A 144,179-nucleotide genomic window follows, 5' to 3' on the forward strand; every position below is an offset into this window, starting at 1 on the left:
AGTCCCCCCAGACTGCCCGCACCGAAGCCCACTCTGAATTTATGACTCTTGGGCGCCATGGTGACCCCAGCGCCAACGGGCTGTGAAAACACTCAGGACAAGCTTTCCCTGAGTTGACAGGAACCAAAGCCTGCTGCGGCGGCTAATGTCTGCATCTGTGTGGGAGACAGCTGCCCTGGGGCCTTCCTGAGAATGCCTTGCTGGCCTCTTCTGACGGAAGCCAAGAACAACAGATTAGCACAGAGGTACTGCCACCTTCCCCTCTGAGTCAGGATGCATGAGAGCTGTGAGTTCTCACTGGATGTATTCCTGATGCTGTGTTTGCTCAGATTGGTAGCCTGGACGTCCAAGTCAGCACCTGCTGGTCAGCAGGCCAGAGGGCAGCAAGGCAGACAAGGAGGGGCTGGGAGAAGGTTCCAGAGCACAAGGAAGCAAGGCAAACGTCTGCTTCCAGCTAGAAAGGAGTTAGAGTAGACCTCTAACCTTTTGTATTTTTGAGCCACTTTTTCTGTAGCCTGGGGCCTGATTGATTTTAGGTTCAGCCTAACATCTTGGCCTGAGATCCTGTGGAGAGTTGGAGAGACTTAAAGAAACAATTCAGAGGGAGCCAGGAGGTCTGAGTTCGAATCCTCACTCTGCCATCACGGGGCTGTGTGACCTCAGGTAATCCATGGAACCCTTGGGGCCTCACTGTCCTCAGTGGCCAACAGAGGACATTGTTGGCCAAGGTAAGGGTGTTTTTAACTTTGGCTGTCTGAGCAGGAAGAAAGGCGGTGAGGGAAGATGGAGAGCAAAAGGAAATGAGATCTTTAGAGCAATGCCTCCCAACCCTTTTCATGTCTTGATGCACGTGAAAATACTACTACCAACTGCCCCTCTGGGGTAAATGGAGGAGGCTTCTCTGAGTCGGAGGTACCATGCTGGGGGCTCCGGTGTCTTGAAGGCTGAGGACATTGCTATCTCAGGTGCCTCCAAGGGGATACTCTACCACAGAGGACCCGAGCCCTGAAAAAATGGTGCACACCTCAGGACTACGCTTCAAATAAACAGAGACTGTCCTGAACCATGAGATGGGGTGAGATAATCCAACCGTAATTCACTCATGGCGGCTTCTTTGATGACCTCTTGGACAATATCAAATTCCTGCAGAGATTTTGTCATCGAGTCTCTGCCCGCTGTTGCTGCCTGTTGGTGGGGGTGGGGTGGGGTGACCAGGAATGAAGATCCTTTGGGAAAGACTGCTCGGGAGGAGGGAAGCCCAGGGCCCCCACATCTGACCAGTTTGATCAGTGCTTTAATCCCGAAAAGCAACCCTACATCCTCTTCCTGTCTTCAGTCTTTGGGGGACAAGTTCTTGAAGCCAGAGGCTTGATTGAAGGGATCAGGCATTCCATTTGGGGGTCCTGCCTGTCTCTCAGGCTTTTCCTATTTTGTAATAACAGGCTTTTTAGTGTGTCTTATTTATTTTTTCCATCCACCCTAAGAAACGATGAGGTAACCGGGCCCAGATAATTGCCGCACACCTGCAGGACGCAGGCCTGGTGCCATTTACGCAGTGGAGAGAGCGTCACGCCCCTGGCCACACAGATCAGCTGGCCGTCCCGCCCCCTCCTCCTGCACACCTGCAGAGGCCCGTCACTTGGGACAGGAGGGCCTATTAGGGCTCTTGTAATTGAGATGGGGTGAGGGAGTTTACCCCGGCTCCTCTGGAGTGGGAGAGAAGGAGCCGGCTTAGATGACAGGAAACCGTCCCCTCTGCTCCGTGCAGCGGACTGAGAAAGGTGGCCTGGGTAATAATGGGGCTAGCTAATCCTGATAGTCATAAGGGTAGGAGAGTCCATCATCATAATCACGGCTAATGGACTCCAGATGGAGAAATATAATTGTTCTCATTAACATGGTTACACACACACACACACACACACACGCGCGTGCATACCCATGCACGCGCACTCAGAGGCCCATTCGGCCCACATACCTGACTCTGATAAGGACTGTCAGATAAGAACAGCCCACACCACAAAGCTAGATGGAGGGCATTGTCAATTATTCCTTCCCTGTTTCCCCCTTCCACAACATCCATGCATACGTAATGGTTTCATTAACCTCGAGACTCCTGCAGATGAGTTGAAAACCCAGGCTTACACGGCCAATTAATTGGCTGTACATTTTGCACGGCGTATGGAAGTACATTTCTCCTGCACCTTCAATACGGCCTGGCTTTTCGGCTGTATTTCATAAGTGTTAATGTAATGTTGCTGAAAGGAAATATGGCCCAAAGCAGGAAACTTCCCCCCCCCACCTCTCTGGGATGCAGCTGTTCATTTGGTTTGGGCTGTTAATTCAAACCACTCCCAGGTGCCTATTTCATATTATCTCTTGTTTAGGACAAAATAAAATGAAACTGTCAAAACCTCTCTGCCTCGCTCAGCGCTGGGCTCAATAGCCCCATAAAGAGACCCCGGGCGAGGAAGCAAGTTCTCCGAGCAAGTGCTCGAGAGAAGGGCAGGCCTTCCAGGTGAAAGTTTGACCTGCAACGAATCCACCTTCCCCAGAAAGGCATCATACGGGTCCTATAGCGACTTCGTTCCTACCTCTGGGCCCTGGCATTTGACCTTCCTCGCCAGGAATGCCATTCCCGCTCTGTTTCCTGCTCTCTTGCAAAGTCTCCTCCCTGCATCTCTCCCTGAGCACTCTACTTTTCCGGCTGAGACCTATAGTAGGTGCTCAGTAAATGTTACGCGTTATTAACATGTCTACTTCTTGAAGCAAGTCAGTTGTTCAGGGCTCATAAAATATTTAATAGAGTAAGAACTCTCAGGTGGATTCACCCATGATTTGCATGTATCCCAGAATTCTATTTATAGCCATACTCTTGCCTTTTCTACAACGAATGCCTCCCTCAAGTGGACATTTCTCTCTGCCATCTGCTGTTGGCCACTCTGCCATTGTGCCAGACGCAGACGCTGAAGGAGGGGCTGGGAACAGCAGGAGGGGAGGACAGATGTCTTTGCTGGAGTCCCAGCGTCCTCCCAGGGAGAAAGGTGCGTGGCTTTTAGGATGTTCTGTTAGGATGTTCAATGACTGTTTCCTTTTTAGCCAAAGTGATCTCTCACTTCCGGCAGCACAGGAAGAATGGCTCCTTTGGGTGGTTTTTACAGCTGAAGTTTCTGGGTCTAGGTTAGGTAGTACCAGGTACCCCTGTTAGTGAGAAACAGTTCCTCTTGCTGACTGAGTTTCGATTCCAGTCGCTGGTCCACTCAGGGCCTCTGATCAGTGGGGATCTGAACATCTCCCCAGCATGGTCCTGGCAAACCTTGGTCAGCTGTTGTTTGACAGGAAGGAGGTGGGCCCAGTGTCTTTACTTAGTGGCTTTCTAGAAGAGCCACATCAAAAGCAATTCTGCCTCCACGCTTCACACAGGCCACCGGATCTCTCTCTCTCTCTCTCTCTGTCTCTCTCAAGTCTCTGGCTTCTGTGAGAGACTGCTAGCCAGGGAGGGTGAGGCCAACGTGGCCACAAGCACACTTCATAAGTGAGGAAGATTCCTAGGAAACAGGATTTCATAAGTGGCTGCCGGAAAATGCTAAGTGAGATGCCTTTTTGTTGTTGTTGTTGTCATTTTTAAGTATCCTTCAAAGGATCTGGCCACCTCAGACTCATGTCTGTGCTGTTCTCTAAACCGTTCAGAGACTAAGAGCATCCGTGCTCTGGAGAAGAAAGCGTCGCACCATGTGTTAGCGAGCACGTTTTGTATTTTTGAGCCACTTTTTCTGTAGCCTGGGGCCTGATTGATTTTAGGTTCAGCCTAACATCTTGGCCTGAGATCCTGTGGAGAGTTGGAGAGACTTAAAGAAACAATTCAGACCCAAAGCCCTTGTTTTTTTTTTTGAGAACTGACCCTTCCATCTGTTGACAATCAAATATTGAACCTATTAAGAGTGGCAGGTCCCCAAGCTGGGAGGAAGGAAGGAATTTCCCAGAGTCCCCGGAGACAAAGGACCTTTTGACTACACCTGGGGGTGAAGGGTGACCAGCCCAGGTCAGACTCAGCCGGGATCAGATGAGCGGGAGCAGCTGGTGGGACGGGAGCGGGGGTCTGCCTCGCTCAGTCCTGATTTGCCGAGTGGGGGGGCGAGGAGAAGGAGCGTGTAGAGAGCGGATTTGCCAGGAGACATGCCAGAGTGTGGACTTGGGGCCCCTTGCCGGGCCTCCCTGTGTCCCTCAATCGTGCTTTTCCATGGTCTGTGTTTGTGACCTCCTCCCCCACCAGAACTTCAGCTCCTCAACAGCGGGAGCTCTGACTCCCTCCTCTCTGAAGGGCCCGGGATGTAGCAAGTGTTCATGGAATAAATAAATGTGGAGACTCATAAAGGGGGTTTCTCAGAGCAGGGCCACAGCTCGCTCTTGCAACACATCTGCATGAATGAGGGAAGTCACCCCTGGAGGCAGACATAGGCCTATGGGCACATGGGTTGATGGGGGAAGCACCCCCTCTCTTGGCCGAGTGTGTTCATACAAGGCGCATTTTGAATAAGGGCACACAGTGGCCATCCTTATGATTTAGAAATTGGGGCCGATGTCCCAAGCCCCGTCTGTGGGGACATCCCGGATCACGGTGGGCTGATGGATGGTGGTCTCTGAGTGGGGCAGGAGATGGCCAGAAGGCAGCATCTTACCCCTGCGGCAGTGACCCCCCCCCCCAACTTTAAGGTCTGCACGTGGGCTGTCTGGCCGCCTTTTCCAGGGTCTTCTCTCTGCCCCCACCATCCTCTGGCTGTTCTGTTAGCAACGCCGGGCCCCTCTGGTCTCTTTAGCCAGCGAGTTCACCAGTAGCCTTTTGGTTCACACAGACCTAGGCTGGATTCCCGGTTCTTCTCCTTGCCCACCTGCGAGTCCTTTGGAGGACGTTTAATGTCACCCCAGCTGCACAACGGGGACGTGGCGAGGCCATGTGAAGAGGTTGTGTCCGCAGGGCCCAGGACCGTGTTGGACGAAGAAGTCTTTCCCAAAGGTGTGCAGGAAGGCCCTGCCCACCCGAGCTTCACCATCAAGACCACATATCTTCCATTCTTCCTGCCCAAGACCCCCTTCCACACCACTCACGTTTTTGTTTTGAGGTGGCACAGAGCCGGGACCTTGGGAACAAATGGACCCAGTGTTGACTGCAGGCCCACAGTGTTGATGGGCTTCATGCCGGGTCCCTCAAGCTGAGGTCAGCTGAGAACTGTCATGGAGGGCTGCTGAGTTGGCGATCAGATGGATGGGTGGGGACTGTTCATTGTACTTCTCTTACAGTTACTCTTTAGTATCTAGACATGGCCCTGTCTTCACTGCTCTGAAGGATCCTGGTCCTTTTGCAACTTCTTTTCCTGTTTTCTTATCCGCATGGTGCCCCGTCAGAATGAGCTGTAACTGTGAGGATCCACTGAGAGAACCACATCCACTTCCCTGCCGATGTGAAGGAAGTTAAGAATGCAAAGCACAGAGCGCAAAGAGTAGAGTTCTTGAATTTCTCAGCTCAAGCCCAGCATATGAACCATAATCTGTGTATTTATATTCTCAGCTTTCCAGACAGACAGTGGGACAGGTCGAGGGCAATTCTCATTCCTTCTCATGGGAGTTACATTCCTGTCCAGCATGCAAATGGAAAATAACCCTACACTCTAGCTACAAAGAAGAAGAACATGCTGTTTGGGCAAAATTGTTTCTAGTTCCATCTTGGCCAGCTCTTGGCGCGATTTCTACTGGCCGCGGAGCGACCTTTCTTGTTTCAGCTTATTCAGCGGTAAAATGGGGCTATCCTCTCTGCCTCACCGGCTTCGCGGTTAGGAGTTTTAAATAATTTTGCCTTGTTTCAGCGGATTTCGTGTGGCCCACTAGGAATACATGCTCATCAGAGAAAGATGAGCTGGCAAGCCCTCAGTTCTAGTCTTCTCTGATACCAACTTTATACCTCATCTTCCGTTTCTTGACTCTAGGGTTCTCAGAAACTACACTAGGGATTTCATTGCAAAGGCTGTCTGCAGAGGCCTCAAGAAATGAATCTGCTAGTTCTCCACTTGCCAAGTGGAAATGAGAACAATCCCTTTACTACTTCCTTTTTATTTTTCAGATTTTTAGATTTTTATTTATTTTATATATTTTTTATTATGCCTCGTAGCAAGAACTATCAAACTCCACCCATTGGACCAGAGTCCCCTGTGGTGTTACTGAAAGACATGTCCCTCATGTAGCACACGACCTACACTTGTGAGTTCACCGGCCTCAACCTCAGGCTTTAACAACGTGCAGTTACTTCCTTGGCGTATGGTTATGGGAAACGAAATGAGTTGGTAGGAGGGAAAGTGTTTCCAGAACAATAGAGTGTTGCTAATGCCAACCTAGAGTAACAGCAATGCTTCGTCGGCTAACGTTTCTTTCGCTTGTGAGTAACTCATTCGAGATGGAAGGGGTTGTGGCTCTGTTTATGTGGTTTATATTTTGTGACTTATTTCTCAGCTTAACACGGGCAGGTGGTTCAGGAACGTCCACCTATTTGAAACGTATTCTGTTCCTATTTCTCCTATTTCTCTCTGGCAGCCTGAAATACTGGTTCAAGTTCGCATACAGGCAGAGTATTTGGGGACATCAGAGGGAGCAACCTTTTCACCAAGGAAGGGAAGGGGTGACAAAGGAGAGGAGGAGGGAAGTGCTAAGTATTGTACCTTGTCCATAGAGTTAGGCCAGGGATGAATTAATCCCTGATGACACGCTGGAAGAAACCAAACAAACAACCCCCCCCCCCCCCCCCCCACTCCACACACCAGAGGACCCGGCTTTCATTTAACAGTCAAATGGTGAGAAAACATCAGGCCTCCTTAATGATGAAGAAACCAAATATTTCATCCGGTCGGGTCTGCAGTGAGTCAAGGGGAAGAGGCAGTGTAATGACCAGGCTTGTCCGTGACCATTTGGCTTGTAGCCATCATCAGAGCCTAGGACTGCAGCGAGGAAGGACCCAGGGATGAGCTGGGAGCCACACACACGGCCCCGTGCTCCGTGCAGTGTAAACAGCCAGTACATCTGGGTGCCTCATGCTCTCGTACCTTAGAGTGAGGGAAGACACAAGGCTCGCTGAAAGATGACCTAAGCCTGGGGAGTGAGTTGGAAGGAGCAGCGGATGATGAAAATGGTTGGGTAGCGTGGTGTCTCCTCCAGCATGGTGGAAACAGGGCTGGATGGGTTGCATACCTTCATAGGTGTGAGGTTTGCATTCTTTCTGAACCAGAACACTCAGGGTCGACTCTGGCCGTGGCAGTTGGGGGCGGTGTGGTCCGCTGGCAGTGGTGTCAGTAACACAGGAACAGCAGTAGCCACACGTGGAGAGTTTATCGCCGGTCGGAGGAGCCGTTTGGCCACGGCCGACAAAGGGTGATGGTGGTTTTGCTGCTTAGCACACGTGCTTTCTGCTCCCCTCTCTTTGGTACCGCAGACTGCCTCCCATGTCGTGGAGTCGGTATCAGCCCTAATATGGCCTCTTCCTGGCCATGTGATTGGTTATGGAATTAACATACAGCTCAGGCGGGGCCAATTGGAGTCCTTCTCTGAGACGAATATATGGATACCAGGAGAAGGAAGCAGCCCTCCTTCTGGTTGGATAGCTAGGCTTGGAGGCTGTACTTTTGGAGTTTCTGGTGGCTAGGCTTTCTACCTCTTGGAGAAAGTCTGTCCACCACAGGAAAGAGCTGGGTCACTCTCCAGAGAGAAGCAGAACTGGGACACGGAGAAAGAGCCTGATGACTTCACTTGGGCCCCTGGATCCAATCACGATTGAGGCCAGATGCACCCTTGTGTTCCCAGTGAAAGGAGCCAAAGAATTCTTGGTGTTTGTGTGAGCTAATTTGAGCCGGGTTTCTGTCACCTGAACCTGGACAGTCTGGAAGAGGTGGGGGTCAGGGGTGAAGGTGGGACTGAGCAAGTGAGAGGTCAAAGAGGAAAAGGAAAGGAAGCAGAAAAGAGTGTGACCCGATGGCCCTCGTTAGGAAGGGGTGGGGGGGGGATCTACTCTGGTTTTCCGAGACTCCATGAGACCTGACCTTTGAGAAAGGACACTCATTGTTGAAAGGAAGACCTCCTTTCGTCAGGGAGTCGGTCTCCTGGCTCCTGGAATGCAAATGTCCACAGACATTCAAGTCCCCTCCCCTGGTCCCTCCAGGCCACTCCTCGGCTGACCAGTAAGACCCTTCATGAATGACATTTAGTTACGATGCTGAGGGTAAGCTTGGGAATTGGACAGACTTTGATTTCTAACTTCAGCCCTTATCAGCAGAACAGCCTCAGGCAGATTACTGATGCTCTCTACCCTCAGTTTCTTCATCTTGAAGATGGGGATAATAATTATATCCACCCGACTGCAGTGTGGTGAGAATCCCATCACCCAGTGCAGAATTTCTCATGAGGGGGGAATGGTAAAATAGATTAGAAGACACCCATAGTAAGGAGGAAAACTAAGCAATTTAAAGCATGACGATGATTTACCGGGAGGACCACGTTAGTACAGTGAAGATTTTTTTAAGTGACATAATTCGAGGAAGAGTCTAATTTCTAGAAAAGGGAATTAGAGGTCATGTACTCAAAATAATTGAAAGCGGGGACGTGAGGAGACATTTGCACAACCGTCTTCCTAGCAGCACTGTTCCCAATCGCTCAACAGTGGCTGCAGCCCAGGTGTCTACCCACAGATGAATGGGTCATCACAACATGGCGGACGTATGGGTAATTGCTCAGCCTTAAGAAGGAAGGCAATTTGGACACCTGCTACAACATGGATAAATCTCGAAGACGTGATGTTAAGTGATACAAGACGGTCACAAAAAGGCAAATACTGCATGATTCCACTCCCAGGAGGTACAGAGAGCAGTCAAATTCTTAGACGCAGACAGTAGAGTGGTGGTTGCCCAGGGGATGGGGGAGGGGGAATGGGGAGATGTTGTTTAGTGGGTACAGAGTTTGTTTTGCAAGATGTAAAAAGTTCTATGGGGGGACGGTGGTGATGGCTGCACCACTATGGGAAGGTCCTTAATGCCACTGACCTGTGCACTTGAAAATGGTGAAAGCGCACATATATTAGGTTATGTACATTTTAACCATAAAATGGTTAAAAATGGTGACAGTGTGCATATTTTTATGTTATGTGTGTCTTACCACAATTTTTAAAAAGGAAGTTAGAGCCACGTGTATAGTAAGGATGCATTTTCATTTCGACAAAAGGACACAAGTTTTGTGTACGTGTTGAGCAAAAGGCAGAGTGAGTCACAACAAGTGGCTCCGGCGATTCTCTGTGGGGGTGAGTAGGTCGGGGGGGGGGGCAGTGTTGCTTGAGACACTTCAGTGTTGTCTAAATTGTTACCACGACCCAATATTGTTCGTGCCATTTCAACGAATAACATTAAATTATAACTATTTGTGTTCTACTTGGACACTTTCAAAGTGTCTCTTGGACTAAAGAATGCCGGGGCTGTTTTGGGAAACAGTTTGGCAGCTTTGCAAGTGGCTTATGTTACCTTATAATCCAGCAGTTTGCCTCTTAGATACATACTGAAAACATATGCCCCCACAAAAACTTGTAGGCTCGCGTTCATAGCAGCGTTCTTCATAATAGCCCTCAAATGGAAACAACCCAAATGTCCATCAACCGATGAATGTCTCAACTAGCAGCACAAACACACAATGGACTATTATTCGGTAATAAAAAGGAATGAAGTAATGTTACAGGCTACAGCACGGACGAACCTTGCAAACATTATGCTCAGTGAAATAAGCCAGACACAAAAAGACCACATACTGTAGCATTGCGTTTTTATGAAACGTCCCAAGGAGACAAGTCCACAGGGACTGAACGTAGATTGGGGCTAGAGGTGGTGGCTAAAGGATGCGTACTTTTAAGAACTGCAGTAACGAAAGTATTCTCCAGTCGACTCCTGTTGACACAATTCTGTCAATATTCTAAAAGCCATTGAGCTGTTCGCTTTATGTATTTATTTATTTATTTTTAAAGTTTATTTACTCATTTTGAGAGAGCGAGCGAGCAGGGGAGGGGCAGAGACAGGGAGAGAGAGGATCCCAAGCAGGCTCCGCGCTGTCAGCGCAAAGCCCGACACGGGGCTCAAACCCACGAACCGTGAGATCATGCCCTGAGCCGAGACCGCGAGTCGGACGCTTAACCCACTGAGCCACCCAGGTGCCCTGAGTTGTTCGCTTTACATGGGTGAACTAGGGGCACCTGGGTGGCTCAGTGGGTTAAGCATCCGACTCTTGGTTTCGGCTCAGGTCATGATGTCACAGCTCGTGGGTTGGAGCCCCCCGTCGGGCTCTGTGCTGACAGGTCAGAGCCTGGAGCCTGCTTCAGTTTCCATGTCTCCCTCTCTCTCTACCCCTCCCCCTGCTCATGCTCTGTCTCTCTGTCTCAAAACTAACTAACTAACTAACTAAAACATTAACTGGGTGAATTGGGTGGTTTATGAACTACATCTCAGTAAAGCTGCTATAAAACAAAACAAAACCCAAGCCTTTTTGTAAGTTATAAAATCAGTCATTTACATCAAGTTTGGGAGGCAGATATTAAATGAGGAAACCGACCTCAAAAGCTAACTGAGGTCCCTTGAGAAGGAGGAGAATTACTAAAGTCTGGCAGGATTACTGTTTTTTTCCCTCTTTGTACAATTCCCACCAGTAAAATGTCTCACAAAAGATGAGATCAAAAGGACGTGTGAAAAAGGAACCCAAGCATTCCTCATCTAGGGAATACACCCACGAGCCACGATACACGTCAAGTGGACTACGACTCAGCAATCAAAAGAGGCAGGTGACGATTTGCGCAACAGCCTGGATGAATCTCAAGTACATTATGCTGAGCGGAAGAGGCCCAACTCGGAGGCTGGGTACCGTATGATTTCATTTCTACGACACTCCGGAAAAGGCAGAACCGTGGGGACACAAAACAGAACAGGGGTTGGGAGGGAGGGAAGGGTTTGATTTTCAGAGGCAGCCAAGGGAACTTTCTGGAATAGTGGAAATGTTCTGTATCTTGATGATGCTAATGACAACACAACAGTAAGCATTTATCAGAACTTGTGCAACTGCGCTCTAAAAATGGTGATTTTTACCATGTGTAAATTGTAACTTAAAAAATGGGAGAAAGGACACAAAGACCACTTGGATGTTTGGGGGGGTTGGACAGGCACGGAGAAGAGATATCTGGCCAGGGAATGGGGGCTGTCACCGTCCAGTGACCCTCATGTGACTCATAGGTCAGCGGGGTTTCCTAAAAATTTGCAGACGCAGACCTGCAAATCCCTGAAACGTGTAGATGGTGTCAGCTCTCGGGCCCCTTTGCCTCCAGCCTGTGCACACACACGGGCTTTTTGCCCCACATCTGCCTGCAATGGTTTCCCCAGAATCCGTTCACATCAGGCCTCCAGGGTTTGGCTGACTTCACAGAGGGAAGGAGTGGGACCACAGGAAGGCCTGGGCCTGGGTCCCCGCCATCCATCCGGCACACTTGTCTTCCTTCCCTTCCATTTCTGCTCCCTTCCCCTCTTCCCGGTTTGCTCCTGGGAGCTCCAAATTCTTTCCCTTCGTTACACGGAGGAGCTGAGCCCCCACCCCCACCCCCCCTCCACACTCCTTCTCTCCAGAGAATTTCTCCAAATGATCCCAGTACCCAGCAGAACAAGGGAGCTGCTTTGCATTAAGAATGTCTTTGGTGGGGCGCCTGGGTGGCTCAGACGGTTAAGCATCCAACTTCGGCTCAGGTCATGATCTCTGGGTTCACGAGTTCGGGCCCCCGTGTCAGGCTCTGTGCTGACAGCTCAGAGTCTGGAGCCTGCTTCAGATTCTGTCTCTTCTTTCTCTGCCCCTGCCCTGCTCGTGTGTGCGCTCGCGCTCTCTCAAAAATACAAAACGTTAAAAATAAAAAAGAATGTCTTTGGTATTAGAAGTAGAAAACTTCCTCCCCCCTATTAAACTTGATATTTGGGACGTGGACATTAGCCAGGATGAGCACACCCCACGCCTTTGTGAGCATGCAGAGAGGACCCAGCTCTGGCTCAGGCCTCCACCTGCTACGGGGACAGCTTCTATAGATATGGAGCCATCTGCCCACCGACACAGCCACAATGCCGGTCGCTTCCAAGTGCACTGAAGGGCAGGTCCCAACATGGGCTCTGCGACACCCCAGGTTTCTCCCACCTTCAGGAACCTGCCTTGACAATTCATTACAGCAATTTGCACTCGGTATTTCCTCTTGTCCACGTTTTCCTTTATGCTCACAGCCCCCTGCCCCCCTTCACTTCCTCCATTTGTCATCTCTGTCAGAAAACAGGCCCTGATTGTTTCGGGCCCAAAGCCTCAGCCGGAGCAACCCCAGCCAGCCCTCATCACCCTGCTAATTACCAGCCGGGCTGCAGGAACCCCGAGGTCCTCCGGGGGAAGGGCCTGCCGGCTCCCCAAAGAGGCCGCTCAGGGAGTGACACACAACCACCCCCGGCCTGGTCCTTCTTCCCACTCCGAGCCCTTTCCCCTGGTCTCTGGGCGAGCATGAAACAATTTCCTCTTTTCACGGGGGGCTCGATGGCAGGCAGATTAATGATGGCGAGCCCAGCTCAGAGGCCAGCCGGCCAGAACCATGTGCGGGGCGTTCCGCAGTCCCCACGGTGGCCTGCAGGAGGGACCGTCACAGGCAACAAAAGACACAGCTGAGTTCCCAGCAGTGGGAGCAGCTCTAACCTGACCCGGAGTTCCACTGTGGGAATGACCTTCCACCTCCGGCCCCTCCTCCCTGCTCCCCCAAACCTCCCGCCCCTGGGCAGCCAGCCCTGAGGCTCCTTGATGCTTCTAGAAATAAAGCACCGGCAACAGCTAGCGGCCCAAGCCGTAAACACCCAGTGTCTAGCATGGCTCCCATTAAGGCTCTGGCTTGGGGCTAGGATGGGTGGCTGAGAGAACGAGGCTCTCTTGCCAGCAGCTCTCTGCCACCGGGCTCTGTGATAAAACTACAGGCAAGCCCAGGACTAGTCGGGAATTTTCAGGGGGCTGTTTCTTTTCTTCCTTCAGTGACGTTCTTAACAGACTGGTGTGCAGGACTGGCTCCTCAAAATGGGAGACAGTTGGTGCCTGTGTGGGCCCGACGGGTATTTGCTTTGGAAACACCCAGCATGACAGGGTCTGTGAAAAAAGTCTCAGCAGTCAGGGGGACCAGTCAGGTGTCTAGGGAGCCAGCTGTGCTCCGAAGGGCAGCCTGCAGTTCCGGAGTTACCTGGGAGGGCTTTGCAGCAGTGACTGTGGTATTGAGAACAAATATTGGTCCTGGGAGCTATCCCCCTTGATGGAGGGGAAGCACTGCTCCCCATTTATGGGGATCTCCCCATCCAGAAGACTGGTTCAGATGCCAAGTTCTCATGCGCCGGCTTCCTCGCTGGCAGGATCCTTAGTTTGTTGGGTTGGGCGTTCTTCTGTGGCCAAGTTGCCCGCTTAGATGGTCAGCTCCAGGGGGACAGATAGCTAAGGCCCCACGTAGTACTATGGCCAGGTGTGTACAAAAGGAAGTGGGATGGACTTGGAGAGCCCAGAAGCGTTTTGATCACACAGTCATACATGTACATTTACACACACACCCCACCTCCCACATACACACATACCTCACCCACATTTCCACCATATCTTTGCCATATTGGTGTTCCTTAGCTAACCGATGTTTTGGTTTTTTACGACCGTATGACTGTTTTAGGTAGGAAAACAGCCACGCCTCCTCCCAGTCAGATCTCAGATCGTCTTAATGCTTTCAGCTTAGATTTCCTATTTTGTCTCATATCAGTATGACCACACCTACTGTATTTTTATCATTCTTTTAACATTCTGTGTCATTCTGTTATCATTTTGAATTGTGAATAGCATCAAGCTGGATTTCAAAAATCTGACAGTCTTAGACTCCCCCTAAAATAATTTTGTCCGTTCATATTTATTGAGATCAAGAATATTTAGACTTCTTTCTGACACTTAAGTTTATGTTCTCTAGTCTTCATATATTGATATTTATCATGTTCTTTTTTTGTGTATTAGGATAGAACTTTTGAGTTTTGGTCCAACTTATTTTTTTCCCCTAAAGTTTAGAAATGTCTTATCTTCAGGGCACCTGGGTCGCTCAGTCAGTTAAGCATCAGACTTTGGCTCGGGTCGTGATCTCACGGTTCGTGAGTTTGAGCCCCGTGTCGGGCTCTGTGCTGACAGCTCAGAGCCTGGAGCCTGCTTCAGATTCTGTGTCTCCCTCTCTCTCTGCTGAGCCTCCCCTGCTCACTCTCTGTCTCTGTCTTGCTCTCAAAAATAAATAAACATTAAAAAAATTTAAATAAAAAAAGAAACGTCTTGTCTTCTGGGGATAGGAATGACTAGACTAGGAGCCATGAGACAGGGCTTTATTCTGTGCGGTCATGAACTAGTTGTACAACTTTGGGTAAGTTACTTCCCCTGTTTGGGCTTCAGGTGTCTGTGCCACAATGAAATCGTTGGGTGAAATGATTCAGAAGGTCTTATTCACCCAGGTGTTAACATGGTGTGATTTGGGGGTCAGTTGAGGTCCAGCAGAAGCTCTGGTCTCTCCAGGGAATGTGCACCTTCACAACGGAGGGAACGTCTCCACAACCACTCTTCCGTGGGGCATCTGCTGCCCGGAGAACTCAGACTTGAACCTCATTGGGACAGCTCATCTTTCCAGGGGGAAGTCAGGCTCAGTTCCTCCCTCATCCGGGTCGATCACGAGTGGGATGTTTGTAACACAGCAGTGCCTATGTAAAAATCCTCACACGTTAGCATGTTTTATTGCATGATAGAAGCCTTTATTGCTCACCAACTGCAGCGTTCTCCCCTATGTTTCCTTGCAGTTAAGCAGGTCAGGTGACCAAGCCTGGCCAATGGACTGTGGGCCCAAGTGATTTCTCATTATGAAAAGTGTTTCACTTTTGGGTCAAAGCATTTAAGAGCTAATACCTGACCCCCTGCCACTCTCTCTTCCTGCTTCAGTGTCCAAAGACACACACGGATGATGGAGCTCCTCTGCCTGGGCCCCCGAGTGACTGTGTGGACCAGAGTTCTCTGCTGACTTCCTATGGACATGTAGCATTAGCAAGAAATAAACTGATGTTAAGCCACTGAGCTTTTTTTTTGTTCGTATTTTATTTTATTTTATTTTTTTATTTTTGTTTTTTAAGCCACAGGTTCCATAGCCCATTCTAACCATTAGATGTTACAAATGTATTGAGGCCATTATGAAGCATGTGCAGGCTCTGTCTCCTCAACCTGGATATAAAAGGTTCGAGAATAGAGGATGACCAACCTATTTAACTCATTCCTTTTACCCTGGCACTGGTAGCTTAAGTTGCCAGAACCCAATTACAAACTTGTGAGGCTCCCCCACCTCGGAAATGTTCAAAGCGTTAGCTCAAGGCATTTCTCTTTCCATGTCTCCTGCTTGCAAAATCTTCATTCACCTCTCGTTGTGCAAGGGGTCAACCTCACAATCCCCGACACGGTCACCGGGTCCCGCACACCCTGCCCTGCCTCCTGCGCCGTATCATTCCTCACTGCTCTCTCCCTGCTCCCCCACCCTGTCCTCTCTCAGCTCCTCACACGCCAGGCTCGTTCTGCCCTAGGACATTTGCACAAGCTGTTCCCTGTGCGTATCACGCTACATCCACAGCTTTTCTCCTGGGTGACTCCTAACCATCTTTCAGGTTTTAGATTTGGGGGAAATATATGCTTTTATATTCAAGCATAGTTAACACACAGTGCTATATTTTTTCAGGTGTACAATATAATAATCCAACAATTCTATACATTTCTCAGTGCTCATCAAGGTAAATGCACTCTTGGGGCGCTTGGGTGGCTCCGTCGGTTAAGTGTCTGACTTCGGCTCAGGCCATGATCTCGAGGTTTGTGAGTTCGAGCCCAACGTCGGGCTCTGTGCTGACAGCTCAGAGCCTAGAGCCTGCTTCTGATTCTGTGTCTCCCTCTCTCTCTGCCCCTCCCCTGCTCATGCTCTGTCTCTTTCCCTCTCTCTCTCTCAAAAATAAATAAACATTAAAAGAAAGGTAAGTGTACTTTTTTTTTTTTGAGAGAGAGAGAGAGAGAGAGAGAGAGAGGGAGAGAGAGAGGGAGTGCAAGCAGGGGGGGGGGGGGGCAGAAGGAGCAGGAGAACTAGAATCTTAAGCAGGCTCCGTGCCCAGCCCAGAGCCCTATGGGGGGCTTGCTCTCACAACAGCGAGATCATGACCTCAGCTGAAATCAAGAGCTGGATGCATAATTAACTGAGCCACCCAAGCGCCCCAAGGTAAGTGTACTCTTAATCCACTTTATCTATCTCACCCATCCCCCCACTCTCCTTCCCTCTGGCCCTTAGGAAATATTTTTAATGCCCTCCGCCAAGTCAGGTTATGTGGTCTCACGACATTGTCTTCCTCATGCCGTGCTCAAGGTATAATCTCAATTGTGAGTAAATAATGAGTTGTGCAATCATTTGCTTAATGTCTGTCTCCTCACTGAAATCTGAACCCCAAGGGAGCAGGGATGATGTTCCTCTGGTGCCGAGCACAGTTTTAGGCGCACAGAGGTCATGAAGGGTGATGAACGAATGAATGGTCGGCCCTCAGGGTCTGGAGGAATTTTCTCCAAATTTTAGTGTGCAGCAGAAGCACCTAAGGGGCTTTAAACAAATAAATAGATAGATAGATAAATAAGTAAATAAATAAAATACACTTATTATATATAGCTTATAATATGTATATATTTATTCATATGCAAACATACATATTGAAAAAAATTTTTTTAATGTTTTTATTTATTTTTGAGAGAGACAGAGGGAAAGAGAGACAGAGTGTGAGTGGGGGAGGGGCAGAGAGAGAGAGAGAGGGAGACACAGAATCCCAAGCAGGCTCCAGACTCTGAGCCGTTAGCACGGAGCCCGACGCGGGACTCGAACTCGGGAGCCATGAGATCATGACCTGAGCCAAAGTCGGATGCTTAACCGACTGAGCCACCCAGGCGCCCCACAAACATACATATTTTAAACTGGGGCAAAATATACACAACATACTATTTTAAACATATTCAAGTGTGCAGGTCAGTGGCGTTAAGTACATTCACATTGCCGTGCTGTTATTGTCACCGTCGACCCACAGAACATTTTCCATCTTGCAAAGCTGAAACTCAATACCCCTTAAACAATAACTCCCCATTTCTTCCTTCCCTTGCTCCTGGCAACCATCATTCTACATTCTATCTCTATGAATTTTTCTGCTCCTAGAGGAAACACAATTTCCTCTAGGAAATGAAAACCCAAATTCTTGGCCCTGATTCCCCAGATTTCAGATTCCGTCCATCTGGGGTGAAGCCTGAGAATCTGCATTGCTAACAAGCTCCCAGCTGATGGAGATGCCGTAGGTCCAGAGACGGCCCTTTGTGAACATGACTCTGGAGAATCCAGAGCCTCGTAGTAGGTTTTTGTCACATCTCCTGCAGCCCCTGAACACATTAGTTTAGAAAATGCTGGTGACAGATGGGTTGATTACACTCAACTACACATAGAAGGACAAGTGAGTTCTTTTGGCTAAGACAGAGGTCTCAATTCTACTTATTGTATTCTCCTGGGAGATTAAAAAAAATTATTAAGGGATGCATGCACGGGTGGCTCAGTCAGTTAAGCATCCAGCTTCGGCTCAGGTCCTGATCTCACAGTTCATGGGTTCAAGCCCCATGTCAGGCTCTGTGCTGACAGCTTGGAGCCTGGAGCCTGCTTCAGATTCCACATCTCCCTCTCTCTCTGCCCCTCCCCAACTCTGTCTCTGCTCTCTCTCTCTCTCTCTCTCTCTCTCTCAAAAATAAATAAAACATTAAACAAATTTAAAAAATTATGAATATCTGGGTCTCACTGTCGATAAATAAACTAGAATCTCAGGGAGTGGGGTCCAGGCATTAGTGTTTATTGATGCTTTCTAGGTGATTCTGTTGTGAAGCCAGGCTTGAGAATCACGAGGCTAAGAAAGAAGTGGGAGGAGGATGATCAGAGGAGGCAGTTGGAAATTAAAAAGACAAACACCCCCCGAGACCGCACCCTTTGAGTTTTGTAGACCTTTGTGACCTGAGCACGGAAATTATTATTTGCCCAACCACTGGGGAGAGGAGACACATCTTCCCAGTGTAAAAACCCCTTCCCTAGGGACCAGTTATGCTGTTTTCAGAGATCTGGAGTAGCGGGAAGAGATATCAGTACGGGAGCTGACCTCTTTCCAGCCAACTTCCCCCGGAGCTATTATTTCCGGACATCACCTCCTATTTCCATGAGTGTACAAAGTCATCCTCGGGTATACACTTCAGCCTTCTCCTACATTTGCTCACATTCACAGCCATCACCATTTAGTTTTCTCAGCAATACTGGCATAAAGTTCTTCTCTTTATCCATTTAGGGAACGTCTTGGTTAATGTGCAGTCCATCTTGCTAAATTAAACGTGGCTGAGGCTTCATTCTGCAAAGGAGTCTGCTTACCAGCTTTTTCCAGCTCTGGCCAACTGAATCCCGGCAGCATTAGTTATAGGTCCGCACTGCTCAAAGTGTGGTCTGCGGACCACTGTTAACCAAGACCTTGTACTGTTCTGCGATACAGAATTTGAGAGTCAATATTTAGACACATCTATGGCACTCTGACGATGAGGTGGCATTTCATTCTGAGTGTGTGATCAGAAGATTTGTCTCGGTGAACAGGAACTGACCAATTCAGGTATCGTTGACCTGAGTGGAAAGTTGCATGCGGTTATGAACTATGGATATGTGCCATGGGATAGGGTGCCATGTTGGTCTGTGATTAAACTCAATTGCTCTTTGCCATTAGTGTATTCAAACAGGACTGTATATTTTATTGTGATTGTTTTTTGGCATTTCCTTGATGACTACTGAAGTTGAGTTCCTTTGCCTATGTTTATTGGCCTCTTGTTTATCCTGTTTTTTAAAAGTGGCTGTTCAAGTGTTTTGCCCACTTTTCTACTGGGTTCCTATCAGGTTTTCTATCTGTTTCTGTTGGGTTTTCAATCTTTTTCTTATTGAGGACTGGGAGTCATTTCAACATTCTGTATATAATGCCTTTGTTGGACAGATGGAACTAAAAAAATTGATGGACTAGATGGAATTACAAATTACAAAAAGATTCTTCACCCAGATGACTTGAGAAGCAAGACCACAAGGATTAACCCTGTGGTTCTATTCATGACAATACCTTGCAAATTTCTTTTTTTTTTAATGAAAAATTTTTTAATTTAAATTTTAGTTAACATATAGTATACTATTGGTTTCAGGAGTAGAATTTAGTGATTCATCACCTACATACAACACCCAGTGCTCATCACAAGTGCCCTCCTTAGTACCCGTCACCCATCTAGCCCATCTCCCACCCACCTCCCTCCATCAACCTTCAGATTGTTCTCTATCATCAAGAGTCTCTTGTGATTTATTTCCCTCTCTTTCCTTTTTCCACCTCTTCCCATATGTTCATTTGTTTGGTTTCTTAAATTCCATATATAAGTGAAGTCCTATGGTATTTGTCTTTCTCTAATTGACTTATTTTGCCTGGTGTAATATATTCAAGCTCTATCCACGTCTTTGTAAGTGGCAAGATATCATTCCTTTTGATGACTGAGTAACATTCCATTGTATGTATATACCACATCTGTATCCATTCATCAGTTGATGGACCTTTGGGCTCCCTCCATAGTTTGGCTATTGTTGATAATACTGCTATAAACACTGGGCTGGAAGTCTTAGCCTCAGCGATCAGACGACAAGAAGAAATAAAGGGTATACAAATTGACAAGAAAGAAGTCAAACTTTAACTATTTGCAGATGATATGATATTCTATGTAGAAAACCCAAAAGACTCCATCAAAAAATTACTAGAACTAGTACGTGACTTCAGCAAATTGCAGGATATAAAATCAATGTGCAGAAATCTATTGCATTTCTATACACCAATAACAAAGCAGCAGAAAAAAAATCAAGGAATCAACCCCCATTTATAATTGCACCCAAAACATTAAGATAGCTAGGAATAAACCCAATTAAAGAGGTAAAAATCTATACTCTGAAAACTATAAAACCCTTATGAAAGATATTGAAGAGTTCACAAAGAAATGGAAAAGCATTCCATGCTCATGGATTAGAAGAACATTGTTAAAATGTCTATACGAACCAAAGCAATCTGCACACTCAGTACAATCCCTATCCATACCCTGGGTGTCCATAAGAGATTTTATAGATTTATTTTTAAGAGATTTTCAAGAGATTAGAAAGAAGAGTTAGGAATTTATACATAATATCCTCAGGTAGGACTCTTAAAGGTGCAAGAATGAGATGCCCAATCCAAGTAGTTTAAACAAGAACAGGAATAGATCAGCTGACAAAACTGAGACGGAGTCAGGCATAGCTGGGTCCAGCCAGCTGCTCAAGGGCTCTCTCTCTCTCTCTCTCTGGTCTCCATCTCTTGCCCTGCATTCTCTTGTTGGCTTTATTCCCTGGAATATTCTTTCTTTTGGAGAGAATGGCCCTCAGGAACCAGGCTTACCTGGTTCTTACTTGTCCTACCTTGAGGGACACCCTCTGTCTCCCAGTGTCCATATAAATTTTCCCAGAGGACTTTGGTGGGCCATGTTTGGATTATAAGCCCACCAAGGGACCAGTCTGAGTTCTGGACCACCCCATCACAGTGGGGCGGGGGTACGGGGGTGGGGATAGAATTGTCAGCCTGAGCGCCCTGCCAGAAAATGCTTGGTTAAGGGGGATCAGTACCCAAAGGAAAGGGATGCTGAGTGGATCCACAAACAACAGACGCTCACAACTTCAACTACAAAGGCAAAGGGGAACCATGGGAAACTCAGGAGTGTGCACATGTTGGCAAAGGAGGAGGGAGATACAACGCGAGAGGTATATCTGGCATCACTGGGTGGTAGCAGCAGGAGGTGACTGGTGGCAAGGAGACATATCAGGTGCATATACATTTAGACATATGGTTCTCTCATTTACTGATTCATCACTTAGCCTCCCAATAAATACCCGTTGAGCACTGATCTTTCGCCAAATGTTCTCTCGTAATGGTATTACCGTGATACATGAGACAGATATAGTCCTCGACTTTATGGAACTAATAGTTCAGTCATTAAATTTCTCAAAAGTGTTTTGTTTTGTTTTCTAAAAAAAAGGTAATATAGCCTTATCACTATGCAGGGCATAAACAAAACCAGTGGACTGGGCCATGCTAAGAATTTAGAGGCCAGCAGTCTTTATCACGAGGGATATCTTCCACCAGAGACTAAGGATGAGATAATCCCTGCTAATAGGTATGGCATTTATCTCTGAGCTTCCTGGCAGCTAAGGCAATAAGGGAAATCTGTTGAATTGCTTCACTCTCATTATCTGATGCCAATTCATCGTGGAAAGGCAAATCTTTCCTTGGGTTCAGTACTTGGCAGAATTTATTAAAGGGCCTATATAAAAATATTTGGAGTAACATCATAAAATCTTGTCTCCTAACCTGACAAAATGACCAGGGGCCTTACACGAGTATTCCACACAGCAGCATTTTGTGCCTAGTCCCCCTCAATTTCTCCCCAAATCAGCTTCAAACAACATGGAATCAGAATAATGTCGTATCCCTTGACATAAAATTCTCTTAGGGAAGCCTTTTAAAAACTTCTTTCTATGTTTCTATATCCTCTTCTATATACCTGCGGTTCCACTTGATATAAATTCTGATTATTTATTGATATATCTGTTCTCCTCATCTTCTCTCTACTAGATTTCAGTTTCTTAAGGACAGATCTCACGCCTATTAAAATTCTGTGTCCCCAGTATCTTATCACTGTATCCAGCCTAAGAGGGTGAGTGTGGTGGCAATGGACAGAAAGAATGAAAGAAGGAAGGAAAGGAGGAAGGAAGGAAGGAAGGAAGGAAGGAAGGAAGGAAGGAAGAAAGGAAAGGAGGAAGGGAGGAAGGAAGGAAGGAAGGAAGGAAGGAAGGAAGGAAAGGAGGAAGGAAGGAAGAGAGGAAGGAAGGAAAGAAGGAAGGAAGGGAGGAAGGAAGGAAGGAAAGGAGGAAGGAAGGAAGAGAGGAAGGAAGGAAAGAAGGAAGGAAGGAAGGAAGGAAGGAAGGAAAGGAGGAAGGAAGGAAGGAAGGAAGGAAGGAAAGGAGGAAGGGAGGAAGGAAGGAAGGAAGGAAAGGAGGAAGGAAGGAAGGAAAGGAGGAAGGAAGGAAGAGAGGAAGGAAGGAAAGAAGGAAGGAAGGGAGGAAGGAAGGAAGGAAAGGAGGAAGGAAGGAAGAGAGGAAGGAAGGAAAGAAGGAAGGAAGGAAGGAAAGGAGGAAGGAAGGAAGGAAAGGAGGAAGGGAGGAAGGAAGGAAGGAAGGAAAGGAGGAAGGAAGGAAGAGAGGAAGGAAGGAAAGAAGGAAGGAAGGGAGGAAGGAAGGAAGGAAAGGAGGAAGGAAGGAAGAGAGGAAGGAAGGAAAGAAGGAAGGAAGGAAGGAAGGAAAGGAGGAAGGAAGGAAGAGAGGAAGGAAGGAAAGAAGGAAGGAAGGAAGGAAGGAAAGGAGGAAGGAAGGAAGGAAGGAAGGAAGGAAAGGAGGAAGGAAGGAAGAGAGGAAGGAAGGAAAGAAGGAAGGAAGGGAGGAAGGGAGGGAGGAAGGAAGGGAGAGGGGGAAAAAGGAAGAGAAAGAGGGAGAGTATTTATCCAAGGACAGAAAAGGAGAAACTTATCAAAGAGGTCCCCAGGCTATGCTGAAAGAGGCCAGTTTGGTCTAATGGAGCACAGGCAGTGAATAACACAAGGGAATTTGTAGGAAGGCTATTCAGGAAAGCATGAAGAGTCCATGAGAAGACTAAACCTTGTTCTGTTTTAACAAAACTTTAAGAACTTGGCATGTTCAAAAAAAAAAAAATCAGTGCCCAATGGGGATTTCCATTAGTCAGTTATGATAAAGAGATAAAGAAGTCCTATTTTGACTATATCTTCCTATTGTCTCACCAAGGGCCGTGGTGGTCCCTGGGGTATGCTGTTTGGGGACAGACAAGGCCAGAGCCCATGGGCATGACAATCCCAGTCTTGTCCCCAGCAGGCTTGGACAAGGTGTTTCAGGATGGGGGAGACGAGTACCATGGCGTCACATATAACCAGGGCCATTTTCAGTCTTCTGTTGCTCTCGGCACGCTCTGATTTTGATGGTCCCACCTTATATCGTGTCAAAAATGTTAAAAGCACTCACATTATAGCGCCATTTACTTTTTGCTATAAAGGAACTTCAAAGGATCTTTGTGATTCTGCTTTTGAAATGATATGGCTCCAAGTAACTCATTTATTTTGTAATTAGTCATGGTTTTTCAGGTTTCACAGCTAATTGTGCATGGCAAAGCAAGAAAATCTAACCTACAAATTGCATTCAAATGCTGTAAAATTTAAATGCATTCTACAGTTAACAAGTAATGACATTTGTATATATCAATTAAGCATTTACTTGTCTTTAGTTTGCACTTTGCTTTTAGTGTTTTGGAGCCAATGGTAGTTCAGATCTCAAGTATCTCTGTTAGCCCTTGCAAACAAAGACTGTGGGCCCCAGGCACAGTGCCTGGAGCGTGTCACAGGCAGAATGGCTGGCACATGTCATGTCAGGCTGGACAAATCTCTCGATGTCAGAGATTTGATGTTAAGAGAAGGGCACAGTCATTTTGCCTTGAATCCAGGGCTCACTAATGCCTCTCCATCATGTGAGGGCCTCATTAAGAAGGGGTAGTAAGTTTTATAGCCGCCCGTCTTGTTATAAAAAGAGTTCCGGTTCAGACTCAACATTGTATGTAGCCCAGGGTTCACGTCCCGGCTGTGCTCTGGATAACTGAGTAGAATGAAAGAATCCTTTGAACTCCAGGAGGACTTCGTTTCCTCATCTGTGAAATGGAGCCAATGGTAGAAGTCCATCATCATTCCTAAGGCTGTTGGGAGTTTCAAATGAGATAATCTATGAGAAAATTATTTATTGAAAAACACCAGCTTTTGGGGCGCCTGGGTGGCTCAGTCAGTTAAGTGTTCTGCTTCAGATTCTGTGTCTCCTTCTCTCTCTGCCCTTCCTGCGCTCAGAGTCTGTCTCACTCTATCTCTCAAAAATAAATAAATGTTAAAAAGAAAAAAAAAACCCACCAGCTATTAAGATGGTATAGGGCAGTCATTCTTGTTTTAAGTTTATTTATTAATTTTGAGAGAGACAAGAGCGAGAGAGTGCACATGCAAGTGTGTGGGGTGGGGACAGAGAGAGAGGGAGAGAGAGAGAATCCCAAGCAGGCTCTGCACCGTCGGCGAGGAGCCTGGTGTGGGGCTCAAACTCACAGTCCATGAGATCACGACCTGAGCCGAAGTCGGACACTCAACCGACTGAGCCACCCAGGCGGCCCAGGATGGTCATTCTCAATCCTGGCTTCAGTTTCAAATCACCTAGGGGGCTTTAAAAAACAGTACTGAAGTCTGGGTCCCACCTGAGACCAATTACATCGGAATCCCGGGGGAAAGAGAGCGATAGTTGGTTTTTTTAAAGGCAACCCCTTCTGGTGATTCTGGGGTGCAGCTGATGTTGAAGACAGAGGTGTCAAGAGAGGACATCTGTGTCCATGGCTGTAGCAGCTGTGCCCTAACCATACGCATCTTGGCATGACTTTTGCTTGCCCTGGCTGCCCAGCGTCTTGGCAGTTGGTTCTGTGAACTTGGCAGACACAGTAGGGCTCATGAATACACGTGCTTTCCTGGCACACAGCCAGGCTTTGCTTCCCGGGCTCGCAGCTCCATGGGGCCACGGGAGCGAGTTCGGGCCAATGGACGTGGGCAGGAGTGATACCCACCGCTTGCTGGCCTCCCCCTACGTGTGGGTTTCCTGGGACTGCCATTTCAAATGACCACAAATAGCCGGCTGAAACAACAGCAATTAATTTTCCCACAGTTCTGGAGGCCAGAAATCTAAAACCAAAGTGTCAGCAGTTTGTTCCTTCTGGAGCCTCTGAGGGAGAATCTGTTCCCTGCTCCTTTCCTGGTGCCTGCTGGCTCCAGAAATCCTTGGCAGTCTTTGGCTTCTAGAAGCCATAGCTTCCATCTTTGTGTGACTCCCCTTGTGTCTCTGCCTTAAGCCTCCCTCTTTTCTAGACAAGGACACCAATCATCAATTACCTAAATCCAGGATAATCTCATTCCAGGAACCTTAATTATATCTGCGAGACCTTATTTCCAAATACAGTCCCGTTCACAGGTACCAGGGGTTAGGACTTGGACATTTCTTTTCTTTCTTTCTTTTTCTTTTTTTTTTTTTTGGTGGTGGTGCTGGTGGGGGGACAATATTCAACCTACTATACCCAATAAACAACTCAAACCAAACCAAAACACTCTCACAGGTCATCCTCCAGCTGTCCCTCCCCACATGTGCCGTCTGGAGAACCCTGTGGGGCTTGGAGGAGGGCGGAGCCACAAGATGGCAGGAGCCTGGATCCCTGCATGACTGTGTGTACCCTGCATAACTGTGATGCATGGGAGGAAGTTGTGTGTACCAAGCCACCGTGATTTTGAGTTCTTACAGCGGTTAGCCCATCCTGACCAATGAGCAGATCTGACACTCTTCCAAGAAATTTATTGTCTGCCCAAGTTGCCTGTGAAATTAAGCACATCTATAGACACCGTTAGCTCAGGAAAGCATCTTGGAGGCTGTCTATTCCCAAACTCCTGCTTCAGCAATGAGGAAATTGAGACTCAGTAGTGGTCAAGGTCCAGTAGTGGAGGCAGGACCCAGTCTCATACTCTGCGTTAGTTTCTAAGACCTGCTGTAACAGGTTTTGTGGCTTAAAACAACAGAAATTTGTTCACCGCTCTGGAGACCAAGCCCACCCTGTTCCCTCTGAAGCCTCTAAGGGAGAAGACATCCTTGCTTCCTCCGGCTGTCGGTGGCTCCAGGAGTCCCTTGGCTTATGGTAGCATCTGTCCAATTTGCCTGCTTCCATCCCCACGTGGCCTGGCCTCCTCCTCTGTGTTCCTTCTCTTCGTATTTTCTCCCCTTTTTGTAAGGATACTTGTCATTGGACTTCAGGTCCACCCAGTTAACCCAGGATGATCTCAACCTGAACTCTTTAACTTAATTATATCTGCAAAGACCCTTTTCCCAAATAAGGTCACAATCACTGAGATGGGGGGTTGAGTTGGACACATCCTTCTGGGAGGCTACAGCTCAGCCCATTACTCAACCTACAGGCAGATACTCTTTCTACCATCATCTCCTTAGCACTTCCTCTAATCGTCTTGTTTCTCATCAGGGTACTAACTGCACATGGTGTGGAAAATATGAAGGATGCCACCAGAGTTCTACTAAATTAAGATTCCCATCAGGGGGGAGGAAGAACTTATTTGGTGTCTGAAATCAGGGTTTGCAAAGGATACGAACACACAGATTGGGAGGGCTACATGCACCCCGATGTTTATAGAAGCATTACCAACAATAGCCAAACTATGGAGAGAGCCCAAATGTCTACTGACTGATGGTGGGTAATGAAGGCGTGGCATACACATACAATGGAATATTACTCAGCCATCAAAAGAATGAAATCTTGACATTTGCATCGACGTGGTTACAGCTAGAGTGTATTATGCTAAGTAAAACCAGTCAGAGAAAGACAAATACCATATGATTTCACTCACATGTGGAATTTAAGAAACCAAACAGACAAGCCAATGAAGGGGAAGAGGAGGGAAACAAACCATAAGAGACGCTTAACTAGAGAAACACTGAGGGTTGCCGGAGGGGAGGTGGGTGGGTGATGGGCATTGGGGAGGGCGCCTGTGATGAGCCCTGGGCGTTGTATGTAAGTGACGAATCACTGAATTCTAGTCCTGAAACCAATATTGCACCGGATGTTGACTGACTAGAACTTGAATAAAAAGAAAAATAAAATCAGGGTTTGGCGCCTGGCTTGCAAAGAACCCACGCTCTCCTTAGACACAAGTGAGTCGTTCCTTATGGACTTCCCACCACGCCGGTGCCATCATACGGGTTATTTCATTTGGCTCTCAAAACCGCCAGCAGGAGGGCGGCCGCTGTCACCAGTTTTATCCACGGGAAAATCGAGAGTGGGACTGATCGCCCGGCAGACCCCCAAGACAACAATTGCGTGCAAGCTTCTGGAAGACAACAATTGCGTGCAAGTGCTTCTGGAAAGACCTGGGAAGAGAGAGGAGGCGGGACGGGGAGGGGAAGGCGCCAGCACCAGTGTGTTAGTGGGCGGTGCCACAGGCAACCGGACTTGGGTCTGACTGGGGGCCGCTGAGCGAGGGCGTCGAGCCCATCTCGGAGGGGAGGAGAAGCTCTCCCCTTCATCCAGCGACTCCCGTCTGATACCAGTCTAGGGCTAGCTCCAAAGCGTTAGCCCCCTGGCTCTCCCAGCCTGCCCTGTAATTGGGCAGGACAAGCCCCGGTGGCGGGAGAAACCCTCAGACAGAAAGTTGCAGGTGCTCATAAGAGGAAGCCATCCGTGCCAAGAATACGGACAAGGGCCGGGGGACAAGGGCAGCCTGCCCGTGTGCTTTGTCTCCGAAGCCTTAGCTCCTTCCGCCTTGTTCCTCACATCAACTGGGGGGCAGACATGCGGCCCGAACGCCTGCCCCACGGCCGGCTCTGCAACCAGTGCTTCCTGAAACCTTCCAGAAGCCTCAAGGCTTTGAGATCAAGTCCGGAAGATTCTTCCCTTGGATGCTTCTGCAGTGTGTGTTTTTGTGTGATGGGTTCTGTGTGACCCAGTGACATGCATCATACTTGAAATATTTCCACTGCTGACAAAATAAATCAGCTTTCCCCGCCGTAGCGCTCAGCTTATTAGGGGAAAATGGAAAAGGGGCATTAAATATTAATGCTGCATATTTTCCCCTCCCTTGGCGCCTTCTGTGCCACTGATCACTGCCCAGCTAGCGCAGCCTTCTGTCTTTTTTTCTCCCGACGATGGTAGGGGACAGAAGGGACCTTTGACAAGGCAGCGAGGGACAAGAGTGTAAAATGGGACTCCGACTGGTTTTCTAGGTTCCGGCTTTGGCACGCCCCTGTCTCCACCAGACGCCAAAGAGGCACCAGGAAACTTCATCTCCAGTGGGAAGCTTGCCACCGTGCTAGTTTCGGTTGGAAGCGTTCACAGCACAGAGAAAGCGGTATCTCGAAGGCAAGGTGGCTTCTGAGGAGGCAGGCAGGGGGAACTGAACCTCAGAGAAGCAGTCGATAAGTCCTGAGCTAACAGACCGAGGAGACCGCTGGCTTTGCCCCTGTTGGTTCGCTCACAGCAAGCGTTCGGAAAGGCGTCTCGCTGGTGAGGCCAGGCCACGGAGGAGAGGTGCGGAGGCAGCTTTCGGGCCTCGGAAAGAAAGTCTCCCAGAGACCTTGGTGTTTCATTTGGCTCACTTGCGGAAACCTCCGTGCAGAAATCAAACACGAATCCTTAAGGAGCATCCTCTTTTAGGATGCTGGGAAGGTGGATTTCTTAGGAATTTTTTTTTTCAATTAATTTTTCACTGGGCAAGTAATGCATTAATCCAGTTCAGTCATTGCGCATAAGGCCGGGGTGGCTTTTTCCCCACTCTCCTTCCCTTGTCCCGGCACCCTCCCCTCACTGCCTGGAAGGATCACAGCCAGTGGTCAAGGGGAGGAGCACTGGAGACTTGTGTGTGTGTCTGTTCGGTTTTTGATGCTTCTTCTCAGAAGAGCTTCCATAAATTTCAGGCGAGACCTGCTGTGATTTGGCCTTGTGACTGCTCTCTCTGGTCCCCAGGTGTCCCCCCTCCTCCACTCATGCCATTTACACACAGGCCCGGGACCTCTCTTCCGGTGACCAATCCCCTGTCAGGGCTCAGGAGCCTTTGAGGGCTCCGTGTCTTGTGGCGTCAGCTTTCCACACTTCTCACGATGGTCCCGCCCTGCTCCCTCCTCGTCTCCCTGCCCCCGGTCCTCTGGTGTCCGGCCGGGGGTCCTCCCCTCTGGGCCAGCGGACGTGCACGTCGCCGGGCTGGCCTCTGGCCCTTTGCTCATGCTCTTCCCGTCTTCTTCCTTCCTGCTTGATCATGCTCTTATTTCAAGATTACAAGTCCCCTGGAAGCTTCCTCTTGTCTGTGCTGGTGCCCTGGGTCTTTCTTCTTAGGACTCCTCTGCGGTTAGTCCTGGAGGTTCTGGGAGGTTCCGGGCTGTGTTTGTTTCATTTCATTCCCAGCCACGGGGATCTCAGATCAGGGTCTGTGTCTCAGTCATCAACATGAGCAGTGCTGTGGTGGAGACCTCCCATTTCCCAGGCTGTGTTCCTGGTACTTCACGACGGTCCTCTTACTTTACTCCATTCCTGTTTGTGGCTAAGGATGCCGGACTGGGAGAGGTTGTGTCCCTTGTCAGAAGTCCCGCAGCTAGTACGGGTCAGGGGCCGGATTCAAACCCAGGGCGGACTCCCAAGTGCATGAATGATAAGAATAAATGTGTGATGTGCACCTGCTGACAGACTTCTCCTAGTTTTGCTGGGCCAGTGGCCCTTTTTTTCCTAGGAGCCTTTTCCTGAATCCATGGACGATTCCTAGGGGGTAATGAGTCCCCGAATCCGTGGCTCCCTCCGCTTGCCCTCTGCCCAGGGCCTCGGCGAGCTAGGATGTAGAGGGGTTGAGGGAGGGCTGCCTCTCCAGCGGGTGTAGGCCTCCAGGGACCCGGCGAAGCTGTCAGCAATTTAGGTTAAATGAGCATCCAAAGGCCAGCACTGCAGAGAGATCATGGGAAGACATTATCCACGGTTGTTTACAAGTGAGAGTGACAAACTCCTTAGCGGCTTTCTTGAGGAGAGAACACGTGTCCCTTGAGGGAAAATTAGGCAAATTGTGCGCCTGTTTGGGCCACACGGGCTCAAATCCTCACTGGGGAAATTAACTTGTCACTGGCTTGGCTGTCACTTGGGCTCTTTCCATGGCCTCCTGTGTTTCAGCATCACTGCAGCCGCAGGGAGATGCGGTACCTCAGCGCCTGCGTGGGGGGCGAGGGGGCTTCGCTTAGGGTGCTTTGCAGGCTGGCTGGAACGCTCCAGCTATTCAGGATAATGATAACCTGTTCCCTCTCCCACACCTGCCAAAGCTCCCTGGGCTCCCCTCCACCGTGCTGCTGTCATATGCCCCCTCTGCTGCTCAGAAGGAAGCGCTGTAACACAGCGTAAGGTTCCCTGCTTCCAAAAGGATCTGCAGATAGCACGTGAGAAAACGGCTCAGTGGTCAGGTAAATGTGGAGAATGCTCTTTGCAAGGGTCTTACTGCGGGACTTCTCAGAGCCTTTAATGTGCTAATGTGTTGAATCACTCTCCGAGAGAGGATTATCACTTACCTCAAATCTTCGATCATGGGACCCTTTTTTAGAATAAAACATCTATTTCCAGGAAGCGGTGGTATCACCCTGTGATGCACCGGAATATAGAAAGAATAAGAACAGTAGAGCAGATAAGACCGGGTGAGAAGGTCTTCCTCTGGACCCCTGTTTTCTTGTCTCAAAGCATGGTGGATAGAATATCTTCAGGGAATTGTCGAGAAGGGTAGATGAGATACGGTTCTTGGTGCCCAGTGAGAACTTGATCGACCCTGGATTCCTCTGCCTCCCCCTCAGACCCAACACGGCTCCCCTGTAACAGGGCCCTTCTCTCAAAGGGGGCTCTCAGGCCGACGTGCACTACAGCCATTTGCATATGCATTTTCCCTTCTCACGCAAGATCGGGAGCTGCATGAGGGCAGAGGCTGTATCTCTGTTCCGTTAGTCCCTTTATGTGTCAGCGAAGTGCCCGACTCACAGCAGGTGCTTCACGTGGGGTAATTACATTCATATCAAGTCTTGTCGCTTTTTCAGGTACGTGGGATCTCAGGAGTCTACAGATCTCTTGGAAAATCTTCAGTCTATACATGAATAAATGACCTGAGGGGGGGTAAGTGGGTCCCCCTTTCACTTTTCAATTCAGTGAACCTTGCCGTGCATACATAAATTTTAAACACTCTCCGATTTGGAGGAGGGTCAGTTTGTTTTCTTCTATTCAGGCCGTCAACTGATCGAACGAGGCCCACCCATTTTAGGGAGGGCAACATGCTTCTTCTGGCTCCTGATGTAAATGTTAATCTCACCTTCCCCGCCCCTGAAACACCCAGAATCATGTTTGATCAAATATCTGGGCACTCTATCACCCAGTCCACTTGACACATGAGATTAACCATCAAGATCTCCTAGTTGCCAAATTCAGTCTTGGTTCTTCAAACCTCTTATTCTGCATATTTCAGACCAGATGCCATTTTCACATCACTGAAACTTCTGCCTTTTTGTCCCCTTCCCCAGGTTCCTGTGGAATTTCCTTCTCCCCAGCCTGCAGTCCAGTCCAGGGGTCAAGATTGTGCTGTGCAGCCTGGTTTTAAATCCTGGCTCCTTCATTTGCTAGTATTTGACCTTGGGCTTGGTCTCACTGTCTAAAAAATGAGTCTAGTCAATGTTTGAGTTCTTTTTTTTTATTTTAATATTAATATTATATTATTTAATATTTTAAAATTTTATTTTTGAGAGAGACAGAGACAGAGTGTGAGCAGGGGAGAGCCAGAGAGAGAGGGAGACACAGAATCCAAAGCAGGCTCCAGGCTCTGAGCTGTCAGCACAGAGCCTGACGCAGGGCTCGAACTCACGAGCCGTGAGATCGTGACCTGAGCCAAAGTCGGAGGCTTAACCTACTGAGCCACTGGGACACCCCTACGCTTGAGAAATTCTTAATGCTATCCCTGAAACATACTACATGCTCAATACAGGATGGTTACTATGTCTTGATGACCTGTCCCGGGGTCTATTCCCCGTCTCCTTTTAAATAACTATGTTCCCCAGAGCTCTCTTTTCTTTTTATTCTGGCCTCCGTTTCATTGAGAACTACCACTCAACTGGCCAAGCACCACCTTCCACTGCTGGTTTCGAATATAATCTCTGTATATGAAACTTCTGTAAACCTCAGATCATTACTTGGTGGCCAATAATATCCCGGTTTAGAAACTCACATAAACTTTTATCCAAAGCCATCAAATGACTTTGAAAACAAATTGTTAACCTTCCCCCTTGCAAAAATCCAAACTTATAATAAAACTTTTATTTGACTTCAAAAAACACAATTGCTGTTTCAACTTACTCTCCCATCCCCTGCCCCCAACCCACCTCCCTGCCAGAAATCTCTACAGGTAGAGAAGTTCAGATAATTTCATAGGATTTAGATTTAACAGGAACAACACGAGTCCAGTTCCTCCTGGCCAAAGAAATGTTTCCAGAAGGTTTGAAGGCAGAACTGTCTCGTCTTCCAAATCATGGCTCATCCCCCAAAGTATTTAACTGCAATCAATTTTTGAGTTTTGAAATGTCGCCTGATTTCCCCTACTTCCTATAAAGAAACAAGAAACAAAAGCGAGCGTGCACACACATATATTCCAGGAGAGCTGGCCCTTCTTACTGTGAGCCACTTATCGTGATCCAAAAGATTTACTCAGAGGCATAATTAATTGGAACTTGTTTCAGTGGAACTTTATTTCCCTTCATCTCATTACAGAAACAAAAGAAGATTATAGGCCAGGGGATCCATGAGGTTTCAAGAGAGCCTGCTGATGAATGAAGTTGGAAGGAGTCGACACACGGTCAGAGATGGTTAACATCCAGAAATTCTTACAAAGCAACGGCAATTCTTTCCCATTAATCCCGCCTTGCCCCTTTGATCTCGAATGGTACCGTGGCTGCAAGTTAAGGGCAAAGCTAGCCTGGCATTAAAGAACCCCGGCGACCTTGCTCTGGAGGAGAAGGGTTCTTCAGGAACATGCAAGATGAGAAACAACGACGGCAATAATCATAAAAGCAAAAACAAACACACAGAGCAGCTGCTCAGAAAAACACGAACACGCAGAGAATCGTTTGGGGAGGTTCTCGAACTGGTGAACTGTAAATCGGCCGTCTGTGCTTGTTCTCACGAAGGCGTCCGTGTTAATTTATCACCAGGTCAGGGTGGAAACGGACCAAGTTGGGCCTGGAAACGTTGGGTCACAGTTGCCCGTTTTTGTAAGATGAGTAGTCGCATGAAGGAGAGGGGAGATACGTGAATTTCCCCTTTGTCCTTCGTTTTTCTTGAGATTCTTAGAGTTTTCAGAGGCTCTCAGAACTTCCAGTAAGGAAGCGTGTGGATGCGTAAGAGCCCCACCTTTATGGCAACTATTTGTGACGCCAAAAATGAGGAGGGTCTCAGGGGACCTGTACTCTCATTTGTATCCTCTTTGGACCCAATAGACGGAGCCCCAAATCCTTTTTAACCTTCTTTTAAGTCTGGAAGGGGCCGCAGGCCATTAAACATTCCTTTAATTCTGGAAATGGGGAGAGAGGGGTGAGTGTGGCTGTAGAGTAAGGATGTTATCACCCGGCACGGCTGGTGGTCAGGCTTCATGCTCAAAATTGCCCAATTAAAGAAATAAAAAATGTAAGCTCTGTCGGGAAAAAATGCAAATAAGGTGGCTCGGGGTTAAGATTTTGAGTGGTTTGCTGGTTAAAATTATGCACTTGTTTATGGGGGAAATGGATTTAAAAAAAAATCTATATACAGTTGGATGAATTAGGCAACCATCTATTATGTAATTGAACAACAACGTAATCCATCATCACGGTGGCGAGGGCAGCCAAAGCCATCGCAAATTCAGGGGACTCCTGCTCTTTCATTCTTTCTACTTTAGCTATTGGAAGAGCAAGAGTTTTGGGGAGTTGTCTCTTTTTGTTTTGGAGGGTGATATCTAACAGTGCTTTCTTGCAAATTTTAATTTGGGGGGGGGATGGGGTGGGGCTCCAGGAGCTCGGGCAGGACTAGGGGGTATGTGTGTTCGTGGGCCCGCCCCTGCATGAACTTGCACCGGGCACATCCCAAAAGGATATTGATCGTGGATGTCATGGTGCACCCCGGAACCCTCTTCAGAACTGGGGTGCCTATTCACTTAGCGGCTGGCGCTGTCGGCTGTTGGAGGCTCACAACCGAGAACTGCCCTCAGCCAAAGGGAGCTGCCTTGTTGGACTGTGTGCCCCATCCCCGTGGCATCCTGCATGTGATGGCTGGTCCATGATATGGTGCGGGGGGCGGGGGGTAGGGGTGGTGCGGGAAGGAACCTCAGCCTCCTGCCTGGATTCAGAATGACCCTGGGGGCCGTCCAGCTCCAGAGCTCACTGTGGGATCAGCAGAAGCCTCTGTTGTGGCGGCACCACAGCTCGACCTCTCCCTCTGCCCCGCTGCCCCCTGCCCCCCTCACACCCCTCCCAGCATGGATCGGAGCGCTGCCCTGGAAACCTCCTGCAGGCAGACCTCCCAGGGTCCATCCAAGAAAACTGCCCGCGGGCCACATGTCCCCTCTTCATTTCAAGGGGGCGGGAAGTGAGAACCGGCCAACGCATCACAGATCCGCTGTTGTGGGATCACAAAGGCACTTGATTTGACGACGCAGTCCCCAAAGTTTCTGGAAATGGGGCTGGTTTCCTCAGGACCTGAGAGCGCTCAACTCTACCACCCATTTAGGCAAATGACTTACACTTTCTCTGTTTCTTTATCCATTTAATGGTCTGAGTCTCCCATAGGGCTGTTCATGAGAGGGAATGAAGAAATTGAGACAAAGCGTCCAGGGCAAAGTTTATGAACTCAAGAAACATTAGCTTTTGGTAGTGGCAGAGTGGAGTGGCCTCCCAGCGCCGTGACATCGGGTGAAAAATGTTACCCTCTCTGAGACTACGCTTGCTCACCTACAAGATGCAGGGATGCCGCCTATTTTCTATGCGGATTCTGGAGGCAGAAGAGAATGTATGCAAAGGGCGTGTGGTACTAACAGAAACTCAGTCGTTAACTATTGTTGTTATTTTGAGGAAGTTTCTCTTTGATTGAGGGTCCCAAATGCACAGCAGCGAACCCATGGGCCCGCGGAGAGGTTATGTGGATTGTTCCGTATAGACAGCCCCAGACGGAATGGGTCCCAGCTTTCTCACCGATGGTGGGAAGTTCCCCTGTGTCTCTGCCTGCCCAGTTATTTGTTGTTTGTTTCCTAGCAGGGAAATAATACGTGGAACTTGGCCACCGTAGGCTGGAGTCTCACCATTTTCTGGGAATCACCTCATGCCAGGATCTGCAACCTGAGTGCCGGGTCCAGAACAGGGAGCCCTGCCAGGCCACAGACAAAGGCCCCTTTGGTCTCTGAGCTGGCGTTAGCCACTGCCTTGGCTGGGTGTCCGCCGATGGCATTCAGGTGTCATGTGACCATCCCTCCTTAGAGATCTCCAGATAGAGCCTTGGGCCATTTCTGGGCATCAAGTCCCATCCATGACTTTGTGAGGATATAAGAAAAATCACATTTTCACGATAAAATACCTCCACGGACTGAGTCAATACCAAAGAAACCTGCCCTACTCCAAGGGATGAAGCCGGTGTTGTGGTGCCATAGAAAAAGCCCCAGGCTTGGTCTTCTCTGGTGACGTGGGCCCAGGGATGGCTGGTTTTAGGGAAAGCAATCACTTTAGTTCACATAAAAAGCAGGGATCCTATTAGGAGTATCCAGGGGCTGCTCTTGGGACTCAGTTGCAGGAAGTTCAGCCTGGCCTCACGCTAAGTGGGAAGTCACCCCCTCTCCCGGGCCCCTAGGACAGCTGTCCCTACAGCTCCTCAGATCACCTGCTCAGCTCATCTCCCCACACAAGAATTGACCTGCCTGGCCTTCTTTCTGCTCCGCCTTATTTCATTTGCCCATGGCTTTGGCTGACCTTGGTCATGATTCCACACTTGACATTCTCCGCCCCTCCTAGCCCCTTGGCACAGTCGAGACCAATGATCACCTTGTTTAAACCCCGAGGAAAGAGGATCTGATTGGTTTAACTTGGCTCAGGTGTTAGCTCCTGGTCTGATCCCCTGTGATCAGGGGAAATGATCCCATGAAGACGTCACAGCTGTGCCTTCCGGAGCTGTGGACAGAGCTGTGCCTTCTGGAGCTGTGGACTATGTCCTCTAGTCAGGGGACATAGCTGGTAAAGAAATCACGAATATTTGGAAAAATTGGTTCAGCTTTCTGGGTCTTACTTTCCCCAACTGTGAAATAATACTAATTGTTATCATATTGGTCATCAAATGTCAGATGTAACCAGTTTACATATGGAAACCAATTGACCTCCACACCCCCACTCCTGTACCTGTTCAGTTCTCTGGGGGCACAATATGATACTCCCCACCCGCAGCTCATAGGATAAAGGAAGGCCATTCCTCAAGGAAGTTCTCTCGGGTATTTCTGGGAACCCTGAGGAACGTGTGTGCATTCCAGAAGTCCATCCAAGGTGGTGGGTTGCCATCCCTCCCAGCCTCCTTGTTCTGCGTGATTGCTTCTTTTGAGCTCAGATGGGAATCTCTTGTCATCGTGTTGACACTCACCCTTGTATATCTTTATCCCTAACATGGATGTGAATTCCTTCCCTCTGTCCCCAAAGCATAGCTAAAAGAGAATGGAGATGATATTGACTGCACCCCCCCTCCAGCTTTATTGAGTTAGGACTGACAAACACAAATTGTATATATTTAAGTTGTACAACGTAATTTTTGTCTTGATGGAATGTCTGTGGACAACAGAACTTACCAAAAAGACAAAGCTTGGCCTGGTGTACCTTCTACTGGGACTTCACGAGGCTAGAGGACCCAAAAGGCATCCTGAGAACATTTCTGCTGGGGGATTCAGGCCACTCTCAGGGAGGGGAAAACTTCATCCCTTCTAGCTTGAAATGCACCTCATCCCTTCGCCCGGATTCAGCCCAACTCCCAGGAAGCCTGACGGTGGGAACTGCTATCACCTCTGGAAGAAATGCCCATTCCCACCTGTCAGGTTGCTGTCTGAGCCAATCACGATCATCACCGACCTTTCCGGATCCGCCGAGTCTGGCTTCTTCAGCATAAATAGCCCCACAGGAGCAACTCAATGGCCTGGGACCAGCTTTGGGGGCCAAGACTGCCTCTCCCTTCTTGCGGGGGTAGATCTTGGCACTCGATCACTTGTGAGCTCATTTTTGGTCAAAAAAACAAACTAATCTCCCAAGAATATACAGGGATTTTTTTTCAAGTCTTGGACACTGAAGTTCCAAGTTTTACAGAAAAAGAATTTCTAACTTTGGGATTCATCTGGAGAGTCTCCAGCTGACATTTGTAAATGGTATACATTAGGATGAGAACTGGCCTTACCAGTAGGACCAAAGAGGCTCAGCGATGCGGCCCTTCCTTAAACAAAGGGACTGTCTGTTCCAAAGACAAATTCATTTTTCCCCTTCATAAACTACAGAGACTGTCTGAAATTCCCAAAATGGACGCTTTCCAACCCCAAATATTTAGAGCCCCAGTCTCTTCCAAGCACCTTGTTCTAATAAATTACTTTCTTTGCTGCTCCCAGCTGCTTTATGAGGTAGGGTATTACTTCCCTTATTTTACAAATGAGGAAACTGAGGCTCAGAGATGTGTGATAATTAACCTAAGGCTAATAAATTGCAGGGTGGGATTCAAACCCATCTTGGACTTTTGTCCTACCGCACTCTGTCCCAGGACCCTTTCCAGTTCCAACATTCTGAATCCACGGTCCTTGTGGCCCTGAGAAGCTCTGAGCCTGGCATGCGGGAAGGCGGGCTGTGGTCCCCAAGAGGGGAAGCCAAAGGACAGCCCAGGCAACCTAATTTGCAGTGTCCGAGGCAAAATGGAAAGGTGGGCTTTTGTTCAGAAGTCATTAAGAATTCAAGACCACCACAGCAGAGAGTTAAACCCAGCAAAGGTCCCTGTGAGCCTTGGGTCACGTGCAGGTCACAGGCCTGCGGACCTGGCAGTCTGGATGTGTCCCCTTACTCCTGGGAGGAGTACCGGCCACAGGGTGACCTGGTGCTGGAGGAAAGCAGGCTGGTTTCTTTTCCTTTTTCTTTCTTTTTTTTTTTAAAAAAAAGTTTACTGTTTATTTTTGAGAGAGAGGGCAAATGGAGGAGGGGCAGAGAGAGAGAGAGAGAAGGAGACATAGAATCCAAAGCAGGCTCCGGGCTCTGAGCTGTCTTCGCGGAGCCCGATGCCGAGCTGGAACCCACGAACCGCGAGATCATGACCTGAGCGGAAGTTGGATGGCCGCTCGCTGGCGAGCCTCCCCAACCTGCTCCCGGGGTCACGTGGTCTGCTCCCGGGGTCACGTGGTCCGCTCCCGGAAGAAAGCGGGGGCCTGAGAGGCTGTGTGCGCTAGAGGTTTGCGGTTTAGCTCTTTTCATTCCTCCCGTGTTGTCGCTGTTTCGAACACTTCGTGTGGCTTTGGAGGCAATGGCTTGAGCCTTGATAAGATACAGAGAAATCGGAGGCAAGGAGGCCTGGTGGTAAATATGGAGATTTTACTTGGCGCCGCAGGTGTCCCTCGGTCACTGGTGCCCTGGAGCCACTGGTGCACTGGAGCAGGTGCCCTGCTCCCGGGGCAGGCACGCCTGTGGGGCCGAGATGACCTGGAGCGGGGATGGCCAGAGAGCTGTGCTTGGAGCCCAGCTGCGGAATAACACTTGGAAACATAAAACCCAAGGTGGAAAGTGAGAAAGAAACAGAGAAAAACAAATCCCCGACTCACCCACCGCCGCCTGAATGAAGGAGGAGTCGACAGAGGACACCGCTGTAGGATTGTAAGTGGTCGGCAAGCCCTGCTGGCAGATGGGATTCACCCAGTTGGTTCCCCCAGAGACAGGCATTTGGGCACTTGTCTGGGTCTCCTCAGGAGGCACGGGTTCCCAGGGGGGTTTGGTTCCAGCTGAAGCCTCCCCAGTTCTCAGGTGACAGGTGTTTGACCTACACCTCTTGAAAGCCCGCTTCTGGCCTTGTGACTCTTTCAGGGTCTCTGGTATCCTGTGGGCAGCCTGGCGGCTAGCCTTGGGGATACAGTGGCTAACAGTCAGGTGTGGGAGGTGTGGGCCCTGCCCTCCTACAATTCTCAGTTGGAGGGAGAGCCAGAAAAATGAGCAGGCAGGTGGGCAGACAGGGGAGAGGAGGGGAGCCTCACCTCGAGGAAGCCTCTCCCTGCGAAAGCATTATACCCGTAGAAATCTGAAAGAGGAGTAGAATTTATCCAGGTGTTGGAGATGGTGGGGGTGAGGGGGGATTCTGGGCTGAAGGGAAAGCATGCGCAAAGGTCAGGAAGTAAGAAAGAGGATGTTGTATTTGCATGGTGGACATGACCACTAGGAGAGACCTTTCTAGCAACAAACGTTAGTTGAGTGCCACTACGTGCTTCGGTAATAGTGAGCCAGCCCACAGAATGGGTTGTGCCACTCTCCAGTACTTGCTCTTCCAATGGTAGACCCTTATTTCTCTGTCCTCCTGCTTCTTCCTCATACAGCTCATACATCGACTGGCTCCCTTCCTTGGGTTTATTCCATGTATTAGCGGAATACCAATAACATTGGAAGAAGCAAGAAAGATGGACATGAATTTCACTTTCAAGAGGTTGCCCAAGAACAAGCAGTTGGTTGATGAGATGGCTCCATAGAGGTAAGGCCTCAGAATCTTGACCTCTTGTTTCTCCACCGTCCCTGAGGAGTTGTTCTTGAATGCATGCTCCAAAATGGCCCTCTGTCATGTCAAATTTCGATGAGGTAAGATAGACAGAGGAACACACACTCTTTTCTTTTAAGGCTGTGGCGTGGAAGTCACAGACATCATCTCTGCTCGCATGCCATTGGTCAGCACTCAGTCATGTGACCACCCCTAGAGGCAGGGCAGTCTGGGAAATGTAGTCAAGGTGGCTCCCGTTTTCAGAGAAAGCTCAGGGGTAAATGGATCTTCAGATGACTAGCCGTCTCTATTCTGTTCTGTTTCTAGTTTGTGATCTTGGAGATGTGTCTTCACAGACTAACGTTGCAGTGATGATTCCTGTTTGGTTTAGCCCTGAGCTCCCCATCTCTCATGTGGACACTAGAAAGGCAGAGAACATCAATGTTGGAAAGCTAAATATCATCCTGTGCCCAAGCTAAAACTTACAATAGACAAGTCAGGGGTAAAACATTTGTTGGATGTTTTAAATCAATAAAAATTTCTCCTCTAAGGGTCGAGCAAGGGAGGTCTACTCGCTTCACTGAGAGGAGTTTTGTGATGAGATTAAATGCAAAATCAGTCCTCATTTGGGCCTTAAAAGCTCTCCGTTGAGAAGAGGCAACGAAGGCAATGGACTTGCCCACAGCCCTTAATCAAGGCCCGGCCTGAGTTCCTCAGGCTTTGTTGTTTTGAAAGGCGAGGGTGAAGAAAAATGATGGATTGACAAGGAACGCTGGTGGGGGTGGATGTGTTCCCTCAAAAGAAGGGAGTGTGAGAGATGGGCTATCCCTGAGTAAATGGGTTCAACCAGACAGATGATCCAGATAATCCAATAAAACACTTTGTGTTTTTGTGACTAACCCAACTGTCATAGTCCACGTCCAGGAGCTCAAACCATCAAAAGGTGATTCTGAGTCTTGTGTTCACTTTCTGGTTTGCCTGGAATTAAGTTTTCATCTCAGCCCTATCTCCAAGCTGCCTACTCATGTTCCAGACAATAACGCCCTAAGTAAGAAGAAATTAAGAAGCGACCACGGTCATTTCACACACTCCAGAGCCCAATGCTTATAATTTGGGGTTTATTGGCTGTTGTGGATTGTGCATGTCTCACGATTCCCGGCCCTCCTAGTCATGCTAGGTAGCATGGAGATTGTTTGTGTACGTGTGTGTGGCTCAGATTGAGAGGATTGGGGAACGAGGCTCCATCCCAGTCCTGGTTTGTTGAATTCATTCTGCTGACCAAGCTTGACTATGGCTCTTTTGGTTAATCCATGTCTCCATTGTCAGCGGCATAACTTAGCAGAATGCCATGTTTCTGTCATGTTTGCCTGCCTTCTGGCTGTGACGCCAACCTCCCCCTCCTCCCCCTTCCCTCCAAGAGTCCATTGCAACCTTTAAAAACGGAAGGAGTGCTTCTCAGAGGCTGCCGGGAGTCAGCCACACCACAAAAATGAACGATATGGGACCATTGGCAATTTCTTATCAAGTAAACCTACATTTGCCTCTCAACCCAGAAGTTATACTCTTGGATATTCATCCCAGAGAACCAAAAACTTCAGTTTAGACAAAAACCTGTCCATGAACTTATCAGCTTTTAGTCAATAATCGCCTGAGACTAGAAACAATCCAAATGCCCTCCAATGGGTCAATGGTTAAATGCTCTCTCTTACATCCACACTGCAGAACGCTCCTCAGCAATGAAAAGGAACAAACTTTTGAGATATACAATGTATTAGTCTTGTTGGGGTTGCTGTAATAAAGTACCACAGGACTGAGTAGTTTAACAACAGAAATCTAGGGCCTTACAGCTCTGGAGACTGGACGTCTGAGATCAAGGCGTTGATAGGGACGTTCTCCTTCTGAAGGTGCTAAGGAAGGAACTGTTCTCACCTGTCTCCTACTTCCTGGCAGTTCCTGGGCTTGGCTCCAATCCTTTATGGTGTTCTCCCCATGTATGTATCCGTGTCTAACTTTCTCCTTTTCATAAGGACATCAGTCATATTGAATGAGGGGCCCACCCTACTCCACTAGGACCTAATCTTAATATCCACAGCAACCCTACATCCAAATAAGGTCACATTCTGGAGTGTTGGGGGTTAGGACCTCGCCATGTGAATTTGACGGGGACACAATTCAGCTCAACATGTAACAACATGGATAAGGGCATTTTGCTTAGTGAAAAAAGCCAATCTCAAAAGATTGCATGCTGGAGGATTCCATTTACGTTACATACACAAAATGACAAAACTCTGGAGATGGAGAACAGGTCGATGGTTGCCAGGACACAGGGACAGGAGTGGGGGGCGGTGAGTCTACAAAGGGTTGCATGAGGGAGTTTCTTTGTGGTGATGGAATAGCCTGGATCCTATTTGGTGGTGGCTGTATGAATCTAGATGAGGGATCACATTGTATTGAACTATATCCCTCTCCCCCCAACATGCAGGAGTGCATAAGAAAACTGATCAGTACTGAACAAGGTTTGTAGTCTAGTTGACAGGTTTATACCCATGTCAAGTTTCTGGTTTTGATATTGTACTAGTTATTACAGAGATGTCGCCATTGGGGGAAGCGGGGTGAAGGGTTCACGGAACTATCCTATCTACCATTCTATGACATGTGCAGTCACCCCACCTTTGTTCTCTGCTTGCAAAATGAGGAGACACGTCCAGGTGACATGGGCAGCGAAGGGCAGAGGTCAGAACACAGATATTCATTCATTTCCCTCCAGACTTTCACCTAAGTTTTGGTTTTCTAGATTTTCAGATTCATGTTAGGTGAGATCTGGGCTGGTAGCCCCTCTCAGGACCTCAGCTTCTTAGATCAGCCATTGCCTGACTCATCCACCCACACCTTTCCTTGAAGTCCTTGTGCCTGGGGAGCACCTCACCTCCAGGACGCCTGGGGGCCTGGCTCCCTCTGCTGGCCTGGGGAGTCTTGTCCGTCCCATCCCCACCCCTGCAGAGAGCAACACCACCCTCCCAAGCCAGATTTGCTCCGGGCCCTCACCTGCATCACCCTCAAGCCCAGAAAGCTGGTTTTGTGGATCCCAAGCTTTGGTTCAGATGACCTGGCTTCAAGGCTGGCTCTGATGCACAAACTTAGGTCAAGTCACTTGTCTCTTTGCCTCGGTTTCCTCAACTGTTCAGAGAGGGTCAATCCTTACTATCTAATTTGGAAGGCTGGAATATCCTAAAACTTAACCATTACAGTTGATGGGAAGGTTTCATGTAAATGCAAAGTTCTCTTTTAATGACCTCAGAATAATTTAATAGTGATTAATTATTAAGCATCTCTCACATATTAAGCGCAAGTAATACCTGTTAATTCTTTCTCTTATTTAAAAAGTTTTTTTAACGTTTATTTATTTGTGAGAGGGGGGAGGGGCAGAGAGAGAGGGAGACACAGAATCCGAAGCAGGCTCCAGGCTCCAAGCTGTCAGCACAGAGCCCGACGCGGGGCTCGAACTCACAAACCGTGAGATCATGACCTGAGCCAAAGTCAGACGCTCAACTGACTGACTGAGCCACCCAGGTGCCCCAGTACCTGTTAATTCTTATAAGTGTTACGGACTTCCTGGAACTATACCAAGCATGCCTAGGAGATTGCCTCTCTGACCCTACTCACTCGGACTGCACCTCTAAAAGCTACGGGAATCTTTGTTTCTGAGTTTTGATCCAGGAGATCAGGAACTTTGTTTGCTTTCAAAAGTCCACATCGATCTTTTACCCATGATCCCTGGGGTGGTGGTGTGAGTGAGCTAGGTCGACAGGCTCTCAAGAACTGATTGTGCCCACCTCTGCCCCGCTCTTAACTTGGTGACGTCATACTGGGGCTTGAAATTGGCCATGGTGAGAGTTTTTATACCACGGAAGTCAATACATGCTACAAATCAGGAGGATGTGTTTGTTTCCCCAGAAGCCTTGGTAGATCCATTGCAAATGGGATTCCTGGAGGCACATTAAGATATCTCTAAATTCCCAACGTGGATGGGAGGATTTGGCCACCAACATAAAACAGTAATCATGCATGCCCTTGACAAATCTTCTCTAGAGTTTGCTATCTGTGTTACCATGTGCAATCACTGTCTTCAGGTCTCCATTCCCTCCTCTGTAAAGGCGAGGATATTGATGGGGTCTACCGCCTACCCTCAAAGCACTTCTCAGGTTAGCTTTTCTTATTGTGCTTTTGGTTGCTACTATTTTTATTAGGTTCCTTGTCTCTGTGGGAAGGTAGGTTTTAAGCAGCTGACCATCCCACCTTTCTGAGAGACAATCCAGTATAATGTTGAGAGGACAGACTCTAGAAGTTTCCACCTGCGTTCAAATCCTTACTCTGTTACTTACTAGCTGTATAACCTTGAGCAAGTTGCTTAACCTCTCTGTAGCCCAATTTCCTCATCTGTTGGGTGGAGATGATAGTAATACCTACTTCTTAGAGTCACTCCAAGGATTACATGACTCAGTGTGTATACAGCACATTAAGCAGTGCCTGACTCAGAGTGAGTGCTGTTAGGAGTCTGCTATAATTATTCTGAAAGTGAATATACTGGGTTGAAGATTATCCCCCAAGAATTCGAAACCTCCCCCAGAATGTGACCTTATGTGGAAACACAGTTGCGATACATTCAAGTAGGTAAGATGACAATGTTGGAGTAGGGTGGGTCCCTAATGCAATGTGAGTAGTAAGAAGAGGCAGGACACAGAGACAGACAAAAAGACACACACACACACACACACACACACACACACACACACACGGAAATGATGCAAAGGTACACAGGGAGAACAGCATGTGATGATAGAGGCAGAGATTAGCTTGGTGCCACCACAAGGAAGGCCAGCATTGTTGGCAAGAGCCAGGAGCTAGGAAGGGGCAAGGAAGGATGCCCCCCTAGAGCCATCAGAGAGCAAACGACCTTGTCTACACTGTGATTTTGGACTTCTAGCCTCAATTTGCTGTGAGACAAAAAAATTTTGCCGTTCTAAGCTAACCAGGGTGTGATCATTTGTTACAGCAGCTGCAGGAAACTAATACAGTAAGGTTTGAATGAGGTTGGAATACCCTGTCCCACAGCGCCCCTTGGGAATCCACCCCCCCCCCCCCCGCCAGCTGTGTTTTTAAATATCTTTTCTGCCTTTGCTCTATTGACTCTTTTTAAAAAATCTTTTCTTAAAGGTAATCTCTATGCCCCATGTGGGGCTTGAACCCATGACTCTGAGATTGAAAGTCACATGCTCCACTGACAGAGCCAGCCAGACGGCCCTGCTCTATTGGCTCTTTCCCCAGGGGCAGGGCTCCAGTAGCACGTGACCTCCTTGCAGCTACAAAATGGTAGCTGGGGGTGACTTGGCAGGGATGTGTGTGCGGGGCCGGCTGAAGGAAGGCTCAGGGTTCACGGTGTGGGCTACCCCAGGGATCCCCTAAGATCAACCTCCAAATATCTGCCCTGGAACAATGACAAAAAAATACACCAGCTGGAAAGATGAATCTGAGTTTATGAATAGCCTTTAAAGGGGCTCACTCGTTTTGTACACACGTCTTCCCCTCTGGGATGGTAGCTCTCTTTGCCAGAAATTCTATTTTGCTGACTCTTTTTATTTTCGTGATCGAAGGCAAAGATTTTTCTAAGCCCTATTGAAAGGTTACTGGCTTTTCAGGGCTACATACGCAACTCGCCTGTCGCGTGGGGACGTCATACCTCATAGCGTGGCAGCGCCGTGTGCACACCCATAAAACACAAACGCCCAGTGGAGTTTGAATTTCAGATAAACAGCAAAGACTCTTTTTAGATAGGTATGTTCCAGTTAAGAAAACGTAATGTATTTGGGTGAAATTCGTATACCATACCGTTAACCATTTTAAAGGGAATGAGGGCATGGTGTTTAGTATGTTCACTCAGTTGGGCCACCACCGCTTCTAACCGGTTCCAAAACATTCGCGACACTGGTAAGTGGAAGCCCTCATTTGTTAAGCACCTTCTCCACATCTCTCCCTCCCCCGGCTCCTGACGACCACCAGTCAGCTTTCCGCCGCTATGGGTTTCTCGGTTCTGAGTAGTTCGTGTAAATGGAATCCCCCAACATGCGTACGCGTCTGGCCTCTTTCACTTAGCATGATGGTTTCACGGTCTATCCGCCGTTGCAGTACTGCATCCCTGTTTACGGTTGAATAATGTTCCTTTGTGTGTGCACGCCACAATTTGTTTCTCCATCACCCGTTGATGGACGCTTGGATTGTGTCTGCTTTTTGGATATTGTGAGTAGACGGTGGGCTTTCTTGTGAAGCACTTTGCTGGCTTTATTTTTCCGCAAGAATTTCGCACTGGTGATGCTACCTACATGGGGAACACAGAGTCTCAGAGACACGAAATAACTGCCCTTTGGATCAGGCTGCGGGGAGGAAATAGATGGCCCATTCAAAGGGGGTAGCAAGGAAAGGTTAATGAAGGTATTATTGATAGAAGTTTCCAGCAGGGGTGAGGACGCCAATAAGGGATGGAGAAGCGCCCAGTGCTTGCAACAGTGGGAGTCGTGACTACTGCTTGGCCTGTAGGAGTAGAGGGAGAACGATGTTAGGATTTGGAGGAGAAGGTAGGACAGGGCTGCCTGGCAGGAACCAAGGCCCTCCAGAAAGAAAGCCATCAGCTGACAATCCACAGGTGATGAGTAAAGAGTAGAGGAATAAACACCAGGATCTCCCTTTTCTCATGCCCTCCGATCTCCTACTTCCATTGTCCAGACCCAACGGGGAGTCTAGGGTAAGGGAAGCAGCCCTCCCGTAGACCAGAGTGGAGAAGGACGGAGAGCGTCTGGGGGCTCTGAACCATCTCTGAATGAGGATAGAGTGTTGCACACCGTCATCCATCGGCTGAGGTTCTGGGGGTTTTTCCTCTGCTGTTTTTTCTATAGTTGTTAGGAGATGGGAATATACATCACTCGTGTGCTGTGTTCATCGTGGGCCTCTGTGGGTTTGAACTCTGGTGGCCAAACAGCCCTGGCACCTTTCAATATGTCTTCTTTTCCTCCCTTCTGCTTTCCTTCTCCTCTTTCTATCTCCCTCCCCATGGCACGTGGCAGGTGCTCGCAAATATTTGATGATTCTGATTACATGATGTGATGCTGACCTTCATTTACTCTGCTATAAAGAGCACCTTGCTGGCACCAGCTGATAGCTGGTAGCTATCGGACGTAAGTGGGTGACGTGGTTCTGATTCTAATCTCAATTCAGTTCATCTTACCGTTAGGGTCTGAAGTCTCCTCTCTGTTGACCTTTCACGCGTGAACTGTGACCCGAGGTGGTTGTCGTAGGAGAAGATGGCTGTGGGCGCATCGTGGGACGACCTCGGGGATGAAACGGGTGGCAGCCTGAGAAAAGGCAGCTGAGTGTTCTGTACCAGATGTACTACTCCCAAGCTGAGTGGCTCAGACAATTTCTTTGCCTCTTGGTCTTCAGTTGCCTTAGTTTTCTCAGCTCTAAATAAAGACGGCTCAAGCTGCAGATGTCTTCCAAGGCCAATGGTCCAGCAACCTATCACCACCTTACCTTGGTGGGGGCGCTCTGCCTTCCTTCAGCTCATCGAGAAACGTCCAAACAGAGCCATTGCCGAGATACCCAAAGCAAACAAGCTGCACAGACTAAAGCCCATGAAGCAACCCATCTCCACCCATGAATACAGTGCTTCCTTCCATTTCTTCTTTTCTTTCTTACTTGCATCCCAACCCCCACTCTTTGCTTTCTTCTTCTTTCTAAATTCAAAACAGTGAGAACTACCTTCTAGCTCAAGACCCAACATGTCCATTAATGCACGTATGGTCTGTTACTTAGCGCTGGACATTTCAGAATCAATTTGTGCGCTTTGGCCAAAAGCTGCAAAGCCTACGTCACGGTCCCTCCTGCAGGCTCGCTAAGCATAAAGGAGAAATACTCTTGTCTGCAGCTACGTGTAGCTGTTGTGATCTTCTGTAAAGGAAACAATTTTCATTGTTCACATGGGCCCAGTTGTTTATGTGCACTTCATTTACTGTTGTGTTTAGCAACCAAGACTCCTTTAAATCTAGGGCTCAAGATCCATTTAGTTTTACAAGTTAAGCCAAACTCCTTTTTTCTGTAAGTGCCTTTTAAAATTCTTGGATAAAATCAATAAACCATGAAATGTCTCTATTGAAAAATGATATGACCAAGCTCTCCCTGAGAATTCATGGGTTAAAATGTGGTTTGAGGCTTAAAGGCCCATTAAGGTACTACTGGATTATGGTGAAATCGTTCTGAATGTGAACTTTACTGCGTTTGACTTAGAAATGTAATCCAGCCCCGGGTCCTCAACGCACAGATGCCAAACGCTGCTTGTAGGATGTGTTAGTGATGGAGGCAGCAGCTTGGCATGGCAGCTTGAAGATACGATGCCTTCAGTCTTTACTGTCAATGATCTGGAAAGAGGACCATCTCCCCACTGGGCACAGGGAGAAAATGATTACCTAATTATCAATGAGGGAGTGTTAATAAATTAATATGTGACACAGATATATTATACATGAATTTTCTTAGGACTCCACCATCTGGATTTTGAAATATACATCACAGGATTTTGTTTTGAGCCGAGGAACCTCCCCATCCTCAAGTTGAATGCCCACATTTCCAGATATGGAGACCAGGGCCCATGAGGGTGTTGATTGGCCCAGGGTCACCCGGTGGTAATAGCTCACTCAAACTGGGGATACTGGGATTCAGTGAGTGTGATGTTGAGAACTTTTCAGAAGGAGAGATCTAGCCCAGAAGCTTTTGTTGTTGTTGCCCAGTGAAGGACTGGGTGAGAGAGATGGTTATGGATTCTGAAGTTACACAGACCTAGGTTCAAGGCTCAGCTCTGTAACTTGCAGTCCTAGGACATTAGGCAGACCCCTAACTGTTCTAAGTTTTAATTTCCTCACCTTTGTAATGGGAATGATGGGGATGGCAATGGAGGTTGCCTCGTGGGTAGTGGTAAAGACTCAGCAAAACAGGGTGGTAAAACTTAGCTTCATATATGGCAAGCGTTGGCTGAAGTCATGGGATCATTGTGAGGGTGCTTCTCGGCTACACCTTTACTAATTCTGATTCGTACGTAGGGTCAACAGTCACAGGGAGAAATTAATGTTCCGTATCGTCATGTGCTGCCATTGGTCTCTGTGTCGAAGTTTTAGACGTTGAAATATGACATGTGCCTTTGCCCTGTATAGGGAGTTCATAGTGGAATTTGCCAAAAAGGATCTCTCAAATGAGCCAAGATTGATGTTCATAACGGGCGGATGGGCATGTCATAGACATTAAGGAATTTTTTAATGTAAATGCCTGGCACACAGAAAGTAACAAACACGTGTCTGTTGAATTAAATTACACTGAACAAGAGGTAGGGAGGTCTTGCCACCAGATGTAATAGAACCCAGGAAACAGATGCTCCATTTAAACCTTCTTATCCCATGGAGCAGGGATAACATCTACCACTTTCATAGTCCATGCCCAGGGCAGACATCACTAATCCATCCCAGCACTCCCATCCTCCCACGGTATATTGTTTTCTATGTGTGACTCTCCTACTAGGTGATGGGTCCTTAAAGAACGCTCTATTTCCCACAAATCGCATAGAATAGATGCTTAGTATTTGCAGAATGGAGGAGCTCAGAGAGATTTAAGAAGTTGCCCGAGGCCACACAGGAAATTTGGCACTAATTGAGTTTGACATCAATTGAGAAATAGAGACAGGAGTGGGCAGAAGGAGATGAAAACACCATCTTTATTACCTTCATAGGGAGGTTGGAGGATGTGACTTGGGTCCATGGTAAGCTGGCAACAGTGAGCTGGTAAGTGGTGAAACCCAGATGCAGACAGACTCACCTCTTAGACACAGGCAAGCAAGCCTGAGGTCCAAAGTGCACCTTGACTTAGTGTTCCCCCAAAAGCAGAGCCTAGCGGGTAAACTTAGGGAATGGAAGGGCAGAGTTGAAGCGAGGCTCTCTGCAAGCAGGTGGATCCCAAAGAGAGGCAGGGGAAGGGGCGAAGCCACACATGCTTTCGCCCCCAGCCCCCATCCGCTAAGTAGTTCTTTCTCCCTTGGAGAGGACATGAGCCATCAGGAGGCTGGAAGTGATATGTTATGCTGAGGGTTTCCCCCCAAAACATGAGGAGGAAGTTAGTGATCCTCTGATAGGCCCTGGGCAGCAAATCAAATACTCACCTGATAAGGGTTCAGCACAGTACTGAGTGCACAGTAGGTACACTACAAATCTTAGCTTCTAGCCCACACATTACTGCTCTGAAATTCTTTTTTTTTTTAATGTTTATTTATTTTTGAGAGAGAGACAGAGCACGAGTGGGGGAGGGGCAGAGAGAGAGGAAGACACAGAATCCGAAGAGCTGTCAGCACAGAGCTCTTGACACGGGGCTCAAACCCACGAATGGTGAAATCATGACCTGAGCCAAAGTCGGACGCGTAACCAACTGAGCCACCCAGGTGCCCTGGCTCTGAAATTTTTATACAAGTGTTCAAAATGCTACTACTTGGAAATAAAGTAAGAGCTTCCAATATTGTTGGGTCCACTCAGTGTCTCCTCTCCCCTTTCCCGACTTGATCATCTATAAGAAAAAGGAAAAGCACATTCTCAAGGAGCTGAACTCCCAGCGTGCATGAGGACACTGCCGCATGCCAAGTAGATATGGACTTTTGAGCTCGCAACTGGCTCGGTGTGATCAACGTATCCCATCCCGGCCCTGCTCTTCACCTTGCAGAACGGGCTTCGCTCGTGGCCACGACTTCAGGGGGCACAGGGTCGGGTTGTTCTCCACCCCACAGCGGTGTCACGGCCCTCATCTGCAGCGTGGGGAGCTGTACGAACGCACAGAGAGAAGCCCCGCAGGGTCAAGGGGGGCCACAGCGTTTGGCCCAGCTGGGCCTTTGCAAAGAGCCTCCCTGGGCTTCTTTTCTTCCACAGATCACGCTCTTCACTGGTATCCTACGTGCCACCCTGCCTGTTTTCAAGTCTGGAGACATAGCAGGCAAGGTCATGCCCTGAGTTATCTGCATCGGAGGAGCATGTAGTATATGTGTGTATGTATGTGTATATATATATATATATATATATATATAGTGTGTGTGTGTGTGTGTGTGTGTGTTCTGCTGCCTGACTCCCCATCTACTCTATCAAGGCCAACAGCCCGGTGGGTAGGAACAACACCAGCTCAGGTGCAAGGCCGTCAAAAGCCAAACTTGACCAGACGTTGCACGAGTGGCTCCTTATCCTTCAATTTCCTCATCCGTAAAATGGTGATGATAACACCTGTTTCTACTAGTGTTCATGATGCATATAAAGCATTTGGTATGCAGCACACAAAAATACCAAAGTCTAGTTTCTCCTGGTGCACTGTTCATACTGTCGTTTCAGAATGCATTTGAGATGTTCTACAAGAAGTACATGCACCAAAACACGTAATTAAACAAAAATTGCCAGCAAGAGAAGGATGGGAATGGAAAAAAAGCCATGAGGACTAAGGCAAATGTACATGAGAACCAGACAGGTCGGCTGTGGTGGGAGCAGGTAGTGGATGAGGAAGCAAAGGAATGAAACTTAAAAAGTCAGACTGTAAGGTCATATATGGTTGCTGTAATAAGTTGTCAATTTAGTTCTGAGTTTCCTGGCAGCCAAATCAAAAAAGGAAACGACTCAGGCCGTGTGGTACAACCATAATTGAAAATTTAGAATGTAGAAGGATCTAGCTCACCTACTTTCTTTCCTGAAAGTTAACAACATACAATTCTGGATTATTATATTATTTTTGGGGTGTGTGTGTGTGTACATGTGCTTACCATAAATAGCTGTCTACATACACAATTAAAGCTGTTCACAAATTGTCAGGATATTATCTATCACTCTTTAAAAAATTTTTTTTAAAGTTTATTTATTTTGAGAGAGACAGAGACAGAGAGAAGGAGCAGAGGATAGGCAGAGAGAGAGGGGGACAGAGGGTCCAAAGCGGGCTCTGTGCAGACAGTAGAGAGCCCAATGCGGGGCTCAAACTCATGCACTGCGAGATCATGACGTAAGCCGAAGTCAGATGCTTAACTGACTGGGCCACCCAGGTGCCACAGCATATTACCTACTATTCTCTCTCTCTCTCTTTTTTAATGATTTATTTAGTTTTGAGAGAGAGAGCGCGCACGCTTGAGTGCATGGGGGAGTTGCAGAGAGAGAAGGGGACAGAGGATCTGAAGCAGGCTGTGCTGATAGTGAGCTACATGTGGGGCTCGAACTCACGAACCGTGAGATCATGAGCTGAAGCACAGTTGGACGCTCAACCAACTGAGCCACCCAGGCGCCCCTTACCTACTATTCTTAAAGTCTAGGATCATTTCATTTTGGTCGAGTTATACAGTTCACATTTAAAGGCTACTACTTCCTGTGTCCTGTGGCCTATTTTGCTTCCAGTCTTGAAGCCATTTGCAAAGGAAAGTTGTTCTTGACTCTGTAACTGAAGCTTTCCAGATAAGCCCACTCACCCTATTCCCACTGAAGCATGGGAGAGATGTCCCAAGCTGTTCATGGTATTGTACCGACACCTCCTGCTTAGCCCTGAGTCCTTCCTGTAAGGATTATGCCTCTCCTTGCTTTCTGAGTCTGAGCGTACGACGTGGTCTGTTTCCCACGTGCAGCTCCGCTCATCAGCAGTCAGTTGGCCTTCTTGTCTCTGCTCGTGGATGCTCCTTCAGGTCTTGGATTAGAGTGATCTTGGTGCCTTCTATGGTCAGTCTGAGAAGGGGAACTCTGCTAGAGAGCCATTTGGAACCCAGTCCTGTGATAGGATGCCACCCCTCTGGATCACCAAGGGCGTAAGGATTCAGACAAATGGAACACAGGAAGATGTCAGAAACCCATCTCAATCCTGGGAAGAGAAGTGTCATAGATGACTTCTCAGAATGGCTTCTGGGTGCTCCCTCTTTCACCTCATACAGTCACACCCAAGCACCAGTTATGGGCAGCCCATAGGTTGTGAGAGTACCTTGGTTCTGAACACAGGCTTGTCCTTGCTTCAGTTGAGTTGAATGAACTTGAGATCAGAAGCTGCTGTGCTCTTAAATCCATTGCCGTGTTTGTGCCGAAGGCATGATTCTGACCGACCACTCCCAGCCCATGATACAACAGGGGCATTAAGGCAGGAATGTTCCTGGGGCAGTCAGAACTCCTGTGATGCGTAACTTTGGCTGGAGGATTCTCACTGGCCTTGCCACGTTTTCCTTAGCCTACACAGTAGTCTAAGATGCTACCATACTAACCAACTGACTAACCAACTAACTAATTAACCGACTAACTAACTAACCAACTGGCCAACTAACTAACTTCTTCCCACTGTGGTCTGATAGCTTCCCCAATCTCTTCTGGCTTCCTTTCCATTCTCTCCCACAGACAGCTCCCCTAACGAATGTCTTGCCATTTGACCCCATCTTGGTGTCTGTTTCTCAGAGCACCCCGTCCGCAGGCTCGACCGGGCTGGATTTAGAAGATGGCTCCTCCACGGTTCTGACTTTGGAATCTAGCTGTTGTTTGAAACTTCAGCTAGAGTCCCTGATGGAAATACCTATACTGACAGGTGCTTCCTCACAGCATGGTGGCCTCAAGCTAGCCAGACTTTGATGGCTCCAAAAGGGGATGCCTCAAGGAATAAAGAGGAAACTGTGTTGCCTATTTCGACCTAGGCTCAGAACGTCATTCTATAGGTTACAAGCAAGCCACAACCTGCCCAGGCTCGAGGGCGTAGGGGACATAACCCCCAGCTCTTGCTGGGAAGAACGCCAAGGTCACATCGTAGAAGACAACTTGGGATGGGAGATACTGTTGGAGAAGGCAGTCTGGCGTTCTAGAGTAATAACTTTCTATTGCCATGTAGCAAACCATCCCAGGACTCAGTGGCTGAAAACAACAATTCTTTTAGTCTGATTATCCCTAAACGTTCTGAGAGCTGACATGGCTCAGTTCACACATTCTCACTTGAGGTCTTCATGCCTTTCCAGTGGCTGGGCTGGAGTCATCCAGAAAGGAAGGCTTCCCCACCCCCACCCCCATAGGCATCTAGTGGGGCGTTCTGACAGCCAGCTGGAACCTCATCTGGGGAGGTCAGCTGGAACAGCCACACGTGGCCTCCCCAGATGGCCCAGGCTTCCTCACCGCATGGTAGCTGGGCTCCAAAAACAAACCTCTTGAAAGGCAGCCTGCAGAAACTGCATACCTTCTTATGATCTAGCCTTGGAAGTCACGGCATCACCGAAGCCAGGCCTTATTTAGGGGGAGGGGCACCAGACTGCACCTCTCAAAGACTGTGTGGACCCATTTTAACCCACGGCAGGGGGCGTGGCACATGCCATTTGCAGGACGTCTTCTGGTGCATTCAGGAGAGCTGTGGAGGTGCCACGGGCTCGGGGTAGCTTCACGGTAGCCAAAGATTACTTTGTGCCAGCCTGCTTGTCCCTCGCGAGGTCGTCGTGGGTTTGTTTTACTCGTACCCCCGGCCACAGCCGCGTGGTTCGTTGGTGGAAGACGCAGAAGTGGAACACTTGTATCAAGACGGATGGTATCCAGCGATGCCAAATTCCCCCCCCCCCACCCCCGTGAAAGCCAGAGGTTCCTTACCACCAACTGCGAGTGTGTGTATTTTAAAAACTCACAGCGGCTTCTCTGTGACTATCTGTTTTCATTTCGCCTTTCCCTCCCCCAGGTCACACACGAAGATGTTTTTCAAAACAGCAAGTTAAGAAAGTGAAATTAAGTCAGTGACATTTGCCACTCAATCTCACTCAGCATCCTTGCTCCCTGGATGCTTCTAGGTGGAACCTGAGACGCTGAGTTATTACTAGTTTTCGCTGTCCGTCCTCCCAGGGTGGCAGGGAGGGGGTGGTAATGAGAGGAAATGTAGACAGCTCCCCGATTCCATCAGAAGTTTCTCTTCCCACGAGGGTGTAAACGGTTTTTATTTTTTCACCTGATGATGTAAAAGGAAGGCAGCGATTAAGGGAAAATATATTAATGACACAAACATTCCACACTTTGCTAAAGTCAAGAAAAACTCCGAAGACCGAGTTATTTATCTGTCAATAAAATTGAATTGAATTAGCAGTTTGTGTTTTGACACCTTCTCCTAAAAGACAGCATCCTGAAAACCAGGTCTGAAATCGCCTTCACTTTCACAAGTGGGGACCCTAGAATCCCATTTCTGCCATAGTGCTGTTTTCAGACAGAGGCTGCTTCTTGTAACATTTGCAGGTGTCATTCCAGGGGAAGAGGATAGAGACTTAAAGTTTTACTTTAGTTGTGACAATAATTCACATTATGTTAAATGTTGAACCGACCCTAGCTGCTACAAACAAGCTGATAGCATGTCTCCAGAAAATCTGGCAGAGGCTTCGTTATTTTGAACTCATGTTTTCAGGGGTTTTTTTGTTGTTGTCGTCATTGTTGTTTTTGGTAGAGATATTTATGCTCTGTGATACATATTTTTGTCTCCATGAGAGTTTCCAGATGCATATATGGTTGTATCTGGCAAAGAAAGTTACTAAACACTTTTATTTTATGAGGTTCTCTGGATGACGTATTAGGGTTGCCCTATTAGGGTTCTTGCCAATCCAAGTGCATGCCCACCATGCCAGCGTTCTGGCATACCTCCGTGCCGTTGCTCTGTGCTGACATCCCCACGACTCAAGAGCTGCTCTTTCTAAATACAAGACAGAACCTGGGACGAGGGGTGGACTTGAGTATATTTATCTTCTCCAACGCTACAGGTGGTTCTGGGCCATTCTTAAAAATGCCGAGTGGACATCAGCAGAAACATGATGAAAGAAACAGACTTATACATCTCGGCGTTTCTGGGGGGTGTGAAGGCTACACCCGTCAATTTTCTCATGAGAGGTTTAAGTGGGTTTCCTTGGGAAGCACCTCGAGGATGCCGCAGAGCTGAGACCAGTACCCCGGTAGGACCCAGGAGCTGACCTTGCCCTCGTACTCAGTTCTATGTTTGGGTCTGTCTCGCTGAGACCGGGACCAGGAAGCAGGGCTGGACATTGTCCCCCGAGGCCGGCAGGCATGAAGTGGAAGAAGAAACACAAATAAATGAAGAAAGGAACAAGACACGACCGCCTCACGCAGCTCCTGACCCCCAGGATGCGTTAGAAACAGCCCGTCCCTGACACTCAAGTCAGAACTGAGAAGCTGGGCCGATTGCTTACAGATGCCATCTCGCGGTTTATTATTCCGTGAGCTGATGGGCAGCCTGCCTGCGCCTGCTGGTCTGAATTCTGGGCTCTTGGAAGTGCCTAAGGAAGAGGGAAGTTTTTGGAGCAAAGTGCAGTTTTGGGGAAACATAAGAATGAGCAGCAAGCCACCTTGGGGGCCTTGGTTTGCTTGTCCTTACAGGAAAGATTGTCCTTTCTTACTGCCTGCCACAGCAGACTGTCCTGTCCAGCCAGCTTCACGTGCTTTGTTTTCAGGGTTTGCAAAGAGAATGGTAAGGCCTTGTGCAGCTGTGATGAGGCGTGGCTCTAGCCTGTGTGTGCGGCCTGCGCAAGGGAAAGGCAGCCCGCGCTGAGTCAGGTCTGACTGTGCAACACAGATGAGGAAAGTGAGCCTTAGGTGCTCTCTGCATAGAGTTCACACTCTGATGCATGAGGTCCCTCCTGATCTCGCCGAACACCCTCTGGATGGATGCTCAGCCTCTTCTGTCCTTCCACTCGGTTCCCGTGTGCCCTGCCTGAGCCGCACTGCCCTCCTGGCCACCTGCTCCTGCCTTCTCCAGGGAGTCTCTCTGCGGAGATGCCCGCCCTCCTCCTGCCTCCAGCTGTTGAACTCCTTACCCGGCAGGACTCGACTTCCGGCGGCCACCTGCCGTAGAGGCCATCTCTAACAACGCCCTCCCTCCCTGCAGGGGCAAAAGGAACAAGGGAGAATCCAGACATTCGCAGACCTGCAGAACTAAAGGTTGTAGCTCCAGACAGCAAAATAGTTTTGAATTAAGACACAGCCCTGGACAAACACCAAAACGGGAGCTTGGCCATCATGCATTTGCTATGACCTCCGAATGGTGTATGCCTCCCCCTTTAAGACCTTGTGTACATGGAAATATTTTGGGTTAAAGTGTCCTAAGGTACTCCCACAAAGGCCTGATGAGTTTAGAGCACCTGTAATTAAGTCTATAGAATGAGGCAGGTCTGGAAAAAGATTGTGCATGCTGCTATTGGCCGATGGAGCTTCCAGAAATCGGATTGATTAAACATACACACACACACACACACACACACACACACACACACACCCTAACAGAGTTTCTGAGAGAGCTCTATTTCCAAAAGTGCCACCACACTGAACAAAGAGACAGTGATTGTTCAAGATGTAAAATAAACCTTGGGTCTTCACTGGTTATGGGCTAGAAAAGCATGCAGAGAAAGTTGTTCAACCACCAGGATGGGCATATTTTCCAATGCCATGGAAAAGGAAGGGTAATGGAAAAGGAAGGGCTTCCTGGAGAGTGTGGTCAGAAGCCATGGAGAACAATAGGCTATGGAACTTCTTCCAGGAGTCATGACCAAGGTCTAATGGAAGAGCGTTCCTGACCCTCCCTGTAGGGCTTCTCAGATTTGCCGAGACAGATTTCAGAATTGCAGCGAACCACTATTTGTCAAGGTTCTCCAAAGAAATAGAATCAACAGGAGATAGATAGATAGATAGATAGATAGATAGATAGGTGTTAGATAGATAGATGATAGTTGGATAGACAGATAGATAATCTCCCTCTTTTTCTCTTCTATAATATATATATATATTACACACACACCAGGAGATATTAAATATTATAAATATTTAAAAAATACATAACATATATAATGTATTATATAACATATAGAATTTTTAAATATACTATGTATTTATATACAACATAGAGACAGAGACAGAGACTTGTCCTTTTGAGAATTTGTTCTTCACCATAAGGACTTGAATGAGAAGGCACAAATTGCTGAGTTAAGCTCTTCACAGCAAAGCCCAGCAGACGTCAGCAAAGCCACAGCTGATCCAAAGCTCTCACTGTCCCTGAGCAGGAAATAAAAGTTATTGAAATCACCGAGACATTATGGATATTTGTTACTGCAGCAAAAGCTGACACATACAATCAGTGTAGCTCACTGATTGGGTAATTCAGATCAGGTGGTCCAACCCTCCATTCCAAATGGGAAGACTTTAAGAATTATACAGATACTACCCCAATTCCTCACCCTATTTTGTCCTTATTAAAAGAACAAAGCTATTTTAAAGACATATTAAAGCCTTAAAATATATTCTTGTTACAGAATTTTGGGCACCTTGGTAAACTCTGAGAGTTCAACATGGATGGCTTAAGGATTTCAGTGTAGAAGGAATGATGACTCTCAGTGGCTATCAAGCTGCTAAATATTCCCCAGTCAGCATCTCAGATTGAATCACCCTAATGTCAAAGCACCAGGCAACCCAGGATGACCTTCACAAGGCAGATTCTACTACCTCTTGTGCTTTGTCACTCCTCCTTCTGTTGGTGTTTGAGTTTAATAAAAAGGAAAGGAATTTGGGGCTTCTCTTCTTAACTGTGTCAACAAATTCCAAAAGCCATCTTCAATAAGAAATAAAATTTGAGAAAGCACAACCCTAGCCTAAATCACTTGGGTGACTTGTTTTCTGGAAATGATAGAAAGTCTTAAATCCCATTCATTTTTTCCTATTTCTTCCTCCAGCTCTTTACTTAATTTGGGCTGGGAAACTAAACTAGTCATTTTCAGTTCTGATCCTGAGGCCCCATTCCTCCATAACTGAGTTTAAGTTTCCAGCTCTGTGGGAGGATATAAAATTATTTTTGCTATTATAACTTGGGTTGAATTTTTTTATATATATAAATGAGAACATTCTTTCTGAGCAATAAAAGACTCAAATTCACAAATACAAGGAGTGACCTTGCACAAACAGTCATGATACTGGATCTTATACAACCCATCTGGATATTTTAGGAGCAGGGCAGACCAAGAGTGCTCATGTAAAAGGTTCGAGAACTAGGTTAAAGAAAAAAGTATCCTTCTCATCAATGTGACTCATCCACCCTCCCTGGGACCGGCAAAATGACTCAGACTTTCAAGTAGGTGACAATGCTTATAGAAAAATATGACCTAGCGGTTTTCATCAGGACTTCTCAGTGGGCTGGTTGTCACTCTTTTGATTCTCCTGTCCCTGAGGAACTTTGGGTATTTTGGTAAGGTATTTTGGGCCTTTTCACAGAACGGTCTAAAGGACCCTGCTGACAGTTCACAAGTAACCCTCTGAAATGTCTAGATTCTTATCTTCACACTCAAAGGCTGCAGTAGAAAGAATTGAAGGAAATCTCTGATTAAACTCGTGGGAGAAATCAAGCCCCGAGGCCATATGCACAAGCCCACAGGGCCTGCTTGGAGCAGACCTTACTCAGATCCAGAATCTGTGTCAGTCTTAAACTGAGGTCGGCTCCAAGTGCACAGCCAAATTCCCAGGCTCTGTGGCTGTGCCCTTTGCCTCTGTTTCGTCTATCTGGAAGTAAGAGGCATTGGTTTGCAGAAAGGGGCCACCAAGAGGCTAGGATTTCGTATCAGCTTTGCTCAGGCCAGCTGGGTCACTGCAGACTGATTTCTTCTTGGTTCATGTTCTTCATCAGCTGAATGGGGATGATTCTATCAGCCTCCTTTGTTGGGTTATGGTCACAAACAGTAAGATAATGTTCTTGGAGCCTTTGGAATGTTATGGAACACAAAGGCACTCAGAATTTCAGCCACTATGCTATTGAAAGGCCCTGCTATTAGGCGTGTGGATGGCTTTCAGGCAATTTCTGTGTCTACATGAGGGTGCTCAGATGGTTTATGGGGGGCAAGAAAACAACACTTGGGGATTAGATTTGGTGGACATACACATGCCAATGGCAAGCTGGCCAAGGTCAAGGTGTAATGCTCTGGTTCCACCGGAAAGCGTCGACCTTTCTCAGTTCCCACTATGGGCACACGCGGACCCAATCCTTGGGGTTTCTCTCTCTCTCTCTGTCTCTGTCTCTGTCTTCCTGTCTCTCTCTCTCTCTCTCTCTCTCTCTCTCTCTCTCTCTTTCTCTCCCCCCTTTCAGCCACAGCCTTGTCATCTATTCGAGGACAAATCCCAGCTCTGTCTCTCACTGGCCAGGTATAAGGGAAGTGTCTCTCAAGTCAAATTGAGCCCCATTTTGCTGTACTTGATGCTGGTTAGGCATATTCAAAAGGAGCATGATTTTGAATCCAAAGACCTCACAGAGTAAAATCTTTGCAGAAGGGCCTTTGTGAAGGGACAGCGAGGGGGTAAATGAAGGCATCCTACCCACATTAAATCTTCATGAAAATGGTCTCTGCTCCTGTATTGCACCCCATCCTTGCATTGGTGGCTTCTCCCTGACCTGTATCACTTCTCTCCCACCCACCTGTCTCTATTGTGTGAAAAACTCTCATTCACCTTGGGGCTTCTCCTACCTGCATAATGCCTATTATCGAGACAAGGAAACGGGCATCTGTAGAGATTTGCCTCATGGTGGTGGCAGTGGAGGGGACTGAGGTCTGAGGATGTTGGCAGGAGGTCTTGGATTTACCGGTCAGCTCTGCTCCTCACCCCACTTCCCAGTGGACGGAGCTGGTGGCATCTGCTCTGTGGATCAGAAAAGAAAGTTTGACATGGGCGGGGTTTGACGTGCGGTCCCAGGACCACAACCTGCAACCTCCCACCTTCCCACCTTCTGCCCAACTCTGCCAGGAAGAGAAGCCGAGGACCAGGGCACAGGTGCACCCGGCACTCAAAGTCAGATGCAGAAGCTGCTGCTTCTTGTCAATCAGCACAAAACCCCACACTAATCACACTTGACACGGGGTGACACTTTCCAAGTGGATGCAGTTTAGAATTCTTACGGCGTTTTTATAGACATAATTTCTTTGATCCTCCAACAGCTCTGTGAGGTAGTCACATCTTTCAATCATTCAACAAATACTTGCTGAAAGCTCTGTTTAGGGCGACCGAGGGGGTTCCTGGGACATGGGGCTTTTACTTTTAAAACCAGGACAGTCTCAGGCAAACTGGGACACGCTGAGCATTCCAGGCCTCAGACCTCCCCTCCCCCCAAGCCCCCACCCCAGGACGAACAGGATGGAAACGGTGCCAGCACACGGCCCCTCCGCGCTGGTTGTTTTCATGCTTTTGATATTCTGCCGGCTGTGGGACTGAGTCAGTGCGATCCGAAGTTCAGAGAGGGTTACATTCTTGTCTCCATTCTTCAGATTTTGAATTCATTCGTCAGGGCTAGAGCTGGACCCTGCATAAGGAAAAGACAGGTGAATTATGTATCGTCTGGCTTTTAAAGAGCTTATGGCTTAGTGCTGGTGGGGGAAAGGGGGACACGGAAAACCATGACCTGCTGGGGTTTGGGGTCAAGTCTTTAAAGTCTTTTGCCCCACTCTTTTTTTTTCTTTTTTTTTTTTTTAAGTTTATTTATTTTGAGAGACACAAAGAGAGTGTGAGCAGGGGAGGGGCAGAGAGAGAGAGAGAGAGAGAGAGAGAGAGAGAAAGCATCCCAAACAGACTCTGTAGAGTCAGTACACAGCCTGGCCTGGGGCTCAAACTCCCGAAACTGTGAGATCATGACTTGAGCTGAAACCAAGAGTCGGACGCTTAACCGACTGAGCCACCCAGGAGCCCCCCCCTTTTATTTTTGCCTCTTTTGTCTTCTTTGCTGCCTCCTGCCCACCAGCCCCATCCCCACCCCATGTACCCTCCACCTCCCCTGACGTTTCTCCCTCCTACCACCACCTGATCCTGTCCCATGTCTTCAATGGTTACCTCTATGCGGATGCCATTTATTAAGATTGAGATTAAAATAACAAAATTGATTAAATGCCTATTGTGTACTTCTGGTGAGAAACACTCTGGTCTCAAGTAGACCTCCCAGGAAATCCCTCCTGGGGGAGATGATACGCCGACCAAGAGATAAGAGTTTCTGTCCACTTGTCAAGAATGTCATTTGATTGCTTTTCTGGGACAGAAGAGCTTAGGGTGAATGTGGGCAGCAGGAGCCAGATTCCTTTGTGTCACAAAGCTCCCTGTAAAAGGCAACCACTTGTCCTATACTTTTCGGAACAACCAGGAACCTTGCTAATTGAATAGTGTCCCATTATGTGACCAGATCATGCATTTCCAGGAAGGGCAAAGTAATCCAATTTGTGCTGAAATGTCAGCCCAAGCTGCAGATACTCTTTTGGTATGAGCTGCAGCATTTTCTTTGGCTGTTGTCAACAGTGTGGTTTCTTAACTCTGAAAGCTATCTGAGGCATTTGGCACGGATCCTCATCTGCTTGGAGAAGTATGACTCTCCACTCATTGTTTTTCTGAGGAGTCATGTTTTCTGGTTTTCGCTGGCATTGTGGGCTGGGTGTTGTGTTTTTCTTGGCGGGGGGGGCGGGGATGGATTGAGCTCTCCTTAAACTGCATGAAGAGCCTCATGGAAAGAAGGATTGTTGTCACCCTTTACTGAGGGTGTGGTTGTCAGCCCGTATAAAACTGTCCAGTTGTTTTGGTTTTTTACTCATTCACTCTTCCATAAACATCCATGGAGGGCTTACTGCATGCCAGACATCCTTTTGGGTGCTGGGAAGACAGCAGAGAACAAGCCATTCTGAGGAGGTGACATCTGAGTTGAGATCCCAGTGATATAAAGGAGCCAGGCATGTAAAGATCTGGGTGCAGAATGTTCCAGGCATTCAGAATAGCAAGCATTGGCCCAAAAGGAGAGAAAGAGCTTAGTTTGTTCAAGGATCAAAAAGGAAAGAGTGGCTGGAACAGCGTAAGCATGGCAGGGGCATGGTATATGATGATGGGGTCCAGACAGGTGGACACGGTCTAGAGGACACTGGGACTAGAGATTCTATTCTAAGGGCAGTGACGAGGCCCTGGAAGATTTTTTTTTAATGTTTATTTATTTTTGAGAGAGAGAGAGAGAGCAGGGAAGGGGCAGAGAGAGAGGCAGACACAGAATCCGAAGCAGGCTCCAGGCTCTGAGCCATCAGCACAGAGCCCCAAGTGGGGCTTGAACTCATGAACTGTGAGATCATGACTTGAGCCAAAGTAGCACGCTTAACCAACTGAGCCACCCCACCGCCCCATGGAGGATTTTTAAGTAGGAGAATGAAGGGCCTGATCTGATTTTAAAAAGGAGTATTCTGGGTGCTTTATGGGGGAATGGGTTAGAGAGCAAGAATGGATCAATAAAAAAAAAATACTGCAAAATTCTAGGTGAGAAATGGTGGCGGTTTGGAACAGGGTAGTGGCCATGGAATGGGAGAACGGTTGAGCGATTCAAGATCTGTTTGGGAGATAGCACCTGGTGATGGGTTGGATTTGGGGTGTGGAGGCGGAGAAAGGGCAAAAGAAAAATCAAGAATGAGATCCATGCTTCTGGCTTGAGCAAGAGGGAGGATGGTGTCCCCATTAACAGAGATTTGAGGGACCACACGGAATCTCGAGTGTGGATCGGGTCTCCAGGCTCTGCTGCCACCTTTGGGACACAGCTTTCCTTGAGCCCATGATACACGATCCTTTTGGTGTCATGTTCTATCAGCAGGAGAATAAATTTCCAGTAAACTATAAGAAGCAGTGAATTGAGACACAGATATGATTTCCTTCCCAGGAAGACAGGAAGACCGAGAAACACACACACACACACACACACACACACACACACACACACACACACATTTTGAGCATCTCATGTGTATAAAATAAACAGAAAATTGCCTAAGATGTCCTTTTTTGAAGAACTATTTCATTTTCATTATCACGGACAATGAAAGCAGCAAGGATCGCCAGTTTTCAGTGAGTGAATGTCAAGTGTTCAGGAATGGCTCTAGGTGCTTTACATATATTATTTCATTTAGCCTTTTCATGACCTACGAGGTCCAATGAAGATTTTACTCCACTTTTAGAGGACAAAACTGAGGCTTAGAGAGGTAAAGTAACCGTTCAAGGTCACACAGCAAGGGAGTGGCAGAACCCGGATTGAAACCCAGGTCTTTGACCCCTGGCATGTGCTCCTACGCATCTCACATCCGGTTCCCCTTGGGCTATTGGCTGAGATCCCTTGTCTATCCTCAAGGCTGGGATAGAGGTATCATCGCAGCTGGACAGACATCCAACTCCAGGCAGCTGGGTGCATCCACACCATGCCGACAGCCTACGGTGGTGATAATGCCTGGTCTCTCATGAGCGGAACATACTACAGCTATTCTAGAGGCAAGGAGAATTCACCTTGGACTGTGGCTACTGGGAGGGTCTTTTGTTGGAAATGGGTTAGCATCTCCCACCCCAGGAGAGAATTTGGAGACGTTTGGAGGCATTGTTGCTTGACCCAGCGACAACGTGTCATGTGTGTATGTGGGGAGAGGGTTGGCACGCATAGATGAACCATCCCGCCCCAAATGCCAAGAGCACCACTGAGTCTCTGAACTCTAGGCACTATGTGGGAGGCATTTCTCTTCTTCAAAGAGGCCAGAAAATACTGATGGTTGTTGGCTATGCTAACAGAGCCCTGATTTTGGATTTGGACTGATGACCTACCTCTGCCTTCAGAGATCTTATAAAGCCTTGGACAAACCAAGGTAACTTTGGGGTGTCTGGTGGGGCTGAGGTATATGCTCTCTTTTCCTCCATTGGTTTTTTTTGGGGGGGCATAAACAAGTACTTAACCGGGGAGCTACAGCTGGCATTGCGGGTATTACAATCCATGCAAGAGTCCTTAACGAGGAATATCTGATTATACGAGGAAACTAGAATCTGTTTGTTTTCTGTTCATTTAATTTGATATTTTAATGCTGCTGCTAGTTATTTGAAATATTCTATTTCAATATACCCTTTATTTATTGTACTTGTACCCTGAGGCGCGCTGGCAAAGAGTGACATGTTTCAAAGTCTGCCCTCAAATAATAAATTTCCCTTGGAAGCCAGAAGCAGAGAAGTTTTATATTGGGAATGCTTTAGAATATTTTTAAAAAAATCAGTCCAAATTGGATTCCAGAGATAAGTACAGGGAGACTTAAAAAAAAAAAAACCCAAAAAACAACTAACTCAATTCTTAGGTGTTTTTTTTTGAAATACAGAAACCAATTCAAAATAGAGTAAAGTTGTGGGTCAGATAAATGGAGATGCTGAGCTTTAATTCTAGCTGTTGGGAAGTAGAAAAATTAACCAGTAGTATCTTTGAAGGCAGCAGCATTACCAGTTTTCTCCCTCTCCTTCCCATTTTCATTTCAAGCCAATTAGGACTATTTGTATATTTGTTTGCCTGTTTATACGCCCTCTCCCCCTGTGGGTTGCAAGCTCTCTAAGCTCAAGAACATCATCTGTTCATCCTGTCCTATATCCTTAGCACCCAGACAGGGTCTGGCACATAGTAGTTGCTCAGTAAATGTTTGCTCATTGTGGTAGGCTGAATAACGGGCCCCGAAATTAGGTCCAAGTCCTAATCCCCAGGATCTGTGGTTATGTTATGCTACATGACCTCAAGGACTTGAAGTTCCAGATGGAATTACGTTTGCTAATCTGGCTGATGTTAAAGGAGATTATCCTGAGTTATCTGGGTGGACCCAATGTAATCAGAAATTCTGTTAAAAGTAGAAGAGGAAGGCAGAGAAGGTCCTCTTCTCCAAAGTGGTCTGAGAAAAACTCAATCCTTCGTTGTTGGTTTTGAAGAGGGTCAAGGCCAAGGACTGTGAGCAGCCTCTAGAAGCTGAAAAGGCAAGGAAATGGATTCTTCCCTAGAGCTTCCAGAGAATTCAGTGCTGCCAACATCTTGACTTTTAGCTCCATGAAACCCATGCTGAACTTCTTTTTAAAAATTGTTTTAATTAAAGTTTATTTATTTTTGAGAGAGAGAGAGAGACAGGGTGTGAGCGGGGAAGGGGCAGACAGAGAGAGAGACACAGAATCCAAAGCAGGCTCCAGGCTCCGAGCTGTCGGCACAGAGCCTGATGCAGGGTTCAAACCCATGAGATCATGACCTGAGTCGAAGTCGGTCGCATAACTAACTGAGCTACTCAGGCGCTGCAGCCTGTGTTAAACTTCTAATCTCCAGAACTGTAAGATAATACATTTGTTGTTTTAAGCAATTAAGTTTGTGGTAAACTGTTACGACAGCAATGGCAATGAGCGCACCCAGTGAGTGAACCCCAGTCCCATTTATCCACCTATATGTGATAAGAATTTATTGGAAGACCTACCATTCATCTCCAGGTTCTATGGCAGACGCTGTGATTATCAGCGCCTCTTCCCACCGCAGGGCCTTTGCTCATGCCATTCCCTCTGCCTGGAGCTCTTATTTCATCTCCTTAGTTAGCCGTCTCCCCCAGACTCAGGAAAGCCTTCCTTAAACCCTTTCAGTGCTTGAAACTTCTCCTTAGAAGCATTTATATCAATTGTGGTATTTTAAAATGTATGCAGTGAAGTATGTTAAAACTTTTTTTCCTGTGAAATCTAACAGATAACAGAAAACTACATTAAAAAGTGTGGCTTCATGGCTTATTATAAAGCAAATAACATTGACACCACTCTTCAGCTCGAGAAATAGAATTTTGCCAATAGGCCCTGAAGCTGTCCAGAGGGTGCCCCCCTCCAAAAGTCACCACTCTCCTGGCATTTATGTTCATCTCTTCTTTGTTTTATGAGCTTCCTCCTTTGTTTTAATACTGGAGCGTACATCCCCAGAACCTCCTTTTTGTCTCGTTTTGATATGTCTTTTAAGTTTTTGTTTGTCAACAGCTTCGTCCTCTGTGTCTTTTTCCTCCTTGTCGTTTATTTGTGAACAAACTCAGTTCTGTGAGTTTCCCACAGTCTAGATTTTGCTGACTGCATCCCCTTGGTGCCGTTGAACATGTTCCTCTGTCCCCTGAATCTCCTGTAACTGAGAGTTGGCTTTTAAGGCTTGATTGGATTAAGGGTCAATTTTTTTCCCCCCAGGGTGAGGGGACCGGCGAGACTATATAAGAGGTGATATCTTCTTCCATCAGGAGGCATATAATGTCTGGTTGTCTCTCTCTTTTGTGTTGGTTCTTTGATGCTCAACATAGCTCTATTCATTTATTGCAAGGTTGGTGAAATGGCGACACTCTATTTTTCTTTCTTCATTTACTAGCGAGAATATTTCTAAAATGGGAAACTTGCCTTCAACTTCTGTTTAGTTACTCCAAGGCACAGTTTGTATTGCAAAGGGAGGATAAATGCTTGATGCATTTGTCAGGTTTCAAACGAATAGCTAGGCTAACATTTTTGTAATTAATTGCTTAATGTTTTTCTCTCCTCTAACATGTATCCCCAACCCTTATGAGGGCAAAGCCTGGACCATTTTTTGTTACCACGAACCCCCTGGGTCAAATATGGCCCCGTGACATCATCGACACTTGTTAGGTATTCATTGAAAGGACAGATGAACGAATAGAATGACCTCTTTTCTTTCCTGCCTCTTCCGTTTCACTGCCCCTCCAATTTGTCTTCAATCCTCCTTTAGCTGCATGTAGTTACACTGTGGGTCAAAATGACTTGGATCAAAAACATAAAATTAGCGAGGAAGTACCTGCAGAGGCATCAAAAGGGGCTGCAATACCGTGGCTCGAAACAAAAATATTAATTTAGGGCATTTAATGTGAATACCTTGTAAGAAAGCCAAATGGGTTTTTAAACAACGTCGACTTGATTTTTTTGCTTATCTTCTAAGTGCTGTCCCCTTAGGGGGCTTTCTAATGAGATCCCGAAGAAGACGTAGCATTATTATGGCTGAGAATTAACTAAGTGTCTGCCTTTTGAATGGTTCAAAGTGATTCCATATTGAATATTAAATCTGTCCTTGAAAATACCCTGTGAGGGGCCCACCCTATGAGATACGGAGGGATGAGGATTATCATTCTCTATTTAAAATAGGCCCAGGGCAGTAAAAAGAGTCACCAGTGTCTCATGGCAGGGGTAGTGGTACAATTAGGGCTGGATTAGGTTCTAAGTAGCTGGTGGAGTTTGGACTGGACCGGACCTTAGGAAGCCTCTAGCAGCACCATCTTTTAAGCATGTATTGTCACAATAATGCTAAATGACAAATAGTTAGGACCTTTAGCAGCACACAGTAACGAGCACTTACCGCTCTCACGTCTGGGCTCTGCAGCACTGCCGATCTTGGCTGGACTTACCACACGTCTAAGGGTTGGCTGGTAGTTGACTAGGGAGCCCAGGGGGACTTGGCCTTGCTCCATGTGTCTCTTGTCCCCCAAGATGCTGGGTTAGAGAGCACAAGGAAACCCCAGAGCTTCCCAAGGCTCCACTTGGAACTGGCACGTTGTCACTTCTGGGGCATTCTACCGGTTAGGCAAGTCATAAGACTGGCCCAGATTCAGGGAACGGGGACACGGACTCTGGTCTCTTTGGTGAAAGAAATTGCAAAGTCACTTGGCAAAGAAGACAGATTCGGGGTGATGGTGGTGAGGAATTGGGGCCCTTAGTGCAAACAGTCAACCTCTGTGCCATCTCCCCTAACAGAGGAGCATACCACATGTCACGGGAGGAACAGAGATGTGCCCAAGGTCACTCAGCAGAAAGCGCACTACAGCCTAAGACTCGTGCCTCCCACTCTTGTGGCCTTTGGGCTCCAACTGAAAGCCACGAGATGTGATAGGAACTGGCATTCATTGGGCGGGCAATTCAGCAAGGAAGGAGTGTGCCGCACATTAAGCATTTAGGGCTCGCTAAGGGCTGGAGCGAGTGCTGGGGCCACCTCCCGATCTCCAAGGCTGGGCCTCACTCAAGTTCGCCTTCATGCAGCATCTGGAGCCAACGGGATGACCCGGTGCCCGGGGGGCAGATCTTCTGTGCTGAGCCATTGCTTCGCCCCATTCCAAGTGAGAGCCCTTGCTCCCTGGCAAGACCAGGACCAGCGAAAACGGGACAAGGAGGGACAAGAAGGCTCCTCTTCAGTTCTTCCTCTTCCTACTCTTTCTCCTTCTGCTGTTCTGCTTCGTCTCCCACCCCCTTTTCAAAACAACTCTTAAGACAGGCTGGGAGACTGGTCAGTCACTTGTACCTGAGTGTGAATTTTAGTCAAAGGATCACTTCACCCGTTTACTCAAAGGTTGGCTTCTGGGTAGTGGAATCCCAGGTTCCCCACCTGTCCTTCTTGGCATCCTAGAAGTCATGCCTACAGGAGGCCGCTCACTCCCCTGAGACAGGAGAGTGCCTCTGGCCTGTAGAATAGAATCCCAACGTTTTCCTGCTTTGAATGGAAAGGTCACCTCAGCATCCCCAGGATGATACCCCTTCCCTTATCACCCAACAGGTGGTTTTAGCAAAAATGGGTTTTTGTACCAGAGTTTCCCTCAGACTCAAGGGGAACATAACGCAGTCATTTTGGGGGTCTGTTTAGTCTCAAAGGGAAACAACTTACTAATTAGGCTAAGAGTCTTTACAAAAATATGTTTTCGATTCCACTGATGGTCAGTTACAAGCGATAACACTGTTAAATGTAGTGCCTAATAAATCTGGAAAAACTACCCAATAAATGTAAGTAATAACAATGATTAACAATAAATTAAATGCAGAGAACCAGGAATGTACCACATTATTTTTTAACTAGTTTGGGCCATCGGGTTCTGATTATTCAGTTTGTCCTGTGCACCTGGAGTTTATTAGCGTGTAATACAAACTAAAGGGTCCCTCAGAGAGGCCACTGAAAGGACTTTAGTATAAAACAATATACAAGTTTAATAGTGCTAACTGACCTTGCTTTCTTTTACAAAAACATATCTTTGTAACTCGAGCCCCAAGGAAATGTAATGCTTTTTACCTAATCCTGATTGTTAATTTTCCTTTTATTTAATTTAGAAGGTTTCATTTGTTTCGTGAGATAGGAAGATACAATTTATAGTTGGTAATTCTTCCTGCTCTGGAAAGAAATTCAAAATGGCTAAATATTTCGTTCCCTCGTCCGTGTCTATAACAAGGAGAGGGAGAAACAGACAAGCAGCGTATTTGGTATTAATGGCAGCTGGTTAAAAACCCACATTTTAAAATAGCCAAATGAAACGGGTACATGTGTTTATAATCAAGGTGCATTTCACTAATTTTCCCTAAATCGTTAAATATTACTTCTTCTCAAATGCCAGAAAATTGGGCTCCTTCTCAGTTGAGGACAGGAAGGCAATGCCAGGCTCTCTGATGGAGGAACTTGTCTATAATTTCCCTGAATGTTTATCTTGCAGGTGCTGTCTAGAGGGACTGCTACATTTCAGTGACAGGATCTGCCAATACTAGGAAGTCTCTGCAGATGTCTCTCCCCTTTTTGAAGGTTTTCTAAGACGTTCTCAATGTCTTCTAGAAGAAGGATGTGTTCAGTGCCCCTCTCTTGGGGGCTGCTCAATTCTCCCATCCCACACCTTCGTCCCCCAACTGAAGGCGTTTGCAAGAAACAGAATCTTAACTAGGGTCAACTCCTATAAATGTCTGAAACTTGAGGTGCCCCCAGCAAACATGACGTCTGGCAAATAGTCCATAAAACTCTGCTTTAAAATAATTAAATGAAACGGTCGCCAGGGAGGGCAGGAATGGCATTGCCCAGGGGCATCAACAGAGCGTGACACTCTATTTTCTTTAGCCCTGCTAATCAGTATGGTGGCCTCAGACCTCCTGTACCCTTTCGGTGGAGCCTCAAATCCCACATCTCACTGGCTAACAGCCTTCATTTTCTAATCAAAACCATTTTTTGTTCAGAAGCTAGTCTTATTTCAGAAAGACTGAGTGCGTTGCACTTAGGTTTAGAAGAGGAATCTTTGCTCCAGAAGGACGATGGCTTGACTTTCTAATCAGAAGGCTTGGGTCAAGCAAAAGGTGGATTGATTTCTCTACCTGGGCTCTGAAGGAGCATCGTGTAACCCAGCCCGGCTCCCCCCACTTGGCTGTGTGGGAATGGGGAGGAGGAGGGAGAGAGGGAAGAGAGATGGCGTTTCTAGAGGCTGCAGGCAGGAATCTCCCTGGAAGAATGTGACTATTCTTCCAGGATGAAGAATATTCATGTATAACTTCCAAGATGAAGTTATTCCGGGATGGAACTGAGAAGTGAGTACAGTCCTTCATGAACACTTCTATCCTCTATGACTTAACTGCTGTGTGACCTTGGCAACTTTCTTAACCTCTCTGAGCTTTAGTTTCTTGTAAAGGCTGAAGTTCTTGTAAAGACTAAGTGAGGTATTTCATGCAAAGCACTTAACTCATAGCCTAGCAGATATAAGTGCTCAATAAATGGTAACTATTTCTTGTGGTTAGGGGGCTATTACATTATTGTCTAACCAGCACCTCTGGGGGGGAGATCAAAGATAGGAGTCCAGATCAGGATTTCCACTAGTGTTATAGTTTAATTTCTCTCTAAAAAATAAAAAAAATCAGAGCGCTTGCTACCTAAATGGGATGGTGCTAAGGATTTCCGTATTTAGAGTCAAAATTTCTTCCTTGGGATTTGGGGGCTTGGGGTGGGGGCTGAGCCTCTCCATTTAGGTCCTGAGGAAATCTTAGCAGTTGCTTGAATGCAATCTTCAGTTTTGTTGCTGTGCGATCCTCTCAAAGAGACACTGTAGAGGAGGGAAGGATCTCCAGCCTTTCTAGCTTGCTTCTGGGAACAGCTGGAAAGATCTCTGTGGTCCTCCAAAGAAGACAAAAACAACACTCCCAGTCTCTCCCCCGGCTTGGTGTTTGGAGATGAAAGTCAGGTTCCTTACAAAAAGGAATGTTTATTAAAGAGAGACACTTTCCTTCACCAGATTTTGAGTGTGTGCGTGGGGGGGTGGGGGGTGGGGGGGGGTGGGGATTGCATGAATTCCTTTCGAAATTTGCTCAGCTTCCCAGGCAAAGAGGGCGTTTCGCTTGCTCATAAGACAGAGGACATTTTCGAGACTTGGCCGTTCCCCCCGTTTTCTTAGTCACAGTACAGTTTCATGTTGTAACCATTTTTCATGCACCTTGCAGCCAAGAAAATAATTGTGGCGAGATGATTGGGACTCGGTCCTTAAGTCAGGTAAACCTCCGTGCCATCAGTGATGTAGGGAAACGCACTCCGGGTTGAATCGTGAGCGACACTGGATGGGAACCTGGTCCTGGGCTTGTGCTGGAATTGTCCAGCTGTTCTTTTATCCTGCATCCAGAAAGCCGGTCACAAGTTTCCTCGGTTCATCTGCGCATTCCTGATGCTGCCTCTAACATTTTATTTCTAATTCCCCTGATGGCCGCAGTGAAAGTTCCCGGCAGAGATTGATTGCAGGGCATGACCCAAATTTGTAACTGGCCACAAAACGCTGTAAAACAAAGTTCACCGAATACCTTCCAGCTGATTGTAAGTGATTTTCAAAAAAAAAAAAGATCTGGATATGTTTTTCTCCTTTTTTTTTTTCTTTTTCCACATAAAATATCGGAAAAGAAGGACTTTCGCCAAGCGCTGATTTCTGTAGCCTCATCTGTAAAGCATGCTACGTGACAAAACGGGCTGCATGGACTTGCTCGCTGGGAACAGACCGTGAGGGCAGAGAGGAGGTGTGGTGGCAAGGGAGGTGAGGGACCTGGGTTCTAGGACACCTTGGAAGATTTCTTATTCTCCCTCGTGTGCAAAATGCAGGAGAGCATTTGCTAAGCCACATCTTTGCAGAACCCTGCAGCTCTTTCCTGAAAATGGCACAGGGGATGGCTTTTCCAGATTTGCAAAGTATCATGACATTTGAAAGAAGCTTCTCAACTTCAAGCTTTTGCCCACACATCTGTCTCATACCTTTAACACCTGCTTACCCGCTACAAATGGGCAAGCATCAAAAATGCTTGCAACACTGAAGTGTGGCCTGGAAGAAAGGATTTACTTTCCCAGGGTGTCCTGAAGCCATGTCGTTTAGTCATATTATTGTCAGCGAAATCGCTCCTGGAACTATCTCCTCCTACTTTCCTCACACCGTGGAAAGGAATACATCAGAATGTATTTGCTCTAAGATTCAGGCACATCTGGGCTTGTGGGAGAGGCTGTGCACTGTTCCCCCCCGCGATCTGTTTTCTGAGGAATCCGGGAGCAGCCTGGTTACAATGTGTCCCAAGAAAGAGAGAGTGCGAGCCGGGTGCAAGGGCCGATGGGCCAGCGCTGGGGAAGGCATGGGAGTCTCATTTAGTCTTGTCACTCCACTTCCAAAATCTTGTCCTGAAGTTCCCAGGCACACGGGCTCTGGAGAAGCTGGAGAAGGCACCAAACAGCCAAGGCCTTGGTGTCTTTGTGCTAAGGGTGTTAGGAACCTCCGGAGAATGAGTCATTGAACTCACCTCCATCAGGACAGTAGGTGCAGACTCGGGCTATTTTCAGTGGCACTGAGACCTTCAAGTAGATGCCATCAGGATCTACGATACCATCTCAGGACCCTGACCATCAGAAGCCACACTGATGATGTCCCTACAGAGAAAATGAGCTGACCCACCATGATGTGGCCTGGGCTGGGGGCACAGAAATGCAGTTAGTCTATCCTGCGGGCAAGAGGGAGCCATTGAGAGCTTTGGAAGGAGGGACTCTTGGTCGAGATTAGTCTTCTGGATGATGTTCTGGCCCATTATGGACAGGTCAGATGGAGGGTGAGAGGAGGCTGGAGGCAGGGAGACAAATCGGGTTTTGTTGTTGTTTTGCTATAGTGTATTTTAGAGATTCATACTGAAGGCCCAAGCTAGGCTGAGGAGTAGAGGGGCCCATGTGAAAACTTGAGCAGACACCATGTCCCGCTGAAGGGAAGTCTCATCTGATCTCCAAAGGGCATCTTTATACCAAGTGAGTCACAGGGCTCATGCTGTCAGAGTTTGGGGCAGTAATCCAGTGAGATAAACCAGAAGCGACTAGACAGTCATCAAGGAACTAAGCAAACTGCTCCAAACCCAGGCCTTTCCCCTGACCTATGTGCCAAACTGCCTGCCCTCTGGGGCTTCTCCAGATTAGAAGAAATGAAAGATGGGGCAGAAATGGCCTGTGATGAAGGACCTTGGTGCGGTGTGGTCCCCTGGGAAATCACTGGGGCCTTCTTTGGGGTAGAAGGTGTCAGAACCAGTGTGGCATCCAGGGATCCGGCTCCCGTGTAAATGTTGTCTTCTTTTCAACTGTGTTCACCCACTAAACGGAGGTGAGCACAGGATCGACTTCATCTGAGCTGACTTTCCTGGAGCGAGGAGCTTAACACCCCAGTTGCGAGCACTGCTACAATCCCAGCTATCTCATTTCTCTTCATCTCTTACTTTTGGGACAAAAGATTATTTTTTATAGGCAGATGAATATAAAAATGAAGTTATATGGGCAAAAATGGAGGTCTAGAGTTTAGTAGAAAGAGCCCCAGGCAGGCAGGAAGCCAGGATCCTTGAGTTCTTTTCCTGGCCCTCGCACTGACTAGCCGCACTGATTTGGGCCCCAGTTTGCTCCTCTGTACAATGGGAAGCTTCGACTTGGCGACAGAGAAGGCCTCTCCCAGTATACACTCTCTTCAGTTTTAACTCCAAGACAGGCACTTTCCCTGCTCATGGTTACAGAGAAACGAATTGACCATTTCAGGTCTTTTCAGCGAGAAAATATGCGTGGGGGTTAAGAGCCCAGGCGCTGGGTTTAGAACTTCACTGCGTAACAAACTGTGGCCTTGGGCAAGTTCCTTAGCCTTTCTGAGCTCCGTTGTCCTCTTCTGTGAAATAGGGGCCAGATGTGTACTTCGGGGTTTGAGGTCCTTCTCTGAGCACAGGGTGTGGCACACGTGGGGACCTCGAGCGATGATGGTGCCTGGCACTGGGGATGCTCGTGTTGAATGGGGCCCTTTCAGTGTGGAGCGAGCTGTGCTGATGTCCGATCCTGGATCTGGAAGGAATCAGCAGTACCTCTGCCATCCCGCCCCAGCCCCGTGGAGTTGGCTCGTCTTCCGTGGAGTTGGCTCGTCATCATCTCTTTGTCCTCTGCAAGGGGAGGCTCACCAAGAACTGGACCGTAGGGCTCCCAAGCAAGAAAAATTAGATACCGTTTTGATGTTAATATTAAAGAACCAGGCCATGTGTTCTGTATAAAATTGGAAATTACACGTAAAAACAAAGAGATAAAGAAGTCACCCCCTGTGATAAGCCGAACAGTTCTTTCCTCTTCCCCAAAGATATCTACGTCCTGTTCCCCGGAAGCTGTGGATGTGTTGCCTTCCACAGTAAGAGGGACTTGGCAAATACAGTTAAGTTAAAGATCTTGAGACGGGACGTTATCCTGGATCATCTGGTGGATTAGATATCGTCACGAGGGTCACTTTAAGAGGGACGCAGAATGGCCAGAATCAGAGAGGGCACTGTGACAAGGAAGCAGAGGCCGGAGCGATGTGGGGCCAAGAACCAAGGAATGCGGGCCGCCCTTCGAAGCTGGAAAAAGCAAGACGGTGGATTCTTCCCCAGAACTTCCAGAAGGAGACTTTGATTTTAGCCCAGTGAGACTGTTTTCACACTATTTTTTTTCCTTAGAGTTTATTTATTTTGAGAGAGAGAGAGAGAGAGCATGAGTAGGGAGGGGCAGAGAGAGAGAAGGAGACAAAGAATCCCAAGCAAGCTCTGCACTGTCAGAGTAGAGCCCGATGTGGGGCTCGAACTCACGAACTGTGAGATCATGACCTAAGGCAAAATCAGGAGTCGGACGTTTAACCCACCGAACCACCTTTCTTCACCCTCTGGCTTCTTGTTTTCACACACCCGTTTTCACACTTCTGACTTCCAGAACTATAATACATTTGTGTTGTTTTAAGCCACTAAGTTTGTGGTAATTTGTTATAGCAGTGACAGAAAACTAATACACACACACCCCCAAAGTCACCAGTGCAATTTAGTATATGTGTGCATACCCTTCCAGATCTTTACGCACCCACACACATGCACGTGCACACACTCACATTTTTATTTTTATTTTTAAAATTTTAACCAACATGAGATCATACTGCACATCCTCTTTTGTAACTTACTTTTTTGGTCAACTCTACCCTTCCACTTTAGTAAAATTTTCTCTCTCCTAAAAGCCAGACCATATTTAATTTCCCCCAACTGGAGCCAAAATATCCATTACAGGTGCCTGTCCAAACTGCAGTATAAACCAATACTACCAACAATACCAATACGTTGCATGCACTTGCGATGGCCTTCGGATCTCTTCTCTATGCCACCGACTTGGTGAAGAGGTCAGGCCAGAGGCTCTGGGACATGCCCTGCTGTCTCGGTTTGTCTGGTTGTTTCCTTGGAGTGGTGTTTCCGTTCCTGCTGTACCACCCCTATTTCTGATAAGCTGGATCCACTATCTAAAACCTGATGGGCTCTTGGGGCGCCTGCGTGGCTCAGTCGGTTGAGCAACTGACTTCGGCTCGGGTCATGATCTCACAGCTCGTGAGTTCGAGCCCCGCGTTGGGCTCGGGGCTGATAGCTCAGAGCCTGGAGCCTGTTTTGGATTCCGTGTCTCCCCCCCCCCCCCCCCCTCTCTCTCTCTCTCTCTCTGCCCCTCCCCCATTCACACTCTGTCTCTCTCAAAAATAAATAAACCTTAAAAAAAAAAGAAACCTGATGGGCTCAATTACACACTTTGGGCTAAGATACAACATAAATGATGCTATGTATTTGATGTTACCTCACGTGATTTCCAGCCCATCTACCAACCCACGCACTGCTCTACACTCTTTCTAGAACCAGAACCCCCAGGGCCGTGTGAGGTTGCAGAGGAATGAGTGATTCACTCTGATTTTGGGGACTAATTGTGTGTAAGTAACTCCACTCCCAGGAACTACTTAAATTCAAGGCAACTCATTTGCCAGCCTAATGGAGCAGAGCCCCAACTCAACTCCAAAGGAGGGCAAACCAGAGGAAACACAAACTTGCAGACCACATTCAAACTCATAAATTACTAGGAACAAACTTGAAGAAAACAAGCAGGTTCAATTTCAACAGACCTTTCCCAGCTAGGTGTACTAACATCTGACTGTTTAGACATCATTAAAATACGTTGCACCCAATATGTTTACCCACCGTCATCTATATTACCCGGACAGGCCATTCATCAGCTTGTCAATTTAAACGGATTTCTATATATAAGTGATTGTAATGTGCAGAGGACTTTAAGGAGAAATTTGTTGTGCCCACCTATTAAAAAAATGCAAACTGTCCAACAAAGCCTTGTTCGAGGGGACGGTCTCGGCAAATGAGGGACAACACTATTTTTTGCCCGAACTATAATTTTATTTCAAACCATTATTATTATTACCAACAACAATAATGAAAGCATGAAGGATTTTTTAAATGTTTATTTATTTTTGAGAGAGAGAAAGGGAGCCTGAGCAGGGGAGGGGCAGAGAGAGTCAGGGACAGAGGATCCAAAGCGGGCTCTGTGCCGACAGCCGTGAGCCCAATGCGGGGCTAGAACTCACAAACCGTAGGGTCGTGACCTGAGCCGAAGTCAGACACTCAACCGACTGAGCTTCCCAGGCACCCCAACGTTATAAAAGATTTGCAGACAAGACTTTTTTAGGTGACGATTCTGAAATTGGCATTAATCCGTTGGCCCGTGGTTGAACTATTGCATCTTGCGTACGTGTGTGTGCACTTGTGTGTGTATGTTTTCCATGATGCTATCCAAACGTTTCTCTCACATAATTAAATGTATTGGTGACATCACAGGAACCAAGCAAACCTTTGGATTTATATCACTTTTAGGAGATTATAAACTCAAATTGGAGCTTTCTAAAGTCTTACCAAATCTTGGGCGCTCTCAGCAGGAGTATAGTATTTCGAGGGTCATTGTAATGCGTAATAAGAAACTCTGTGTGCATTCTGCTTGCTAGTTTCCTCAGCCCTAAAGCCTAAAATTTCAATGCGTTCTAGTGAGAAACTTACAGCATAAAAAAGCATGCTTTTGGCAGAAATCAGAAAATAATAATGCTCTGTATTTTGTCATTTGGGAAAAGAGATTTAAAGGGGAAACCTTGAAAATTAAAGATATGAGCAGAATGAAACTAACCAAAGAATGCTAGATAGATTTTTTTTTAAAAAGAAGCTTCCCCAAAGACATAGGAAGGCGGTGTATTCTTTAAATTTCTGCACTGCTCTTTAGCATGAATTAAAGATGGAGCCAGTCTATGAATGGACATCACTTGCTTAATGGGAACACCAGATGCTGACATTTAGGAAATATAAAGAAAGCTAAACCCTTGTAAAATTTTATATATTATCCCTTTCACCAAAATATGAAAAACAGATTAGACGGGGGGAAGGAAAAGTTCTTCTATAAATAAATTTGAAGAAACACTGGACCAAAAGGAGACACTTGTTTAAATACAATGTCCAAGGAAGAAAAATTGTCAAATAAACAAGAATCCCCACTTTCGACTGAGCAGCAAAACATTCTGGGTCTCCAGGCTCTGAAGCATAATTGTCTCCGCCCTGCCCTTGGAGGATGCCTTTCTGAACCTAGGCTTCTTCGGCAGTCACATTTGTTAGGAATAATAAATAAGAGGAGCTTCGGATCTGGAACTTTCTTTCAAAGACATGTAGACATTGTAAAGACATTTTTTATCAAGTGTCTGTTGAGATTTATAGGTTTATGTTTAGCCTAGATCCTTGAATTACTTGTTGCTTTTCTTAGCCTTCTTTTCCCCTAACTCCTTCTTCTTTTTTTTTTTTTTTAATGTTTTTAATGTTTATTTTTGAGAGAGAGAGTACGAGTAGGGGAGGGGCAGAGAGAGAGGGAGACACAGAATCCGAATCAGGCTCCAGGATCTGAGCTGTCAGTGCAGAGCCTGAAGCGGGGCTTGAACCTGTGAACTGTTGAGATCATGGCCTGAGCGGAAGTTGGGTGCGTAACCGACTGAGCCCCCCAGGTGCTCCACCCCTAACTTCTTTCAATGCGTCTTGGATCCTTACTGCTCTAATGTCATGAACAATTTGCCATCTGCAGGGTTGTCATTGTCATTGAACTATGTGAAGGAGACGTAGGCGAGAGCTCCCATCAGAGGCCTGGCTACATAGCTGAGTCGGCAGAACAGGTGCCCACTGCATCCAGCAACAAGGAATCTAACTGCAGGGAGGGAGAAAACACCCTTAATTCTTGCTTGATGGTTTAAAAAAAAATCACTCTTCTCTGTTCTTGGAAAAGACAAAACAACACAACAGAGACCAGCTCGTTTCCCTTAGTACTGATGGTGTTCAGAAGGGCCACCGAAGGATTGAAACTGAGACATTGAGTAGGAAAGTTGGCCGAGTGAAGCAGAGGGAAAAGCCCTGGGCTGGGCGTAGGGCATTTTGGATATAGTCATTTCCAAATTGTATTGTCTTGGGCAAGCCCTTGGCCCACCTGGAGCTTCTGTCTCCTCAACAGTAGATGGGAATGGCACGCCTATCCCTTTAAGCGAGCCCTTGAGTGGAATGCTGTCTGAGACCTGAGGAATCTTCCAGAACCCTTTACTTCTACCCCTTGCTTGGTTTTCACCGGCTTCTGAGTTGGCCCCATCTAAACCCAATGTGGAACTCTTCACGTTGTGATCCGGCTTTGGTTGTGTGCAGGCCGTTTGGAAGGGTGCTCACGGGGGATCCCCTGGGCGCCTGTACCTAGGCCCTTGGCTTCTTCCTTCTACTCAGCTTGGCTTACATCTCACCTCAGCCTCTCTGAATCGGTCAAGTTGGAGCTCCACACACAGCTGGCACTAGCACGCCCTTCTCCCCCCGCTCTGCTACTTGGCAAATTCTAGTCCTCGGGGAAGGTAGCTTAGTAATATTAGCTAACATTTACTGGGCCCTTACCAACCACTTTATTAATCTCCTAAGGCCCTGGGAAGCAGACACAATTACTATCTCCACTTTTTGAAAATGATCTCCAATTTGCAATAGAGAAAACTGGTCGCAGAGCTGGTAATGGGCAGAGATGGGATTTGAACCCAGGTCAGGGATTAGCCCACTTCTGTAGAGGGTCAGACAGCCTCTACAGTATTTTGGGGGTTGGCGGGCTGACCAGTCTCTGTGAACAGCTGCTCAACACTGCCGGTGTCGTACAAAAGCAGTGACAGACAACATAGAAACGTACGAGCAGGGCTGTGTTCCAATAAAACTTTATTGGTCAACATCTACATTGGAATTTTATTTAATGTTCATGTGTCGCAGCGTATCATTACTCTTTTGGTTTTTTGGCGCGTTTAAAATGATAAACATCACTCTCTGCCACACAAAACGATACGGGGGGCTGGATTTGGCTCATGTGCTGTAGTTCGCTGATCCGTGACCTAGGCTGTTATTCCTGGAGCCCCTGCTCGTCACCACCTCGGGATGCTGCCTCCCATTTGTACCTTATCATCCCCTTCTACAGATGAAGAAGCTGAGGTCATACAGAGCTGTCAGGGAGGGGGCCTGTGGAGCCCAGAAGTCCAAGTCCAGTGCCTGGACTTTACCTTTAAGTCATGTCAAGGGGCTGAGGGAAGTCAGAGCGACTGTGTGTGCTTCGTGGCATGAATACAAACATTAAATTAGATCGTGCGCCTGGCATACATAAGAGATGCTCCCTGGAGTTTTATTTTTTTTGAATGCGTGGAAGCTCTTAGAAGCTATACGATACAAGCGATTAGGCTAGCTTCAGAAAACAAATTTCCTAGTGAAAATGTGTTACTACCTTTTACCGGTATTTACCTACTGCCTCATCTGTGCCAGGTCTACAGGGCACTGGTATGGGACGGTGAAGATAACGGGCAGCTTAGTTTGATGGCAAAGACAGACATGCCCATTTAAGTGATTAGCACCCAAAGGATTAATTGCTACCATGAATGGGGTGCAGGGGATAGAACCACAGCCACGTCCCAGGTATGCAAACCATGCATGCTGGAGATGAAGGGAGAAGAGACTTGCAGGCTGAGGGAACAGTATGTGCAAAGTCACTGATGTATGGAGGTTTGGGGTGCCTTTAGTGGGAGGGAGTTGGGGGGTGAGTGGTAGAAATGAGGCAGAGGAGGGAGGACCAGCTCTACAAGAACCTGTTAGTCTACGCCACGCTCTGGACTTGATCCCCTGGGACCTAGCTCCTCAAACTAGGGGGCGCACTAGGGAGTGCACAAAGTTGCAGGCTAAAGATGAGGTAGCTTTCCTGGGCATTGATTGTACTCAAAGAAGTTTAGAGAAATACTCCGTTTCTAAATGAAAACGAAACCAAACACCTAAGAATATATTGAGTAGAGTAAAAAATCCACATTAAAGTTTAAGGTGAAGCTCGATATTTCACAGAAGTTTGGACTCCACCCCACACCGCCATAACTTTCCTGTTAGAGGGGATAAAATGGAAAGTTTTGAGAGACAAGCAGGGGGACAGGGGAGACACGTAACATTGTTAAGTAGTGCGGCCACACACCAGATTTGGTCTGTAGAACTCTAAGGCTGGTGGTAGCCAGGAGGAGAGATGGGAAGGAGACATCAGAGGTGTGGGGATGAGTCAGGGCCACAGCGGTAGCTGTGCCGGAGAAGGTGGAATAGAAGCAACTAGGACGGAGGAAGTTCGATTCTGTCATTAAATGTACATCCCCCTCCACCTAGAAGCAACAGAAGGAGAAATGGGCACTTGCTCTGGAGTCCAAAGACCAAGATTTGAACCCCACAGTTGACTGACTGTGTGACCTTGGGCAAAGCACTCCATCTCTCCAGAATTGCACTTTTTTTCCTTCTTCTGAATCAGGGGAACTCTGCCTGTGTTGCCTTCCTCCAAGTCTTCGGATCATCGAAGATACCATCCATGAGCGCTCTTTGTAAAGGGTCCAAACACCACTTGTGGGTTTCAAGGGAACAAAAGGCCAGAGCCCTTTCTGCTTGGTGGCCTCTCCAAGAAAAAGGCGATTGCTATTCCCCCCCCCCCCCCCCATCTTCGGCTGTTGGAGCTGCGGATCAATTGCGACGAGGCTAAACAAAAAAAGGTAGTCATACGTGATCAGCAGAATGGTCCAAATGATGTCATCCATCAAGATGGACACTGCAATTTGCCAACTATTTTCTCATAAATCAAACCGTGGTCCCTCAAGGAAGAGGGGCAGGGCTAGAGGAGCCAGCATGGCAGTGCTTATCGGGAGACCAGACGCAGGGAAGCCAGGGAAGCGCTCCCTTAAGGATACAGTAATTATTTTCACTCGATGGGAAATCAAGAGGGGCACGATGGGAGGGAGAGCTGGAGAGTGTCTGCCTCACTTCATTACTACTCCCCAGGCAAGGGACACAACATATGCTTTTCATTGGGAAGCCAATAATTTTGAATCGTGGGACAGGTGAAAACTTAAATGACATTTGCAAACCTTGATTTATTTCTCTGCTTAACTCCGGAACATGCTTTAGACTCCGCTCTATAAGTTTCCATAGATTAGTGGTCAATGTCAAGAGTTTTCAATGACATATTCAAGCGTTTCCTGTCCCTATCAGTTAATTAAATATTTTCAGTACTAATCTCTTCTTATTGAAATGGTTTCCCTTCTTTCGGTTACGGGTTGGGAAAACAACGATATGAAGTATGTGCTTTATTGAAAACAAAATAACAAAAATAAAAAAGAATACTTTTTCCCCCACGTGCTATTTGACTTGCTGGAAATCTCATTAAAAGTTATTTATGAGCTGTTAGGGATCCCATAAGGATTACACCTAATTCAGTCTGTAAAGCTTTTGAGTTTCTTTTACATGAAGGACCTCCTTCCCCATTATTCTACTTTGGTTTGCACCCAAATAAATACTGGAGATCAACTTCTTGGCAGAAGAGGGCTCCTCGGTCCCTAACCTGACCGTCACTCACGTGACCCAGGCAAAGTTTGTACCTTCCTCCCCTTTCTGCTGGACGCGATCTGCTGGGACCGGTGTAATCAAATTGAGGGCAAACTTGTGGAAATGACGAAAGATCATTTGTGCTATTCTATGCATTCTGGTGAAGACAGCACTACCCTGGGCATCGTTTCCATCTCTGGGATTTGTACCTTCTGCAACTAACCATGCAGCCAGTCCTCACGGACTATACCATTTTCCTCTCCTCCTCCTCCCACAATTCCCTCTGAAACAAGAAAAAGGAATTTGATCAGAATGAGTAATTTCCCAGTCCTTTTATAGGCCTACACGCCTGTTATTTTGCTGTTTCTCGCAACTTGTGCTCAGGCATCTGGCCCTCAGCTCACCAAAGACTGACACACCCATTTGGGCATCTTTTGTCCTGCTAGACTCTTCAATGACCTGTGCCAGATAAAGATGCCTTCAACTTCCAAAGAATCTTCCTTGTGTTCGTATTTCTAAGACACAGGGAAGAAGGTAGGCATTCGAGTAGCCGGATATTCAAAACGGAATTTTGGCCGTTAGAAAATTGGCCTGAAAAGTTAATGATACAGGCGTTCGTACTATAACCATCGGGGGCAAATGTACTCATATCAGTGTTAGCTATTATTAGTAATATTATTATCACTATCAGTGCTCTTGCTATCTTTTCTACCAAAAGCCTGGCCAGCAAATTGTTCATTTTTCTCCAGCTGTCTGCGTACCCTCATACACCAGCTCGTTTCTCCAGTCGAAAGGCCAGGCATCGATTCTACCACGTCCCTGGTGAACCAGCCAGCCAGATCGAGTATTAATCGGGAATATCATTCCGGCCACCACGGGAGTAGCCAACAATGGTGTCTTCACTTACAAAACCTTTCCCTCCTGGATCTCAGAGTACTTACTGTGTGCGACTAAAAACTTAGCCTATACTTCTCCCCTTGGTCAGGAGTCGGTACCATCAGAACTAGTCTAACAATAAGGCAATGGCTGCCTGTTTCAAAGGAGAGTCTTTCCTCCTTAATGTCAACCATCTGGAGAAGTTTAACGTTCTATATTCTTCATAAAATTCTACGTAAGAGGTCAGTTTAATTTTTTAAGAGTCATTTAAACATCCTGAGTACATTGTCAGCCCCCAAGCAAGAAATGCCTCTCAGGCGGGACCAGGGAAAAACCACATGGGTTGCTCGTATGTTTAGTCTAGTACAGAGGTTCCCAGCCCTGGCTGTACCTAAAACGATGATGCTTGAAGACAGATCGACTCTGTCTTCCCCCACCTCCGGAAGTGGTAGTTTTTGTCTTGTTTTATTTGTCTTGTCCTTAGGATTCCCAGGTAATTCTATTGTGGCAGGCAGGGTGAGAACCACCAGCCTGAGTCTGAGGAGAAATACAGGCTCAGGTGTTACTATGGTGAGACCTGCTCAGACTACTCAGCACCCTGCCCTTGCTATAATTAGGCGAGGAATAAACCCATGCGGCCCTGACTTATCCTCTGACTTCAAACATAGCCTCAGAGCTGTTACCTCGCCGTGCTATAGGTTGAGTTGTGTCTACCCAAAGATGTTGAGGTCCTGACCCCCCCCCCCCCACCCGCAGCACTTGTGAATGTGACCTTATTTGGAAAGAGGGTCTTTATAGATTGTCAAGTTAAGATGAAGTCATTAGGTAAAATAAATTTAAACAACTTTTTTTAAAATGGGAGCCTGGGGGGCTGAGTTGGTTAAACGTCTGACTCTTGATTTCGGCTCAGGTCGTGATCACGTGGTCCATGAGATCGAGCCCCGTGTCGGGCTCTGCGCTGACAATGCAGAGCCTGCTTGGGATTCTGTCTCTCCCCCTCTCTCTCTGTCTCTCTGTCTCTCTGTCTCTCTCTCTCTGTGCCCCTATTCTGTTCATGCGTGCAGTCTTTCTCTCTCAAAATAAAATAAGTAAACATTTAAAAAAATGAAGTCATTAGGGTGGGCCCTAAACCAATGTAACGTGTCCTTATAAAAAGAGCAAATTTGGACATGGAGACAGACACGCACAGGGAGAACGCCATGTGAGGATGAAGGCAGAAATCAGGGTGATGCTCCACAAATCAAGGAATGCCAAAGATTGGCAACAGAGCATCTGAAGCTAGCGGCAAAGCCGGAAACAGATTTTCTTGGAGCCCTGAAGGAGCCCACCCAGCTGAGACCTTGATCTCGGACTTCAAACCTCCAGGACTGTGAGGCAATAAATGTCTGTGGTGTAAGCCACTCAGATTGTGGCACTTTTTGCATGTCAGTCCTAGGAAACTAATGCACCGAGTGGGTCAGTGCAACATACTTAAAAAAATTTTTTTTAAATGTTTATTTTTGGGAGAGAGACAGAAAGAGACAGAGCGTGAGCAGGCAAGAGGCAGAGAGAGAGGGAGACACAGAATCCGAGCTGTCAGCCCAGAGCCTGATGCGGGGCTTGAACCTGCGAACCGTGAGATCAGGACCTGAGCTGGAGTCGGACGCTCAACTGACTGAGCCACCCAGGCACCCCTCCATTTTTTCAATGGGTAGGGCGATGGCTCAAACCCATGAACCGCGAGATCGTGACCTGAGCTGAATTCGGACGCTTAACCAACAGACCCACCCGGGTGCCCCAAGTGTAACATACTTCGAAACTCCAGGCAGGTGAAGTTTATCCAGCCCATGCATCACCCTTGGCCGCACCCTGCCCATAAGGGCGACCAAACTGTTCAACTAGTTCTAATAGTCTGCAAAGTGAGGAAGTGAGCACAGGGCAAATGATTGGTACTTCTTGGGACTACTAGTGCAGGCTTCTAGGAGGAAGCGACGGCTTTGGATCTGAGCTTTGGAAGAGGAGTATTTGCTTCGGTAAGAGTGAAGGGAAGCAAAAAATGTGGCAACGAAGGTACTCCAAAGTGAGGGGCTGCCTCAAAGTGAGAGGCTGCAGGTGAGGGATCCTGACAGGAGGAGGAAGGAACAGCCCTGGGGGCGAGGGGGGTGTGTGGGCACGTGTGCATGTTTGGCGTGGGGAGTTGAGCCAAACTGACAGTAATAAAAGCAACAGGAAATATTCAAAGAAAGCATGCTCTAAATGGAGTACTGCACGAAGCCGTATTCAATCCCAGGATTGCCCTAACGCATCTCACAGGCTATTATTGTGCCCATTTTACAGATAGGAGGAACGAAGCTCCAAGAGCTGAGTCAGGCCCTCACAGTTTACCACTGTACTAACACTGCTCGCTAGTTTTTACTTGGGAGCTACTCCCGGGAAGGGGGGTGGGGTGGCATGGATGGAGATAGAGAGATAAAGGTGGTCTAAAAGCAAATGCCCATCTTTACTTGACCAGGGACTGAAGCGACCCCAAAGTCTCCATCCATGTGTGGGTCCCAGGCTGCCCCCGTTGGCCATTTCCAGTGGCAGTCCGTCTTCTGGAGGTTACAGACGGGCCAGGGAGATCCATACAGAGCGGGGCGTGCTCTCGGATTGAAATCCGGCTTTGTTCTTCAACTCCAGTGTCATAGGGGAAAGCAGAGAGGGGAAGAGAAGGAAACAAAAAGTTTCAGCGTGTGAGTAGTATTTGCAATGTGATCTATGCGTTCTGAGCCAAGTTACTATACATGCTCTGGGGAGAATTACAAATAAATGACGAAACATTTTGAAACATGGCTTATACCTAATTAATCATGGAACGTGAAGAACAAAGAAAACATTTCTTCAAAGTTTCTAGCATTTTGCCTATTAAGTGGAGAGGGTGGGGGGGGAGGGAGGAGAAATCTCCATGCCCCGTAATGGATACACTGTGCACTTCATTTGGGGAAAGAAGCTCTTAATCTCCCTTGGCCGCCTGCAACCTCGGAATCCTTACATCTTTAATACTTTATGTCGAGCGTTTTCATATTAAAGGGACTGAGAGTTTCCAGATCATGAAATCTCCCTTGGCTTTTTGTCCCTTGATCGCTCAGTCCAAACCATACTGGTTTCGAGAGTAGGAGATCATCAGGAATTTCTTAAGTCCCCGTGCTGTCGCACCCTGAGATTCCTGTGTCCTTCTTACACCCTATCACTACTCAACGACGTCCGTGGGCATGTGCTGCTTTGAAGCCAAAGCTCTGAGGCCCAGGTTTTGTGCCATGTCTATGTTATTCCGCATGCTCTTAGCCTCTGAACCTTGATTTCCAGGTCTGTCAAATAAGGATAATAATAAATACCTTGCTGACGTATTTTGACCGTTAAGCAGAATAATGCCACAAAAGCACTTAGCCTAATGCCTAGAACATAACTGCTCAAAATGGAGTTTATAACTGAATCTTCCAGTTTTTTGAGGGTACTTTTGGCATCCTCTCCCTATCCGTAGCCTTGGCCAAAGGCGCCATTTTGCTTCTCCAGCTGAGGCACTTCTGTAAAACTCTGTCTCACCGGCGACGGATTCGGAAGTCAAAAGTGACTTTGCACTTGGTAGCCAGCGTTTGCAGCTCCAGTGGGGAGCCATCGTCCCACACTTTCTTCTGGAATTTTTCCATAGTCACTCCATGTGCACTAGTGTGGACACAACAGGAATCAGAGATGTGTGGGTTTTCCTTCCAAACATTGTCACTTTGTCTTTATGTGGCTTTGGACAAGCTGAAGAGGTTACAAAAAATATACGATATTAAAGTGGTTGTGAGGAAAACCTGGAACCTGAACGCCGCTCTCCCCGAGCTCGGTATAGCGAACAAGAATGAAGAGAATACTTGGTCAAGGATTTTCCGGAGCTATGGTGAACATCTTCCAAGTTTCTAAGTCTGTTTTCTCCTTCTGACTTCTAACAGCTTAGGCATGGCCATGTTGGGGTTGGCCATTCAAAGATGCTGCCAGGGACTTTGAATCTGGAAGGGACAAAGCAGAGGCTCATAGAGAAGTCTGGAGTCGGGTGGTGGCACCAGATGGCCGGTGGTCGTGGTGCCGAGGATAGCATCGTAACCAGACAACGCCAAAGGCATGACCTCAACTGTGTTCGTTGCCCTGCAGCTCTCTTGGTTCGGGGTCATTTTCCATCTCAGCTCTCCAGGCTTCCTGTAGACTCTGTAAGCCATGTGACATCTTCCTTTTAAATTCCTTTTCTGCTTCAGTTAGCCATTGGGCTACTTTGCTCACAAATGAGAATCCAGACTGAGACAAAATCAAGATACGCTCACCGCCCACTACATGCCAAATCCCATATAGATGAGGAGACGGAGACCCAGAGAGTGGCGGTCATTTGTCAAGGTCACCAGGCTGGTCAGAGGTGGTGCAGTGGTTTGAAACCCTGTCCGCCTTTCCCCTGAATTCTTTCAGCGAACAGAGCTAAAAGGTAAATGTAGAACCTATGACCGTCTACATTTGCACTGAATTAGCTTTGAAGATGGGGTGTTTGTTTTTTTTTTTTTTTTTTTTTTGCAGGTTTACAGTTGTGACCTGGCCTCTACATTTCCTTCCTCCACCCCCCTTCTTGCCCCACTCCCTGCCCTACACTGGTGACTAGCAGTCTGTAAATTGAGTCAAAAGTGAAATATCTTTTAGTGCCTAGATTCAGTCCCGGTCTGTGCCTATGAATCAGACAGCCACTTGTTACAAAACAGTGGAACGACTTGGCTTCGTGTCCCCCATCGAACTTGGTGTTGGTTGTGTGTGCTAATTACCCTTCTTGGTTCACGTCCCCTCGGTTGATGCCTTTAGAAATTAAATGCACGTGCCTTGTACGGGGTGGAGTGAGGGCTTGGCTCATTTGGTTTCCATTTTACCCATCGCCCTACACCTGCCATTGTACCAACAGATGGCATGGTCCACACACTCTGGCATCGAAGGATGGGACGTTGGATGTTGCCATCTGCCTCTGGACCTGCCGGATTAGTGTCCTTTTCTGTGGGGGTGGAGTAGCTTTGCCAAAGAATGGCCAAAGAAGCAACTGGAGTGGATATCCACATGCACACTCCCATCATCTTCTCTGTCTTGAACCCAAGGAGAGAGTTAGCAGCTCTCTAAGCACCTAACTTACATACCACAGCTTTCCTGGAAACAGATGCACATAAAACCACTTTATTCTTGACCTCACTCCAGTGTATCTGCAGAACATCAGTCTGGCCAGAACTTGGTCATCTTACTTCTTTTTCACTGGTTTTTTTTTTTTTTTTTTTTTTTAGAAGTCAATTATTGAAGATATTGGGTAGTAAAAGCATTTTAAACTTTATTACTCTCTTTTCAGTATTAGATACAGAAGGTCTCGGTCAGTGATACAGTGTATAAAATATAGAAGCAGTGAATTAAATGCAACTTGATGGTACATGTTGTACCTTAATGAAAACAAAGGCTCAGGAACACTATTTGTGAACGTGTTACCCAATAAAGTGTTAGCAAAGGAGCCCATAAAGCTGCCAGAGGGATTTAACCATTGCTAGAACGAGAGGGAAACACTATTCAGTTGGGCTGGACACAGAGTGAGGTCTGCTGACTTTATCACAAGTGCCAGAGGTTTTTTGTTGTTTTGTTTTTTTTTATTATTATTTATTTAAAACACATGGAAGAAAAGACAGTTGGGTTTGGCACCAAAAGGTCTTGTGGTGAAGAAAAAAAGGAGGGATGTCCAAAAGTGCTCAAAATAACCTAAGGGGGAGAGACAGATGTGAAGAAACGAAGGCAGGATGTCATGGGGTGTCGCGCTGGTCCATTTAAGGCGACGGCAAAAGGCGAGAGCACTTCTCCATGGCGGGTGACAGACACGAGCAATTGAACAGTTCATACCCTCTCTGTTGTCCCTGTCACGAGATTTGTAGGTCGCTCCCAGCCAGCCACTGGGGCTAAAGGGCACAGGTCATGACCTGCCGATTTACCAAAGTATGATCAACTCACACAAATTACAGGCGTAAGAGAGTCCTGACAACTTCAATATGATGTGCAAGGAGCACAATTATTTGTGACATGTGAAGCCAGTGTGAGACCATAATTCTGTCGCTGCGTGACAAGGCATTATTAGCCAGGGCAGGCAGCGGCTTGAACCAGGAGCAGCTGGAGGAGAGGCGGAGAGAGAGAGAGAGAGAGAGAGCGAGCGAGCTCCATCGGGAAGGCCCGTGATGGGCTTTCTCTCCCAGAGTGGCAAACAGCAAGGCCCCCTTTGTGGAATGTGGGGGCGCTCCGAGGACGAGGCGCCCTCCTGCTATCGGGTCCTGGGAGGATAAAGAGGAGGTGGGGGGAAGAGGGGGGGATGAGGCACAGCCCATGGGCCTGTGGGGGGCACACAACCCAGGTGTTGTCTTTGAAACTGAACTTGGTGTTTTTGAGGAGGCCCGCTGTACCGCAGCACGGTTTCCAGGGGCAGATGAGGTGGGGTGGGGGGTGCCGGGCAGAAACCTCCCCTCCATCAGCCTTCCTTCCCGACGAGTCCTCTCTGGAACTTTCAGTGTGGCTGCTGGGTGAAGGAGGAGACGGTCTAGGGGCCCTCTGTACTTTAGCAGTTTCTGCAGGGGATCAGTTCAAGGGAGGTGTAGGTAAGCGTTTTCCTCCTGGGAATGGGGACCGGGGCTGTCCCCAGCATCCGGGCCCCAGTAACGCAGGGCTTCCTCAGGCTGCGTGTGGGGGGCCACGCGACAGCCGAGGGGCCCACAGGCTTATCTGCGAAGCGAGGAGCCGGACTGTGTTGTGGGTGTCTCCTGCAGAGGGTGGCTGCTGTGTTTGGGGGCCGCTTCTTAGCTCGGTGACTTTTGCCCCACTGTTGGGCAGTGTGTGGTCAGGACCTGAATTCACGCAGTTTCCAAGAATGTTCCCTGGACACCTGCTGGGTGCCAACCACGGCCCCAACCGCAGAGAACCCGAGTGAGAAACACCTCTGGGTGCCCCCGAGAGCTTGCGGTGGGTGAGGGTAGGCGGATGACAAGCGATTAAAATCCACGGAGGGGTGGGTGCTGTAGGGATCGTGGGCGAACCACGAGGGCATGGCTCACTTCCTCGCGTCATTCGGACAGCTGTCGGTGCAGGCCTCCCACCCCACCATGCGATACAGGTCTTCTGCCTCTCGGGCTCTGCCTCCTCCCCTGCTTCGCGGCCATCTGACGTCTGGAGGCCCGACCCGAGGGCCATCGGCGGCGGGCACAGACAGTTGCTACAGGCAACTCTGTAGAGCAGCAATCAGCACTGGGATCGTTTCTTGTTGCCGTTTACTGTTCCTCCTCCTACATGTGAGCTCCGAGAGGGCGGGGCTCTGCCTGGCTCTCCTCAGTATCCCAGTTGCCTAGAACGGTGTTGGCACAAAGTCCTTGCCCGGGAAATGCATGAACGCCAAGCACTGTTCTTCGTGCTCTCCTTCAATGCATGAGCCCAGGGGCACCCGGGTGGCTTAGTCAGTTGAGCGTCTGACCCTTGACTTCGACTCAGGTCACGATCTCATGGTTCATGAGTTCTGACGGTGCAGGACCTGCTTGGGGTTCTCCCTCTCTCCCTCGTCTGTGCTCCGCCCCTGCCCTCCCTCTCTCTCTCTCTCTCTCTCTCAAAATAAATAAACCTTAAAAAAAATAAATATAGGAGCCCATTTAATCCCCCCAACCCCCCAGTGAAATAAGCATGTTAGGTATCTGTTGCTGCATAAGTTATCAGCTTGCAGGGTCACGGCTTAAGATGACAACATTCATTATCTCTCACGGTTTTGTGCCTGGGCTGAGCCGATTTTTCTTCCGGTCTTGCTTAGAGCTTTTCACGAGGCTGCATGTCACTGGGAGCTTGGTCAGGGCTTGAACATTCAAGATGTCTGCTCATCCTCCAGGCCCCCTAATTGTGTGCCAGTCGAGCCTCGACTTCCTTACAGCATGGGGTCTGGGCCCCCAGAGGGAAGCAGCAGAAGCTTACGGGCCTGGGCTCAGAAGTTCCACAACATCACTTCCTTCCCATCCCGTCGGCCGCAACAAGTGCTGAGGCCAGCCGGTATTCGAGGAGAGGCGAATGGACCCTCCCTCTTGACGCCAGGAGTGGCATTTGCCTCTGCAGATGACGGGATCGTATCTGGAGACTCTCTGTTACAGTATTATCAGCCTGCTTCACAGCCGTGGACGCTGAGGCTTGGTGAGGTGAAATGATGCATCTAAAAGTACGTGGGAAGAAAACAGCAGAACCAGGGTAGCAGCCTGAAATAGTCTAACCTCACGTTCGCTGTTTGTTGCTCACCGATGACTCTTCGTAATAGCCCCTCCTGGATCTCGTGTGACAGAGCTGGTCTCTTCTGTGGCTCTTCCTCTGCTGTTTACTTTCTCATCACGGTGGCCAGGGTTTAGGAAGGCTGGGGCTCCTTAGACCCAGAACCTCATTCAGCCTCTACAACTCATAAACCGTGTGACCTTGAACAAATGTCTGGACCACTCTGAGTGTCTTTTCTCTATCTGTGAAGTTGGACGGTACCCTAGGGGGTAGCGGCCAGACAGGATTGTGGGTGGTTATAATAAGGCTGTACATGTAAAGCACTCCACACAATACGTGGCACCTAGCAATCACTCAAAGGGTGACTGTTTTAAGGTGACAAGGATGTCTTCCGCTGGACCGGAGATAAGCCCTCACAGACGTGTTTCATAATTATATTTAAAGTGTAAGGATTCCCAGGTCATTGAGCAGCACGCTCGTGTTTAATGTTAATCCGAAGATACGTTCTAAAATCAGCAAGAGTATTTTTAGGGACTCGCTTGTTTAGGATGTATTCATCATACTCTTCCCTGCAAGCATCTGACTAGGCATCCTGCCATCCTGTTTCTATAGGGAACTTTCTTTCCATCAAAAAAAAAGAAAAAAAAGATGAGCAGAATGATATGCTGGGATTGCAGATAGACATAAATCTAAGTTACTAAGAGAAAACTAAGGCCAGACAAACAAACAAATATCCCCCGAGGGCCCCTTGTGTCTCATCCTTGATTCACTGGATTATTCGAGACTCTTGGGTATTAGAAGTAGCATGGCAGTCCTGATTCCAGCCAGCCTCTGAGAGCGAGAGGGGAATTTATGGTCAGGCTTTGGGAACTTACGTAGCGTCGTCATCAGAAATCACCGTTCCCACCGCCTAGCTCTGCTTTTCCCATGGCCTCCTTTCCCTCTCCTTCTTGGGCAGCCTCTGCTTTGCTTCCAGTTCCATGGCTCAAAGAGGGAGGCCCCTTCTTCTCCTGTTTTTTTTCTTTTTAATTAAAAAAAAAAAAACGCCAAAGATTATAATCAGCTCAGGTTGAGCCCATGTGTGATGTAACCAGTCACAGAGTTTCAGGGAGTAGAATCTGATTGTCTAGCCTGCGTCAGGGCCAGCTTCTATAGCCCGGGGGTAGGAATTCTGGGATTACTGGTCCTGTGGATTGAGGGACAATTGTGCAAGGGAAATGGGAACCTTTAACAGATTCTCCTCAAGGACAGTTACAATATGGCAGAGCTCTAGATTTACCGAAAGCTCCGGGAAAGAATTCTTGTCAAGATGAACACAGCCCCTGTGTTGCTTGTGGCTTGGGTGGGGACCATTTTTCTATTGATTACCCCTTTGTGCCCTACTGGCTGTGTTTATTTGTGGATATTTATTTTCTTATGGGCATAAGGAAATGCTCAAAATAAGTATATAACCTTCACTCAAAGTCCCAGCTTCTAATTTAACTACCCTAACATCACCACATTTATTCCACAGCCCCTAGATTAGCCAGCATTCGCTCAGTAAGCCAGATTTTGTGAAAAATATTTTATTTCTTTTATTTGTCCCCAAATGTTTCCATTGTATACAAAAATGAGACAGTGTTCCTTTCGGGGAGAAGGAGTTTCTACTTTGGGTTTAAACCAAACAAAATAATATTTAAGGAAACATTAAATAAATTATTTATCATGTTGGTCAGCGTTTGGGGGGAATATAGCTTAGATAAACAGATTTTTAAGGTCAGCCACTCTAAGGGCTGAGTTTTTTATAAAAAACAGCCTCTGAGGTGCTTTAATAAATCTTTAAAAAGAAAAAAAAAAATCAGGCCCCTGTTTTCATTACTGAATCATTTGCTATTGCTGAATAATGGTCATTCAAGAGGTAAGCTTAACCAGCAGGCCCCAATAGCCTTGCTGGGAAACTCACAAGTTATGAAAAATCTGTGTTGATAATGAACGCTGCTGGTCATGCTTGGATTTCTGTGAAAGCAGCCCAGTCCTTTGGTTGCGTTTTAAATCAGATAAATGGACAGAACTGGCTGATTTGGGTCATAAAATTGTCAAATGAAGATAAATTCATTCCTACTCGATGGGAAACTTCAGAGGAGAATTAGAATAGATGTAAGTAAAAAAAAAAATAATGTGCTTCTTTCCCCTCAAAATAAACGGGTACCAGATTCATCAAGTGGCTGTAATTCACCTCCTGGGTCGTCCGTCTTCTCAAAGTGCAGCTGAAGGCACCTTTTGGGCTCGTTTCTACTGCTAAATGGCATTCCTCAGCCAAAGAAGGGTATGGAGAGGAGAGGAAAGGATGTTTGGATCCCAAGAAATGGACGTGGAAGGGGTGGAAAGCAAGGGCATGGAAGAGGCCGGAGGAGAAGAAGTGAGAAATGGAGAAAATCTGACATTGTAGAGACTGGCCAGAGAGCAGCGCTGGAGGCACGGCTCACTGTGGCTCTGGTTTCATTTCTTTATGGTTCATAATTTGTCCGAAACATGAAAGCCTCTCATGACCACCTCTTATCTATGCACTGAGGCAACATCCCCGGATGTGGCCCTGAACTCCCCCCTTGGTCTTGAGAGGAGGCCTGGGCTGGGAATGAGCCCAGAGGTTCCGAGCCTCGTCTCTTTCAAGGGTGGAACCTGCCGCAGAATTTCATGGCTTCCAAAAAGAGGATATTTTTTGTTTATAAGCAGGAAGGAATGTCACTAAGGAGTTGGGGGTAGGGGTGGGCGGGGGTTGAGGCTGCCTGACCATAAAGTGCCTCAGGGTTTGAAAGTTCAGGAGAAGAGAGCTTGACTAACCGCATCTGGGACTTGAGGTTTTATTGAACTGGTAATGAAAATAATCTTTGCAAAATATCTTGAAAACATTTGATAAACACAGACTGAAGCTGCCACCTAAACACACGGAAAGAAAATAGCCTCACATTCAGATTCGCAACCTGTTAACAGCCGGTACCGTGTTAGGTGCAAAGCACAATGGTTAGGAACGCAGTCTTCAGAGCAATGCAGAACCAAGTACAAGTCCCCGCTCTGTTCGTGGTAGAACCGTGAACCTGCTGCTTTACCTCCCTGTGCCTCAGTGGCTTCATCCATCAAATGGAAATGGATGCTCCCTCGGTGAGCCACCACGAGGACCTGACTGGGTAAGTCGCGTGGAAACGCTACGACGAAAGAACGTCAGAGTGGCCACAAAGCCTTCCCCTCTCTGCATCCACTCTTGTGGTGTTGCAGGCATCCCATTAAGAGGTAGAGTCTCTTTGGCCACCCCTTGAGTTTTGGTTGGCTGTGTGGCTTGGGACATTGGCAAATGTGAACGAAGCAAGCGGAGACTTGAAAATTGTTCACCAGAGTTTTCTTTCTCTCGCCGGGCTTGGATCCCAGGGACTGCTTTGCAGCTGAATCCGAACCAGCCTGTTGGACCGTGAGGCCACATGGAGAATCACAGTGACCCAGCGGACAGCTTGTAGACTGTCGGACATGTAAGGGAAGCCAGTCTAGATTGTCTCAACCACTAGCTGACCTATCATGATACAGGGGAGTGCCCAGCAGCCGGGAGCAAAAGACCACCCAGCCAACCCATAGAATTGGAACCTAAATAAAACGTGGTTGTTGATGTGAGCCACTTGTCCTGGGTGGCTTGTTCTATAGCAAAAGCTAATCGATACAGGTGGCATCCATCCTATTATTCGCCTTGTTGATTAGATCAACCAGTTTTTCAATTTCAGTTTTTAACGCCTTTTTGTTCAGAAGATTTTCTTTCTGTGGAGATGGACGGGGGAATAGCAACATCTCCGGCAGCTCTTGTGAACAGTTTAGTAGTTTAAGATAACTGCAAAAGCCGAGATATAAAACTTCAATGAGATTTTTTTCTGAAGATGTGTTAAAGTTTTTCCTTCCACCATATTTCTAAAGTTTGCCATCAACATTCTCAAAGCCAGAATAACGTGCAAAAGAAAATACCAAACACTGAAGCTCACTGAAGTTCAGTGGCAAGATGAGTCAAAACAGAAAGTCGCTCTTAAACAGTTCTGAAACCCTGAACCCAGGACCCTACCGGAACTAAGAGACACAAAACCGGGTAAGAGGTAGGTAGGTCAGTGCTTTGGAAGCCATCCACAGTCTCTGGGGGGTAGTGGCAAGCTTTGCCAACTATCCAGGTGTAAAGGAGAGAAAAGAGTTTCTGGACCAAAGCAAAAGGAAGAATTTTCCAGATAATTTAGGCCAACTGAACACTCTTGGCTGAATTAATCAGCGACTTATAGCCCAAGTGCGTCTGATGGCTCCCATTAACTGGACAGCTGTCTCATTCTTCCACTTTCCTTGGAATATGTATGTTCTTTGGCATTCCACCTTCCTTTTAGGGCCTACATTCTTCATCCAGGTTGCCGTTTTCTGAGGTTTTGAGAGTCAGACGCTCGGTAAATTCTGGATGCAGATTTTTGCTTTGAAGAGTCCAAAGCATTCATTCACTTAACAAATATTTATTATTCAGTTATGAGGTGCTAGACACGGTGCTAAGCACTGAAGATGCAACAGTGGCCAAAGAGACCAGATGGCTTATCTTGCAGTGTACGTCTAGCGAGGGAAAGAGGTTCATAACCGGACAATATCATGCCATGTGAGAAGTGGTTGCGGAAGGTCAGGGCACCGTTGGAGAATCTTGGATGAGCACCCAGTTCAGACCTGGGCTCAGTGGTCAGGAAGCATGTCCCAGAGGCAGTGGCGTCTAAAGGTGAAAGATAAAGAACATGAAGAAACGTGACTCGGTAGAAGAGTCTGGCGGGCCCAGAAAACAGTATCGTATGGCCCGGCCTGAGAGAATCTCAGGGAACTGAAATTTTCAGCAGGGCCAAATGCTTGCATCAGCACCAGGTGCCAGTGGGACCTCAGTGGCGCTGAGGGGCATGATGGCGAATGCGGCCACAATCTGTCTTCCCAGTTTTACCCAAGAGCCATGGTTAATTTCAGGCGGTAGTACTCATCAGTGCTCTTAGCAGTTGTATCTGTGCGGCCAGAGAGCATACAAGTGGGGACATACCAGCTGGCCAGCTGGTGTTCTGAAGGGACGTTGACCCGTGACAGGTGTATACCCCTCAAGGTTAAGCCAGACTCCGTAGCACTTTTCGTTATTCTCCTGAACCAGCGGTGAGGGTGAGGGTGAGGCCCAGAACGCAATGAAATTATGCCTGTCATAAGAAAGGACTCTAATTAGAGTTTTGAACTTTAGAAATCCTCGTGGGGCGCCTGGGTGGCTCAGTCGGTTGAGCGTCCGACTTCGGCTCGGGTCATGATCTCGTGGTTCGTGAGTTCGAGCCCCACATTGAGCTCTGTGCTGACAGCTCAGAGCCTGGAGCCTGCTTCGGATTCTGTGTCTCCCTCTCTGTGCCCCTCCCCTGCTCATGTTCTGTCTCTCTCTCTGTCAAAAATAAACAAACAGTAAAACAAATTTTTTTAAATGGCTGTTTCAATTCTCTAACACTGCACAACAAACAACCTCAAAACTCAGCAGTCTTAAACAGCAAACATTTATCACCTTACAATTTCTGTGGGTCAGGAATCTCAGTGCAGCTCAGCTAGAAGCCCCTGAATTATGATCTGTCACGAAGTTGGAAGCCAAGCTGTCACCCAGGACTGCACTCTCCCCCGAAGGCCTGAGGATCAGGGGAGGATCCACTTCTAACCTCATTTGTGTGGACTTGACTGTGTTCGGTTTCTCATGGGCTGTTGGGCTGAGAGTCTGGATTCCCTGCGGACTGCAGAAGCCCCTCTCAGTTGTTTACCATGCAGATCTTTCCGCAGGACACTTTCCAGTCTGGCGGCTGACTCCTCTTAGAGCTAGCAGTGTGGACGTGGGAGAGGGCATATGCAAGAGCCTTTTTATAACCTAATGTTGGAAGGGGCTTCTCATCGTTCCCGCTATATTCCATTTGCTAGAGATAAGTCAGTAAATCTAGTCCACGCTCAAGGGATTCTCTCTGTGACAAGCAGGAATAATATTTACCCTGCAAAGTTTTTAAAGGATAAAACGAAGTGATATCTGGGAAGTGCTGGACACATGTTAGCCCACATTAAACGGTGTGGATTCCGTAAGGAAATTGCTTTGTTTATGCTTAATATATCCATGAGCTATTGTCATATATCATCTTCCACTTACGCTTTTTGGACGAGTCACCTCGCAGGAAAAGCCGACACAACAACTCTTCTCGTACAACTAGTAAGAGGTCTAGAACAAGAACGAAGGTAAGTAGGGGACAGGAGGGAACAACAGATAAACAGGATGTGGTGCTGGTGGGTCTCATCAGAGGACAGGACCCCTGTCCATCCTCTGTTTTGGTTTTCTCTCAGGAATCAAGTTTTGCAACTTGGAGCTGTGAGATCAGGTGTTGTCCTAAGCATTTCACATATATCATTTAGTCCTTAAACTATCCTTTGCAGTAGGTGCCATCATCAACCCCATTGTAAAGTGGAGGATGGAGGAACTTGCCAGAGCTGATGCAGTAGGTGGGAGATGCGGGTACCAGTGACGCCAGAAAAGGCAGCTATCCCAAACTCTATACCACAGCGGTGTCGCATGGGGCACAATGCCTGTGGCTCATTTCAGGGAACTTGCATGGGGTTGGCGCAATTTTCTTGCCTCGGTGGGAGACCGCTGTGCCACCCCTGGACTCCGTGAGGATGCGTAGCCCCTAGGCTCCCCTGAGAACTCAACTCCTGTTGACAGGCCAGTTTGGTCCAATCAGTACGTTGGTTTTCCTCCAATCTGCCGAACAGCTTCTGAAGCTCCTCCCTTCAGACTGTGGTTCTTCCTGATAGCATCCTGGGCTCTCAGGTAGAACCAAGAAAAAGAAATTCATCTGGGGGAAGGCAGACATATACTCTCACCTCCTTCATGCAGGCTCCTTGTAAAGTCACCCGTGTGCTCCCCCAGCAGAGGAGAAGTGGACCCTCTCCTCCCATCTCCACTGGAGTCCATTTTTCTGCCCTGTACCCCCTTGGACCATGCCAAGCACCCCAATCTCTTTCTTTGTCTAGACCCTACCTGACTGGTTCCCTGAGCCCCAGGGTGTATACCCCCACCCCCACCCCACTTATAAGGGAATAATAATCAGACAGTGATCTCCATCTAAAGGGGATGAGCCCGCTCGGGGGGCCTCACAGCGACACATGGCATCCCCTCCTCTTTTACAACACAAAATTAATTATTTTTCACTTTTCAGGCCAAGAGAACTTTTAAATTCAATAGATTTAGGGCCTAATTACTCATCTTTGCCCACTGGCCTTCACAAAACCTGCTTTATAACTGCTGCAACCAGAAGGGTGGGCCAGAGTTGGGAGCAAGATGAGATTTTACAATCTGGAAGGAGTTCCAACATGTTTAGCAACGACTGACAGAGAACAACTGTTTCTACCCAGGACGTTCGAATCTATGCCAGGGAAGCAGAGTAGTGGAGTCGTGGAAATATGGAAGGGAATGTGTGATAAAAACAAGGAGGGTTGCAATTAACATCCAAATAAAGGTTGGAAGAAACCCACTGAATATGTTGGCATCTGGTAGATTTCAAGCTCAAGGATTAAAACCTCCAAGTTAAGGGAGCAATTTTTGGTTTTCCAGCAAGTACCTCTAGGGGCAATAATTTTCAGGGAAAGGTAGCTCATAACCCTGACTGTAGTATTAACATTGCAGGCTGCTTGCCCAAACTTATTTTATTTTCATTTGCATTATTGGTTTGAAAACTCCCCTGGGTTCTTGATCCATATCACGCTGGCACATGTCCTCGCAAAACCTGAAATGCTGAGCCAGCGTTTAACTCTGACTGTTTTACTTGACTTGGGAGAGGCCCAGAGAAACTTACGTTGCTACAGGAAGAGTGATAAAACTCTCAGCCCTACCCCTGAATGGATCATGTCTCCAGGGAGATATTTAGAGGGCTGGATTCTTTTCAGATGAAACCCAAGAATGTCAGGGGTTGTGCAAAAGTCTCCATGACATATGCATGTGTGTCTGTGTGTGCGAGTATATAGGCATGCATATACACGCATCTTTTTTGCAAGCGAATTGCAGGGAGAGGTTGGCTACGACCACACACAAATTTGGATCATTGTTCATGGGGTGCCTCTGATAGTGATAGCCAGATCGATTGCCATGCTGTGTTTTCAGCCACATTTACAGCTGTGACTTGTTTCTCTCCTTGCCAACTGATGAATCAGGTGAGGGATTTGGCATTGCCTATTTTACACAGGAGGAAACTGAGAGATTTGCCTTAAGCCACAGTACCGGAGGGTGAAAGACAAGACTAGGAGTCTGCACTCTGCGACCTTTGCTTCTGCATTCAATTCTACTTCCCTCTTACTCTGAATATCCTATACTGAGAAAGAAAAAGCCATCTGTGTGATCTCCCAAGGAAAGATCCCAATCAGTATAAGCCATTCACGTCTGCTGCCCGCAGCAAGACTGGAAACTTACAAGAAAAACCTGCTTCCTAGCTCCACTCCAGCCCTGAAGGGGGCCTCAGAGCCTCCTGCAATGCAGCCATCGTGCCCGGCTTCTTAGTGAGATGTGGCCAGGAAGTGGTTTTACTGGCCCCCTGAAGCCCTCTGGTCAGACCTAACCTCTGGCTCGTTCCCCACTGCAGGAGGCATTTGCTTTCTGGTTGCCTACAGCACCTTGAGTTTCTTATGGGGAATTACCCCCTTTCTCCATCTGCCATTATGTGAAATCTAGGCAAAGGTGAAAGTCCAGGTGCCCACTTGTCATGTGGAAGCTGAGGGCATGGGCTCCTCCCTCTAGATGCCTCTTTGTCCAAGCAGGGCCAGGTAGAGGGCGATCAGATTTTCTCTCCTGGCACTTTGAATGGAGGCTTTCCCAGCATGTGTCTCCTACTGTGTCTCCAGCTTCCTGCTTCCTAGGCCTCTGCAAGTGGGAGATGGACCGGGAAGCAGAGACCTCTTCCTGTTTCACCCTCGCTCCCAGGCTGCTCAGAAAAAGAGCCAAGATCGTGTTTCCGAGAGGCCTTTTGTTTCCTGGGGGCTATCTGCCTGGCTTCATGGGAGAGGCAGGTGGTGTTGGAACTTGGAAGCCATGGAAGGCTTTCCGGATGGCCTGAACAAAGGTGTGGAGGTGGAAAGCAATGAATCTAGTTTTCAGTACAGTGCGTGTATAGGACAGGGGTAGGAGGTAAGGCTGACGCATCAGGTTGGCATCAGTCTTTGAAAGGTCCTGAACGGAAAGTCAGGGAGTTCGGAAAGCAGTCACGGAGGGGATAAACGCTTCCACAGTCAGCCCATCTGGACCCTGCTCCCCTCCTTCCTCTCCCTGACGCCCTCCTGGCTTACTTTACTCCCTAGCTGAGGTCTGAAAACCAGGTTGGGGTTCTACGGATGACCACTGCATCTCTGGAAGAAAGTATGGACTAGACCTTCCCATTTCCATGACGGGAGGAGAGGAAAAGCCTTGTAATTACTGCTGAATATGGTCACTGTATGAGCTTTCTCTGTTTATACTCTTTTGTCTGCCCACCCCTAGAAGCTGACGACCAGGTTCTGCAATTCTGCCCTCCAAATGTCTCTCATAATTGTCACCTCTCCCTCTCTAAGCCCTGAGGCAGCGCATGAGGCATCTAACTGACCTTCTGGCCACAGTTGTACTGCCCCTCCCACAATATGCTTTACCACAATAGAGTTCGGTCTTATGATGCATCACAGATCATTTTTGTCTGACCAACTGCCTTTGGATAGATCCAGTTTTGTAAATTTGGCACGGAAAGCTTGTTGTGATGTCCTGGCCTGAGATCCCTAAGATCTGTCTGCTTCCCCCACTGTTTCCACCAGCCTCTCCCACAGCCTGGCTCCCTGCTTTTGCTGTCTCACACCTCCACGTTCTTACACCCATTCTTCCTACCTGCAACGCTTCCTTCCACACTTCGGTTCCATTGTGGAACTCTTGCTTCTCTTTCCAGACTCTGCTTAAATGTCACAGTGGACACAACGCCTCATATAACAGTCACCCATTGAATATTGAAGACGGGTCTCAGCAAAACCTTTCTGCCTTTCCTGTGGCCCCAGCTACGCCTTCCTTTGGCCTCCCAGCGTTCCTTGAATGTAGAGACCTCTACTGCAGCACTCCCTACCTTGCATTATAATCTCCTATCCCCTCATTGAATAGTAAGTAGTCTTCCTGAATCCATAGGTATAGTGTGTGTGTGTGTGTGTGTGTGCGTGTGCGTGTGTGCTCCCCCCTAGCCTGCACTCATTCCTCCTTCACAACATTGTCTTCCAAGAATTCTCACTCCGCAGAGTCCTCTGTAGGCATTTTCTCTCATTGCCCAATACAGCCAAGTAGAGGTTGTATGACCTAAGTTTGGCTAAGCTGGCCCCACCACCTCTGAATTTTGTCGGAATGGCAAGGATGAAAGAAAAGGCTAGCACTCCTGCACGGTGCCAATCCCCACGTGAGATGATCCAGAGGCTCCCTCCACAGAGACCTAATACCTAGTTCCTGTCCGTCCCTGGCCAGATGCTGTGGCTTTCCTTTCCTGTCTCAAATCTTTCCAGTAGATTCAGTCTTTCCTTGTTAAGTTCATTGGTGTGAGTTTCTGTTGCTTGCTACCAAAATAACCCTTGGCTGCTGTAAGGAGATGAGGAGAGAGCTGAGAGAGGTTCTCGAAGACACCATGTCTCTGTAGTTGCAGTGCTGGAAGAACGGGAGGGTTCTTTCTTTCTTGGACAGGAAACAACAATTCACTCAAAGCAGCTCAAGGAAATGGGGCGGGTCGTTGAAAAGATACGGCTCTTGTGGGAATCTAGGAAAGGTGGAACGGCCACGTCTCAAGTGGAGAGGAACTGAGGCAAGTCGGGGAGGTAAGTGCTCTTGCTCCGGCTCGTTCTCGCTGCACCTGTTCTGTTCTATTGCCGACCCATCTGTCTGCCTCACTGTCGTAGCTTCAGCTCGCACGGAGGCCCGTGCAGTGACGCCACCTGCCCCACATGAATGCCCTCGGCGCTCCTCACCTCTGGGCACAACAGGACACGTCTTCGCCGCCAGCACCTACAACCCTTTGTTGCAGGGCAGATCAACGGTACTAGGGAGTCCACGCCCCTGGGAGCAGGGAGCCGTCCTCAACCAATGACCAGGAGTTGGCTCCCTCTCCTCTTGGCCAAAATGACTCCGAGGCACACAGCTGAGTTCCCCAGCAAGATGAAACTCCAATTGCCCCCTCTGGAAATGTGTTTGACTGGCTTGCTCCCTCCCCTTCTCTTCCCCGTTCCCTGACCAGTGCTTGTTGGGATTGCCTCTCGAGTAAACTCAAGGGTCTACCTCTGCGGGAATACCTTAAAACAGCCCATAATGGCCCTATCCCAGGGCTTACATGACCATGCAGTTTGAGGACCCCCAGCCCACTGGCACCTTCATTCTGTCTCACCTCGTGCAAATTCCAACGAGAGAGATTGACCCTCTTTTTTAGTGAGAGTTAAGCTCATCCTTTTAAGTCAGGCTGCATTGAGAGATGGCCGGGACACCATGGATAGCCACCCCTGTCGGCTAACAGCCCCGATCCTGTCATCTCTAGCAGGAGGGGAGAGTCACAAGGTCGGTTGCTCCGTCCGCAGCTCACACTGTGCAGAACGTACCTTGAGTCTCATCTGGGGCCATTTGGCTTTCAGGTAACTATCACCCAGGTGGTTGCATGGGAAAATCAACAGGAAAGGCTGTTTATTGGACATCAAATAATTATTTTCAAACAGTGCTTTGATAGGTTAAGCACAAAAGAATCGGAAACATATGGATTAAATTTCCATTGAAATGCACATTTGGGTTTGAAAATTAACAGAATGTGTGCTTGGGAAGGGATTCCCCCCACTTTTCTTTTCTTTCTTTCTTTTTTTTTTTTGCTAAGCCAGATTATTTGGAAAATAAGTCAGGAATTTTTCACAGCTCAAGCACCCTCCCCTCTACGCCCTGCCTCCCTTCCCTTTAGCTTTTCCCTCACAGAGTTAATTAATAAAAGCAACATTTATCAAATATGACAAGTCAGTCTATGTATGTGTCACGTGGGGTTGGGGGGAGGTGATAATCTGCAGGATGGATGCATTTCAGGGAGGCTGGAGGTCATCAGTGCTGCGATGACTCATACCCATTGCACATACCCCATGCGTCAAGCACACTGTGCTAAGCGCTTAATATGACCATTTAGCCCCAGGAGACCCCAGCACGTAGGCGCTCTGTCCCCATTCCTCATCTACAGATTAGAAAGTGAGATTTAGGGTTAGTGATATATTTCCCAGGTGCCAATAGCCACTAAGTAGCAGAGCCAACATTTGAACTCTCTCCTTCTATCTTCAGAAACCACTGGGTTTCTGATCCCGCTTTCTCTGTGAGTGGAGACTCCTACAACCTCTGAGTCGGAACAGGGTTCTAATACCAACCGTTCGTTTCACAAAAGAGGAAACTGAGGCCCAGAGAAGTGAGAGATCAAGCTAGATGGGTATGTTTGGGAGGCTTGTTTAGACAGACAAGCTATTAATCAGCAGCATTCATCTGGTAGCTTTTCCAAGTGTTAGAAATTGGAAATACGCAAAGGAGAAAACCCTTGGTTATAGCTGTAATGTCTAGTATTCCAGTTCCTGTCCCTTGCTCTTTGGATGGGAATTGTTTATATGAGATACAGTCAGAAGGGTGAGATTTGTTTACCACCAGGCTTGTGATAAGATTGGGAGTTCCCAGGTCTGGTCTTCTACCTGAGCCAAATGGATAACATTACATCTAGTGGAGATCTGAAGGCCAGAAGATGGCCCACAAGTCCTAAAATGTGTTTCCCAACCCCTGCCTTGCTACCCAATATTTCCAACAATAGTCCTTCCTTTTACAGTGTGGTGTCTCCAGGTCATCCAAAGTCTAATGAAAATGTGTTGCAAAGGAAGGAGAACAGTTTAGACTCTAAAAGTGGATCAACTTAATGGGTTTCTGGTCCTAGAGGTCACAGTTCTTAGGGAGAGGGATGTGCTTTGTCCCTGTCCAGGAAGCCAGAGGGAGGGGACCATTCAGCTGACTGGTGTCCCCTGGTCAGACCCACAGCCACATAGAGACATTGTCATTGTCAAGGTTGTTCTGGCTGCAAGGGAGAGAAACCTGCTCAAACTACACCAAGCCCTAAGTGGAGGGCTTCAATAAGGACATGGGAGTTTCTTATGCAACCCCAGAGAAAGCCAGGCAGCTGAGCCCCAGAACCAGAAAGACATCAGGTATCAGGGACACTACTCTTTCAGACTTTCTCTGGTCCAGGCTTGCATGGTATCTTGTCTCTGCTTCTCTCTGAGGTTCTGCAGACCAGTTCTCTGCTTCTGGACAAACTTGGCAGAGGATAACCACACCAGATGGTACCACAAGGAGTCCAGTTTGAAAGACTAATGACAATTGCTGCGTCCTAATTGCCATTTCCTGAGAGAGAACATATAATTTATCCAGCTTCAGTTTCCTATAAACTCTTGGTCCCATCCCCTGCCGCCAGGCAATCTGGATCCCCACTACGACCACAGCTGCATGGGTCAACTCCTGCGGGTGGAAGGGAGCGGGGTGGCCTGGAAAGAAATCCCCAAAGCTGTGATACCTTGGAGAATGTTGCGGAGACTGCTGGCTGCTCCCCAGTCTTTCTGTTCCCTTTCTTCGACAGCAGTAGAGCCCTTTGATGCTTCCTGGGGGATATGCTCTTCCAGAATAAAGACCCTATTTCCCAGCTTCCCTTGTGACTTCCCAGCTAAGCCCATGTGACTCAGCTCCAGCCAATGGGATATAAACAGAGGTGGTGTGTACGAATTCCAGGGAGGGGTCTTTACCAGGAGGAGCGATGCTGTCTCCTTCCCTTTCATGGCAGATTGGACATGATGTTTAGAGATGAAATAACCATCCTGAACCAGTACAAACCACACGTTCATGATGGCAGAGCGGAGGTTATGATGGAGTCTGAGACTCTGCTGACTGTAGGCGGCTGTGCCAGCCAGGACTGCTCAGGGACTTCCTTGAGGCAGAGAGACAAACATCTGTCTTGTTTGGGTTTCCTATCACTCTCAGCCAAACCTCGTCCTTTAAACTAGAGGGCATACAAGGTAGCAAACTTGGGAATATGCTGCCTTTCCGTATTTTATAGTTCCGGTGCACATGCGTGCTCATGTACACACACACACACATACACACACACACACACACACACAGTCACCATAGAGCAAAGGTGGAGAGAGCCTTTCTTTGGCTTGCATCATCTCTAAACTACATCTTGTTTCTTACATCTGCTGCAAGGCCTGTGGCTTCTGTGTCTTCCTCCTTGCGGGCATTTGAAGTCCACTGAGGGATTATCTGGGGAGATATTCAAGACTTCTAGGAGGATTTCTTGCTAATGGACAGATTCTTTCTCCTCCTAATGACGGGTGAGCTTCTGGAGACCACCGAAGCCCTTTGTTCTCTGTTCTCAAGGAGACAAACTTATTTTTTTTTTTCCCTCTGAAGAAGCTTCGTATCCGATGGGTGCAATATCACAAATCATTATGCCAAATAGCAATGCAAGTCCCACTAGAAATAATGCATCCATTATTTCATTTTATCCTTGTCGTTAGAGCTTCTGCTTAATTTAAGTTAGAATAAAGATAGCTGTGGGTATCCCCTGCCGGAGAACTCTAATCATGCTCTTTATTGAATATTTGCCATTTCCTATCTGAATCTTCCTCTCTTGATCCATTGTTTCACAATTAAGAAGTTCTGCTGCTATTTTGATCTCACATAAAACCTCTGTAGTTCCACAGCTGCCTGTTCCTGGGCGTCCCTTATGTCTTGGGGAGACATCTGAGAGTAGGGTTGAAAGACTAATGTGTTCTGGTAACTTGGTGGTTTTAGTCGTGTTAATGAAAGAAAGGCTTCGTACAGAGTCACCCGCTGGTCTGAGAAAGTTAAGGAAGTCACTCAGATACCTGAGACAGAGGGCAGGAATGAGGACCATCTGTACGAGTGTCTCTTTCCATAACCAGAAGGTGGGTTGGAGGGATGTGGGGGATCTGGCCAGCAACTGGTCCCCCTCCCCCAACAGATATTTGCTACAGGGTTGATGTGCGTGAGATATTAAAATAAACAGTATCCACTAGAGACAACATGTTGGTAAAATGCTAGGGAAGGCAATAACATCAAAGGTATATAATATCTAGTTTATGCTTCCATTCTGTGTTGTTGCTTCTAAGGAAATCCTCATAATGCCATCAGCCACCAAAGGAGTGATAGGTGAAAACCCAGTATGTCCAACATTTGCCAGATGTCATGAATCAGATAGTAAGAAAAGACGCATTTTCTGACCCCCTGAAGGGACCTTCTAATTCAGTCTCAAGGAGGGAGTGATATAACCACGATAGACTGATACATTTATAAATAGTAAGAATGACTCAATCAGTCGGGATATCTATCACCAAATGATGGGGACCAGCTAAAAATAATTTCAGGGGCCAAGATGAAAGGCATGGCCGAGGGCTCCTTAAAGGCATTAGATCTCTCGGCAGATCATATGGGTAGACTCCAAATGAGTATCAGAGATGGGATTATAACATGATATGATATATGATGCGTAACGTAATATAATACAACACAGTACAATATAATACAATACGATATAATACAATAGTGGTAGTGCTCTGGAGTCAGACAGACCAGGGATCAAATCCCATCTTCACACAGTAGCTGTGCCTGCAACCTTGACCAAATTACTGAACTTCTCTTTGAAGCCCCAGCTTCCTCACATGGAAAACAGGACTGATAATAACAACAGGACCTATGTTACAGGATTTTGTGAGGATTAGATGAGATAACACACATAAAATGGTTGACTTATAGTAATGCCCATAGATCTTAGTTATTGTATATGGGTAGTGATAATAGGCCTAGGGTTAAAGGCTGTAGCAGATACATATTTAGTTACTCATTTACAACTGTTTACTGAGTACCCACTTTGGGCCAGCCCTGGGGATGCATTGACGAGTGGAAAAGAATGAAGGTTCTGCTCTCTCTGGGCTTATAGCATAAAAGGAGAGATATATATCAATCAACAGTGACACTGTGGATCCATGAGCATAAATGGAGAGACATACTTTCAAAGGAGGGATCACAGTTCGGTGAGAGCAAAGCAAAGGAAGCTGACCCAAACTGGGCATCCAGGAAGGTTACCCAGGGGATGTGCAGACCGAGCTGAAGGCTAAGGATTGGGAGGAAGCTTGTGAGGGAAGGGGAGAGGAGAGAACGTGTCGCAAAGACAAAGAGAAGGGCAGGAGCGAAGGCAAGTTGCCGGCCCGGGGAGGGGTGGGTAGCAGGTGGTCGGCTGAAGCTGGAGATGGGGGTGAGGGCCTCTGAGTCATGGCCAGGGTAGGGGTCGGCAACAGGAAGGTTGAAGATGGAGAGAGGAACGGCAGGAGGGAGACGTCCAGACTATGGTGGCCCCGGAACCCACATTAAGGATGTTGATCTTTACTCCTCCAGCAGGGGGTGCTACATCTGATTTGAGTTTCAAGAAGGTCCTATGGAGGCAGAGGTTCTGCCTCCTCCTCTCAGTTCATCCTCCCAACCACTCACAGCCAAATTACAGTGAATTATGTGGAAGCCACTTCCATGGCTTCTGTCTGATCTTCCCGCAGAGATCACAGACCCTCCAAGGGCCAGAGATGTGTGCTCCGTGCACTACCCACAGTGACGCACAGTCTTGAAAACAGTAGGCGCTTTGAGGGAGCACATACCTGACTATAATAAGGCAAAGCCAAGTGGAAGGCAATGTCTCACTTTCCACAGAGAAAGCCTACTTGAATATAGGCCCTTTTATGAAATACTACGATGTTTACTTCCATACTGAACGGATCAATTTACTTGCATCTTATATAAAGGAGTAATAGTTATATTTAGAAATATCATTCTCCCCAACCTTTTTCTTGTGTTTTTTTTTTTTTTTAAAGTTCAGGTCATAAAATAATTGCATTCAGACTCTTCCCAGGCGCCTTTATCATTTGCCTTTGTCATCACTAAGGCCGTTTTTGAATAATCTAACACTGCGTATCACCCCCACTTCTAAATTGTTCAAGACACAGCACTTTGAATCCAGGTAAGATGCTGTAACTGAAAATTTTATTCCAAGCCTCAAGAGGTTTTTACGTTTGTCTTGTGGGTGGATGTTTATGATCTCCACAAGGTCACCACTGGCAATGTGCTTTTTTTTTTAAAGTGAATTTAAAAGGCTTTCTTAAAATATCTTCAGTATTTTTAATGATGAAGTCATATCTTCAGAAATAACAACAAAATCTGTGTTAAATATTTTTACCTCTCTTTTCCCCCTGATGTTATCAGGTGACATCTGTAGGCCTCCAGTCTTCTCTCCCTCACCAACCAGCACCAGCTGAGGTCACTTCAGGCTGATGTCTTCCTCCAAATGCTTCCTTGATGTTCAAAAAAAAGTAATTGAGAAAGTGTCAAGAATGAGGGAACTTTGCAAGAGCTTCTGTTCTATGGAACAGTTGTCAGGGAAACATGTTGCCTTATAATCAGACTTGTATGGTAGTTGCTTGTCAAATGAATATACTTGCTTAGCTCACCTTGTGATCGTGGCTCAAGGGACACAGGAAAATGTGGAAGCTTTTCCTGGGAAAAGTATTGCATAATTTTTAAGAACATATTTCATTTATCTTAAGCCATGGTTCTCAAATAGGGGCAATTTTGCCCCCCAGGGGACATTTGGCAGTCCCTGGAGACATTTTTGGTTGTCACATCTGGGGGAAGGGTACCCCTGGCATCCGGTGGGTAGAAGCCAGGGGTGTTGTTAAACATCTGCATTACATGGGAGACCTCCGTAGCAAAGAGTTATCGGTCCCCAAATGTCTATAGTGTCAAGACTGAGAACCGTGGCTTAAACTGAGTTGATAACAATTGGCTTAACCAGAATCCAGGACAATGATTGGCAAAACAAGGAATGTCTACTTCCTAAGCATCCTCAGCCCCACCCCTTCTCGTCTTCAGGTTCTGTGTTTCCTCTTCTTCTGGAAGCTGGGCTGTGAAAATCAACTCTTCTCTTCTGCTCTCCTCTTTTCTTCCTTCTCTCATATCTGCCCCCCCGCCCCCACCAGTCTCTCTGTACATGAGTAAATGAGGGAATCCAGAATGCTTGTTTACTCAGAGTGGGTTGGTTTTCAAAAGGTAGGAGTGGTTCTTGGTCCTTCCTACTTTTCTCTCCCAAGTCTGAGCCATAAGATCCAGATGGTTCTAGAAATGGAGCAAATGTCAAACCAAAGCATGTTGAATTAAAATAGCATCTGTAAGAACATGAGCCCTGGAGCCAGGGGCTGAATCAACTGTCTGTCACTCACTAGCTGGGTGTCTCAGTCAGCTCAGGCTGCTATAACAAAATACCACAGACTGGGCGGCTTAAACAACAAACATACTTCTCACAGTTCTGGAGGCAGAGAGTTTAAGGTTAAGGTGCATGAAGATTCAGGTTCTGGTGAGAGCTCTGCAAGCTCTGGCTTGCAGGTGGCTGCCATTTTGTTGTGTCCTCATGTAATCTTTCGTGTGTGTGTGTGTGTGTGTTTGTGTGTGTGTGTGTGTGGAGAGAGAGAAAGGGGGGGGAGGGAGGGAGGGAGATCTTCCTCTTTTTATGAAGGCACTAATCCTGTCATGAGCACCTCCCTCAAGACCTCATTTAAACCTAATTACCTTCCAAAGACTCCGTCTCCAAAATATCATCACACTGGGGCTCGGGTTTCAGTTTGCGAACTTTGGGGATCTGGGGACACAAACATTCAGTCTAAAACACTGGGTAACCAAGGGCAAGGGGTTTAATGTCTCTGGACTTCTGTTTCCTCCTCCATCTAGAAAATGAAGATGGTACCTCAAGGGGGGTGGTGAGGACTACACGAGATACTGTAAGTAAAGTGTTTGGGACAGTCATGCACACGCGTGCCAAATTTCGCAATTTTTGTGAATCCCAACCACCACAGAACTCATAATATCCACGAGTCGTTCTGGTGTACTCCAATTACTGGGATTCTCCTTTCTCTGAAGACTTTCAGAGCCTCTCGATAATGCCACACAAGGTACTCCTCAGTTCTACTATCTCGTATTACTCACGAAGAGATTGTGCTGATACGTCCGATGCATTGGCCTTCACAACCAGACCATAACCCCCTTGGAGACGGGGCTGCCCTTAATGCTTCTTCATCATCTGTGGTAGTGATGGGACGGAGCATCGGGCTGCAGTTAGACCCACCTGTGGGAGACTTCTGGGTCTCATCCCTGAAAGTACGTGGGAATATGTGTCTCTTCAGTCGATGTTGCTGTCCAGCCAGTTTAGCGAACCTTTTTTGTTACAGGAAGTAATTACCAAACTCTTCTTGGCTGTGATTAAGAGAAGACACGAGCATAAGCCGAGGGCCTCCTAGACACCAGGCACTGTGTCGAGTGCTTTCTGCGCATGGGTTCCCGAAAGCCTAACAGTCTGCTGGAGTAAATATCATCACCCTACTTTTTGTGCACGAGGAAACTGAGGTGCAGAGAGGTTGAGGTCTGCCAGTCACAGAACTGATGGAGAGTTCAAGCTGTCCCACTCCAGAGCTCATGCCCTCAAAGCCACCCCACGCTGCCTGCATGTTGGTGGACTACTGGATCATTTGATGGCTTCCTAGTAGCTGCCCTATTAGGTGGGACCATTGCATCAAGCCATATACCCCATCGCTCACAACCCCTCACAAATACTTGGTTCTTAAGGTGTTGAATTCCTCTGATCAGAATTTTGCCTGACTGCAGGGCTTAGGGTATGTTGTGGAAAAAAAGAAAAAGAAAAGGAAAAAGAGAGGGCCTTTGGGGAAGAAGGTTCGCGATCACACGACCAGCCTCCTCTGAAAGGCGAGCCAAGGAGACCACCCTACATATCCCTTTGCAGGGATCATTTCACCGTTTGCTATTTTGGTTGCTCTTAACTGACTTCCCAGAGTCCTGAGAAACATATCCTCATGCCATTAAAAAATATGTAGTGCTGAACCCCTAGTCCCTCCCTCGCCCCCCATGTCATGGATAAATGCACAACCTGCAGCCGTGACGTGGGGAACCCTTCCCCCCTACGTGAAGCTGCTTCCAAGCAGCTCGCGTTAGCTTCCGGCCGGTGTGTCCCCGACGCAGAACAGTAGGGAAGCAGGAAGGTCAATCCATCATCAGTCACGAGTTAACCCCCTTTTTATTTTAACACGGGACTCAGACGATTTGAACATGCTTGTAGGAAAAATTGCTCTCCCTTTCCCAAGTGATCCTGATGGATACTGATGTTTTTATGATTATTAATAAAATCTCTGAGACAGAATTTTATGGGCGCACAGAGACTCTAAAAAGTCATTCTTTGCCTTGGAAAATTGTGTATGGTAAGGGTGATAGAGGAAATTTTTAATAAGTGTGTTCAAGTGGAAAATCAGGGCGCAAAAGACGGAATTTTAAGAATCTGCTCTGGCTCCTTTGGACATTGAACTCGCTTCCTGCGAAGGCCTTCCGGGATGTGTTTCCCGAAGATAGTTCACCCCCAGGAAGCAGTTTCAGTTTAGGTGGACAGAAATCTTTTGGGGAAAAATGCATTGTTAACTATTCGTTGGCTCGTGTATTTTTTTGTTCGCTTGTTTATTTGTTTGTTTTTATCATCTGTCTTGCCTTCTCCCTTCTTCCTCTTTCCTTCCTTCCCCACGTCAGTTCTGTCAACATTCTCTCCGGGATTCCATGGATCTATCTATTCCATGGATCTATATTCGCTGAAACGGTGTAAAATCAACGTGACTAACAAAGAAACCCCCGTTCCTTTTTAGCCTCCAAATGAGATGGGCTGGAAAAGGAGACAAACACCGCGGGCCTGATGACTTAAACATCGATGCGCCCTGAGCAAACAGGAGGGAAAGAGCGGCCGACACCTGCTTGGTAATCAGCTTTGTCATTCATGCAGATATTGTGAGGACAATTCCTTGCCGAAGCCTGGAAAATCTTAGCTTTGTTCGGTGCAAGGCAACAGACAGGCCCTGTTTCCAGGCACAGCTCTTGTTTCAGCAATCAAGAGCAGCCACGGGTAACTCTGGACCTACCTACCTGTGGATCTCCTTGACCTTCGCCAACACTTCTGCCTCCTCCCCTGCCTCTTCTTCCCCCGGTGTTGGGACTCCTGTCAAATCCTGTATTTAAAACGAGAATCCTGGAAAAGTTGGTCATTGCCAGCACGTAATGACAGGTTGGCTAATTGATAGTGTGCCTTCAAAAACGGGAGTAGGACAAACAAGGCAGCTAATTTTGATAATGAACAGATTCGAGGCAAACAGGCGACAGCATCCTTTGCATATGGTTCCACACCAGCCGTGTGTTTGTTTGGATTCTATGTTAATTTTAGAAACTGTAAAACACCACATGCCAAATTGGTTGATTGAAATAATGCTACTTCCCAGAGGCTGACAATCTGTTGTTTCTTGCAGGAGGCAAGAGGTTACCCGATGAGTGTTGACTTAGTTGCAGGCAAGAGTCTCATGGAGAATAGAGACAGTTGTCCAGGTAATTCACTGCCTCAGTGAACTGGATGCTTGAAGTATTTTGATGCTGCTTTATGTCTGTCTGTGTATCCCTCGATCCATGCATTTGTGCTTCTATTTGTTGTGTAATTGGTTCGATTCCCTTTGCCAGTATAGATCTTGACTCTATTTTGATCTGGAACATTGCCTTTTTTTTTTTTTTTTAATGTTTATTTATTTTTGAGAGAGAGAGACAGAGACAGAGCTCAAACAGCGAAGGGGCAGAGATCGAGGGAGACACAGAAACCAAAGCAGGCTCCAGGATCTGAGCTGTCAGCACAGAGCCCGATGCGGGACTCGAACCCATGAACCGTGAGATCATGACCTGAGCTGAAGTCGGACGCTTAACCAACTGAGCGACCCAGGAACCCCTGGAACATTGCCTTTTTAGTCAAAGTTATACAGAGTATTTTTCCTAATGGCATGTCAAGGAAGTTGGTCATCTTAAATAATCTATAAATATTTATTCCTGAAAGGGAATTGATTTTTTGGACTTTTAAAACCCAACAACATATAAGTTGCTGTGTTTTAAAATGAATGTACGTAAGGGAGAAAGAAAGGAAGAGAGGTGGTTTGGTTTGTGATTTTAAATTTAGACAAACTGAAGAAACATACTCTTTCTTTAAATAAATAAATACTGTCTGCTAAATTACATTGTTGAATTTTAAATCCTGTGATAAAGTGGTACTTACCAGGGCTATAAACAATAAAGATAAACATTTCTGCTCTTGTGGGACTTCTATTTAAAAGTAGGAAAGATAATTTTAACAGAGCATCCTATAATGACGAGCATGGTAGCCAGCTGATTATAAAATTATAAATGTTAATTTTTGAATCACGTTTTGCAGACGTGGACGCCGGGCACGGTTATATATGTCAGTTTCTGTCGTCAGTCTCACCCAAAGAAACCATTCGCTAGTGAAAGACTCAACACTGAGCATTATTTAATGGGAATAAAACAAGACCATTCAGGGCAGGTTTTGCTTGAGAGAAGTCCCCTCAGAATATCAGGGAGATACTTCAGATAAACATTCAGAATTACCTCCTGGCTAAGCAAGCAAGCGGGGAAAAAAGAAAAAAGAAAAAAGGAAAGAACAAGAAAAAAGAAAAAAAAATCTCACCCAAGACCCCCGTGGCAAGTGGAAAGGATTTGGAAGAGCTCGTAATTTGGACTTTCAGCTGTTTTTCTGGGTTGTTAGTATTTGGTTTTATCCAAGAGCAATTCTGGATTTTAAGGCATCCTTCCTTGTTGCAAAGATAAATAAACAGAAATTCAGACTTTCAGGGAGAATTGGACTTTTATTTCCTTCTTCCTCATTAGAACGTATTTAGACCCCTATCCCCACCTCTTTTTCAAGCCTTTCTGTTTCATGTTAACTCTTTAAGGAAAAGAAAGAGGCACAAAACAAGCAGCAAGAGAACCTTGGGTGGGGGTTCCTGTGAATGTTTTTAGAAATAAAACACAACTCTTCCTTTTTGCCTTAACGAGCATTTAGGAGGCCCTGCGATCAGGCCATCGGTAATGAGAGAGAGGCATGGCTTTGCTTCACTATTGTAGTTTAAATAGATTTGGAATCCAGTGAAATGGTTTTGTTCTAATTCTATCCTTTTTTTCTCAGTTCACTGACTTCTCAAAGAAAGACTTTCCAAAGTAGCTGGCAGTTTCCAGTACGATAAGGCGAGGGAGGGGGACATTTTTGTTGCTGTTTGCTCTGTCCTGCCTTTTCCCCACTTCAAGGATCTGAGGCCCCATGGAAACCCTTGGAGTACTCATGGCCAGTATGGACTGTTATAAATAAAATACAAATCAAAAGCGTCATTCCACTGGCTTCTTTAGGTTCTTAAGCAGAAGAATGTTCTGATCACTGAAGCCATTTCAGGGCCCGAAATTAGAAAGTAATAAAAAATATCACACTCTCCCTGGTGGGTAGTACATTTAATTGGTTCCCCAGCAGGAGTCCAGCCTGAAGTCAGAAAGGCTCACTCTCTAGATCTCTGCTTCCAAAGGACCGCATGCAAACATGACCAAGTCAGTAAGAAACTGAGTGAAGGGAAACCGGAAAACCAGAGACAAACGCAGAAAAGAAACAGCTCAGGGCTAGGAAGAATAAAGAACAAAAAATGCATTAACCCCAAATTTCTTTAGCCAACACACCAACATATGCACAGACCAGGCAATAAATTGTTGCGTTGAGAGCAGCCTGGATCAACATGCGTGTTTAGGGCAGAAGTGACTTTGGAGTCAGCTCTGGTTGCAGGACGTTCTTCGGAAGAAAACGGACTGTCCTCACAGACTCCTGACTGTTTGGGATTTGTCTTAGAAGACCGGCCAGAGCCTTGATTCGAAGCTCACTCCCGGCCTCCGGACGCGTGGCCGTGCTGGCCCCGTGAAACACGCTCTCCAGAGTTTGGATGCGGAGTAGTTGGGACTTCACGGCAGTCGCCGGGACCACCCAGCCCCACAGAGCCTGGTACTCTGCTGCCACCTTCTGTCCCAGCCTTGACGCCGAGAGGCTGTTCAACTCTGGGCTGTCCAGAAAACTCGGTGACTGTCCCCTCTGCCTTTGAGGGTCAGGCCCTGGGTGACCTGTGCCCTCCCGAGGCATTCGTGCCTCTCTCTTCACGCCCGCCTGGAGGCCTGTCCGCTTCGGGTTTGGCCCTTTGAAATGGCTTCTTCCAGAACCAATCTCAGCTTGTTTGCTTTCCTCCCTTCCTCCCAGATCTCGAAGTTTCCATAGGGAGAGGGGTCTGGAAAAAATGCAGCTGAAGGCAAAGACAGGGCTTTTTGTTTTCAAACCGTCAGCACACTTCTCGTCTAAATCATTGCCAAAGACAAATGGGATGAAGTGGAGGAAAGGAAAAGTGAGGTTGAATAGCAGGAAAAAAGTCCTGACAGCAAGATCTATTGCCCTGTGGAGAGGCGTCCCCCGGGGGCGAGCTATTGGAGAGATATTTAAAACTTGAGTGGACAAAACATTAGACCCTTCACCGCAGGGAACAATTCTGCGGCAGCTCCTGGGACCTGGCCCCCGTGAGCGCAGAGGTCCTGTCCAACTCCAATTTTTTATGATTTCTCAATTGACTTCCCGTTCTATAAAAAGTGTTCAGTTGCCGCTGAGGAATCCAACTGCTTTAACACCCAGTTTGAGGTCAGGATGGTTTCAGTATACTTTCATTTTAGTGCCACATTAAAAAATGTCCCCACGCCTACTCTCTTTGAGCCAAAGGAAAGCAAATTCACATAATTAAGCCTCTAAATACGTATTTTAGGCCAGAGGATGGAGTAGTCGGTCCTTGACAACTGGCCGCGACGTGACTCTCAGAGCAACGACGGCTTTGCAGTACAGCCTTTGAGAAATGCTTTGCCCCTCCCGATTCTCCAGTTTGGGTTTGTTGGTCTCGTTGGTCAGGATGATGATATCCGATGCCAGTTGTGAACATTTTGGATGGGCTGGGAGGTGGGATAAATGGCTTCGCTCTGCATCTCGTTGCTAATGGCTCTTTCTTTGTATGGATTTCACACTCAGCAACCTGCTGGCCCCGACCGACCGGGGGAGACCAAGAGAGCAGGAGAGAGGTAGGATGTGCGGTCATGTTCTTCGCCTGAAGATTCCTGCTCCTTAGGGTGTCTGGGTTCAGCCCTCCAACCGGTAATTATCAGGCTCCCATTAAGTGCTGGGCACTGAGCAGGGAGCTGGGGTGTCAAAGTGGAAGTGGGCGAAGACAGACAAGAAAACCGATGGGGTCCCTGGGATAAATCTCTCAGTGGCTTTTGGCTATTCTTAGGGTACAGTTGAAAATCCCATATTCTGCAAAGCATCCTGTGATCCGGCCCCTGCCTGCTTCTTTGATCTCGTCTCTGTCCTTCCTCCGGTCTCTGAGGCATGAGCGAGCTTGGATCTACTCTCTTCTCCCTGGTGAGCTCTGTTCCTTCTCATATCAGTGCCCTTCCGGGCACTCAGCCCAAAGCCCACTGGTCTTCCTCCAACTCCTTCACCTAGTTAATGCTTCTTCCTATCTCTCAGCTCCCAGCTGAAAGGTCACTAGCACAGAGAAAGCCTCCCGGGCCTCTGGGCCTACAATCAGGTCTCTCGAGAGTGTCCTGTCTCCATCAGAGCCCTGCAGACAGCTAACGAGTCCAGGGCTGGGGGGGTTCCTGTCCCTCACCCCTTCCAGAACATGATCCGTGTAAACAGGTACCTCCCCTGTCTGGTTGGCCTTTGCCGACCAGAGCCTCCCTCAGGGCCTTGTCCATAGTGCATGTGCCGAGTGGATGAACAAATGGAAGACTGAATTAAGAAAGTCCTGCAACACGGGTACGTGCAGATGCTGTTGAGTCAACAAAGAGACAATGGATTCCACGGGAAGTATTTTCTAGCAGAAGTGGTCATTTAGCTGGATTTTAAGGAAAAAGCCAGAGTTTCCCTATTGAGATGGGCCCGGGGGGAGTTTCTACAAGGTGCACCCCCTCGCCAGCCTTGGTAGGGCGCCATCTTGTAATTTCTGATTACATATCTGTGGTAAGAAGTTCAAACATTGCTGAAATGCCCAAGCACTACAGGTTACCAGCCTTACTCCCACCCTGTAGGCATAAACCTTGGTCACGGAGAGTGTCTCCTGGTAGAGTTTTTGTATACCTTTCCCCCAGGGATTAAATTATTTTAAGTAATGTTTTATTCCACCCAAAAACATATATCTACATTGCCACAAGGAAGAGGCCGACTCCTTTATTCACTTCAGTGGGAGCCTTGGGCAGGTCTGAAGGAGTTCATAGGTCATTGTTTACTTCCCAAGAAACCCAGAAGATGCATTAGAAGAGATTTTTTTACTTTGTCGCAATAAAACAGGTCTGGCCACAACTTCTAAGCCCTGGGAAATGGGTTTTAGTCTGGAGAGAACTTTCCATTGGTGTGGTGACTGTTGGGTTATAAAGATGGTTGGAAGACAAGATATACCAGGAAATGTCAGCAGAATGGAAAACATAATGTGAAGGTGTTGATTCTCACCGATTCCCAAGTTCAGGTAGCTGGTATATGTTGCATGACCCGCACGGAGCTAAGTGCTTTACATGTGTTGTCCATTCAGTCTCCATGACAACCTTGCAAAGTGAGTCCTACTGTTATCACCTCCATTTTACAGATAAGAAAACTGAGAGTCGGAGAAGTGAAAGATCTGGCTCCCAAGTCAGCAAAGCAAGTGAGTGTGGGAGCTAGGACTTGGACCGAGACAGCTAGCACCCGCACCTGCCAGCCTCATCACTCGGTTCTTCTGGCCTCTGGCCAAGTCTAAGAAGGGGAGATGTGGACTCAGGAGTCCCGGCTCCTCCCCTCTCAGCTTTGGGAAGAGGAAACACTTGAATTTCTCCGAGTCTCAGTTTCATCCCTTATAAAGGGGGATAATAATTGTCATCCCACAGGGTTGTTGTGGTGACTAAATGGAACTGTACACGGAACTGTCTGGTCAACTCTAGCGCGTTCTAGCATTTTCACAAGTGCCTCTTAGCTAATTTCACAGCATCATAAAGATGGCCATGCTTGGCTGGGTCATCTGAGAAGAATCATGCTAAATGAGAGGAGTCATTCCCATCAGAGTTGGGGGTGGGTGGGGGATGGTGGCGGTTCTTCCCACCAAGCTACCTACGCCGGCTCTCGTCCGCATGCCCCATCTCCAGCCGCATTAGCAGTGTGGCTCTGCGTCCACAGCCGTCCTTATGATGGCTCCTTTTTTAACCATTATGTTATTTGCCTTTGCTAAGTTATTCATGCTTATTGTGAAAAGTCAAATAACACAAGAAAGTAAAATTGCCCATATTTTTTAACACTCACCTCTGGTTTTCAGAGTCAGTCACTTTTTGGTCCTTTGCATGTGGGGTATAGACTCCAAATGACCCCAAACAGATTCTTGTTAAAACCTACGAATATCATCCTGCCCTTGAGTCTTGTCGTGAGAGGATAGCAGGCAGAGTGAATAAGGAAAGTGAATCTCCTGAATGAATCAGGTGGGTAGTCCCAATCCCAGCAGGTCAGAAGCAGGTTTTTCTCCTGCTTCAGATTGTTCACGTTTCTTCAATACCACGCAGGGGGAGAGCTGACCTTGGTTTATAACATTCCCTGTGAAATGTCTATTTTTTTTTTTTCTCTAAAAGTCTAAACACTCGCAGAGAACGTAAATATACCTCCTCTCCTGCTCCGTGGCCTCTGTCCCCCAGCAAACATGTGTGAAATCTCACACGTATTCGTGCACAGAGGCCGGCTGTCTGATTCAAGATGACAGGGCTGTTCTCCATGTGTCTGTCAGAGGCACCGAGCCCCCAAAGCCAAACAAGACCAGATGGGAAACCACAAGGCCAGTCCCCTGTCCTCTGCAGTGTGTTGTCACCTCGTTTGGGTGTGCATCGAGTGAGAAGCCCAGTGAGGTCAACTCCGTTTCTGAGCTGGGCCTTAACTAACGCAATGGCTTTCCACACCTAGCTTGTCGTGAGTCTCTAGCCCAGTCTTGTCCTTAGCCTGACCACCTACGAGCCATTGGTTCACCAGCTTAACCTTCCCTGATATAGGACAGACGCTGGAAAAGAACTCAGGTACACGGTGGGGAAACAGAACAGGTTGGAAACAACTGTTTATCATGGGCTCATGAGCTGCTTTCCTGGTTTGGGCTGAGGAGAGCAGAGATCATGGTGCTCCTCACAGCTTTGGCTGTTTCAACATCTGGGTGGATTCATTGTCCCAGTGGACAAAGGGACGTACCAATAGTAACACACAGAACATTTCAGACCTTTACAATTTGCCAAGACCTTGCACATTAGTGACCTCCTCTTAACCTCTTATCTGCTGTAAGGAGAGCAAGGATACCACTCCTATTTCACAGAAGAGGATCTTGGGACTCGGGAAGGTTGAGTGGTTTGCTCACGTTGGGATGGAGCTAGCCTTCCTTCGCTCTACTCTCTCCCCCAGACATGTCCAGAGAGCTCCCAATAATCTGACGTTAATGGGGCAGAGCCTGGTCTTGGACGAATGACTGCCAGATGCTGGGCTCCTGACTCCTTCCTGTCCCCTCTCCCCTTTAGGCCCCATTTTCAGTCCCCTCTTGGGATGTGTGCAGGAAGGATGTCCTAGTCACATGGTCTTCATCTCCTCCCCACTCAGACACTTGTCATGGTCTAAGCAGAAAGTTGACAGTGATTGGCGGCTGACGTGTCTTCTTTGTGGACTACTGGGGAGCAGGCAGGCAGGCGTTCTTTTTCGGGCTGTCCCAGGTGATATTTTTCAAACTTGTTTTTGAAAACCCGAAAAATCAAATCTGGTTAGTGTCTCGCTCTTCCGGAAGGGGTGGCTGTGGGTAGCATCAGACGAGGTGATCCTGAATTGCCCCAGGGTAGAAACAATCGCTGAGAGAGAAACATGGTTTTTGACCTGCAGGAATTTGAAGGAGTGACACGCAGGAGATGCGTTGGTCCTTGGTTCCAGCACTCAGGGCCGATCAAAGACCCCAGTGTTAGCCGTGACCTTGGCCACTCGTTCCTATTCGGATGTGCTGGTGACCACACTCAGGGGCACAAACCTACAAAGGCCAGCTACTTGCTTGTAAGTTGCATAAAATTCCACCAACTGAGATCTGCCTTATTTAAGCAATCTTCAGTCTTAAATTCTAGAATTATCTTGCCCTCTGTTCATGCAGCAGGCTTTTCTCCTGCTCCTTCCCAGTCATGACTGTCTGTTTATATCATGAGTGGCAGGATCAGGACCGGAAGGGTAGCTGGGCTAGGGCAGCAGTAAGCCCGTCAGTATTTTTATTGGCTGAAGTGGAACAGAATGTTCCTTTTATATTAATGATAATAACGACTCAAGCACTATGCCAACAGCTTTGAAACATGATCTCATTTAATCTTAAAACTAATCAGTTAGGTTAAAGTATGTTACTTGCCCCATTTTACAGATGAGAAAGCTGAGGCTCACGGAAGTTCATTAATTTGCCTCAAAATACACATCAGCAGGGAGAGGTGACAGCCACACCCAGAACTCTCATTTCAGAACCTTGTACTTTGAGCTGCCACCCAGTGTAGACCAGTGATTCTCAAACTCCAGGTGCGAATTGGAAGCAAAATTTGTACTTTGGTATCATCTATAGTTTTGCAAGTAAAATGTTACTAACGAGTAAGTGCCCTCGGTGACACAGCCTGGAAGGTAGGGCCTTTCTCCCAGTTGAATCTGGGATGAGTCTATTCTGCAGTCAGTAATTCAGTCACATGGTGGGTTCAGCCTGGATTCTGTGAAGGCTCCATGATGCTAACACTACAGGAAATCAAAGTCCTCAGGTACAAAAACTCTTATTTCTTGAACCAGAGATTGCCTGATAAAATACAGATACCCAGTTAAATCTGTATTTTGGATAAACAATGAATACAATTTTAAGATGAATATGCCCCATGATATATTTGGGATATACTTATCCTTCAAAAACAATTCATTGTTTATCTGAAATGCGAATTTAATTAGGCATCCCATACTTTTGTTTATGAAATCTGACAATCCTTTCGGAACTCAAAACAAATGTATCTGAACAAGCAAACAAACAAAAATGTGATGTGACTCTGGCATCCAAGTGCCTCTCTGACACACAATTAATATGGTAATAATAATATTAGCTCAACACCGGAACACCAGTATTTCTGTGAAGCTTGAATGGTTTATGTAGGATCAACTGGACAGAGACTTGAATTAGAATTGGCCAAATTGTTGCTGTATATATAGGAGGTGGTTTTTGACTTCTGACCAGTGATTTCCAGTCCTTGGCGACACATAGGAATCATCTCTGTCTTGTAAGCTTTAAAAAATACCAGTGGTTGGGGCGCCTGGGTGGCTCAGTCGGTTAGCGTCTGACTTCGGCTCAGGCCATGGTCTCACTGCTCATGGGTTCGAGCCCTGCGTCAGGCTCTGTGCTGACAGCTCAGAGCCTGGAACCTGCTTCAGATTTTGTCTCCATCTCTCTGCCCTTCCCCTGCTCATGCTCCGCCTCTGTCTGTCTCTCTCTCTCTCAAATACAAAATAAAACATAAAAAAAAAATACCAATGGTTGGGCTCTACCTCAGAGATTCTGAAATCATTAGTCTGGGGTGTGGCCTAGGCATGGGGATAACACGCTGACAATGAAGATCTCTCACATTCCAAGCCTTCACAACTGGTGTATATGAAACAGTGGTATAGGTATTCAGAAGAGGGAATATTCTATGAGTGGAATGGCCCCCGTCAGTTCCCTGGATGAACAGGGAACCCAACAGGGTGAAGGTTTGGATAAAGAGAGAGGAGCAAGCAGTTTTCCAGGGGACGAAAAATGGCTTGGAGCAAACGAGTAGAAAAAATGTGCAAGCCAGTGACAGAAAACAGAGCAGTCAGATTAAGGCAGCACTTCTGAGTAAAAGCAAAAATTTTTATTGAATTGTTTTCATTTACGTGTATCAAAATAATATATGAAGTTGTGGGAGTTTTAGTAAGTACAATAAAGCAAGATAAAAAGCATTCAAAATCACTTTTAAATGTTCACTGCTTTTCATGCTTTTTGGACCGTTATTGAGAGCATAACTTTATATCGTAACCATTTCACCACGTCACCAGAAATTCTTCATGAAAATTTATACAGGTTGCGGTTGTTGCCGTGATAGTGTTATAAGTATCTCAAACTTCCTCCAAGAGTTGGACGTTCAGCTTCTGCCAAATTTTTCATGCATTTGGCGTTTGTTTTTAGATTTGTAAGAAGTGAATGGGAGAGTCCAAATACAGGGCTTTTCCTACTAGCCCATGGACTGAAAGCATGTGCAGACCCCACCCTCACACTGTGCTCTTGCAGTCCCTAGAGAAGAGCCTCAACATTCAAGCCAGACATCAAGTTCATCGCCAAAGTCAAGATGGCGCCCACCTTGGGGCACGCCAAGCAATGTGTCGGGCTTTCTCTCCTCGGCCCTGAATCACAAGTCCTAACAAATGGAGGTGCCACTTCTCTTCATTACAGACTGCTGTCTGGCCAGAGAACTACTGTTGGGACCTAAGATGTTTTTCACACCCAATTAAATTGGTGTAACTGGATGGAATTGCAACTTCTTTGCCTCCAGCTGTGAACCATAATCTGTTTCACACCTGAGTGTTGTTTTACTTGAGTTTTAGGACTTTTCCCAGAGTTGTGGAGATGGAGTAGAAGGAGAGAGCCCATGCCCACTTTCCAGTGTGTAGATGATTTTTCCTTTATTTGAAGGAGTCACTGGCAGTTGAACTGTCATTGTTAGCTTCCCTTGGGCTAAGATTCTACTTTGACCTGGACGTCTCAGCATCTAACTCTCTCTAGGGCCTGCTGTTTAAAATGGCTAAGCAATACAGAAATAGTCCGATCCGGAAAAAAACGTTGGTCAAGCTTGAGACTCAGTTCATGTACCAGCTGTGAACAAAATGGAATCTCATTCAAGGCTCATCTGGCCCGCTTCTCAAAGCTGTGGAAGCGACAGGTAGATCACACTACTTTGTTACATTATGATCAGTTTTTAAAGACATGAACCAGATGTACATTTTGTGGGTGGGATGATACATTTAATTGGAGGAGACCAAAGCAGTGTGAAGTGTATTTGATGTAATGATGTTTCATAAGAAGTCTGCACTTGAAAAAGAGGGTACGTTGGGAGGGGTGTTATCTGGATCTACGATCTGGACTTGTTTCCTCCCTTGGGACACCCTACCTCTCACGCTGAACTTGTGCTCATTCCTGACCTTGGTGGATAGCCACCGATTCTGTAGAAGACTTACATATTGGATCACTGGTTCTCATACTTGGTGTGCCAGAATCACCTGGAGGGCATGCCAAACTCCAGATGATTGGAGCCTGCTTCTGATTCAGTAGACATGGCGTGTGGCCCAAGAATTTGGCCCTCTCTCAAGTTCCTAGGTGATACACTTGCTGTTGGTCAAGAGATCAACTTTGGCAATGACGGCGTTAGGTTTTGAAGTTCCCTTAAGAAGCATCTAATCAGGATGGTAATTCCAGAGCCATGTTCCGCCTCCTTCATTTCCTGGGCAGGCATCACTAATCAGTCATGCTTCTCTTTCCTCATGGGACCTGGCTAACCTCAAAAATCTTTCCAGTAGAGCGGTTTAGAACCTTGCTCCCCAAAGTGTTCCGTGGACCAGTAGCATTGGCCTCATCTGGGAATGTGACAGAAACTTGGAACCTCACGCCCCACCCCAGCATCTGAATTTAACAGAGATCCCTAGATGACCTGTATACGGAATAGTTTCAGAAACACGGGTCTAGGCAACTAGAATTACATTGGAGTTGAGGCCTGTGTGTTTGATATGGCCCAACCATATCATTTTTCAGATGAGAAAACACAAGCCCACAGAAGTCAAATGACTCACCCTCCTAAAAGTACTAGATTTTCCTGGGCTTGCCCAAGTGACAACTTACTTAGAGTGTTAGCTGATAACCTTCAAAATGCATCACCAGTCCCAAACTCCACCATCCCTAGTAATATCACTGCATTTTTATATGTTTTTATTTTTTATTTTTGTTGTAGAGAGAGAGTGTGTGTGTGCATGCAAGTGAGGGAGAGGGACAGATGGAGAGAGAGAGAGAGAGAGAGAGAGAGAGAGAGAATCCCAAGCAGGGTCCATGCTCAGCACCAGAGCCTCCATCCCACAACCCTGGGATCATGACCTGAGCCAAAATCAAGAGTTGGACACTCACCTGACTGAGCCACCCGGGTGCCTCAATATCATTGCATTTTTAAATGCATCTTCGAAATGGGGAAGTGTGGACTTCAAGGGCAGATGTGTGAATGACTGAATATCAGTGGGGCTAATTGGTTCCTCCCAACCTCTCACCCCCAACACCTAATTCCTGGCTGGGATTCTGGGCTGCAAGGATCCAAGGCTCCACTCCACTCACTGCTGCTCTCCACAGAATGAAATAGTAGACTCTGGACTCACCAGCTTCATCATCCTAGAAAGATACCCATGTTTCTTTTCTCAAAAACATCCCACAGCATTGTAGGCAGGTGTGGAGAGAAGAGACTTACTGTTTTCTCATCTAACAAACAAGAGTTATTCAATGTTGGGAACTCTATTTAAGATGAGAAGGGAAAGGCCCAGCACTAGCTTGTACATGGAGCTGGATGGGCCCATGGTGATGAGCCAGTTGGTGGGTCCTCAGTCCTGGCCAGCAGAACCCCTAGAGGGGATGTTCAGGGCTAGGAGTAGGAGAGCATGATACAGCGTAACCCCAATTTATGGGTCAGGCAGGCTTGATTTGATCTGTCCCACCACCATCCTCAATTATTAAAGAAACAAAGAGAGGGGTTCTTAACTTTAAGTATGGCGCCCTTAGAGAATCTGGTTGAAGCTACGGACTCTTTCTCATCAAACAGAAGTGTACATTTGGGTCATGCACATTTGTGAATACGATTTCAGGGGTTTTATAGCCCCTGAAGTCCGGCCATGGACCTCTAGGGGATTCAAAGACGCCCCCCCCCCCCCCTCCCAGGCAAAGAACTCTTGATCAATGCTCTCAGTAAGTTCTTGTTCAAAGCACACAGCTGGTTAGTGGCAGAAAGGGCACCAGGCCGCCCTAATTCTCTGCTCAGGGCTCATTAGAGGACCCCAAAGTCTACCATTCAGAGAAACTTAAGGTAATAGCTCAAATTTAGGAGCTTAACCTAGTTGAGCTCAAACCTCAAAATAATATCTTGCCTGTACATCTCTGAAAGTCAAATGAAAAGCAAAGGTCTCAATTGATGTGTTCAATCTATAAATATGGATTAAGCACCTACTATGTAAGAGACTGTGTTCTAAGCACCGACGAAGCAGCAAACCAGTCAGATACTGGCTCTGCCCTTGGGACATCTATGGTCCAGCCAGGAAGACAGAAAAGGAACAAGTACTAATTATTATAAGTTGCTGCTTAATGAGCATGATAAAGGTTATCTTGAACTCTTTTGGAGAAACTATACTAAATAAATCATTAACTTTAATACTATAAATAGTGTTAAACCCTCATGTTTATGAATAATTAAAGGTGCTTCCATTATAGAAACACAAAGCTCAGGGCACCTCTGCTTAGCTGTGCCTTCTGTGAGTGGCTTTCCCAACCTGCAGCCTCAGCTTTCGCATGTTCCTGCGGGTTTTCACTCGACGTATGTGCCCTGGTGCCAGTCCTGCCTGTGGGAGAGAGTAAGGGTGAGCCATTTGGAGCCATGGCCAGACTCACCGATCTGAGCAGTCTGTAAACATTTACAGTATCTGGGGCATTCCTCACATCACATGCCGGGGATAATCAGAAACACGAATGAACTCAAGCCGACCCCTGTTACGCTATGGTAAATATTTAGACGGTGCGTTTTGGATAGATGGCTAGGGGGCTGTGGGGAAGTGGTTGTGGCCGCTTGGTTGTAAAGAAGAAAAAAGATCATCGTCATTCTATTTCCAAACGTCTAGAATGAAGCCAGGGGAGAATGAAACATCCTGTTTGGGGAAAGATTGGTGCTCAGGCCCTTTCTTACTTTGGCACTTGGAAGCTCAGTTTTCGTGTGTGGGTACTGGATTTGTGGGGAGCTGGTGCTTCTCGGCACAGCTCTTGAGTCCATCAGAGATGGGAGATCTGGTCAATGGATCTATGTTTTTTAGCCTCTTAAAGTTTATTATAAATGCTGTTGGCTTTTTTTTTTTTTTTTTTTTTTTTTAAGTTGCAAGTGCATGAGAAGACGGCGAGGTGAATCCACTCCCTGGCTTGGTGACCAGCTCACGGTAGGAAGTGATAACTCGGTGGGCCAATGATAAATGTCTCAGTCCATTTGGGCTATTACAAGATACGACGGGCTGGGTGGCTTATAAACAACGGAAATTTATTTCTCACCTTCTGGAGGCCGGAAGTCTGAGACCAAGGTGCCAGGATGGTCAGGTGAGGGCCCTCTCCCGGACCGCAGACTTCTCACCGTGCAGGGAAGAGGCTGGGGGAACTCTCTGGAGCCTCTTTTACAAGGGCACTAATCCCATTCACGAGGCTCCGCCCTAATACTATACCCCTAATACCATCCCCTTGGGGGTTAGGGTTTTGACATAATGAATTATAGGGACACAGAAACATTCAAACTACAGCTGTGAAGAGAGACCCGCAACCTGAGATATGAGCCACACTAGAAAGGGGTCCAAAGCGTCCAGAGAATTTTCTTGTTTTTAAAATATCCAGGTGAGGGGCCTCTGGGTGGCTCAGTCGGTTAAAGGTCCGACTTCGGTTCAGGTCATGATCTCGTGGCTTATGAGTTTGAGCCCTGCGTCCGGCTCTGTGCTAACAGCTCAGCCGGCTTCAGATTCTGTGTCTCCCACTCCTCTGTCCCTCCCCTGCTCATTCTCTGTCTCTCTCTGTCTCTCAATAATAAATAAATGTTAAAAAAATAAAATGAAAATAAAATAAAATAATAAAATAAAATAAAATAAAATAAAATAAAATAAAATATCCAGCTCAGAGAATATGGCTTCACACCTCTCTCTCTGCCAAGCTGAGTCTCAGAGTACTCGGGCGATCACCATTCAGAGGTGTTGGGGCAGGCCTTGCTCTTGGCTCACTGCTTGGCCTGCATTGGGCTTGGCTGCGCGGGGATGCTGGGCTATCTGGGGAAGCTGGGTGAGCTCTCTGTGACCCTCTTCTACCACCACTGAGGAGATCACTGATGTCAGCGTGCTTTCCGGATGGGGACCGGGTCTCCGCTCCCATCTGGTGTGTTACCGCACATGCAGGAAGGAAGGGCTGAACGAACTCAGGACAGACACATCTGGGAGGGAGCCCAAATGCCATCTCCCAGAACATTTCTTCTCAAGACTTTTTTTTTTCCCTAGAAAACGTGACCCCAAACTATCAGAATCCAAACCGTAGGCAGTTCAAGATCGGGGTCCAAATCAACACAGGTGGGGCAGGTACAGGGACGAGGGGAGGCACCCATGTTGTGACCTCAACCCAGTTCGAGACCCAGTTTGGATGATTCATATTTAAATTCATTCTTCCATCCCAAGAACAAGACCATATTTCCCGCCATGTTTAAACAAAATTCAGTCACGTCTCCATTGTGATCCACTCGAATCTACACACGAGGGTGCTGCCCATGTGCGTAAGTATACCCCCCACAGGTGTGGTTATTTCCTTGCGCAGATAATTAAGACATTAGAGAGGAAAGTGGTTGTGGCCGTTTTTAATGAAAAGTTGAAAATAAGTTTTGACTTTGGGGGGACTGAACCAACCCACAAGATCAGTCAGAAGGATTGAACCAACTTAGAGAAAGAATCAGTGATTCTTGCCAAGCTCCAAGCATACCAGGCCACCAGTCTTGGCACACACACCTATCTATGGGGTTGGGGTGGAGGAAACGCCACTTGGCCAGATGCCTTCTATCCTATCATGCTTCCTGTGCCCTGTCTGTCTCCTCCAAGTATGTCTCTGCCATCCAGGAAAACCCATTTTCCTGCCAATCTCTTGGAGACTTTAAGCAAATGATCTGTCTCATTGTCACTGTGCATTTAGAGTTTACTCCCAGCTATTCCCTAGATGGTTCTATGAAGTTCAGGCAAGAAAGCGCTGTGCTCAGCCAAATAAAAGGAAGCAAAGATCATTTCATGGAGGTAGAAAAAAGAGTCGTGGCTTTGAGGAACATGGCTGAGTAGATTTTCGGACTTGAGCAATGACCTGGGCTGGACGTTTTTAGCAGCAGAAGCCAAAAAGGAAATGCCTGGGCGACACGGTGTCTGCCTCCTCATACATAGCATGGAACCTACCCACTCATTAGTACCATTGGCCGAGTGGCTGCAGATGGAAATGGAGAAGCCCACAGGCACAGCAGAATTAGTAGGAACAGTCTTTAACTTGGTGGGCTGTGACATAATTTTCCATTATCACTCGAAAAGCCAGAGGATAACTCCATTCTACCTCCATCTCCTAAGCCTTTTTGACTCTCTATTGGACACCAAATTAGCACCTCTTTTTGGCCAAGCTGTGACCTTTGCTGAGGACTCGTTCCCAAGATTTTGTGATTCTGAGATCCCCAATACTGTCCACCCCCTTGGTCAGATCAGCCAAGGGTTGTGGTCTCCTGAGATGTGTCCCTAGCTGGGCCAGTGATACGTGATATTTCTAACAAGAGGGGGCAAGAGTAATCGATTCTTTGGTTTCTTCGTGTGTAAAATGGGGATGATCTTTCTTGCCACTTGGAGTGGCTATAAGCACACAATGAGACGGTATGTGTGAATCACGAGGAGCAGTGTCACTCCAGCAGAGAGCAGGTGCACAGGGATTTCAGCACCTTTCTCCTGTGGCGGGGCAGGACCCCACACACATATGACGGGGCGAGGGTGTTGGAAGAAGGTGGAGGGACCCCATCCTCGGCTGCAGTCACCTGTAGATGGAAAGTGCTTCTTAACTCTTTCTTTGTGACGTAACCCCTTTGAGAATCTATTGAGGGGCACCTGGGTGGCTCAGTCGGTTAAGCATCTGACTTCAGCTCAGGCCATGATCTCATGGTTCGTGAGTTCGAGCCCCGCATCAGGCTGTCTGCTGTCAGCACAGAGCCTGCTTTGGATCCTCTGTCCCCTTCTCTCTCTGCCCCTCCTCTTCTCTGTTTCTCTCAAAATAAAGAAACAAACTTAAAAAAAGAGAGTGAGAGAATCAAATGAAATCCATGGTTTCTCTCCATATTAAAAAAAAGAAAGAAAGAAAAAAGTAAGAATGCTGGCAACCTTTCCCGAGCACTTCTTATGTGCCAAGCACTATGCTAAGTGCCTCCATGGACTATCTGATCTCTGAACAACCCTAGAAGGCAGATACGACTTACTATTGCCAAGTGCAAATACTGAGGCACAGGAAGTTCAGTGAACTTGGCCACAGCTATACTTAGTGCATGAATTTCTTGCGCTGCCATAACAACCTATAACCGAGTGACGTAAAACAACAGAAATTTGTTCTCTCACAGCTCTGGAGGCTGGAAGTCTGAGATCAAAGCGTCCATGGCGGGGCCGTGCTCTCTCAGAGGCTCTAAGGGAGAATCTCTTCCATGGCTTGCTCTTAGCTTCTGGTGCTGCTGGCAATTCTTGGCTTTTCTTGGTTCCCAGCTGAATTACTTCAGCTTCTGCCCCTGTTGTCACATGGCATTCTTCTCTGTGTGTGTGTGTTGTCATTCTATGCCTCTCTTCCCCTACTTCTTACGAGGATGCCAGTCATACTGGGCTAGGGCCCACGTAATGACATCATCTTAACTATTACAACTTCAAGGGCTCTGTTTCCAAATAAGGTCACGTTTTGAGGTACTGGGCTTAGGACTTCTACATGGTTTCTCCCCCCAAACGCAACCAACCCATCACACTTAGTGAGTAGTAAAGTCAGGATTTAGGCAGGTGGCCTGGCTCCGAAGCCTGACCCCTCAACCACCGTACTGAACTAGTTCCATAAAAACACACATACACACATGCACCAAAAAATTGTATGCAATGCCAAGGGTGTCTGGATCCCTTGAAGCCTGCTATGAAATATTAGGCGGTAAGAGTGGCCTTCCCTTCCCATCCAGGGGGCATTGACTCAGAAATCCAGGGCTGTAGGGACAGTGAACCTGGACAGCTGTGAGCAGGAGGCCAGGGCAGGTGACGGAGGGCCGCAGAAGAAGAACTTTGCGAGAAGTGGACTCCAGCTAGAGGTGGAGCTCCGGAGCCCTTAGTCTGGGGAGCCGTCCTGAGGATGCTCCAGACACAAGGGCACTGTCCTCAGAGGACCCAGTAGAAACCAGGTGGGATAGGACTTCTTTATTGCCATTATTTATAAGCACCTATTGTGTGTCCAGCCTGGTGCTGGGGTGTAGGGATCCTAAGGTGGATCCCAAGCCATCTCGGCCCTCCAAGCTTTGGAGCCTGGTCGTATAACAGTCAAGAGATGCTGTGGCTCAGAATCTTGGTGCCTGGGCAACAGTCAAGCCAACAGGCACACTTGAATCCATGGAAGAGCCGGCTCCCTGTCCGGAAGAGATCCCAGCCAAGGGGACAGCATGGCCATGGGGCTGCGAGCCCTGAATGTACCAAAGTCAGGTCATGCCTGAAATCCAAGCCACTCTTCCCAGTTTTCAGCCCTACCTGGTCCTTTTTGTGCCCCTGTGCCATTGTGCCTTCTTCTGCATGAAATGCTCTCCCCTCTGTGTCCGGTAAACTCCCTTCTACCCTCCACAGCTGCTAGAGCTTGGGTGTCGATGCTCTAGTCTCGGCGAGCTGCTCCCTACTTGGCCCCATTTGTTCTACGGTCATTCGGGACCATCATTTGCCTGTTTCCGACCTGGGTCACCCGGTAGACAATGGGACCCCAGAAAGCAGAACATCACCTTCTTCATCCGTGGGTCCGTAAAGCATTGGATGGTACCCGTCTCCTTGTTAGATAGTCAGCACGTGGTGATGTCTTTTGACTGAATACAGGAAGGCTTTGTGATAGGCCTGAACTCACAGGTAAGAGCAGACAACTGGCCACACCAGGTAGAAAGGAGTGGCCAGTGAGAGATAGGAAATAGGCAGATATGTCTGCCTCTGATGCTCCTATGGAACTATGGGGTCTTCTAATCAATGCCTTCATGGGTAAGGGTGCAGCTTGCTGGCAGATGCCACAGGTTCAAAACCTAGCTCCTAAACTTCTGTGTCCTTGGGAAAATTACTTGGCCTCCCTGATCCTCAGTTTTCTCACTTGTCAGGTGGTGATGTTAACTGCACTATCAGGCGGTGGGGAGTCTGCCAGTGCATGGGAGACAGAGAGGAAATTGTGACATACTTCATACCATTCCTGACACATAAATAAGCCCTCAATAAATAGTTATTATTATTTTTTAATTTCTTTAATGTTTATTTCTTTCTGAGACAGAGAGACAGAGTATGAGCGGGGGAGGGGCAGAGAGAGAGGGAGACACAGAATCTAAAGCAGGCTCCAGGCTCTGAGCCATCAGCACAGAGCCCGATGCGGGGCTCGAACTCGCAAACCACGAGATCATGACCTGAGCCGAAGTCGGTCGCTCAACCGACGGAGCCACCCAGGCGCCCCGATAACTAGTTATTATTATGAATAATACCATTGTCATTGTGGTAATAATGACTCATGTTGAAGGCACCTATGCAGACCAGGGCTGGGGTCTTAGGGTTAGCTTAATAAGGAGCATTTAACCCAGCCCCTTTCATTGGACACGGCTCTCAACAACAGGTACCAAAATCCTTTCAAAGATTGGCAAGAGTGTTCTTTCAAATGACGCAGCCTCTTGACCCAAAGTGTATTTTCAAGATACAAATGATTCTTGAAAAATTACATTTTCAGGGGTCTCTATTGCCCTTTCAGCAATGGTCCACGCATCCTGAAAGTGAGGTGTCTGATCCTTCTCAGAAAGGATCGAGATGAGGAAACAAAATTCACTGTCAGAGTGGGCTGTGTGATCCCTGGGGAGCAGCGGGAGGAAGGCGCTCTGTGGGCGGGCGTGCTCCCCGATGTGCCATGAAAAACGAGTCTGGAAGGGACAGCTCACCCAAACTTCTCACCAAGAGACCCTTGGAACTTTCTTCCTGCACATTTTAAAGACCTCTTTTCCTTCCAAATCCAGGTCCGTATTTCCGAGCAGGAAGAGTCCAGAGGCCATTCTGAAGAGACTCAGCATGATGTCCTCAATCGGTCACCAGCTCTCTCTGTGCATCTTTGGGCAGGTTACTTAACCTCTCTGAGCTTGGTGTCCTCAGTTACAACAGGGGCCTTGGGCTAAGTGATGGAGGCACTTTCCAGTTCTTGCCTTTATTGATGCTTATGTCAAGGAGGTAGCTATTCGCCCGACGAGCCTTGTGTCCACCTCGTGGTGTGAAACGCCTGTTCACAGGGAGGAGGCCGGTCAGAGGGGCATTCAGATCTCAAGGCAACCGCCCGGCCAGGTGAGGGGCTTGGGGCACGTCTCTCGCTATCACCAAATCTCAGCTTTCTCTCCTGCAAAGTGAGAGAAACCTTCCCTGCCCTCCTGGGGAACAGTAGGGGACACTTCAGTGTCCAGCCCAGCACTAGCCAGGCCTTGGGGAAGGTCGGTTTCTCTTTTTTACTCTCTAACGCTCGCCATCGCCAGCTTCTGTTCCCCATCCAGACGCTCCGCTCTTCCCTTCCCGTTCTGGCAGAGCCCAGACCAGGAAGGCGCGAGTCATGGGAAAGCATCCTTCTCCCCTGTTTTCCACCCCTTTTCCCAAAATTGCAGCAGCGAAGTGCCCTTTCCGGATTCACGCACATTCCTTTTCTGATGAGGAGGATGCGAACAGCATCCAGTGCTCGTGGCGGGCTTTGCCCTGCGTGCTTTAGGGGCGTTCTTCGAATCTTTTTGCTTCTCGCACAGCGAGGATGGTATTCTACCCATTTAACAGATGAAGAAACTGACACTTGAGGACGGCTTGCGAACTCGCCCAGGCAGCAGGATAACAGTCACCATTCTGGGCAAAAGGCCAGCTTCTTGATGGACGAGGTGCTCCTCCCCGCTGCTCTGGTAACAGATTTCCTGCCTCATGTCACCTTGGGCACTTGGGTGGAGGTAAGTCAGAGCTTTCAGCCAGGCAGGAAGGAAACGGATGCGTGAGGACGCTGGGGCCGGGGAGGGTGGGCAGTCAGGGGCGGCAGTGGCTCTGGGCTGCAACCTGGTGACCCCCTTCCCCCAGCACCCCCCTCCCCCCGCCTCGGCTCTGCGGCTGCCTCATGGAGAAGGGTGACCACCCAGTGGTGCCAGAGGTTGTGCTTCTGGGGGACCCCAGGAGGCTCCGCTTACACCCCCGGTGTTTCTGCCTGGGAATGGGGAGAAATCCGGCCTCCAGGGTGGGAGCTGGCACTCCTGTGTTTCTCTTTGCTCCCAGGTGCTCCCCAGCCTGTGGCGTGAGGGTGTCCGGGAGTGATCGTGGCTTCTCCCCCCGGCAGAGAACTGTGAGAAAGAGGGATCAGGGAGGGAGGTCCGTGGACCCAGAGGCTGGAGAGGAAGCTGCCAGCTAGGAGTGAACACCAGGCCGTGCGTGAGGGTTTTTCTCCCCCCCGGCGTGTGTATGTGGCTGGGTCCCGCCGGGGGTTCGCGCTCTAAGCTTGGTCTGCTTGTCTCCTGAAGCCCGAGGCAGGATTGCTCCGTTCCAGACCCAGTTCTTCTCCAGAAGACAGTCCTGGGGTGGGAGTCACACCGGGGCAGAATTTAGGGATTAAGAGTTCACGTTGTCCGGGTTTGAAGCCTGGTGCTGTGGGGCTGGCCGTGTGACCTGCGCAAATTGCCAAAATGCTTGGGCCTCAGTTTCCTCATCTGTAGAATGGGGATAACCACGAGGCCCTGCCTTTTAGGCTCGTTGTGTATGAAGAGGAGGAGCGTAAAGCATTCGGCAACAGCTGCGACACGTGGCTGGGGTTCATTAACTGTCGTTAAGCGTTCAGAATTCTTACTGGTAACAGATCCTACTCAGGTGGATCTTTGGGTCATAACATTAGTCCAACCTGGCAACTTTGGGGAAATCTGCTGACCCACACTCCCAGATCCAACAGTGTGCCCTCCCAGACAAGCAGAGGTCTGCCAGTGACGGTCACTAAACTTGATCCGACCCTTACTGACTTGTAGGGGCATCAACAACGGCATTTATTGTTGATGAGCTTATCTGGCCTTCACTCTAACCCGCTGAGTCAAGTCCTGTTCTATCTTTGTCATCCCCTGCGTTGGGGGATGGCGTCCTGTGCTGAAAGTCACGCTGCCAGAAGGAGGTGAAGCCAGCGCTGGAAAGCACAGCGTCCTGAGCCACTGGGGCTCTGCTGCCTCTTCAGTTGTAGCTATCCGTGCAAACTCAAGTCACTTCTCATCTCGCAAAGTAGAGGGCTGAAGAAGATTCCAGAAAGGTGGCAAGGGGGAATTTTGTCTCGAGTTACCTTCTGATCTTGGTAGCTGTCCTGAATCCCCGCGGAAGTGGCTTAACTTTTCCCTTGGCCTAGAAGACAGAATGCGTGAGCTTAACATTCCTCGTGGTCACCTGGGAGCCAACATAAATGCCAAGTTAATCCCCAATGCAACAGAATGGAAAGAAAACATATGGTCTCTGGCGTGGATTGGGGATTCCCCCCAAAAGATGCGGTACCACCCTGAAGGTCACCTTATTTGGAAGTAGGGTCTTTCCAGATACCATCAACATAAGATTAGGGTGACCCTGTTCCAATCACTGGTGTCCTCACAAGAAGAGGAAAATTTGGACTGACACGGACAGACAAGGGAAGAAGGATGTGTGAGGACAGAAGCAGAGGCTGGAGAGATGCATAAGCCAAGGAATGCCGAGGGTTCCCGCAATCACCAGAAGCTAGGAAGCGGCAAGCAAAGATTCTCCCTTGAAGCCTTGAGAGAAAGCATGGCCTTGCCCACACTTTGATTTTGGACTTGTGGTCTCCAGAATTGTGAGCAAATAACATTTCTGTTGTTTTTTAAAAACATTTTTTAATGTTTATTCATTTTTGAGAGACAGAGAGAGACAGAGCACGAGTGGGGGAGGGGCAGAGAGAGAGGGAGACACAGAATCCGAAGCAGGCTCCAGGCTCTGAGCTGCCAGCACAGAGCCTGACAGGGGGCTTGAACTCATGAACCGTGAGTTCATGACCTGAGCCAAACTCCGACACTTAATCAACTGAGCCACCCGGGCACCCCTCTGTTGTCTTAAACCACCCAATTTGTGATAATTTATTAGAAAAACCCTACAGATCAAATACGGTTTGCTAGAAGGGAAATTCTGGGGATACCTTGGAAATTTTCATCTAAATGTACCTGAGAGACGGGGAAATTGAGGCCCAGACTCGTGTGCAGGGCAGTGAGCTTAGGGCAAATCAGCAGTCACACCGTGGAGGGCCACCTCAGCGTCAGGATAGAGGACAACTGGGTGTTTTCAAATTCTCAGTGAACATAGACAGTGCCCAATGTCACCAAACAGAGTGAACCTTCTGCCCAGTGAGGGGTTTGGGCTCCATGACACCACACGTCTGGTAAGAGTGCTTCAGCCCTGTGGGAGTGGGTCCCCTTCTTGGGCAGACATCACTGGACCTTAAGGAAAGCTGTGTTCTGCTTCCTGCTCAGGAAGATTGGCTTCTGTGCAGATTCCGAATGTCAGACAGGCTTTGTGGGCTCCATTCTTCATGTTCCGGAAGAAGGCCTTGACTGGAGTGCAATAGTGTCCAACGTGGTTGGTATTTGAAAAGTTTCTATGTGGAAATAAGTGGGCACCATGGTATCGACTTGGCTCCCCTCTCTCTCTCCTACTTTGAGAATACTGAGTATACTGAAGGCTCACTAATGATCTTCTGGAAGGAGGCATTAGAAATCTTGAAGTGATCTTCCAGTGCATGGAAGGCCTTTGTCAATAATCCTCTGAGGCCGCCTCTCCCCACCCCACCCCGTTTAGGAAACGTAGCTCCAATTATCTAAATACTGGGGGGAATGGGATCTGGCCACACAGATAGTTATCTCCTTGGTTTTACTTTGTAGGTGTAGGTACAACCCCACCCCATGCCCGCATCATGTCTGCCATCTTTGGGAAATGGACGATTTCCTCTACTTCCTGTCTTATTTATTTACTTATAATTATTCACCTGTATTATTAAGTTGTTGCTTTTTATACAAATGCATGAGCCATTCATTTGAAAAATTCACTACACAGTTGAATGTTTGCCTTTTCTTAGACTTTGCCATCTTTCTAAACTACTATAAGTCCTATTTTCATCTTCAAAAACTTTATTGAAATCTGAAATTACCACTGTTTTCTTCTTAATAAAGATGACAGTCAATTCAGTGATTGACTTCAAGATCAGCAATTACTATTTTAGGTTCAGATCACTGCGTGAGACCTGTAATCAGGAAATTAACTCCTCTGAGCATGCAGAGGACTGGGTTCCAGAGGTTTCTTTCCTGACCTAGAAAGAATTTAAGGAGCAGAGGTGGTCAGTGGCACTCTAGTGGGCTTTATCTCTCTCTTTTCTAAGTTTTACCCTTAAAAAAAGAAAAGATAACTGCCCTTACTTTCAATGTGAGGGAAATGGTGTGCTTCTTTTGCTGACAATGGTTGGGGCAGGGGTGGGGGTACTTCCGGAAACAGACACACATAGGAAGCTACTTTCCATGGCCCTTGAGGGACAAAGAATCAATCTCCTGGATTGAATTGATTAGAGTCTCCAGGAAAACAAGTATTTTGACTAGGTCTGGGCTTCTCCATTAATTGATCAGCTATTTGCCTGAATTGTCTATTCTAGCTATACACAGGTAGGTTAGTGTCTGAGTTCCCTGAAGGATAATGCCATGGATTTCTCTAGATCTCTTCTCTCCCTCTCCTCCCTTTCTCCCTCCCTCTCTCCCTTCCCTGCTCCCCTCACCAAGAGGCAACGACTTCACAGTAATAGCCACACTGGCCCCTTCCTATCAAGGGTCATGAAGAAAATGCTTCAGGGAGGAGCCCGACCCCTTGTGGCCCTGGCGAAGCCAAGCCTAATTCCAGCCTCTCTACCCTACCCCCAACACATGGGCCTTTCTACCCTACCCCCAAACAATGCCTCCCACCCCCTGCAGTCGTATCTAACTACCCCTAAGCCCTACTATGTAGAAATTCTGGTGTTGCCTTGGAGTCCATACTGTTTTCTTGCGTCAGAACCTGCAGAGACATTTTCTAAGGTAGGTAGGGAGCCCTGAGGGTGCTTAGGTGCTAGAGCTGAAGAGAAGCACCGTCTCTGCTCAGGGCACTATGTGGACCCTGGAGGCCCTCTAGACAGTGGGCCACGCGGCCTTCCCCTGCTTGGCTTCCTGTTGCACGGGGACCCCATGAGGACCCCTTGGAGCCCTGCTGCCCAGGGCCCTGCCCTCCTCCTACTTTTCTGAACATTAGGCCTCCCTCCCCCACCTCTGACGTCCCTCCCTGCCCCAGAGTGGCCCCTCCTCTACCAAGAGCCTGAACTGGACCTTCCCCCTCCCTAGGATGTCTCCAAATCCCCTCAGAGGCATCTCTTTCTGGAGGTTCTGAGGCGGTGTCATCTCTCAGTTGCCGGCGAATATATTAAAAATTCTTGATAGCGATGCTTTACTCTTAAATACAAAACCGGCCCTTTTCAAAGGCCCCCTGAAGGGCCAAGAACATGCCCTGACTATAGAGAAGGAAACATTTTATCCCAGTGATTTTTAAGCAGAGAAACACCCAATTGGACCGCCGAAGTGTGAAATCATTTACGCTGCACGCCGGGCGGGGGCAGGCACCGGGCTCCCAGGCCGAGCCCAGGCCCAGCTGGCTCTTCCTGACCATTGCCTCCCCTCTCCGACTTCCTTCATTAGTGCTCACAGCGCCGGTAGGAGGGCACTGAATTGCCTCATGCCTGCAAATTAATTGCATGTCCACAACTTTGCAGAAACCTCTGCTTTGGCTCTGGAAGCTTCCTTCTGACACGGATGGAGAGCGAGGCCTGGCTTCCAAGGTCTTTAGACTGAAAATGGGGCAAAATGGGATGGGTGGGTTGGGAAATGGAGGCAGAACTGGCCTTGGGCTACTCCTGGGCTAGCTGTGTGACCTGGGGCAAGTTACCTCACCTCTCTGAGCGCCATTTCCCTACCTATAAAATGGGAATAATACTAGTACCCGCCTCCTAGGGTGGGCATGAGGATTAAGTGATACAAATGCTTATAGCACTAAGCATAGAACGTGGCACCTGCTATGTGCTCAGTAAATGTTCGAGATCGCCAGCACCAAGTTCTTCGTTTACGGTTCTAAATTTGGCCTTAAGGTTCTTTGCGTGGAAAGAGCCAGGAACCAAAATGATGACACCCCACACCACCCACAGCCCTCCCCCCACCCCCTGCATCCTGCTTACTGCCAGGAGGTTTTGGTGCAGGCAAGTTATCACTGTAATAAGTGCTTGTGAGCAATGTCCATTCTAGAGGGTTTTTTTTCATGGAGATTCAGAAGAGCTTTGTAGAAAACGGGCTCCTATGGCCCACAATGAGACTACGTGTCATCAGAGGTGTCCCCGCAGAGGCTGAGGACCCTCATTTATGACCTTCGAGAGGGAGTTTTTACCTGGCAAGGGACATCTGAGCCCCCTCCCTTCAAAGCCCCAGGATCCGTGCAGCCATGGAGACCGTAGCATTACGTACTAGCCCATTGACCAGGGGCCACTGGCCTTTTGTCAATTTTGTCATTTCAGATTTTTTTTTTAATTGAGTTTTTACTAGTGCTGTACCAGGTCCCCAGGAGCTTCTCATGGAACTTGACTCAGAGAGAGGAGCCATCAGCATTGGAATGAAAATATACGTGAATGAATGGAAGAGGAAGACCCGGGGAAGGGGACGGGTTACTGTAAGTAGAGTGGGCAAGGAAGATCTCTCCTAGAGGTGGAATTGGGTCTGAGACAATGAGCCGAGCCAGTTATGCAAACAGCAGAAAGATGAAGATCCCAAGCAGAAGGAACAGCCCATGCAAATACCGTGGGGTGGGAATAGTTCCATGGGGTCAAGGGACAGAAATAAGGCTTGGGGGCTGAATCCTGCTCCAAGGGGAGGGGGCAATACAATAAGGCTGGACCTGCAGATGGGGCCCAGTCCCCGCAGGGCCTTGGGGACCGTGGCAAAGACGTGGGATTTTGTTCGGAAGCAGTGGGAAGCCACTGGAGAGTTTTAAGTAAGGGTGACACCATGGATATTGACCCAGAGTAAACACATTTGAATACAGGACCACCCTTTGTCATGGGCTCTTTCAAATGTTAAGAAATTGTTTTGCAGGTGTAGACCAAAGTAGGGAGGGAAAAACCCCCGCCAAGGAGTACATGGTACACGGAAGTAAGTGGGGGAGGCATCCTGATTTACAATAAAATGTGCTTTGAAATGCTAGGAACATATTCCCAACCAATTCCTGAGTCTTTGGGACTGCTTTCAGCTCACTTGAGCTGTAATGAAGGTGGCCCTTATCAGCCTGAGCTTGAGCTGCCTTAATTAGACCCAGATTCTCTATCTTTAAATTGGTCTGACATCAAAGCTGGAGTTATAATTGCAGGTGATGCATTTGCAAGTCGCATTGTTATGTAGAATGCGGCTGCCAGCAGGTTGTGCTGGGATTATTGAAAAGCAATTTGCAGGGGAGGTCTATGGGGGAAAGGTAGTTCACCTCACTAAGCCTAAAAAAAAGCAATAGATAGCTGGAGGTCTTGGAGAAAACATGTTTAACAAGAGGCATTAAAAAAAAAAAAAAACCTTCAGTATTTTACCAGCTCTATTTTGCATGCACATCTGGCCTAAGCCACTCCTGGCTCTGAGACACCTGGCTGTGAAAGTCCACGTCGGTAGAGGTCATGGCTGGTCTGCATTCCATATGGCTGTGGGACTGGTCTGTGGGTCAGAACAGGTTATCAGGAAAGCTCAGGCAGCTTGAGGCAATTCTGTGGCCACTCACCAATTCCCCACTCTTGAGTTTTGGAACCGGGAAGATTTTAGGCTTCCAAGGTGCTCACAGAAGACACTTGACTTGATTCTTTGTTTCGAAGGGAGGTTGTTTTTTTGTGTGTGACCGGATGCAGAGCCGCACTGGAGAACCTTTTCTTGTCAGTGAAGGAAGATTGCCACTCAAGCCCTAAGTCCTAATACATGGACGTATTCCTGGGTTTAGAGGGAGGGTGGATGGGAGCGTTGGGGATTTGAGACCAGCTGAGAGGAAGATGTCTTAGAACTTAGAAGAGACCACTGAAGTTAAAGGGTCACTCAACTCCTGAAGCGTAACTTCCAAAACTTCTGGATGGCAATACCATTGAGGAGACCCATGTTCATCCGTTAACTACTGAAACGTATTGCTTTGCATGTTAGCTTAAGATATCCAGAGAGAGTGTAGGATCTGGATTTCTGGGAGTTCGCCTAACTCCTTGATGTGTTAAGTGGGACATGGCAAACTAATTGCTTCCTCCAGCCAAACCTGACTGGATGTAGTCGCCGCGAAATTAAGAACCACGCGTCAGATCTCCCAGAAAATGTCAGAGAGGCCTAACAAGGAACCTTGTATGCAGTCTCTCCCTCTTTTCCTATATTATCATTTCTGGAGCTGCTTTGTAAACATGAAGTAGCTTGTCATGGCCGAATCCAATCCTTGGGGTCATCGATGACGTTGTGTTTTTACATTGGTGTCTACAGCCCAACAACTGGTCACTTCTGTGGGGCGAGAAGAGGGTAGAGGGTAGGGGACAGCCATCTGTCAAAGGTTTGGAAACACTCCGTCATAGGGTTGACTTTTTCACTTTTCAATTTTGTCTGTTCTGGTGGCGAACCATCTTGACCTCTAGAGTGGTAGGTGACCTCTCGCTTCGTAAGTGGGGATAATGTCCCTGAGCAAGAAGCAGCTTTATCTCTAAAGAATTTCTGCTGAGGGAAGGGGAGGTCACGTTAGTCACCGAGGACAGGGAATCCAGGCCTTCGCTCCAAACCACGTTCACTTTTCTAATCAAACTGGCTCATATGATTCCAATTATTTTTCCATCCTCTCCAAGGGCAGCGGGCCATAGGCTAGGCTGATGACCTGTGAAATTTCAATTTTAAAGAATGAAACTGGTTTTGATTTATTAAAAAGCCAGCCCATTCCTCTGGTTCTGTGTAGATGGAGAGAGGGCAAGAACTGCCAAAAGGCTGGGTCACATTTGACGACTCCCGTCCCCCAGCTTCGGCAGCCCCTCAGGCCAGGCTGCTGTGCCCAGGACACGTGGAAAACTCTCCCATGACTTGACACACAAGTGGCCTGGAGGCACGGGGCCACACATACACTCCTGATATTGTTGGCACTGCCGCCTGGGTGGGGTTGTGCGAGGCTGGGCACCACAGACATTCTAGAAAACGCGGGTTTGTCAGAGAGGAAGTGGCTGGGTCAGCATCCACTGTGCTTGACTTCCACCCCTCCCTATTCTCCTTTCCCTTTTCTGGTTGACGTTGTTGAACGTGGGGTCTGGGGGAGTCCCTTCTGGACTTTAGTGTGTTGGCCGGAGAGAGCACAGAGCTTCTTTTCTTGGTAGAAACTTCTCCTTTGTTCCCTCAGACTTGGCACTGACTCGTTAAAACAACCTACGTGCCCTTTGTCTTATCTGCCTCATCCTTCCCTTGGAAAGCTACCCGGTTGTTGGAATGAGTGGAGTCAGTGTGCGTATGCATCTATTGATGTGTGTGGATCTTAAAAACACGATCCTGGGTTTAAAAAAAAAGAGGAGTAGAAGGAAGTAGATAAGACACTATGATTTACATAAATTAAAGTAGATGCACATAAAGCAGCCGTACATGTAAAACAAAAAGATTTCACTAAACACATTAGAAGAGCGCCTACAGAGGAGAGGAATGAAATGGAATCTAGGGATCAAGAGGAAGCAGTAAGGGGGAACCTGGGTAGCTCAGTTGGTTGGGCATCCGACACTTGATTTCGGCTCAGGTCATGATCTCACGGTTCATGAGTTCAAGCCTCACCTCAGGCTCCGTGCTGACAGTGCAGAGCCTGTTTGTGATTCGCTCTCCTTCTCTCTCTGTCCCTCCTTCACTTGCATGCTTGCTCTCTCAAAACATATAAAGAAACTTAAAAATTTTTTCTTTAAAAAAAGAAGTAAAATGAATGAATGAATCAATCTATCAATGATGATGAGGCGTCATGAGCTCGAGTATGATTAACTCAATACCGCATCCTAAGGGTAGTGAAAATAATGAAAAGCAATGTAATTTTGACGGTCTTCTAATGTTAGACCTGAGACTGGTGCCCAAGTGGTGCCATGATGCCAAGATGACCAGCTCAGCCCAAATCCTTCCATGGGCTTCAGACCCAGATGCAAAGGACACAGCAGAAGACAGGAGACATGCTCCCAGGGCAAGCACCTTCCAGAGGAAGATGTCAGTGTCAGAGGGGGCTATTTTCTCCTTCCCTGACTCTGGCCCCTTTTCCCCTGCCTTGTGATGTGAGTTGTTGTGGGACCAGGAGTAGGTTGGCCTTTATCTTCACCATCTGTAAAATTGGGTAATGCCAGCACGTCCCTCATAGGCTTCTGTCAGGAATGAATGTCTAACTGCTCTGCTCTCAGTACAGTGCCTGGCTTACAGTAAGTGCTTGCCATCAGGACCATAACCACAATAATACTGGCTAAGAATAATAGTAATGACAATAGTAATAAGTCTTGTCAGAGGAAGCATTTTTTTCCTTCTTGCGTAAGCCTTGCTCCAAAGGTCCATTTTGGGAGTTACTCAGAAGACCTTGGTGTCCAGCCAGACGGGAAGTCAACAAAGTCAGTGAGGTCTTCCGAGATTCTGGAAGAATGTTGTCAACCCTTTCTTTCTTTTTCTTTTTAAGTTTATTTATTTTTGAGAGAGACAGAGACAGTGCAAGTGTGGGAGGGGCAGAGAGAGAGGGAGAGAGGGACTCCCAAGCAGGCTCCATGCTGCCAGCACAGAGCGTGATGTGCTCACGAATCCATGAGACCATCTGAGCCAAAACCAAGAGTCGGACGCTTAAGCGACTGAGCCACTCGGTGCCCCTGGTTTTCAACTCTTGAGTCTCCTGAGGATTCCTAAAAGGCTGGGAGCACAGCAAAGAAAGTCCTGGCAGTGACACTGGGTACTTCAGTGCGAGCGATCGGAGTCGAGAGTCCCAGCAAGAAAGAAGAGTTGCCAGTCAAGTCCCGGGGTGCTGCGGAGGATAAATAAAGGATGGCCCAAGCTGCGTGCGGTGACTGCCTGCTTGCTCCCAACCTCTTAGAGTCTCTCGTTGTTCAAACTACCTCA

At 47.5% G+C, this 144,179-nt stretch overlaps 2 long non-coding RNA genes and 1 pseudogene across 2 annotated transcripts; 1 reads left to right on the top strand and 2 right to left on the bottom strand.

The window, feature by feature from the left end:
• Window positions 1–6,155: 6,155 nt before the first annotated feature.
• Window positions 6,156–6,295, bottom strand: LOC113600396 (uncharacterized; annotated as a pseudogene).
• Window positions 6,296–38,607: 32,312 nt separating this feature from the next.
• LOC128312592 (uncharacterized) lies at window positions 38,608–114,898 on the top strand. Its single transcript, XR_008292074.1, has 3 exons — window positions 38,608–38,812; window positions 39,523–39,674; window positions 112,631–114,898. It is a non-coding gene; the product is annotated as an uncharacterized LOC128312592 (long non-coding RNA).
• LOC113600296 (uncharacterized) lies at window positions 85,728–94,472 on the bottom strand. Its single transcript, XR_003421299.2, has 3 exons — window positions 93,981–94,472; window positions 92,641–92,786; window positions 85,728–86,137 (listed from the first exon to the last, which is right to left on the bottom strand). It is a non-coding gene; the product is annotated as an uncharacterized LOC113600296 (long non-coding RNA).
• Window positions 114,899–144,179: the final 29,281 nt, after the last annotated feature.

The sequence above is a fragment of the Acinonyx jubatus genome, chromosome D2, assembly GCF_027475565.1.
Source record: "Acinonyx jubatus isolate Ajub_Pintada_27869175 chromosome D2, VMU_Ajub_asm_v1.0, whole genome shotgun sequence".
In the NCBI taxonomy this organism is placed as follows: Eukaryota; Metazoa; Chordata; class Mammalia; order Carnivora; family Felidae; genus Acinonyx; species Acinonyx jubatus.